A 144,179-nucleotide genomic window follows, 5' to 3' on the forward strand; every position below is an offset into this window, starting at 1 on the left:
TACTGATAATGGTGGTAATCAATAGCTCTGTTGCTTGCTATTGCAACAAGTGAATGAGTAACCATTTTACATATCATCAATGTTAAAGTTCAAAGTATTATTAACAGATGGCTAACACAACACTTTCTGCCTTACGGATGTAGATGTTGCATTTATAAAAAGAAAGGAAAGACCCAGTATATCATTAGCAACCAGTCTTTAAGGGAACCAGAAAAATGGACAGGTACCTAAAGAACATTCTTGTTGTATCCTTTGGATTTTTGCTATTATTTACAGCATATGGAGGGCTGCAGAGTTTGCAGGTAAGTGATGATATGTTATCTTGATCATAATAATGGACATACGTACTGTACGTACTGTACATATGCTGCTTTCATATAAATCGAAATAAGATCATCATTAAAAACAACACAAAGATTTATGTGTTAGGTGCAAGTCACAAAAAGGAGCAATTGCACCTTGGCAAAACCATGTCACACTGCAGCTTGCACCTTGGCAAAACCATGTCATACTACAGGGGGGGCATATTTAAAATGTGCAGAGAAATGTATATTTGGGTGAGGTGTGTCTTACTGTAGCTTTATTCTAACTTAAATATGGTTGCTCAGTATTTATTCGCTACATGCCAAAGCAATCAGTGTTTTCCTTGCATGCAAAACAATAAATTAATTTGCAACCTTTGCATTGCAACATGGTTTGTTCCAGAAGCAAATTGCTTGTTTGAATTGCCCCTGACTCTGAATTATGCCCATTATGTTTATTTTATTAATCTGCTCTGGTTTCAGTATTGAGAATTTATAGAATTTGTACCTGCTGTGGGAGATAAGAATGGGATGTAGAAATCCCGACACTAAAAGTCTGACATGGATTAACCCTGCGTCGGGCGCACCTCTGGGACTCCCAAGTTCGGGCGCAGTGCGCCTGACAGGCGCCTGTTATAAAATTGTCATTAGCACCTAATTAACTCAATTCTAACGCTCTTAAAGTGATCAGTGACCTTCATTAGAATGTACAAAGAGAGAATATATGGAAATCTGATTCACAAAACCACACTTATTAACCTTAAAGCAAGTAAAACAAGAAGCGCAGTGTGCCTAAGAGGCCACCCTGGACAAACCTACATATTTCTGCAAAATACCCACAACCTTTGTAATTTTCATTCATAAAATGAGCAAAATACACAAAATTGTGAGAAAATAAACAGAAATGCGTACCTTCAAAAGTCGGACGAGTTCGGGCGCAATGAGCCTGAGAGGCCAGGAAGGTCACTACTGCACGCCACGCAGGTGGCGGGAAAACTGACTAGGGGGGTTTCAAACAGCACCTAGAGATAGGAAGGTACTAGGAGAGGTAGGTCCCTGCGCCCCCATGCGGCGGAGAAGTGAGCGAGAACAGCTTTGTGGCACCTGTCAGGCCAGCTGCGTTCGATGCAGGGTTAAAGATAGGCATCGAAATCCCGACGCCTATCATTAGCCCCACGATGAAATACCGACACCTGGTATACCGAATGAACGTAACGCGGGTATCTTAGGTTGTATCCGCGGGTTAGCTTTAGAAACCCCTGGGTGGACTTTGGGTTAGGTACTCCCCCAGAGAGTTAGGGTTAAGCTAGGGGAAGGGGTGGTTAAAGTTAGACCCCCCTGGCAGGAGGTTAGGGTTAGGCAACCCCCCTGGGAGGGATAGGTTTAGGGTACGAGAAGAGGGTTAGGTTTAGGCACCACTAAGGGAGGGTTAGGGTAGGGAGAGGGGAGAGTTAGGGTACTTACCAACCCTCATCGGGATTTCATACCGTCCGCTGTCGGTTTTTGATCCGACGGCAATTCAGCCGCCGGCATTACATACCGATTCCATAAAAACCACCTATCAGGTTTGCGTAAACTATGTTTTTCCTAGTGAGTATGACAAGGACTTTAAAGCTGATGAATGATGTTTGCATGTATATAGCACAACCACACAGTCAGGTGCATAAATATTGGGACATTGACAGAATTTTCATATTTTGGCCTCTATTCACCACCACAATGGCTTTGAAATTAAACAAACAAGATGTGCTTTAACTGCAGACTTTCAGATTTAATTTGAGGGTAATTACATCCAAATCAGGTGAACGGTGTAGGAATTACAACGGTTTGTATATGTGCCTCCCACTTTTTACGGGGCCAAAAGTAATGGGACTATCAACTCAAAAGCTATTTCATGGACAGGTATGGGCTATTCCCTCGTTATTTCATTATCAATTAAGCAGGTAAAAGGTCTGGACTTGATTCTAGGTGTGACATTTGCATTTGGAATCAGTTGCTGTCGACTCTCAATATGAGATCCAAAGAGCTGTCACTATCAGTGAAGCAAGCCATCATTAGGCTGAAAAATCAAAACAAACCCATCAGAGAGATAGCAAAAACATTAGCTGTGACCAAATCAACTGTTTGGAACATTCTTAAAAAGAAAGAACGCACCGGAGAGATCAGCAACACCAAAAGACCCGGAAGACCACGGAAAACAACTGTGGTGGATGACAGAAGAATTATTTCCCTGGTGAAGAAAAACCCCTTCACAACAGTTGACCAAATCAAGAACACTCTCCAGGAGGTAGGTGTATATGTGTCAAAGTTAACAATCAAGAGAAGACTTCACAAGAGTGAATATAGAGGGTTCACCACAAGATGTAAACCATTGGTGAGCCTCAAAAACAGGAAGACCAGATTAGAGTTTTCCAAACAACATCTAAAAAAGCGATTACAGTTCTGGTACAACATCCTATGGACAGATGAGACAAAGATCAACTTGTACGAGAGTGATGGGAAGAGAAGAGTATGGAGAAGGAAAGGAACTGCTCATGATCCAAAACATACCACCTCATCGGTGAAGCATGGTGGTGGTAGTGTCATGGCGTTGGCATGTATGGCTGCCAATGGAAATGGTTCCCTTGTATTTATTGATGATATGACTGCTGACAAAAGCAGCAGAATGAATTCTGAAGTGTTTTGGGCAATATTATATGCTCATATTCAGTCAAATGCTGCAGAACTCATTGGACGGCGCTTCACAGTGCAGATGGACAATGACCCGAAGCATACTGCAAAAGCAACCAAAGAGTTTTTTAAGGCTAAAAAGTTTAATGTTATGCAATGGCCAAGTCAATCCCCTGACCTGAATCCGATTGAGCATGCATTTCACTTGATGAAGACAAAACTGAAGGGAAAATGCCCAAAGAACAAGCAGGAACTGAAGACATTTGCAGTTGAGGCCTGGCAGAGCATCACCAGGGATGAAACCCAGCGTCTGGTGATATCTATGCGTCCAGACTTCAGGCTGTAATTGCCTGCAAAGTATTTGCAACAAAGTATTAAAAAGTGAAAGTTATATTTAGGATTGTTTAGTTTGTGCCATTACTTTTGCCCCCTTAAAAAGTGTGAGGCACATATAGAAACTGTTGTAATTCCTACACCGTTCACCTGATTTGGATGTAATTACCCTCAAATTAAATCTGAAAGTCTGCAGTTAAAGCACATCTTGTTTGTTTAATTTCAAAGCCATTGTGGTGGTGAATAGAGACAAAAATATGAAAATTCTGTCAATGTCCCAATATTTATGCACTAACTGTATGTTAAGCACTCTGCTATCGACAGTGTTCTATGTAAACCGTACCTTTCATGACTGTGACACGATTACCATGATATTATAGTCCTCATTAGATTCAGATGTCTAATAGTTTCTATCTCAGTTTTCACTATATATAGAAACTTGATTCTAAAATATACTTAGAATAATTTGTTTTTAAATGTTTGCATAGGCTGCTCCATATAATATAATATATAATGTACAGTCACATGTAAAGGAGAAAAAAGGAGAATACATTCCTATAGTGAGGCACTATACATAGTATAGATAGATTGATAGATATAAATAGTGTCTAAATATGGTAGAATGCTTCATTTTTCTTCCTGTGTAAATAGTATATGCATGTATAAAGTATATGTTTAATGGAGAATACACACTTTGTGTGCCAAAACATTTGCTCTTATATAAACACACACTATAGGAAAAATTCTTCTACACAAACACGCAGACATTTTACATTGTTTGTGTCATCTCCCTAGCACATTCTTTCAGTGCTGTCTCGGACACCATATTTACCTTGGAACTCACACCCAGTGCCATAACTAGCCGGACCTGCGCTCTGTGGCAGCCATGCCCCCTGCAAGATGGATTCATGATGTCACACTGAAGGTGTGGGGCTACCAGCGATGGGAAGTACAGCACTGTCCGGAGCATCCTGATGATGCTACAGGAGGCTGTACAGACTGCAGTGTATGGCCCCTTTCCCTGGGCCCGGGCTGGCTCTCTAAGGCCCTACGCACACACCTAGTTAAGAGCCTGCTCACACCATTCCATAAATATAAAATAAATACATGCCAATGATTCTGACCAAACTCTGGTCATGTTTAATACTATATAATCTAATTGAATGCTGATAAAAATAATGTCATTATTTTATTTGCTAAAAATACTTACATTGTCATGTAATGACAGTTGGTATGATCTCTGACCCCTCCTAATATTAAAGTCCTGGTGTGATCCACCTTGAACAAACTGTAGGGTGGGTGTTTTAAAAAGTAAAGTCTCGCTAATCAGTCTCTGGTATGCAAAAACTTTGGACAGTTAGTTCATCCGTATAACAGTGATTAAAGTTGTATTTAAATGGTATGCAGAAAACACTGGTATGTTGTAGCGTAATGTAGAAGATTTCTCCCCTCTCCAACTGGTATCTGGGTCAGTTTACTGCTACTCCACCTCAGAATTCACACAAACAAACCACAGTATCAGGTAATGGTGGCCACTAGTGACCAAAGTCCTGTGGTTTAAATACCTTGTTTGTAATGTCCATTGGGTCCTTGACCCGTTACTTCCGGTTTCGCGATGATCTGAGCGCTCTGTGCCATCCACTAGAGTGCGCTCCGTCTTCCTGTATTGTTGGTGTAGTGCTCATGCTCTGTGGGCTATGTGCAGACAGGTTGATCCATACTGATGTCCCAGTGTGTTGTAATTCGGCAGTGCTGCTAGCATCTAACACCAGTAGTATTGCTGCATGTATAATGTCTCCGCTATGCGGGTGGCCATTTTGGGTGTAATTTTTTTGTATTAGTTATGTCTTAAATGAGCCTCTATGTTCGGTTGCTGCATGGTTTCTGTGTCCTTGGTAGGAAACAGGAACCCTCCTCAATTCCTAAGTCCCTCCATATAGTATTTGATCATAATTGATATATGATCTGTATTTATGGTGATTAGGTTTGGTTTATTCCCTCTAAGTGGTAATACATACTATATTTGTAAGGTGGTTAAATCGGGGGCACTTACACTTGCAGGGGTTAATTGTTGTTCATGAGCCTATTTAGGTTCTGTATCTTTACTATCTCTCAATTTAACTGTGCATATATTAATGAGTCAATGGTGAGATGAAAGGTAAGGGGACACATACATATATGTACCTGTATCCCTATTCATGTGCATGCGTATCCGGCTGTCTGTACCTTTGTATACATGCACACAAATATACATGTAAATGAGTATGTGAAATAAGTGGCCCAGAATTTTTGTGCCTATCTATTTCTGATACATTAATGTATAAATATGTAAGATTAATTATAAAATTAATTAATAATAAAATTAATGATAAGAAGCAGTCATACCCTTTATAGTGACGTGTGGTAAATGTGGTTTAAATGATTGATCTAATTAAAAAATACTCTTTATGGAGTCTATCATTATGATAATCTGCATAGTGTATGGAGCATATGGCTGGATCTCAGCTGATTGTTAGCGTGAGACTTTATTATCTTGTCCGCTGGTCTGGGGCTAATTGTGTCTTATCTCCCTTCCCTGTGTACTAACAAATGAAGTTTAAATCTTCATGATTCTGAGGAGGTGCATGCTTCTAGCCCAGATTCTTGTTCTAATTCAAATTCTCAGTAAAAAGGGGTGATCCTTCCTTTCTCTAATGTTTCGATCTCTATGGATCTATGTTTAGACCTTCAGGCTGGAGGGTCTTCATCTCGAAAATCCATTGACTTTCTACTTGGTCAATTCTACATGAGTGATCCCCCCAATCCAGTTTGGTTCTATTTGTTCCAATCCAGTGAATTTAAGACCATCCGGTTGGCCATTATGTTTGGTTCTAAAGTGATCTGATACACTATGGCCTGTATAGCCTTTTTTAATGTTATTAATGTGTTTGCTCACCCTCACTTTCAACTGTCTTGTTGTTCTCCCTGTATATTGTAATTGGCAAGGGCACTCTAGAACATAGATGATGTTATGCCTAATTGCCTTATGTTCCTAGTTTTATAGGTCTTTCTGGTTCTTATTGCAGTGACCACCTGTGTTGGTGTGGTGCTAGTGTAATTGAGTTGTTTGCATGCCCTGCATCATCCACAGTGATAAAAACCTGATCTTACTGTCTGACCGTCAAGAGTGGATTGTTTCTGATGTTTTTTGTTCCTAATATGGTTCTTCACTAATGTTCTTCCCAAATATGGTGCTTTCTTAATGATGAAATCAGGTGCTGCTGGTAGTAGTGTATGTAGTTTCTCATCCATGTGGAGTAGGGGCCAGTGTTTTTTGAGAATACGTCTTATTTGCAGACTTTGTATATTTTGTTATAAAATAAACCTTGCAGGTTTCTTCCTGTATTGTTTTGTCTTTGTATTCTAATAAGGGACCTCGAGAACCTGTTAGATTTGTTGAAGGCCTTCTCGACCTTGGCCATGTCATAATATTTTTCTTTGAAAAGCTTTTTCAAGTCATTGCCTTGTTCCACAAAATCCTCTATATTAGAGCAGTTTCTCCTAACTCTTGTGAACTGGCTGAGTGGAATGCTGTTAATCCAACTGGGATGATGATTGCTATCAGCCCTGATATAACTATTAACATTGACTGACTTGTAATGTGTTTTTGTATGTATCTCATTATTTTGAATGAAGACGTCCAGGTCTAGAAATTGGACACATTCTTTACTGTACTGTGTGGTGAATATCAGATTATGGTCATTTATATTTATATAGGTCAGAAAAGTTTGTAATGATGATTCACTACCTTGCCAGATAAAGAGCACGTTGTCTATGTTACGTCTCCAGAGAACCAAGTTTGCCCCAAACTCAGTGGTGGACCAGATGTTGTTATCCTCCCAGTGGCTGATGAAGAGGTTTGTGTAGTAGGGGCAAACTTGGTTCCCATAGCTGTACCACATTGTTGTAAATAGAATTCATCCTCAAACCACATGTAATTGTGGGTGAGGATGAACTCTATTCTGCGAAGTATGAAATCGGTTTGCTTGTGTCCTAGTTCTGGATCCTGTTCTAAGAAGTGTTTAACACTTGTCAGACCTTGGGTGCAGTTAATGATAGTGTAAAGCGACGTTACGTCACTTGTTGCTACCCAGCATTCATTGTTCCAATCGATGGTCTGTAGGACATTTAGTACTTGTGTGGTATCCCTCAAATATGATTTCTGAGTCTTCACATGAAATTGTAAGTAATAGTAATATAATAGTAATAGTAATAATAGTAATAGTAATATTGGGATAGTGCTGATGTCATAAAATTAATCCCAGATGTAATGGGCCTTCCTGGTGGGTGTATTGTGTCCATATGTATTTCAGGAGATAATAAAAAAATGGAATTACTGGGTGTTTTGTATTCAAAAATTCAAATTCATGTTTATTCAAAATTCCTATGTCAAAGCCTTCCCTAAGGAGCTTATATAACTCTTCATGACATTGTTTAGTTGGCTCGCCTCTGAGTTTGGTGTATGTGTGGGTGTCCCCTAGAATTCTGGATGCCTCTTGTAAGTAATCTCCTTTGTCGAGTGACACAATCCCCTCCCCCCTTGTTGGCTGTTTTGATGACCAGATTGGTGTTGGTTTTATATACCCTCTCCACGTACATAGTGTATTGCCTAGGTTAGTTTGGACCACAGTGTCCCCTGCCCCCTTACCCACATACAACCACCACACAACAGCACGTTTGGTGGACCAGCTGGACAGCACTGAGACCCGGGTAAGTCATTACATTTACCCACCTTCTGCTCACTAGTGTCCACCATTACCTGATAAAGTGGTTTGTTTGTGTGAATTCTGAGATGGAGTGGCAGTAAACCGACCCAGATACCAGTTGGAGAGGGGAGAAATATTCTACATTACGCTACAGCATTCCAGTGTTTTCTGCATACCATTTAAATACAACTTTAATCACTGTTATATGGATGAACTAACTGTCCAAAGTTTTTGCATACCAGAGACTGATTAGCAAGACTTTACTTTTTTGAACACCCACCCTACAGATTGTTCAAGGTGGATCACACCAGTACTTTATTATTAGTATACGCACATTTCCCTCACACGAGGGAAGCGATTCCACTGCACATATCATCTGCACCACCTACCAATTACAATTACAATTGCAACTCATTAGAATAGTACTTCAAAGCGCTGACACCATACTCCATTCCCTATTGTTATTTAAGGAAAGTTGGGATACATTCCCAGTGTACAGCAGCTAGAGGTACTAAGAATAATCCTATACCTATAAACAACAAATTACCCCTCCTAATATTAATTTATATGCCAATTGAAATAAAGGAATCCTAGGTATTTGGTATTACTGGTGACATTTTAATATCTACATAATGCTTAATCAAGGAATACATGTAAAGAAATCAGGAAACATTAAAATTGCAATGGAGAGCATGTAATTACATTTGAGAAGCTACTTTGCAATGTACCATGCTATCATAAATGACTACCAGTCAGGGCCGGCTCCAGCCCTAGCGGTGCCGTGTGCACCGAAATACCCATACGCCCTATCTCTTGTGCACGGTGAAGCCGCTCGTGAACCAAAAAGGGGTGTGGCCTACTTAACATAGGGAATGCCCCCTAAATGATGCTATTTGGGGGTGGGCCCATATGGCAAGCCTCCCATTTAACGTCAGGCTGGGGGTGAGCCCAGCTCTAAATCGTTAGCTGGGCTGCCCCCAGCTCTCTCCCTGCACTGAATGGATGCCGCGGAACTGTCCCGGTGAAATCGGGAAAGGCTGGGAGGGGTGTGCCCTCTATGAGGTGGTGCCCCTGTTCGACCACACTGGTCAAACATGCCTCGAGCCTACCCTGCTACCAGTGACTAACAATGAGCAGTATGATAATGCCCTAATCTTTGAACATTAGGTAAGTTAAAATAGATGTCTGTACCTTGATGCAAACACTTTCATTGTATGCAAGCTAACTAAGCTACACAATCTGCACTGCAGTCTGTTCAATGTTTATATTTCAATATTCAGTATTTAAAATTTCAATATATATATATATTTATTAAATTCATGTATAATATTTATTTTAATCTTATTGAACTGTTTTCAATAAATCTTTTTATAATAAAGCCATAATTTTCACAATTATTGAACATTTATTTTCATTTTCAGAGTAGCCTAAATATTGATGGCGGCCTTGGCGTGGCTTCACTGAGTATCATCTATGGGGCTCTTATTATTTCTTCCATGTTCATTCCACCAATTATGATTAAGAAAATTGGCTGCAAATGGACAATTGTTATCTCGATGTGCTGTTATATCACATATTCTCTTGGAAATTTCTACCCTAGCTGGTACAGTATTTTTATTTTATCACATTTAGCTACATTTCATAAAATATGCAATTAAGGGGGAATTCAATTAGACATGGTAATTTACAGCACAGTAATTGATCCTCTGGGGCTATCCAATTCCCCCAAAGTTAGTCCAGCCACAGCTTTTATCTGGGTTTTTTTTTCGGAACTTCAGCAGGTTCCGAAAAAAAAAAAAAATGCAATAACAGCCCATTCTCATGATCGCGAAACTGAAAACACATAAAAAGAGTGAATTTTTTTTGCCTTAAAAATTATAGGGGCTAATTGAATTCCCCCTTAAAGTAGCTTAAAAAGTTGGTTATTTTTGTTTAGTTTTTGGCAGACAGAGCCCAATAGCACTATAGGTGCCATCAAGCTATTTGTGGTTTCTCAAGTGCCAACATGCTCTGACAGCCATTTAGTTTGGGCATGACTGGGCTTGCTGGGACCTGTAGTGGGACAGTACTGGTAGGTTTCTGGCATTTTTCAGGGCAAACATACACTGGAAAATTGCTGGAATCACTAACGTGTATTATCGTGTTACCATATAACAACCTTCATAAATACAACGTAACTTAACTTATAAAAATAAAGACACAGACAACAGTGTTGGCGTTTAACCATTTTGTCAAATTTATTTTTGACAAGTCTTTACATTTTTGACTATAAGTTAATACTATTAATGGTGACGGTACAAAAAAGAATGCACAGGACAATAACAACCAAACAGCTCAAACAAATACACACACACAAGCCAAGCATTGGTGATCAACCCTCCTTTACCTTCAACCACCTGTCCAGGTGGTATAGCCATCTCCTGTCCAGGACAATTGGCTGTCGCCTTACTCCACTTTAATGAGAGCGCACCCACTAAGCCTAACTATTAACATATAATAACTCCACGTGTCGTTCTTTTCCGCAACCACCCACCAACCATAAGACATTCGACAAACGAAAACAAAAAGGGAGAGAGGGTGGAAAAAACTGGAACAAAGAGACAGAGAGCCTGATTCAGACCCGGTCGCAAGCGCTGAGCGCTCGCAACCGGGTCGATGGTGGCCCAGAGCACATGCGCACGACGGAGCCAGCTCCGTCGTGCGCATGCGCGAGACCCGGACAGCGACGGGCAATCCGTCAATCCGGGTCTCGCACCAAAGGAGGCGTGCTGTCGATGTTGAGTGACAGCACACCCCCTTTGGTGGGCTGGTCGGGAGGGTGGCTGCCCAGACGGAGGCGTTTCCATGGGAATGCCTACCGTTTGGGGGTGGCCCCACTGACATCACAAGTGATGTCAGGGGGAGAGCTTTCGGCTCTGTTTGAGCCGAAAGCTCTCTGGGGCTTGCGGCCACAAGGGTCTCGTCGCAAGCCTGATGGTCGCGATGGTCTTGACCATCGCAACCATCATCCTGGCCACTCGCATTAGCTGTGGGTGGCAACCCACAGCAATGCGAGCGGCCAGGAGGCCGCTCCATAAACAAAAAAAAGATGCCCTGATTCAGAGCGGGCCCTCTGTCAGAGCGTCCGGCTCTGAATCAGGGCCAGATTTACATACATCACTACATTAAATACTCCTAGACCACTCCCCATGAAACATTCATTGGCTGCATACGATCAGCTAAACTTGAAGGGGCAATAGCCAACACGTTATTAAACTGGCAACACTCAAAACACTTGTGGTTTAATGTCCCTCATGCTTAAATGTCAGTCTTTGAGCTTTCTTTTCACTGCAACCACATACAGTACACTCGACTCACTTGTTACTAGAGACATTATACTACAACAATATTTTACAAACTGTTTGAGGTTTTACTTTAACTGCTGTCAGTGCTAATTATTTCAGTGCATTTTCTTAATAAGTATGATCTATAATTAACCAGTTCTTGTTTATATATATATATATATATATATATATATATATATATATATATATATATATATATATATATATATATTCTGTTTTCTGGGAGGTTGCAGTTCTCCCCTAGGTGGCACTGTGGCAGCTGCAGGATAATTGTAGCTCCATTACTAAACATTGCACATGTTTTTGTTGTTGCTCTGTATTGTCATTTAAGCACAGTATTGTGAGTGTTATATCAGACGGGATGCAGTCATTACATCGACATTTCCACTGTTGACAATCATAAAGTCAACACCACAAAGTTATGTTGACATTGTTGATGTTTTACCGACAGTGTTGAAATGTCATCATGGAACATGAGCATGTCTACATATACAGATGGCAGCATGTTCACAATGTTGACATGTGAAATGTCGACATTCTGCATGGACCAGAGGATTAGCGCTAGGCTGTGACAGTGGAGGGTTAGGGTTCAGACCAGCCACTAGGTATAGGATTAGCGATATTCACAGGCGAAACTGCCTCAAAAACATCAAAAACAGGAGGAAGTAACAGTCAGTTGACAGCCACCCAGAGGACACTGCTGGAGCCGCCAGAACCACAGAAAGAGGTAACTCACAGCTGAACCACTAGAAATGTTTTGTTGACATTTCACTGATATCAACACGATAATGTCCTTGTGGTCAATGTTAACATACCAAGCATGTTGATATGCTTCATGTCGACATTAGGACCGTATCGACATTATGAATATTGACAAAATATACCAAACTTATATCAGACCCTTGTTTTAAGTGTAATATATTGTGTACTAGGAATTTTTGCAGCTCTTTAATACAGTTTCACTCACTTTTTTGTGGCAGGCGATGTTATTTTGTCACTGAAGACAAGGTTGTCAAAAACACACTATTTCCAAAGTTCAAGCCCCCTTTGCCATTCACACTATTATCACAAACTCAGTAGTACAATACATACTTAATTGCCTGCATACTAGTATACATTACAGGCCATATTACCTGGTGACTTATCTACAGCCATGGCCAAAAGTTTTGAGAATGACACAAGTATTGGTTTTCACAAAGTTTGCTGCTTCAGTGTCTTTAGACCTTTGTGTCAGATGTTACTATGGTATACTGAAGTAAAATTATAAGCATTTCATAAGTGTCAAAGGCTTTTATTGACAATTACATTAAGTTTATGGAAAGAGTCAATATTTGCAGTGTTCACCCTTCTTTTTCAAGACCTCTGCAATTTGCCCTGGCATGCTGTCAATCAAATTCTGGGCCACATACTGACTGATAGCCGCCCATTCTTGCCTTTTCAATGCTTGGAGTTGTCAGAATTTGTGGGTTTTTGTTTGTCCACCCGCCTCTTGAGGATTGACCACAAGTTCTCAATTGGTTTAAGGTCTGGGGAGTTTCCTGGCCATGGACTCAAAATGTTGATGTTTTGTTCCCCAAGCCACTTAGTTATCACTTTTTCCTTATGGCAAGGTGCTCCATCATGCTGGATAAGGCATTGTTCATCACCAAACTGTTCTTAAAAAGTTGGGAGAAGTTGCTCCTGGAGGATGTTTTGGTACCATTCTTTATTCATGGCTGTGTCCTTAGGCAAAATTATAATTGAGCCCACTCCCTGTTACAAGTCATGGTCATGACTTGACCCTTTCTGACAGCTTTGCCAGGCAGGATGGGGTTACTCCTGTGCTCCTGTTGCTCCTGTTGCTAGGCGGTCGGCACACCTCAGGAAGTGATGTCTCATCCACAGGTGCAGCTTGATTAAGTGCTGCAGCCTATTTATACTCACTGAACTATTGCACCTGTGCCAACCATAGTGTGTTTCTGGATTTCATCAGCTTAGCTGCATGGACAGCTTTTGTTCTCTCCATGATATTGCTTCCATTCAGCTTCCCAGCCAACACCAAGCAGCTCCCGGGCTGCCATCATCCTCCAAACGGCTTCCTAGCTGCATCTAGCAGCTCCCGTGCTGCTATCAATCTCCAAACAGCTTCCTAGTCACATCTAGCAGCTCTCGTGCTGCCAACATTCACCATACGGCTTCCTAACTGCACCAAGTAGCTCCCGTGCTACCACCATTCTTCATTCGGCTTCTTAGCCACTCCAAGCAGCTCCTGTGCGCAACATCGGTACCATCGCTGCAACATCGGCACACTTGCCGCACCATCATCTCTCAAAGCCATTTTCATACCTTAGACTGTTTATCTACAGCAATTTCCACAACATCAGCTTTCAAAGCCATTTGCTAACCCTAGACTGTTTATTTACGGCTATTGCTACACCATCGGCACCATCACCACAACATCGGCACATTTGTCGCACCATCAGCTCTCAAAGTCATTTCCAAACTGTAGACTGTTTATCTATGGCTATTGCCACAACATCGGCACCATCGCTGCAACATCGGCGCAATTGCCGCACCTTCAGTATCATTGCCATATCATCGATGCAATTGCCAACTCATCAGAACCACTAACTGTATCAGCTCTAACTGTAAACTTCATCTCTTGAATTCCCTTGTACTTCCATGTGAGCCTCTACTACCCCAAGCATAAGTCTAGGTGGCCGCCTATGTACCAGTGAACGTATCATAGTTCTAAGGGAACCACGGGCAGTTGTTATTGGTGAAGATCTCGCTAGCCGGGTTCTAGGGGTCTCACATGGAGCAGGCAGTGGGATTCATAACACTCCCTTGGCTGAGAAGCATCCCCACATATGAATGGTCTCAGGATGCTTTACTGTTGGCATGACACAGGACATAGACTTTGGAGGATGGCCTGGTGTCAAGAAGGCAGCAAAGAAGCCACTTCTCTAAAGAAAAAACATCAGGGACTGCTGAGGACTGGGGTAAAGTTATATTCTCTGATGAATCCCCTTTCAGATTGTTTGGGGCATCTAGAAAAACGCTTGTCCGGAGAAGGAAAGGTGAGCGCTACCATCAGTCCTGTGTCATGCCAACAGTAAAACATCCTGAGACCAGAGTGGGCCCTAGGCATACACAAGTTAGGCAAATGCCTAGGGGCATGTATTCCAAGCCTAGAGCCAACTCAGCTTGACAGCGAGCAATGATGGGACCGGGACAGGCAGATGCACCTCTGCTCTTGCTGTCCTAATGCGATCGGAGCTCTCACCTCAGCTCTGATTGGGCGGCAGCTCATACAGCTGGCAGCAGCGGGACTGGGGAGCAGAGACAGCGGGCAGTAACAAAAATTGCCACTGGAGGAGGTCCTCCTGCTATAGACCTTTGCGGAGTCCAGTAGCCTGGGCCTGTCTGCAGGGAGGAAAACAGGGGGGTGGGAGCACCAATGCTCTTGCTGACACAGGACACTAAAATGTCTAGTTACAGCTCTGTGGATGAGGATTGAAATGGGTGAGGGGTGATGGATGTTGCTGGCTGCTGCTGTGATCTGTACTTATAGTTGATTGGTGCTGTGCTTGGAGAGCGGTGCTGGGTCAGAGGCATAACTAGCGATGGTGCTAGGGGCACCACCCACAATCTTGCCTAGGGAATCAAATTGGTTAGGGCCAGCTCTGCCTGAGACCATTCATGTGTGGGGTTGCTTCAGTATGGATCGCTATTGCGATCGCAGTAGCGATTACGCACGCAGTCTCACTGCGATAATATGCTAATGATTTAAATCGCAATGCCATTGCAGCCTAACATAAGGATGCCCACTTTATCTTACACACATCTGTAATACTTTGCAAGTCAACAAAACCATCGGTAACATCGAGTATAATCGGAGCCTTACGCACACTTTTACAAGGTCTGACCTTACTCAGGAATTGCTAACCTCATCGCACGCAGGAAAAGCCCAAGCTGCATATGGCATCGCAATGGCAAATTTATGCATGCCTCTGCAACAGCGTTCAAAAGCACTGGCACGCCTGCGTTTCACTGACCACCACCACCCCGTCACTACCCTCAAACGGTACTTCCTGTCAATCACTTTGCGATGGGCCTGCGTAGCCACTGTGATCACAGTCCCAATCACAGTGGAGTCTTCGCGCATGCGCACTGTGATTGTTATTATCATTTATTTATATGGCACCACATGTGTTCCACAGCACCTTACTAAGTACATAAACAGATAGGTGACCATTGATTTACAGTACAATACAATATAATAGAATACAATACAATGCAGAAGAAGGACATGGATAATATATATTGCTACATTAGCAACCATAACACCCACATAAGCAGCAGAGCATAAGCAACCAAGTGTTAGGTGCCCTAGTGAGGAGTAAGAAGTAAATGAAAGTAAAATAGGGAGAAGCACAAGAGGGTAGAGGACCCTGCTTGTAAGAGCTTACATTATAAAAGGGAGGGGCAGACAAACAGGTGTGACACAGAAGGGGCAGATGGGGAGGAAGGAACATGTAGCAGCAAGTTAGGATGAGAGCTGGAAGGCCTTAATGAAGTAGTGGGTCTTGAGAGCCCGCTTGCCGATTGTAGAGAGGTGGAGAGTCTGATGGGGAGAGGGAGAGAGTTCCAAAGGTGGGAAGCAGCACAGGCAAATCTTGGAAGGCTGGAGTGGGAGGAAGTAATCAGTAGGCATTAGTTGAGCGAAGAGGGTGGACAGGAGAGTTTAGGGAGATGAGATTAGAGATGTAATGGGAGAAGATTGGGTGAGGGCTTTGAAAGTGAGTGTGAGAACCTTGAATTGGGTTCTGAAAGGGAAGGGGAGCCAATGGAGGGCTTGTAGGAGAGGGGAAGCAGATGTAGAGCGTTTGGAGAAGAAGATGAGCTGAGCAGCAGCATTGAGGACAGACTGGAGATGAGAGAGATGGGTTGCATACGTATGCGCAGAATGCAACAAGCGGCCAATTGCATGCACAATTGCAGTTGAGATCGGTAATGGCTCAGGCCCCATACAGTATTTGCTGTTGCAGACTGCATTACAGACCGCATTTCCTGGTAGCTAATGTACTTTACAGATTACAGTGCCTCATGGCCAGCATACAACACAGTTTACATTAACTAGTGACATAATAGACAACATTACCTGGTGACCAATCTACATTATCGCCCACATTACCTGGTGGCCAATTTACATTACAGATCACATTACCTGGTGGCCAGTGTACATTACGGATCACATTACCTGTGGCCAATGTACATTACAGATCACATTATCTGGTAGGCAGTGTACATTACAGACCATACCACCTGGTAGATAGTGTACATTATAGACCACATGACCTGGTAGGCATTGAATTTGCAGGTTTGCCCTATGTATTTCCCTCAGTCACCTTTGTGTTGGACTGAGGTTTCTGATTTCCCCTTCTGATTCCCCTGATCCGTTAACTAACATTTTCACCTGTAGTTGTATAAATTAAGTACTCGGGCCATTCATCAAGAAGATAAAGCAGGAGATATCACAGATATCTCCTGCTTACCTTCCTCTGAAGGAATGGCCCACTGTCCCCCATACATTAGTATGGGGACAGAATTCATCCAGAGCTTGAGAGAGGGAATATTCACCATCTTCAGATGGCGAGTGATTCCAGTTGTGGATCGCGACCCGCTCCTTCCCTATGGGAAGGAGTCCCAGATTGTGAAGTAAGATCCTTTTGGATCCCTCTGCCCCTGTCCAGCTCCTTCCACTGGATGTCGGGGCTCTAGTGCGCATGCCTGTAGGTCATGGAGTAGTGAAGAGATTCACTGCTCCAAAAGGAGCAGTGAAACCTCTCTCGGGCCAGCTGATTTTCGGATCAGCTGTCACAACACTGGAGCAATGATGAATTGCTCCAGATTCCGCGGCGAGTTAGAATGTTAATTATTGGGGACCCCAATAATTAACATCATGAACAGACCCTTAAATCATTAATACCCCCAATCCAGCTCTGTCTGTGTGTCCTTAACCTTCTAGCCAAATAAAAAAAATGTATACTCCCCCTATATTTACACCATACATGCCTACCCTCCCGATTCGGCCGGAAGCCTCCCGAAAATCGGGTGCCACTCCCGGCCCCCCGGAAAGGCAAGCAAGCCTCCCAGCCCCAGCGAGCCGGCTGTATAAACCTCGGCAGTGGGGGGGGCGTTGACGCGATTCGCACTGAATCGCGCTGGTTATTTTTTCTGAAAACTGAGCACAACTAAACTTCCTTGATCTGAGTGAATCCGAGCAGTGGCTCGGGTGTTACCGCTTTGCTCGGAATCCAAATTAGGTTTTGGATTCTATATAAGTGTGGTTATTCGGGTGCCATTTCACACTGACTCTACTCTATGCTAACGTGTCCAGTGGCTGCTGTGCTGTGTCCATCCTCTCCACCTCCAGTGGCTGCTGCTGTGCTGTGTCCACTCCAGTCTGTCAGAACTGGGGACTCTGGATTGCTCAGATGAGGACCCAGTACCTGCTCTCTGGCGGTACGGGAGGTCTGCAATAAGGATGGTCTGATATAAGACCTCCTAATAAATGGTATACACCAGGATAGCAATATCATGTAATAGCACAGGGACCAAGACAGGATTATGGTAGACACTGGAGTATGGATCAGACTTGGAGAATATATTGATGAAGGAATGGGTCAGACTTGGAGCATATACTAACACTAGAATGGAAGAGTCTTTGGAGCATATACTGATGTTGAAATGGATCAGAGTTGAGAAATACACTGGAGCCGGACTGGGACAGGATTTGAAGAAATACAACGGAGCCAAGTTTGTCAAAGACAAGCATAACCAGCATGGGAGCTGAAGTCAGGAGCATGTATTAGCAACGAAGACCAGGCACTGATTGCCAACAGGAGGCAACCTTTATACCTTGTGACTCACAGGTACTAGCTGATGCTGTCAGGTGGCCGCTGACCTGGTTACCCATTGGAGCCATTGCGGTCAGCTGACCAGGATCAACATGGAGGCGCCCAGTGTCAGGGGCCGGCAAGAACGTCGTTGGAACTCTGAGCCCCTTGAGACCACCAGCACACCGAGGACCCTCCAGTGACACACCTATCCGGACAGGACCTGCCATGACAGCGCTCAGTACCTGGAGCTGGTGGGATCGCTGCCGGCTCTCCGGACCCCTGAGATCACCATCAAGCCGAGGACCCACCAGCAGCACCCTCTGTAAGACCCCAGGCTGGGACCCTCTCCAGGACAGAGCAGCACAACCCTAAGGGGAAGCATGGTTCATGCCATAGCCCCTGTGTCACATGGCTGCTGCCGTGTCCATCCACTTCCTGTGTCCAGTGGCTGCTGTGCTGCAGTGTACATTCTCTTCACCTCCTTTTGGCTGCTGCTGTGCTGTGTGCTACAAATATGCAGCAGCTTACACACTAGTGACCACATTTTAAATCCTGTTCATTTATTTATAAACACTCACATGATCACATACACTAAACTTCGGAAATAACGGTACAAGCTTTGTGGATACCTCTATAATTACACTCTGACACTAAGGGGTAAGTTTACTAAAGTGAGAGTTTTTAGAAGTGAGTTTTAAAAGTGATGTTGCCCATAGCAACCAATCAGATTCTAGCTATTATCTTCTCGGAGGTGCTAGTTAAATGTTAAGTAGAATCTGATTGGTTGCTAGGGGCAACATCACTTCTAAAAACACTCACTTTAGTAAATTTACCTCTAAGGTTCGTATTCGATTAGTTTAGCATCCGCGGAAAAGTTTCACCTATCGAACTTTCCACCGACATCGCGTATTTTGGATGCGGAAACTTATCATGCGCATCCCCGTTATTTACTGTATTCAATTCCAAAACAAGCGAAAACAGCAAGCGAAGAAATTCAGAACAGGCGGAGAGTGGTGTCAGAATTGGGGAAATCAGCCTGAACCCCCAAAAAAGATGCACTAACATTGGGGAACAATGTAGATGTGTAGGAATAGCCCTAACAAAACTTTTTGGGGTACTTAAATTGTTTCAATAGCTTTTTATTAGCGTCTTTGCACAGATGGTGAAGAATGTCAATAAGCAGTATTTTTTAGTGAAAATAAGTAGTCCTGTCAAATTTGGGGTACTTGAAAATAGGTACTTGCATATTTTAATGTCTCTAAACTGAACTTTTAGTAAAAGTGAAATTCCTCCTGTATACAAGCACCTGCAATCCCAAAATCACTTGGCCCCTTCTTAGAGCACCCCGAGAACCTTATTTCGCTAGTTTTTGAAGTTTTCCCCCCACTTTTTTAATTTTTGCCCAAAATTTCAAAGGCGTTTTTTGGGGTGTCCCTGTTTTTCCCCTCTTTTTTGGAGTGAATTGTCCTTTGGGGGGGTGGTTTCCCAACATCTGCACCGCAAAATATAGATTTTGCACTTTTTTCTCCTGCTATTCTGTGGAGAAAAAGTATCGCCTATTTCAGTGCATTGCCTTTCTGCATCGGTGAAAACGGGATGGAATTGAATACGGAGTTAAAAAAAAGTTAAAATAATCGCAAAAAAACACGTGAAAACAGCTTTTCACTTCTAATTGAATTTGGCCCTATGTAGTGAATGCTAAAAAATTTATAAATTCACTGCATATAAACATATAGACGTGTATATGTACATCAGAGATGGGATTCAGGAGAAATAGATCAGTGACATAGTGTTCATATCCACGGCAGAAGAGCAAGTTGGACTACCAAACATGAACTAAGCTCCGATTCTAGAAGAAACCCCAACTTTTGTAATAATATATCAGACCCAGGGTACTTACGATAAAAGATGGAATAAAAATAGACTAGAGGAACAAAAACTTCACCATCAAGACAGAGGGCCTGATTCAGAGCCGAACGCTCTGACCAGAGCACTCGCTCTGAATCAGGGCCCTCCTCCATGAAAATGGAGCGTCCTCCTGGATGCTCGCATAGCTGTGGGTGACCACCCACAGCTTATGCGAGCATCCATGATGATGGTCACGATGGTCAAGACCATCGCGACCATCGGGCTTGCGACGGAGACCCTGCGGTAGGGTCTCGCTGCCGTAAGCCCTGGAGTGATTTTGGCTCTATCAGAGCCCAAATCACTCCCACTGACATCACTAGTGATGTCAGTGGGGCCGGCCTCCGTCATGCGCCTGCGCAGTGGGGCAAAATCGACCCGCTTGCGAGCGTCCTGCGCTCGTGAGCGGGTCTGAATGACCCCCAGAGTTGGATCACAGGCGATGGAAAATAGATTCATCCACGATAGGAAAAACATCCTTCAAAAAAAAGAGAATACCCACTGAAAGATTTTCCTAACAAAGAAGCTTTCATCACCAGGGAGAAATTACCAACAAGCCGAGATCGATACATTGGTAGGAACCTTAAAGAACCGCATCAGCGATAAAACAGAACTAAAGAAACTCTCCAGTGAAGAAGAAATAGAAGAGTTGGATGGGGCCGAGAACTACCTCAAAACTTTTTTAGAGTTAGTCCAAAACAGCAGCTCTTTCTCTATCATGGGAGCAATCCCAAAATCATCAAAAATCATTCAAGAACACGGCAAAACAAAAAGAAGAATCTCCACGTCAAGCTACGAACAAAGGCTAAACAAAAAGAGGAAAAAAAGAAAGGCAACAAAGAAACAACTATGCAATGCATTTTCAACATAAACAACTATGGGGCATATTCAATTAGACGCGAAAAGTTGGAAAGGTTTCTACTGGCATGCTTTTCGCTGACTTTGCGTGTTTTGGAGGCGAAAACTTTTCGTGTGCGGCCCTGCTTTTTGCCTTATTCAATTCCAAGAAAAACGTGACCAGGCGAAACGCAAACAGGTTAAAAGTGCTGTCAGATTTGGGGAATTCAGCCTTACACCCCCCAAAAGATGCTTTAACATTGGGGATCAATGTAGTTGCCCCCGAATAGCCCTACTGAAGCTACTTCAGTAGCTGGATAAGTACCTATTGCAGAACATTACTAGAATGGCTTTAAAAGGAGAGGTCATAATCATGGGAGACTTTAATTTACCTCATGTAAACTGGGAAGTGTCTGCTGCAAGTTCCTCTAGAAGTAGCCACTTTCTAAATTCCCTTCAGGGAGCATCTCTCAAACAATTGGTGAGGGAGCCCACTTGCAAAAATGCTATTCTGGACTTGATACTAGCAAACTGTGACAGAATATCGGATATAAATGTGGGTGAGAACCTAGGATCCAGTGATCACCAAGCAGTATGGTTTAGTATAAAGACAGGGTTCAATTCTTGCCATACACAAATAAAAGTGTTAGATTTTAGGAAGGATGACTTTGCAGAGATGGAAAGATGTGTTACTGAGTCAGTGGCAGATTGGAGGAACTTGGAAGGAGTGCAGGAGAGGTGGGTAAAAATAAAAAATACAATATTGAAGGCTACAGACCTTTGTATTAAAACTTAAAAGGGTTAGGAAAGCACCAGGAAAAGGAAACCAGTGTGGTTTACAAAACAGGTATCAAATAGTGTGAAATTAAAAAAGATGGCTTTTAGGAAATATAAGCAGACTCAAAATAATAACGACAAAGATGCGTATCTTGCCAGAAGGAAGGAGGCTAAGAAGGTGATTAAAAGTGCAAAGGCAGAAGCTGAGGAGAAACTGGCCCAGTCAGTAGACAAAGGGTGCAAAACTTTTTTTAAGTATATAAGTGAAAGGAGGAAGTCAAATGGAGGAATAATAAGACTTAAGACAGAGAGTGAGTACATGATCGAGGGAGACAAAGAAATAGCAGATCATCTAAATAATGATTTTTGTTCAGTATTCACTACAGAAAAAGAGGGGAAGGGTCCACAGTTAAGTTGCAGAGGCATTCATAAAAATGAAGTACATGAAATTTCATTTACAGAGGAGATGGTCCTAACAGAACTCTCAAAACTGAAAGTGGATAAATCAATGGGGCCAGATGGGATACATCCAAGGATACTAATGAGCTTAAAGGGGTCCTGGTAACACCATTAACAGAATTATTCAACCAGTCGCTAGTATCAGGAGTGATTCCAGAGGACTGGGAAAGAGCAAATGTAATACCACTGTACAAAAGTGGCAGCAAAGAATGGTGGAATATCTCAAATCCAACAATTTACAGGATCCCAAACAGCATGGATTTACTCAGGGAAGATCCTGCCAAACAACAAATTATTGACTTTTTTGACTGGGTGACAAAAGTAATAGATCAAGGGGGGGGCCGTAGATGTAACTTATCTAGACTTTAGTAAGGCTTTTGACACAGTCCCGCATCGCAGGATGATAAACAAACTGGGAAGCTTGGGATTGTATTCTATGATTGTTGAATGGATAAGATTTTGGTTGCAGGATAGGAAACAGAGAGTTGTAGGAAATGGAGTGTATTCACGGGAGGGAAAGGCTACCAGTGGAGTACCCCAGGGATCAGTACTTGGGCCAATGCTTTTTAATATTTATGTTGGTGATATTGCAAATAAAATTAAAGGGAAAGTATGCCTTTTTGCAGATGAAACAAAAGTATGCAACAGGGTAGACACACCAGGAGGGGTAAAACAAATGACTGAGGATCTGGGTAGACTAGAGGAATGGGAAAGAACATGGCAACTACAGTTTAATGTCAAAAAATGCAAAATCATGCACTTGGGTCCCAAAAACCTAAAGGCTAAATATAGTATCAAGGACACTATAATGGAAAATACAGAGGAGGAAAGGGTTTTAGGAGTCACCATTTCGGATGACTTGAAGGCAGGCAAGCAATGCACCAAAGCAATGAGGTAGGCAAGTCAGATGCTTGGTTGCATAGGGAGAGGAATCAGTAGCCGGAAAAAAGAAGTCATAATGCCACTGTACGGCTTCATCTAGAATACTGTGTTCAGTTCTGGAGGCCATATCTCCAGAAGGATATAGACACATTAGAGATGGTACAAAGTAGGGCAAGTAAATTGGTGCATGGCCTACAGCACAGAACTTACCCAGAAAGACTAAAAGATCTTAATATGTATAGTTTGGAACAGAAAAGGGAATGGGGGACATGATAGAAACTTTCAAATACATGTAGGATTTTAACAAGGGACAGGAGGGAAGCATTCTTCCAAGGAAGAGATGTACAAGAACATGAGGACATGCACTGAAACTGGAGGGTGGTAGGCTCAGAGGAAATTTGAGGAAAAAGTACTTCACAGAAAGGCTAGTGGACAAGTGGAATAGCCTTCCATCAGACGTGGTTGAAGCTAAAACAGTGGAACAATTTAAACACGCTTGGGATAGGCATAAGAATGTCCTTAAGAAAGACCAGGGGCTGGCTGGCAACTTCTAGCCTGGGGTGCAAGTCCAAGGCACTGGCCCATAAGTAACGGAGCATCCTTAAATGTAGGTGTACGTGTAAAATAGCGCTGCTAACATACATAAGTGTACATGTAAAACAACGCTGCTAACATACATATGTGTAAGTGTAAAATAGGCTATTTTACACTTACACATGTATGTCACCAGCGCTATTTTACACGTTCAAGTATATATTTAAGCAGCACTATTTTACACTTACACATATGTATGTTAGCAGCGCTATTTTACACTTACACTTATGTATGTTAGCAGCATTCTTATACATGTACACTTATGTATGTTAGCAGCGTTGTTTTACATGTACACTTATGTTAGCAGTGCTATTTTACACATACACTTATGTATGTTAGCAGTGCTATTTTACACTTACACTTATGTATGTTAGCAGCGCTATTTTACACTTACACTTATGTATGTTAGCAGCATTCTTATACATGTACACTTATGTATGTTAGCAGCGTTGTTTTACATGTACACTTATGTTAGCAGTGCTATTTTACACATACACTTATGTATGTTAGCAGTGCTATTTTACACTTACACTTATGTATGTTAGCAGCGCTATTTTACACGTTCAAGTATATATTTTAGCAGCGCTATTTTACACTTACACATATGTATGTTAGCAGCGCTATTTTACACTTACACTTATGTATGTTAGCAGCATTCTTATACATGTACACTTATGTATGTTAGCAGCGTTGTTTTACATGTACACTTATGTTAGCATTGCTATTTTACACATACACTTATGTATGTTAGCAGTGCTATTTTACACTTACACTTATGCATGTTAGCAGCGCTATTTTACACTTACACTTATGTATGTTAGCATCATTCTTATACAGCAGCGTTGTTTTACATGTACACTTATGTTAGCAGCGCTATTTTACACATACACTTATGTATGTTAGCAGTGCTATTTTACACTTACACTTATGTATGTTAGCAGCGCTATTTTACACTTACACTTATGTATGTTAGCAGCATTCTTATACAGCAGCGTTGTTTTACTTGTACACTTATGTTAGCAGCGCTATTTTACACATACACTTATGTATGTTAGCAGTGCTATTTTACACTTACACTTATGTATGTTAGCAGCGCTATTTTACACTTACACTTATGTATGTTAGCAGCATTCTTATACAGCAGCGTTGTTTTACATGTACACTTATGTTAGCAGCGCTATTTTACACATACACTTATGTATGTTAGCAGCACTATTTTAAATAGCACTGCTAACATACATAAGTATAAGTGTAAAATAGCGCTGCTAACATACATAAGTTTATTTATTTATTTTACTTATTTATTACCAGTTGTTTATATAGCGCACACATTTTCCGCAGCGCTTTTACAGAGAATATTCGGCCATTCACATCAGTCCCTGCCCCAGTGGAGCTTACAATCTATGGCCCTCATTCAGAGCTGCTCATAAGCGGCCGTACGCACGTAGTCATCCGATGTTATCCAACCAAGCATGCATCGGTGTAACAGTGCGCATGTGCGTACAGCTGATTGCGATAATTTTTTCAGTCGTTCGTCGAATACTGAACAGGAAGTGACATGTCAAATGTGATTAACAGAACTGTCCATTTTGGGGCGGTGATGGGGGTGGAGATGGGAAAACGCAGGCGTGTCGAGGCGTTTTTTGGGCGTACATAAATTATCTGATGCGAACGGCCAATGTGAACGGAAAAAGTGTTACGTCACTGTCTGATCCACTTTCCATTCAAACTGCTCGCTCAGCTTGTGGTCTGGTATTCTCTACCAAAATGACGATTTTCTCTTCGTCCTTCCAGAGCCACATCGATGGCATTCCGGTTTATCAATTGCGGCCACAAAAACAATCAACTTTGAATTGCAAACAAGCTTGTAAGGTGTTTAGCAAATAGCCTTTTTTTAGTAGCACAAAAACGTACGCAGGTGAACTACTCAGCTGCTAATTTCTGGATTAGACAATCAATTAGCTTACAAATTTGTTGTAAAATTATGTGTTTTTGCATTTTTGTTTAGTTCTTTTTTTAGTGCAACAATATTGTCAGCATGTTTGTTATTTTTCCTCAAGGGGCCAAGAAAACTCTTGTCCTTTTGTTTTTTGCTAAGTGTTAATTAAAACTCATAAATGGATTTTAACCCTTGGGTTTTTGAATCAAAAATAATGTTTAGATTTCCGTTGTATTGTTTGGAAATTTGTTTGTGGGATTACCTTTTAACCAGTTTTGGAAGAAATTCACAATACAATTGAGCAGAGTTTCCAGATTTGTTTTTTATTTTACCCTTTTTTTATTTTTCTGTGTTTTTTCAAAATTAAAATCTGGATAACGTCAAAGTAAAAAAATATGAATTCAAAAACATACAAACACAAATAGTGGCATTTGCCAAACACAAACAAACACAATCTAAAAACAATTCACAAGAAAGGAGAGGGAGGTTTGGCCCATTTAGGAATATGGGGCAAACACCGAAGGATTGTGGGAAAATTAGCCAGTGCTGTCATCGCCTTTTGCCACGTTTGGCCGGGGTAGGGAGGGAGCCTGAACGTGTCCGGGAGGACCTTTGGCTGGCCTGTCCAGAGGCAGATGTTGTGGCCTCTGGACTAGGCATAGGGCTAGGCACATTTGGAGGGATGGCTGTTGTTGTGCCAGAGGTGGAGGGTCCTGATGTTCCGGCAGGAAGGGAGGCCGGCTCCAACATGTGCTGGCGAACGAGCTGCTCCAGGGCATTTGCTATTCGCACGTTGGCCCCAGTATTTTCCGCCAGGGCCTTAGCAATGGTCACGTTGGCCGCAGCACTTTGCTCCAGGGCGTCCTCCACCCGTAGCTGATTGGCGTCCATCCTCAGCAGAATCTCGGTCTGCTGATCCATTTTAATATTGAGATCAGTGAGGAGGCCCACTGCCTACGAGGGGGAATGCCCTGGACTGTCTGCCACAGGGTCCGCAACCGGATCTACTGCTTCCTCCCCTGCAGAGCCAGCAGAAATTCTGCGGCCAAAGCTCCCCTCTGGAGCAGACTCATCCGCCTGTGTCTCTGTGAGAAAAAAGAGAAAAGAGTAACATTATAATCTAGATATTGTCCCAAACACATTTCTGAGTTGTTAACATTACAACATTTACCAGGGGCAACATGAGGAGCCGCAAAGTCTGGCATGTTGGTATCCATGTACGACACGCCAAACACCTCCTCATCCTGCACACACCCTTGGGCCAGCTCCTCCAAATCTGTGAGCTCCAGTGCCACAGGGGTGGGACCCCCACCTGTCCCCCCTGCATGCCTAGCCCTATTAGCCAGTTTTTGCTTAAGCCGATATCTGAAGTCGCTCCATCTGTGGGGTAAAAAGTTGGCATTATTCCTGCAGTATTTGTACCTGTAAACACTTTTTACTAAAATGTAATTTTTACGTACTGGCGTTTGACCTTCCGGGATGAACGTTCACAATCACCCACCCTATTGACACCACTGGCTATGTCATCCCACATTTTCCATTTCTGGCTTGCACCCATATTCCTTGGTGCCTGTGGCAGGTTGTCATTGCACATTTGCACCAAAACCTCCATCTCCTTTCTTGTGAATTGTGGCTGCTTTTTTGGGGGGGGTTTAGTTGGCCTACTAGGCCCAGCAGCCTCTGACATGGCATTCTCCACTCCTTTTTTTAAAAAGATTGAATAAATTATAATGTCAAACGTTACCCAAATTATTGTTAAACATAATCCTTTAGTCCCAAAAAGACAAATACTTACCTGGCGCCTCTTGGCCAGTGCTGTGCTGCTCTGTAGCCATTTTTGACTTTCAGGTCTCACTACAGCAGACCGTTTGGAGTTTTCAGTGACGTTTTTATACATGCTTCAGCAATATTTGGCCGCATCATTGTTTGTGCGCTCCTATTGTCCGTTCTTAATTTGAGCGGGAAAATAAAGACTATTTATGGCTTGGTGTGACTCGAGTCGAGGTGGCGGGTGATGAATGTTGGAGGTTTGACGTAGGAGTTGTTTGTTGGCGGTTTTTGGAGTTTGGAGTTTTCTAGTGTGATCGTTTTGTTTGTTTTCTTACTTATTTATTTTCCGTTCGCTTTTTCTTTATTGTTTAGCCTTTTTTTTTTGGAGTTTTTGAGTAAGTCTTTTTAAAAACCACCCTAAACAATAATAGTAAATAGTTTAAAAATGTTAGTACTTATGTGGTTTTTTTTTTTTTTTACAATTATTTTTGCCTTGCCCCATTGCCGTTTTTGGACTTTGGGTTATTTGTCTGTTTTTGGTAAGTGTTTTTAGTTTCATGAAGTTACAATTTCAATGTGTTGGTCTTCGCATATGTTTCGCTAAGTAATCTTGTTTTTTTTGTTGGACCAATCATGTCTTACCACTAAATATAGCGTACTCTTTTGCGAACTAATGTTTGAGTTGTTTTTAATTTAAAATGAACGTACTATTTAGCGCACTAATGACTCCTTATTGAACTGTAAAAGTAGCGTAATATTTAGCAAACTAATGTGCCTTGTTTTAACTGTAAAAAAAGCCTACTATTTAGCGCACTAATGTCTCCTTATTGAACTGTACAAAAATGCGTCCTATTTAGCACACTAATGTCTCCTTATTGAACTGTAAAAGTAGCGTAATATTTAGCGAACTAATGTGTCTTGTTTTAACTGTTAAAAATGCGTACTATTTAGCGCACTAATGTCTCATTACTGAACTGTACAAAAATGCGTACTATTTAGCCCACTAATGTGTTTTTTTCATTTTTTCAGTGTAAAATCATGTTTTAACACTAAATGTAGCGTGCGATTTTCAGAACTAATGTGTGCTCCCTTCTCTTTTTTTTAACCCTAAAAAATGTGTTTACAATCCAAGTTTTCCCAATAATAAATATATTTTCTACTTTTGAAATGTAGGTTGTTCTACTCATGACAAGACCCCGGCCTGTAAGCATCTTTGGATTTATTGGAAAAGATAAGTATATTTTTCTTTACACATTTGTCTAAAACAATAACTACCTGGCTTACCATTTCAGGTTGATGTTGGTCGTATTATCTTGGCCATGGTTCCAGAACCCGACCAACCTCAACTTCGTCCCAGGCATAGGCCTCGTAGGCGTGCAAGACCCCAGATATATAGCACACGTGTCACCCTTTTTGGAATGCCCGATGATGAGGTATTAAGACGATACCGTCTTCCTCCACAAATCATCCTAGACACTCTCTCATTAATAGAGAGTGATCTTGAACGGCAAATTGACAGTCCTACAGCAATACCACCACTTACGCAATTAATTACGGTGTTACATTTCTGTGCCTCAGGATCCTTTCAAACCACGGTGGGAATAGTTGCCGGAATCTCCCAATCCTCCTTTTCAAGGATCCTGAGGGCAGTGATGGAGGCCATTTTTAAACACCCCCATCATTTTATTCAAATGCCAGTGGATATGGGTTCCCTTAGTGTGGCGAAGGCCAATTTTTACCAAATAGCTGGCTTCCCACACATCATAGGGGTTGTGGATGGCACTCACATACCACTTCAGCCTCCAGCAAGGCTGGAGGCTATTTTTCGGAACCGCAAACACTTTCATTCACTGAATGTAATGGTGATATGTGATGCCTCCCTCCAGATCCTGTCCCTGAATGCCAAATTCCCCAGGAGTGCACATGATTCCTTCGTCATCCGGCAATCAGGGATTGGCACAAATTAGACAACCTACAAGCTGGTGATGCGTGGCTTCTGGGTAAGTTGACACCTTCTGTTGCAACCACTGCACAATGGTCCTGATGTTTGTTTTTTTTATTTTCACAGGAGACAGTGGTTACCCTTGCACACCCTGGCTGCTCACTCCTTATTTGGCTCCCACACAAGGGCCACAAAGTGAGTATAATTCCGCACTTACAGCCACTTTTAAAAGGCCAATTCAGATGCCTCCACCGCTCTGGTGGCGACCTCATGTATTTGCCGGATATGGTTTCAAAAATTGTGGTCCTGTGTGGGATTTTTCACAACATCGCCATAAGGAGTGGTGTCCCAATGCAGCCAGAGGATGCCTTGCCTGAGGATGGCCCCCCCGAGGTTGGTTGGAGGTCAGTATGTGGGGGGGGGCCATACGCAATGATGTGGTGGCCAGATATCTTAGGTAATTATTGTAAAACATTTAGTTAATTGACACAATGTGGACATGTAAGATTTTAATGGCCAATTTTAATTTTTTTAATTTTTTTTTGTCTTTTATTCCCTAAAATTACCCGAAAAAACGATGCCTACTACGTGATCCCAAAAATTGTCTTCATGTGACCACATTGGATATAACTTCTGGAACAATTATTTATTTGCCTCATTTGTGGATTCATGTTGGCCTGCTACTTCTTCAAACAGTTCTTGGTTGTTGTTGTTGGTTTTTTTTTTTGGTGTTGGTTGTTTTTTGGAGTGTTTTCACTGTGTGAATTGATTGTCACAATTCACTTTCTGTTTATTATTTGTGTGTATTAAATTTTTGCTTTACGTTAAAAAGACTTTTCCTTGGTAAATTACAAGCAAGTGTAACCTGGTCCAAAAAAGACAAACTTTCTTAATGGCTAATCCTGTAATGTGTTAAATTGTAAAGTATTTTAACATGCTTTGTGGCTAAAAACAAACACCAAAGGTATTATGGTAAATCAGTATGTTTTCTAATCTAGGCCTAAGCAGGTTTGAATTAATATTTACATTACCCACCAAAAAAAAATGCTGGTAATTCTACAAACCTATTGGTATTGTTAGGTGTTTAATGTGCCAGCTTACATACTTACTTGAGCTTTCAACAATCTAATTTACCTTACTTTAAAAAAACATGCTCCAATAGTCGACTTATGGAAGGTTAAACAATCTAATATTTACAGACAAGGAATGAGACTTTACTAAATCAAAATATATTTTATTTGTAACAAAATTTTTATGGGTAAAAAAAAAAATTAGTGGCAGGACGGCCAACATGTGATCAAGGACCACAAGCATCCCTATGACATGGCCCACCTGCATTGCTTGCATCTGCCTCTGGTCCTCTGTGGGTAAAAAAAATGTGTTGATTACTAAAATGACACCTTAAATTATATGTTACCAAACAACTTAAAAATCAGACTATACTTTAAAAAAAGATATAACATTTTTATAAAAAACAAAGTAATGGCAAACTCAAAGATTGTATAAATACAAACTATAAAAATTACCCATAAAAAGCCAAGCAAAAAAAGGGCGAAGTACACAAAAACACTATATTTGTTGGTACCGTAAACTAGAAAGACACAAGTATGAGTGTTTGGACATGTGTGATATGTGTAAGGGGAAAACATCCTAGACATTGTTTAGCAAAGATATATATCCAAAACATTAGAAATACTTAACAAATTGGAAATGCACAGGCAAAAGGACAACATCACCCAAAAACAAAAAAATGCCAAAGCAACCATAGTTTAAAAGGGAAACATACCGGTCAGAATGATGACTGGTCCTGGAGCCCCAACATCGTCCTCCTCTGAGGTGGGCCAGTGCTGGTCCGATGGAGATGGGGATATTTGGCTAGGTGTGGAGGGGGATGAAAAGAGAGGGGGGGTGGAGGGGAGGGTGATGAAAAGAGAGGGGGGGTGGAGGGGAGGGTGAATTTTGAGGGATGGGAATATTCGGAGAGGGAGGGGCCTCATGGACTGGCCGGTCTGGGGTGGAGGTGGAATTTGGGGAAGGTTGGGGAGTGGAGGTTTGGGAGGGAGTGGGGGATAGGGGATGAGGCCGACATTGTGTTCGAATTAGACGTCGGAGTCTGCGCTCAGCCCCTAAATGATGGATGAAAATTTTTTAGCTTTTTTATTTTTTGGGGGGTTTTGTTAAAAATTTACACCACCAAAAATTTAAAAAATTTTTAAAAAATGGAAAACATGCACACGCAGGAATGTCTTAAATAAACAAACAGGGCAATACGGAAAACATGCACATGCAGGTATGTCCTAAATACACAAACAGGGCTATACTGGAAACATGCACATGCATGTATGTCCTAAATACACAAACAGGGCTATACTGGAAACATGCACATGCAGGTAGGGCCAAAAAACACAAACATTTTTTTCATTTTTTCAGTGTAAAATCATGTTTTAACACTAAATGTAGCGTGCGATTTTCAGAACTAATGTGTGCTCCCTTCTCTTTTTTTTAACCCTAAAAAATGTGTTTACAATCCAAGTTTTCCCAATAATAAATATATTTTCTACTTTTGAAATGTAGGTTGTTCTACTCATGACAAGACCCCGGCCTGTAAGCATCTTTGGATTTATTGGAAAAGATAAGTATATTTTTCTTTACACATTTGTCTAAAACAATAACTACCTGGCTTACCATTTCAGGTTGATGTTGGTCGTATTATCTTGGCCATGGTTCCAGAACCCGACCAACCTCAACTTCGTCCCAGGCATAGGCCTCGTAGGCGTGCAAGACCCCAGATATATAGCACACATGTCACCCTTTTTGGAATGCCAGATGATGGCACTAGACACTCTCTCATTAATAGAGAGTGATCTTGAACGGCAAATTGAAAGTCCTACAGCAATACCACCACTTACGCAATTAATGTCGGTGTTACATTTCTGTTCCTCAGGATCCTTTCAAACCACGGTGGGAATAGTTGCCGGAATCTCCCAATCCTCCTTTTCAAGGATCCTGAGGGCAGTGATGGAGGCCATTTTTAAACACCTCCATCATTTTATTCAAATGCCAGTGGATATGGGTTCCCTTAGTGTGGCGAAGGCCAATTTTTACCAAATAGCTGGCTTCCCACACATCATAGGGGTTGTGGATGGCACTCACATACCACTTCAGCCTCCAGCAAGGCTGGAGGCTATTTTTCGGAACCGCAAACACTTTCATTCACTGAATGTAATGGTGATATGTGATGCCTCCCTCCAGATCCTGTCCCTGAATGCCAAATTCCCCAGGAGTGCACATGATTCCTTCGTCATCCGGCAATCAGGGATTGGCACAAATTAGACAACCTACAAGCTGGTGATGCGTGGCTTCTGGGTAAGTTGACACCTTCTGTTGCAACCACTGCACAATGGTCCTGATGTTTGTTTTTTTTATTTTCACAGGAGACAGTGGTTACCCTTTCACGCCCTGGTTGCTCACTCCTTATTTGGCTCCCACACCAGGGCCACAAAGTGAGTATAATTCCGCACTTACAGCCACTTTTAAAAGGCCGATTCAGATGCCTCCACCGCTCTGGTGGCGACCTCATGTATTTGCCGGATATGGTTTCGAAAATTGTGGTCCTGTGTGGGATTTTTCACAACATCGCCATAAGGAGTGGAGTCCCAATGCAGCCAGAGGATGCCTTGCCTGAGGATGGCCCCCCCGAGGTTGGTCGGAGGTCAGTATGTGGGGGGGCCATACGCAATGATGTGGTGGCCAGATATCTTAGGTAATTATTGTAAAACATTTAGTTAATTGACACAATGTGGACATGTAAGATTTTAATGGCCAATTTTAATTTTTTTAATTTTTTTTTGTCTTTTATTCCCTAAAATTACCCGAAAAAACGATGCCTACTACGTGATCCCAAAAATTGTCTTCATGTGACCACATTGGATATAACTTCTGGAACAATTATTTATTTGCTCATTTGTGGATTCATGTTGGCCTGCTACTTCTTCAAACAGATCTTGGTTGTTGTTGTTGGTTTTTTTTTTTGGTGTTGGTTGTTTTTTGGAGTGTTTTCACTGTGTGAATTGATTGTCACAATTCGCTTTCTGTTTATTATTTGTGTGTATTAAATTTTTGCTTTACGTTAAAAAGACTTTTCCTTGGTAAATTACAAGCAAGTGTAACCTGGTCCAAAAAAGGCAAACTTTCTTAATGGCTAATCCTGTAATGTGTTAAATTGTAAAGTATTTTAACATGCTTTGTGGCTAAAAACAAACACCAAAGGTATTATGGTAAATCAGTATGTTTTCTAATCTAGGCCTAAGCAGGTTTGAATTAATATTTACATTACCCACCAAAAAAAAATGCTGGTAATTCTACAAACCTATTGGTATTGTTAGGTGTTTAATGTGCCAGCTTACATACTTACTTGAGCTTTCAACAATCTAATTTACCTTACTTTAAAAAAACATGCTCCAATAGTCGACTTATGGAAGGTTAAACAATCTAATATTTACAGACAAGGAATGAGACTTTACTAAATCAAAATATATTTTATTTGTAACAAAATTTTTATGGGTAAAAAAAAAAATTAGTGGCAGGACGGCCAACATGTGATCAAGGACCACAAGCATCCCTATGACATGGCCCCTCAATGTGTCCAAGCCCACCTGCATTGCTTGCATCTGCCTCTGGTCCTCTGTGGGTAAAAAAAATGTGTTGATTACTAAAATGACACCTTAAATTATATGTTACCAAACAACTTAAAAATCAGACTATACTTTAAAAAAAGATATAACATTTTTATAAAAAACAAAGTAATGACAAACTCAAAGATTGTATAAATACGAACTATAAAAATTACCCATAAAAAGCCAAGCAAAAAAAGGGCGAAGTACGCAAAAACACTATATTTGTTGGTACCGTAAACTAGAAAGACACAAGTATGAGTGTTTGGACATGTGTGATATGTGTAAGGGGAAAACATCCTAGACATTGTTTAGCAAAGATATATATCCAAAACATTAGAAATACTTAACAAATTGGAAATGCACAGGCAAAAGGACAACATCACCCAAAAACAAAAAAATGGCAAAGCAACCATAGTTTAAAAGGGAAACATACCGGTCAGAATGATGACTGGTCCTGGAGCCCCGACATTGTCCTCCTCTGAGGTGGGCCAGTGCTGGTCCGATGGAGATGGGGATATTTGGCTAGGTGTGGAGGGGGATGAAAAGAGAGGGGGGTGGAGGGGAGGGTGATGAAAAGAGAGGGGGGGTGGAGGGGAGGGTGAATTTTGAGGGATGGGAATATTCGGAGAGGGAGGGGCCTCATGGACTGGCCGGTCTGGGGTGGAGGTGGAATTTGGGGAAGGTTGGGGAGAGGAGGTTTGGGTGGGAGTGGGGGATAGGGGATGAGGCCGACATTGTGTTCGGATTAGACGTCGGAGTCTGCGCTCAGCCCCTAAATGATGGATGAAAATTTTTTAGCTTTTTTATTTTTTGGGGGGTTTTGTTAAAAATTTACACCACCAAAAATTGTAAAAATTTTTAAAAAACGGAAAACATGCACACGCAGGAATGTCCTAAATAAACAAACAGGGCAATACGGAAAACATGCACATGCAGGTATGTCCTAAATACACAAACAGGGCTATACTGGAAACATGCACACGCATGTATGTCCTAAATTCACAAACAGGGCTATACTGGAAACATGCACATGCAGGTAGGGCCAAAAAACACAAACAGGGCTATACTGGAAACATGCACACGCAGGTAGGTCCTAAATACACAAACAGGGCTATACTGGAAACATGCACACGCAGGTAGGGCCAAAAAACACAAACAGGGCTATACTAGAAACATGCACACGCAGGTAGGTCCGCAAAAAAATAAAAAAAATAAAAAATAAACACAGAAACACTTACTTTCCTGAATCTGGAGCCGCAAACATGCAAGCAGGCGTGGGGTTCGGCAGCGCAAATCCGACCACCTATGCTCCAGTTGGCCGATATTTCGGCGATGGCCGATATTTCGGCGATAGCCGAAGGAGCGAAGGCGGTGGCGCACCTCCGCGTACGCCATACGCTTGCGGCGGTTTGTGATTTGGGGAGGATGATGCGTGATCCTGTGGTCCATGACCTCTGTGAGGACCAGGAGCTCACTCCTACAAAACGCGGAGGCTCTCATGATGGCAATGAATTTTTTTACACAAAACAGTTTTAATAAAGGCCCTAGAAAAAATTTGATTGGCTAATGTACTTTGAAAATTAGCAGGAACCATTCTATTGGTTATTGTATGAGTCATGTGACCTACAGCCTCACAAATATAATGTGAGTTATGATAGGCTTGATGCAGTGACATACGTAAGCTAATTTAAATAAACAAATTAAAGTACTAAAATATGCCTATAAAAAACAACGGAAAACAATAGTATCATTCCTAAAAACATTTAATTTGGAAAAACAAGACCATTGCTGAAACTGTACGTATTCTGCGGTACAAATGACACACACTGACAAGAATAAAGTTTATTGTCAATGAAAAAAAAAAAAGGATTGAAAACATGTGAATAGCAATTAAGGTAATTAATATATTGATTGCCATGAAACGATTAAAGTATGTTTGAAGAATGAAATAGCAGGCAATCGAAAACTGAAAGGGCCAATTACGGAACTGAATTCTGCGAACGTTCCCTGAAACCAAAGAGGAGACGGACGGTCGCTATTTTGAACGTTCGCTAGCTAGAGGAGGGGTTGGGAGGCTATGGGGCGGAAAATTAGCAACGAGCGAACTTACGAGCGAGCGCTTGAATTTAAATATTTCCGCTCGTACGGCGGACGAGCGAACGGCCACTTGCGTCCGAGTCTGAATCAGGCCCTATGTTCTCTACCACATGCACACACACATACACACATTTACATAAGTGTAAAATTGCGCTGGTTAAAGCGCATTTGTCACTTAGCAGCACCTTGTACATATTCCCCAAAGGTCAGTGTAGAGAAATATTACATACAGGAACTCCCTCCCACCATATTTTTTTTTTCTAAAGAAAAATAAGAGTATAAAATCCATACTAGACATACACTTACCTTCATTTCTTCTCTGCTTTTCTCTCCCTCCACTTTCTGTTCTTTTAACTGGGTTCTTCTCCTTCTTTCCTTCAGCTCCTCTTCCCCTGCTTATTTTTCCCTCCACTTCCTGTCATACTCAGGGTGCAGCCAAGGGTGGACTTTCCATGGCCCTGCCTATTTATCAGTCACATGTCCTACCAGGGGTGGGCTATAATAAGCTACCCTTTAGCTGCTGGTAAACTACACATCCCAGCATGCCTTTTCAGGATGCTCTAGTAGAAAAACTGTGGCAGGCATGTTGGGATGTGTAGTCCCAAAGCTGAAGGGCCGCTTATTTATTAATATATTTTTAATCATGGGAGCCTCTTATTAAGAATAAGGCTCCCATTTTTCCAACACAACACTTTTATTTGGGCTGCAAATATATCTGTGGGGGCGGGAGGAGGGGTCCTGGGTGACACGGCCAATAGCAGCAGGGTGGCCGTGTCACTCATATACTGAATAATTAACTAGTGCTGCTGATGCCCTGTGACCCCATAGCAGGATACCCCATAGCAGTGACCCCATAGCCGCTGCAGCCCCCCCCCCACTCCCAGCCGCCGCCGCTCGTTGTGTACGGCTGCCTGTGCGCGACGCCGACGGAACGGCTGGGGTTGGTGCCTTGTTGATTATGTACCTAAAGGGCTGTTTCCGTAGCCCTGTAGTACAAACAAAAAAAGCACGTGACCGCGGCTGCCTCTGACAGTCAAAGTCGGAACACAGCTATGGCGGAGGCACACTGGTCCACCTCCACAGCCCTTTGCAAGGAGGAGGTGGGCGGCCCATGATGCTTAGTAATAGAGTGGCCCGGGGGGCACACGACACCCTGCCCCCCGGCCCAGCCTGCCACTAAGAGAGACGTAAGGAGTAAATATGGTTGAAGTTGCCTAAAGGACACATGAAAAGGGGCAGACTAGATGGGCCAAGTTGTTCTTATCTGCCGTCAAATCCTATGTTTCTATGTTTCTACTTGGGGTACTTAAATGCCCTCAATAGTAGCTAATTAGCATCTTTGCACAAGTGGTGAAGAATAGCATTTAGCAGTTTTTTGGTGAAAATAACTAGTCCCAGCAAATTTGGGGTTCATGATAAAAGGTGCAAGCATGGCTATAAATCGCAAAAGTGAGGTCTAAAAAAACGTGAAAAACGCACCATCAACAGGAAACTGACCTTAAAAAAATACTTTTCAAAAACAAACACAGGAAAAACTGAACCCCTGCAACAACAATCAACGTTCTATTCAAACCATTTTAAAGGTCACTTCACTACCACATTCCAAAAATTAGTGGAAGAAGATCTTCAAACCCTACCAGAAAAAATAGAAGAGATAAAAAATGAAATGTAAAAAAAAGAAACAGAAACCTTGGAATGAATGAAAAATGAAAAAATGACCATCAAACCTGTGAACAAAGGAGGAGGGATCATCAACATCAAACAATGAAGAAGCACTAAAACAACTAGAAGACAACAAGATTTGTATCCGGGGCCGGCTCGAGGCAAGTTCGACCAGTGCCGTCAAACAGGGGTGCCACCACATACAGGGCGCACCCCTCCCAACTATCCAAATTTCAGAGGGACAGTCCTGTTTTTTGGTCACTGCCCCGCTGTGCCCCCCGCAGGCCAAAGTGTCCCACCAGAGGTCAGGAGGTTGGGCACCTCCACCACAGTAGATGTGCGGCAGTGCCGGCCGCAGAGAAGAAGAATCTATTCAGTGGAGGGAGAGGACTGGGAGACCCCAGCCTACCATTAAATGGGAGGCTTGCCATAAGGGCACGCCCCCAAAGACCATCATTTAGAGGGCATGGCCTATGGTAATTAGGCCATGCCCCCTTTTTGGACTCACCTATGGGGCGTCGGAGTACCTCTCTGCACAGGGCGCTGCTCCTGCTGGAGCAGGCCCTCCTTGCCTCCCCTTTAGATGTGACCGAACTAAAAAATATAATGAGCAAGTGTCACAGTTCCTGAAAGTTGGCCTTGAGTGAGGAATTCTGAATAAAAAGAATACAAATTTCTTTATCCCAAGGATAAATCCACAAGAATATTTTTAAATTTTTCTTTACAATATTTCTTAGAATTTTTTTTATTATATATAGTATATTATATTATTATATAATATATTTTATATTTATATATATTATATAACATTTCCGCCCACATTATAAATACATCCATACCTTGATTAATGAAAACATTCTATAGCTACAGTATACTCTCTTCCTCATCTACATCACCCATACAATATTTATTACCTCCTCAGATACCTTCATTCTCCTACATCAGACTATTCCCCTTTCGTAGTTACAGTTCACAAGAAAAGACCATATAGAATCCTTTTATCTTGTTTATGTATATATATTGTATTTTTAATTTCTTCTGATATTCCCCTTTTAACATTATAGATGTGTTATATCACTGTTTCATTTAGTACATATGTCCCTCTACCAGCACTTTCTACTCTCCTTCAGAGCATACAATACAAACTACAGGACCTAAGATGGCCACTGCAGCAACTAAAAGGCAAAAGTTACTAAATAGTACATATAAACATTTATCACTAGATCCTCAGGCACTATGTCTAATTTCATCCACTCAGGGTGAAACTTTTCACTCCAATTCCATTAATGAAATGCTAAAAAACTAAAACACAAAATATATCCCATTGTGTAATAATGTTATGTTATCACATCCAATTTCCAAAACTTTATATTTTCTGAGACTCGTTCCAAAAGCGGTGGTCTACTATTGATAGAGTAGACAAACTTGCATGAATCCTGTCCCAGATTAAATATCTCTCCTCCTCTAGGTACAATATTGAATTTCCCCATCCACATGTAAAATGTCTAAAACTTCAAATGGTGTAATATTGTTTATTCCATACACATAGAACATTAAAACATAATCCAATAATTTAAGCAATACATGGGGACAAAGTGGACTCTCACCGGATCAATTTGTCTACAGATGCTAGTAGACAAAAAGCGCACGAGTTCAATGTACCAGGCGTCCCCAGGAGATGTTACCGAACTGCCAGGAATGTTCCAAAGAGTCCCAGATGCTCTCTTCCACCAACGCATTTCGATACAGGACTGTATCTTTTTCAAGGACAATGTCTGATATAAATATATATAACCCTCCTAATCACTCCCATTAAACACATATAATGCCTAATTCCAGACATAGATCAACTGTCCAAACTAAAACCCATACTTAAAACAGGGATGATCCATTCCCAGTGCTCCATATCCTTCCACAGTTCCAGCCAAAAACTGGATAATCAGGTTAGTTGTTCTTTTAGACCTCAGACTCACTTCCACTGCAATTGGAAGTTGCGGTCTGTGTCCCTTTTCCTTATCCGTATCAATAGCGTCACTTCCGGTGAAGTGTTTCCGGTATAGCGATCATGGCTAGTGAAGGGTGGGAGGACCAACATTTTATCCTGTTTACTTAGGCAGTTCGTGTTTGCCATGTAGCGGCGGCCATCTTTGGAGTCTCTATCATAGGCTTCCAATACAGTGGCCATTTTAAAGAAGTCACAGAAGTTAAAATAATAAAAACAACAATTAGTATATTAACATTAATAAAATCTCAAATAAAGAGATAAAAGCAGAATAAAAAAAGGTGGATAAAACATTAATACATATTCTAAAAGAGGGAAAAATGTATATATATTAATAAAAAACTATTTGACCTCAAAATTTTTATTCAGACCAATAGTTATTAAGGTCTTAAAATTATAGATAATTTACATTTCATTTCTAACCAATTTCTGTGCAATATCACTACCTCTAATATCAGCATTCGCCTTTTTAAAGCATAACATTTTTTATTTGACTTGTATCACAATTGTGTGTGTGTTTAAATGATAGGATAGGGCATGAGTATCAAGTCCCTTACGTACGGTCAGGTCCATAAATATTGGGACATTGACAGAATTTTCAGATTTTGGCCTCTATTCACCACCACAATGGTTTTGAAATGAAACAAATAAGATGTGCTTTAAATGCAGACTTTCAGATTTAATTTGAGGGTAATTACATCCAAATCGGGTGAACGGTATAGGAATTACAAAAGTTTCAATATGTGCCTTCCACTTTTTAAGGGACCAAAAGTAATGGGACTATCAACTCAAAAGCTATTTCATGGACAGGTGTGAGCTTTTCCCTCATTATTTCATTATAAATTATGCAGGTAAAAGGTCTGGAGTTGATTCTAGGTGTGACATTTGCATTTGGAATCAGTTGCTGTCGACTCTCAATATGAGATCCAAAGAGCTGTTACTATCAGTGAAGCAAGCCATCATTAGGCTGAAAAATCAAAACAAACCCATCAGAGAGATAGCAAAAACATTAGGTGTGGCCAAATCAACTGTTTGGAACTTTCTAAAAAAGAAAGAATGCATCGGAGAGCTCAGCAACACCAAAAGACCCGGAAGACCACGGAAAACAACTGTGGTGGATGACAAAATAATTATTTCCCTGGTGAAGAAAAACCCCCTCACAACAGTTGGCCAAATCAAGAACACTCTCGAGGAGGTAGATGTATATGTGTCAAAGTCAACAATCAAGAGAAGACTTCACAAGAGTGAATATAGAGGGTTCACCACAAGATGCAAACCATTGGTGAGCCACAACAACAGGAAGACCAGATTAGAGGTTGCCAAACAACATCTAAAAAAGCCATTACAGTTCTGGAACAATATCTATGAGGAGACAAAGATCAACTTGTACCAGAGTGATGGGAAGAGAAGAAAAGGAAAGGAACTGCTCATGATCCAAAACATACCACCTCATCAGTGAAGCATGGTGGTGGTAGTGTCATAGTGTGGGCATGTATGGCTGCCAATGGAACTGGTTCCCTTGTATTTATTGATGATGTGACTGCTGACAAAAGCAGCAGAATTAATTCTGAAGTGTTTCGGGCAATATTATACGCTCATATTCAGTCAAATGCTTCAGAACTCATTGGACGGCGCTTCACAGTGCAGATGGACAATGACCCGAAGCATACTGCAAAAGCAATCAAAGAGTTTTTTAAGGCAAAAAAGTGGAATGTTATGCAATGGCCAAGTCAATCCCCTGACCTGAATCCGATTGAGCATGCATTTCACTTGATGAAGACAAAACTGAAGGGAAAATGCTTCAAGAACAAGCAGGAACTGAAGACATTTGCAGTAGAGGCCTGGCAGAGCATCACCAGGGATGAAACCAAGCGTCTGGTGATGTCTATGCGTTCCAGACTTCAGGCTGTAATTGCCTGCAAAGGATTTGCAACAAAGTATTAAAAAGTGAAACTTAGATTTAGGATTGTTTAGTTTGTCCCATTACTTTTGGCCCCTTAAAAAGTGGGAGACACATATAGAAACCGTTGTAATGCCTACACCATTCACCTGATTTGGATGTAATTATCCTCAAATTAAATCTGAAAGTCTGCAGTTAAAGCACATCTTGTTTGTTTCATTTCAAAGCCATTGTGGTGGTGAACACAGGCCATAATATGAAAATTCTGTCAATGTCCCAACATTTATGGACCTGACTGTATATTATGCGAATGTTTCCCTATCCTAATTTTTAAAGGTCTACTTGTCCGACCCATGTAAAATTGTTCACACATACATTCAATGCAGTAAATGACAATGTAAGAGTGACAAGTTAAGATGTCCTTAATAATATGCTTTCTGCCATTTATGTTTATTTCATTTTTTTTATTTCAAAATTTGTTTTTAATGTTCTAGCATCTGATGCAAGAACAGCACCTGTAAAATCCCTCAGAAGTACTATTCAAAGGTTTAGGGGATACAGAATGTAGACTCTCCAATTTTAGTGTCCTTTTGTAGTATAATACAAAGAACAAAAAACTTCAGCTGGGCGCTAATGTAAGGTAAGTATTAGTACAAAAAACAGCTGCATACACCTAAGGGCCTGTGCAAGCTCAAAAATAGACTACCAATTGTAATCACTACCTAGAAATACTAATGTTGGTGTTGTGCTAATATAAATGTCTCTCAAAAATAACAATTACTAGACATGGCAGAAATAAGATCAAGACGCCAAACAGGTATAATAATAATCGTTCTTTATATAATATATACTAAGTAAACAATAATACAGTAAAACGTGTACTATACACAATTCCTTCTGATATTAAAGGGTAAATTTACTAAAGTGAGAGTTTTTAGAAGTGAGTTTTAGAAGAGATGTTGCCCATAGCAACCAATCAGATTTGAGCTATTATCTTCTAGAAGGTGCTAGTTAAATGTTAAGTAGAATCTAACTGGTTGCTACCGATAACATCTCTTCTAAAACTCACTTCTAAAAACTCTCACTTTAGTAAATTTACCCCTAAATGTCCATATAAACTAGTATATTTTTGTGCAGAAATAAAATTACAAAATTTCTATTAATAATGACTGAATGTGAAAAAGAGGGTATGTAGTTATGTGTCACAATCCCGACAGCAGAATGCCAGCTAGGGAATTATAATAGGCATCAAAGTACCGTCACCTATCACAATCCCAACGCCAGAATCCAGGATGATGCGTGCCCGAATGAGGTAAGTCCTGTTAGCCGCGGGGGGGGGGTTATGTTTAGGGCAGTTAGCGGGGTTAACATTAGGTTTTGAGGGGTGGTTAGGGTTAGGCACCCATAGAGGGGAGGGTTAGGGTTAGGCACCACCAGGGAGAGGTTAGGGTTAGGCACCCTCCCAGGTTTAGGGAGCGGTAAGGGGGCATTAGGGTTAGGCACCCCCTGGGGGGGTTATGGTTAGGCACCACTAAGGGAGGGTTAGGGTTAGGGGGAACCAGTGGAGGTTAGCATACATACCTGCCTCTGTCGGGATTCTCGTCCTGACATGCAGCCGCTGTCGGGATTTGAACCGGTGGCTAAACAGTTTTAGTCCCATTCTGATAAAAAAGTCCCTAAAAGGAACCACCAGCTTATTTGAAACAGTCTGTCCAAGACAAGCAGTTCTCACCGGACCATTATACACATGTAATGATAATCTTTGATCCTCCGATATCAGACCTCCAGGTCTTATGGCAATATTGCGCCTATAGACTCTGCGATGCTCGAAAGGGCTGTTGTTGGAGTAACCCCCAATGTATAGGACCAATGACCAGGTGACCCAGAGGATAGCAATTCTGGAGGCAATAATTTAGTCAGCTCATGACCGCCTTCATCTATCTTCGCATCAATCCTAGTCCAGCATGACAAGCAGAGCCTTGCTCCAGCACCATAAATGCCTCCTGCAGGATCAAATTTATTCAATATCGATAATTCAGAGAATGTCTGGCAAGGTATAGCAAACCACTGACACGTTTCACTTCTGTTCTAGGAAGCTTTATCAAAGAGCAGAACAGCATTGAGCATGGTCTTTCCTTTTATACCTGCCCTCCTTATTTCTGATTTGGCACTTAATTAACAAATTATTCTGCACATGGTCTACAGGTGTCTTTATTACACACCCCTATGTATATATACTTAGTATTGCAGTGCCTGTGTGGTCTGCAATACGTGGTAAGAACTGCTATATCTAGTTAAGTGAGATTTAGGGAACATACATTAAACATCACATGAAAAAATATGGTTGTCATAGAAAGAGAGACTTTAATGAATAAATGCAAAAGAGATAAAATGTATGATGACAGATTTAAGTGGTCTTTCATTACTAATTTAAATTAGCTAGAAATGAAATGCAAATAATTTTTCTTTTTAAGACCTTAATACCTATTGGCCTGAATAAAGATTTTGAGGTCAAATGGGTTTTATAAATATATATATATATATATATATATATATTTATATATATATTCCTCTCTTATAATATGTATTAAGGTTTTATCCACACTTTTTATTCTGCTTTTATGTATTTTTTTGAGATTTTATTAATGTTAATAAACTAATTGTTATTTTTATTATTTTAACTTCTGTGACTTTTTTAAAATGGCCACTGTATTGGAAGCCTATGACAGCGACTCCGAAGATGGCCGCCGCTACGTGGCAGACACGAACTGTCTAAGTAAACAAGATAAAATGTTGGTCCTCCCACCATTCGCTAGCCATGATAGCTATACCAGAAACACATCACCGAAAGTGACGCTATAGATACGGATAAGGAAAGAAGGATACAGACCGCAACTTCCAATTGCAGTGGAATTTTAGTGGTCTAAAAGAACAAGTAACCTGATTATCCATTTTTCGGCTGGAACTGTGGAAGGGTATGGATCATCCTTGTTTTGAGTATGGGTTTTAGTTTGGACAGTCGATCTATGTCTGGTATTAGGCATTATATGTGTTTAATGGGAGTAATTAGTAGGGGTATACATATCGGACATTGTGTTGATCTCCTCATACCTTGAAAAAGATAAAGTCCTGTATCGAAACGCGTTGGGGAGCAGAGCATCAGGGATTCTTTGAAGCTTTCCTGGCAGTTTGGTAATATCTCCTGGGGACGCCTGGTACTTTGAACCCATGGGCTTTTTGTCTACTAGCATCTGTAGACAAATTGATCCGGTGAGAGTCCACTTTTTCCCCATGTATTGTTTAAATTATTGGATTATGTTTTAATGTTATATGTGTTTGGAATAAACAATATAACACCATTTGAAGTTTTAGCCATTTTACATGTGGATGGGGAAATTCAATATTGTACCTAGAGGAGGAGAGATATTTAATCTGGGACAGGATTCTGCCAGTGTCCTATACATTCATCCAAGTTTGTCTACTCTATCAATAGTAGACCACCGCTTTTGGTACAAGTCTCAGAAAAAACAACGTTTTGGAAATTGGATGCGATAACATATTACACTATGGGATATTTTTTGTGTGTTTTAGTTTTTTAGCATTTCATCAATGGAATTGGAGTGAAAAGTTTCACCCTGAGTGGATGCCTGAGGATCTAGTGGTAAATGTTTATATGTACAATTTGTTGGTGAAGTGTGGGTGACACTTTATATTATAAGACCACGGGCTTTTACCACCCTCATTAAAATTTACTAAATAGTATACATTTCCATTTATGGTTCAGATGATAATTTTGTCATTCTCTGCCCCACTTAAAACATCTGGAGCAATGATACTACCACGATCATCAAGCGAGATTTCAATAATTTACAACTATGCCAGAACTTAAGATGACCGACGTACCCTCAAAAGGGTGAAAGCAAGGACTGCATAGATGGGATTTAAGGGCCAGATCTGAGGAAATGACCACTCTCATAATTCTGACGAAGATCCCAGGCAAATCCCAAGTCGATTACAGAGTGCATCGAGCCTGGAAGATCCATCTATCACTGTACAGGATGGACACACCAGGTTGTCTGCCGGCAGACCATCAGCGCACCACAGCAAATCTTCACCATCCAAGGAAGGATCCCAGGACAGCACAAGACCAGGCAACATAAAGGTACAACACTATTTACTCATTCAAGTGTATACATTGAAGTAACCATCCTCTCATGATCCCAACCAGCCAGGACACAGGGTGGCTCCATTTATTCAAATAAGACTTTGCTTATGATGGCTGATTCCTAAAGACTATATCCTACCTACACAGACATTGTAAAGCTGACATATCTATGTCAAAAAGCTAGCTATTTACACCTCATAAGACGAGAGACTTTTCTTTACCTTTTAATAGGTACAAGTGGAAACCTATACTACCAGTACTCTCTGTGTATATGTTGTCATCTTTTTCTTTTGTGTAGTACTTCATGTCCTAATTGTATATTGGTATTAGACTACAATTTCAATATATATGCATTTTTATATATTGTTTTAGTCATACAGATGCTTTATTACACATATGTTTTTACCATATACACATGTTCTTATGTTACTGCAGTGAATTTATACTTTTGAAATAAATATTTTTAGCATTCACTAATTAGTGTCAGTGAGTAATTATAGAGGTATCCACAAGGCTTGCGCCGTTATTTCGAAGTTTACCATATGACTCTCTAAGCCCATGCAGTGCTAATTTCATATGGCTGCAACTTGAATTTTACCCTTTCTTGAATAACGCAGCCTTCACTACTATCACCTCTAATGATCACATACACTATTGGATTTGTAAGCGGCATCAAAATCTGCTTGGCAACAAAATAAATAAATCAAGAATAGCTTACATAAAGGATGCAGGATACTATTAATCTAGTAGGCAAACTACTTTTCCTTGTCACATATACCACATTGTTTATTGGAGAATTAACATTATATAGATTGATGGATGACAATCCTGCTTTTTCTTAACATAACATTTCCACTATACTAAATGTTTCCTTTGTACTATTTACAGTGGCATGCAAGCTAAGTAATAAGTATGGAAGCTAAGGTAGCAGCACAGGACAAGTCAGGGGCATTAGGAGCATCAGATGGGGAACATTTTCAATTCAGTTTTTGATACATTTGAAATGTTATTAGGGGCAACCAAGGCAAAATGGCGGTCATACTAGATGAGAAAAACAGGTATGAACTGGTGGGTAACAATAAGAATATCAGTTCACTTTGAATCAATTGTTTTATACCAGTGGTTCCCAAACTTTTTTGAATCACGGCGACCTAGAGTATAAGTATTTTTTCACGGCACTCCTGGGCCAAAAGTTTCTTATTAAGAGATTCTGCAAATTGTTAAATTAAATAAATTGTGCTTATCTGTCATCCTTAGGGTCAGTAATCTTATTTATTTTATACTTGGCACCCACCATCACTAGTTTTCTCTACCACATGGACCAAAAATAATTTTATTTGGTCCTGATATTCAACAATACAAGCATTGATCTTGTTTACATTTTACACGGTTGAGGGATTTTAAAAGAAAAAAAAACATTTATGTGCTTGATTTCCTTATAAAATAACTAATAATTAATAGAATATACCTGCAATAAAGTAGCATTAAGTTAAATCCAATGCTATTTTTTAAATATACATATACATTTAACAGTCTACTCTGAAACTTTGATCATGTTTAATTCAATGTGGATTCATATACTTATCTAATGTCGTATATTCCCCCCAAAAAGTATTAAAAACATAAACATGTAAATAATTATAATTGTTATGTAGTACAAACGTGGCAAAACCTTTATTATAAGATGCATAAATATTTTTCATATATTAAAAAAAAATTAGCATGTGTAATATTTACAACTCAACATACAATGTATGCTGTAGCCACACAAACAGTATACAGTAGCAATATAGGGCCAGGTTTAGAGTTGGATGTAAGTCCAGTTGCATCATGTAAAAGCAGGAAATTTCTTACTGTACATACATCTTTGCTCGTGTACAGGCGGGTCAGGTTCACTAATGTGTAAGTTCAGTACATTAGTACCATACCCCTTAAAGATGCATCTTATTTAGACTATTGTCTTTAAAATATGCCTATCAGGAGCTATATTTTGTCATATCCAATAGATCTGGTGCAATTTTCCATGTTGATAATGATGATGACAGCTGCTTCACTTAGCTTACAGTATGTGCAACTCAATATTCAGCCATAGATATATATGTTTTACAGACGCATTTTTGTATATTTAGAAAAGTGTCATTTCTATATCTAACTCTACAGCAGGCTCATAGTGCAGTGCAGTAATCACCTTTAACCACACGGTGTCCTTCTGGTACTGCAGAGTAAATACAATAAGCTAAGTAAGACTATATAATGGCTATTTAGAACAAAACATCAGCTCTTCAGTACACATTAAATTCACCAGTAATTAAATTGAATTAAATTAATATAAGTACTTCATCTTATGAGAACTCATTTACAGCCAGAATTACTAAGCCATATAAATAGTTTCATGTTTCTATTAATAAGCGTGTTCACTGTTTTAAATTTAATGGTATGTCCAAATAATTTCATTGAACTTGTTACACCAACAAAATTTAGGCAAAAAGTTGTAAAAATGTATTTAAAAATAAGATTTATCAATAATTGTTGCAGATGTCACATTCATTTACTGTACCAGCAATAATATATTTAGCATATGTGGTTAAAGTATGTATAATTATGGTTTGGCAAAAGTAGGAAATGTGTGCAAAGAAAAGTAAAACATTTGGCATATAATACAGATTCATACCCACAACAAATATCCAGTATGTAGAAAATCCCATCAGTGCCTACTATATACAATTTACTATTAGAACACAAAGGTAGCCCTGTAAATAATTAAGACATAGGACACTGACGTAAAGGTTTCTAGTCATTGACCTACACATTACACATTATTACTGCCTTTTGAAGCCAGAAGAGCGATTCTGTACAGTTTCCATTTTGGCTTCTCTAGGGAGACTTCTTTTCCTAACCAACAACACTCTCTCCATTATATGGCAGTCACTGCGATGCTCTCTGCATTATATGGCAGGCATTTATGGTCTCTGTATTATATGGTGGTCGCTGGGACGTTCTCTGCATTATATGGTCGGGCACTGCAAAACTGCATTATATGGCAGTCACTGCAATGCTCTCTACATTATATGGTGAAACTGATGGTTTTTGTATTATATGGCGGTCTCTGCAACTCTTTCTTCATTATATGGGGGGTCACTGCAACACTCTGCATTATATGGGGGGTCACTGCAACATTCTGCATTATATGGCTTTTATGGTGACACTCTTGGCATTATATGGCGCTTTTTGGGATGCGCTCTGCATTATCTGGCAGTCACTGTGATGCATCCAGTATGTGCTACTGTGCAGTGCACTTATACACTGGCTACAGTGCTGCATTGTTCCAATCTGCATAGTGCATTAATAATACTGATACCCTAAAACAAGAATCCAGTACAGACTCGAAACGCATCAGAAGAGTGAAGGATTGTGCTGCCAACTTTTGCACATTTTGCTCTTGGTAATTTACTTGAAATAAGTGACCAAAATATATTGCTAAAGTTGGATATTTTCAGTCGCAAAATCATTACCTCTTTATTACAGCTGGTCATTAACAGTAGCGATCTGAATACTATTTACATCTATGTACTACAAGCCTCCATATTATTGCTGGATAAGGCAGGAATACAGTGTCCTGGACCAGATTAACTTTCCTGAGAGATAAGATCCAGGGGAGGATTTAATTGTGCTGTTTGAATCCACACCAAGCCAGAAACTGTCAACTGTGGAATATATACCTTGGTTATGTGATCATTGGAGTGGAACATTAAATTAGAAATATTCCAGTCTCTCTTATTTCTAAGCGGGTTATTGGAGTCATCAAGTTTACCCATTTGTGGATATTTACAGATATAATATACATGTTCCCATATTATCGCGACCTAAAAGGATATTTATGTGTTTTACAAACTACTATATATTGCTGCATAAGTGAAAAACGGGATGTAGTCGGTATCCCGGCGTGCGGGATGCTGGCGATCTAAATATTGGTGCTGAAATTCCGACTGCGTTGGGATCCCGGCACCAGTATCCCGACTGCCAGCATCCCAAAGATAAGTATCGGCAGTTAGGAGAGGGTTAGGGTGCGGGGTTAGCGTTAGGCACTTGGGGATGAGTTACAGTTAGGCACTGGGAGGGAGGGTTAGGTTTAGGGTGCGGGGAGGGGGAGGTTTAAGTTTAGGCACTAGGGGGAGAGGTTAGGTTGGGCACCAGGGAGGGAGTGTTAGGTTTAGGGTGCGGCTAGGGCGAGGTTAGGTTTAGGCAGTTGTTGGGGAGGTTAGGTTTAGGCATCGGAGAGGGAGGGTTAGGGTAGGGGTTAGGGCTAGTGCTAGCATACTTACCTATGGGTGTCGGGATTCTGACTGTCGGGAATGCAGCTGTCGGTATTCTGACCAGCGGCATACCGACCGCTGGCAATACATACCTAAGCCGTGAAAAACACAGTGCCCTGGATTTTATCTGTTATAGCTGTGATCCTATACTCTGGGGAGCATTTCATTGTGCTGGAATTATACAGCTATCCCTTTGGTCAAATCACATATCTGACCAGTTTCCTACCAGTATTCAGAACTTTATACATTTCTACATCTAAGGGATAGCGATAGATTGGATTGTGCTGCTGTGGAAATATACAATTCAAGCAATCTTACGTATTTTCTAGCAAATATAATAATACTCCAGTTCCTTTAAAGATTCACACAATTAGCGGTGAAAAGCGATAAAGCATCGCGAGTGATGTCATTTCGCCATGCAAAAAGTTTCCTCCATATTCAATACCGGAGACTTTTCGCCAGTGTGGAAACTCAATGCAATGGAACCGGCGAAAAAGTTTTGCCTATGAATAGGTGTCGAAAAAAAGTGTAGAATTGGGGTTTAGGGGTGCAAACTTCAGAAAAAAAACCTGCACCCTTTTGACAGTCCCCCATAGGTAAACTGCGTCAAAAAAAGTTTAAAAAATACTTTAGATCACCCCAAAAAAGTACTTTCGGGGGTGAAAAAGTCCAAAGTTGGGGGACAAATTTAAAAACTAGCGAAATAGACTCCAGGGCGGTCCCCAAGTATGTCCCAGGTGTTTTTAAGTTTGTGGGTGGTTGCGGCAGGTGGATTTTTTATGGTTTTTAAAACTTAACTTTAACAACTTTAAAGTATGCTAGCACCCATTTTCGTGTACCCCAAATTTGCTGGGACAACTTGTTTTCAGCAAAAAAACTGCTAAATACTATTCTTCACCACTTCTGCAAAGACGCTGATTAGCAGCTATTGAGATAATTTAAGTACCCCAAATACCTTCAGCAGGGCTATTCGGGGGTATCTATAGTGATCCCCAATGTCAGTGCATCTTTTGGGGGTTGTCAGGCTGGTTTACCCAAATCTGACAGCACTTTTCACCTGTTTGTGCTTCGCCAGGTCCCATCCCATTTTCGCTGACTTCTAAATGAATACGGGGATAAGCGGGGTCAAGTGCAATACTTTTTCGCATGGATAACTAGCGATGTCGGCGAAAAGTCCGACATGCGAAAAGTATGGGACTTTTCATGTCTAATTGAATATGCCCCTATGGGGTAATTCAATTAGGTGCAAAAAGTCATGTTTTGGCAAAAAGCATTCGCAGATGCGAACTTTTCGAACATATGTGCGTATTGCTCTATCCAATTCCCGAAGTGTTTGCATGAGCGAAAATTCCATAGACAGACACCGGCGAAAAGTTTTTACCATCTCAAAGCAGATCAAAAAATTAGCAAAATCCCTATTTTTGGTTAAAAATTTGGGGACTTGGGGCCTAATTCAGACCCACTCGCAAGCGCTGAGCTCTAAAAATTCAGAAGGACTGCCCTGATTCAGAGCGAGCGCTCTGTCATAGCATCCGGCTCTGAATCAGGGCCTTGGTTCAAAACCCTTTGGACACCACCCAATGACTAATTAGGCAAAAAAAATTTAATTAGTTAAATTCCGCCAAATAATTACATGTCATTTTGGGGGTAAAAATGTAAGTAGTGTTGGAAAGTGGGTTTAAAGTACTGGATCAGGTATTTTGGGGAGCTGTATGGATGGAAAAAATGTTTTTAAGATTGCAGGTGGCTGCAGCAGGTATATTATTAACATTTTTTGAAACTGCACTTTATGGACACTAGCACCCATGTTAATGTACCCACAATTTGACTGCAGAAATGATTTTCTCCCAAAAATATTGCTTTTTATCATTTTTCAACACTTATGCAAATATGCATGTAATAGCCATTTGCACAATTTAAGAACCCAAAATACTTTTATTAGGGCTGAGTACGCTTTTTAGCAAGTATATGCTGTACTGTAACTTGTGATTACTGGTAGGCTGGTGCAGTGATATGTAATGATGATGATTACTATTAGAAACACTAAGGGCCAAATGTAATAGGGTGTCAGTTTTAGTAACAGTACAAACTCGCACTTTCTCGCACTTTTAAAAAGTGCGAGTTTGTACTGAAACTCACAAATTCAATAGCCTGCGAACTTTTCAGCTCGAGGCTACTGCATTTGCGAGTTTAGGCGAGTTTAGGACTATGTAAACTGACACCTTTTAATGCGAGTAGAATTAAAAGTTGCGAGTTTTGGAGAAGCCATCACAGATCAGTGAGATCCGTGATGGCTTCTGTGTGTGTGTGTGTGTGTGTGTGTGTGTGTGTGTGTGTGTGTGTAAAAAAAAAAACGTGTGCCCCCTCCCCAAAAGCATAACCAGCCCCGGGCTTTATAAAGCCTGTTCTGGTTCTAAAAATACAGGGGCCAAAATGCGTAGGGGGCCCCTGTATATTAAGAACCAGCACAGGGCTTTGTTAAGCTGGTCCTGGTTCTGGAAAATCAGGGGACAAAATGAGTAAGGGTCCCCTGAAAATACCAGAACCAGCACCGAACTCTTTCTAGCGGGGGGATAATGCCACAGCCAGGGAAAACCTTTCACCAATTTCCCCGGCCAAAGCATTATCCCTGACCGCTAGTCAGTCCAGGCCGGGGATCCCTGGGGAGTTGGGTACCCCCCCAATAAAGGGGTACCCCTCTCCAGGGCACCCCAGGCCTGGGGCGGTGGGTGCCAGGTTGATAGTGTAAAGTGTAAAAATAAAGTTTGCATATAGGGCCTGATTCAGAGCCGGACGCAATTAGCGCTCGCTCGTCCAGAAAATAGGGGTGGCTATTCAAATGAACCGTTCGCTGTTTGCGGTCTGTTCACGCCTCTAGGTCTGAACGAGCGAACAAAACTTGCTGTCGTTTTTTGGGAAACTACGCCCCCTGGTCGCTCGCATCCTACGTCATGTCCGCTGTTTATTAGATTAATCGAGTACATCGATCAGGGTATGAACTGCTCGCTATTCTTGTGGTTGGTTTTTGCTACCACAATTTTGCGAGCAGTTCTGGCTATTAAATAACCCAGTGACGTGGTCAATGACGCTGCTGTTTTAATTATGTACACCCATAAAACGCCCGTTTTGACCTTTAAGCACGCCTGCGTTCGGATGTCCACTCCCCGTTTTCAAGCACCTTCCCCTGTTACCACCCACATACGCCTCTTTCTGTCACTCAAATTATCAGGCATTCGCTATTTTGCGAGCACATGAATTTCGACCGCACTGACTGGTTTGCGCATGCGTATAACGATCCGTACGCATGCGCAGTGGGGCAAACATCGCTCGGAGCGAACGAGAGGCCGCTTACGAGCGGCTCTGAATCAGGCCCATTGTCTTTAGTTGTAGAACCACAAGTACCAGCAAGCCTTCCCTGCATGCTGGTATTTGGAGAACCACAAATACCAGCATGCGTGGCATTACGGGCCCGCTGGCACTTGTAGTTCCACAACTAAAGAAATATGTAAATAAACAAACATACACCGTGAAAGTAAAATTTTAATAAAACATACATACACACTCACACTCACACATACTCACCTAGTATCCGAAGTAATCCATAGGGGTACCTGGAAAAAAAAAATACATACTCACCTCTTCACTAACTAGTTCCACCACTGATGAGAGAAGAGGTTTTTGGAGACTTGGGGTCCTTATCTGGAATATGAAGTGATCAACACCATTTCTGTGTTTCCTGGGAGTGAAGTAAGTGAAAGGAAGGGGAGGAATAGAACTGATAATTGATGGCAGAGGTCAGTTAATAAGGTAGCTGGTCCCTCCCCCTGAACCAGTCACCTCATTGACTGACCTGTGCCATGTTTCCACAATCCATTACTCTTTTTCCTTCCAATTTGTCTCTCTCGCCTTTCCTTCTCTCTCATCCTCCTCCTTCCTTGTTCTCTCTCATCCTGCTTTTCCCCATCGCCAATGAGGGACTGGTACAGAAGAGACTTGGTATGAATGGATATTCCATGGAATTCAAGAATAAAATCTTAACTGAAATATTTATTTTTCACACTTATACATGCATATGTTTGTGCTACAATAGGAAAACATGTTGCTTTTCTAATAGTCCTTACTGAATTGCTTAAGGTTTCAGTGTGAGATATCAAAATGTAATATGTAAATAAAGTAAATTATGACTCCTTAGTAAAACATTACAAGCCTAATATTGACATTACTTGATTTTGCAAATAGGGAATTAAATCTAGATTACATTTTATCTTTCAGGTACACTCTCATTCCCACATCTATGATATTGGGATTTGGAGGTGCACCATTGTGGGCTGCAAAATGTACCTATCTGACAGAAAGTGGAAATCGATATGCTGAGAAAGTAGGAAAGGTGGGGAGGGATATTGTCAATCAATATTTTGGACTTTTCTTTTTAATATTTCAATCGTCTGGAGTATGGGGGAATTTGATTTCATCTTTAATATTTGGACAAGCTCCAGATGCAGGTACAATGGAAAAATAATGCACAATTTACATAGATATTCCTGATATGAATAACATAATAATTATTGTTATTGGTTTGCAACCCAAATGTAAAAGTATTCACTTGTACACTCACTTGTAATGCATTCAAAAATATCCCTGAAATGAAGGGAAAACTATGCCCACTGACCTCAGTGGTATAGAGGCTAAAATGTAGCAAAATCTATTTTTTTAACTGTACCCAGAAAAACATATAAATTAGTAGAATTGCAGCCGACCACATTAGGCAATATTTGCAATCGATATAGAATAGCCAGCCTTTACATGTTTACTTGTGTACAGTTCCATATTTCAATGTCCAAAAATATAGTTGTGGTTAATTGATGTAAAGGATCTGTTGTCTATACATTCCATATAAATCCATCTTAAATGAAAATACATTTTGTAAAAAAATATATATATGTAAAAACACACCATTTCTCAAATTGTGTTATCAAATAGGTATAAAAATGTTAAGGTTTGGTGTAATTTCTCCAATTTTTGAACAATTAAGAATGATGTTTGTAGTGGCTAAGCTTTTGGTAGCATCCACAAACATTTGAATTTATCAGGTCACCAGCAACTAGACACTGTGACATTGGCCTCTGAGCCTTTAAAATTGACAGTGTCATGTTGCATGGCAGTTTTATAACTTTGAAAGTAGCTTTTACCAAAACATTGTGGTGAGGTCTACCCAGACATACAGTACACCCATGGTTAACTCATCACATTACCTCAGAGCAACAATACTGAACTGTGTGTTGATCATGCCCATGGGTGGTATCTGGACAGGACAAAACTGACAGAGAAAAAGCTCTATTTGACAAAGCTCACTAAGTGTCTGCCCACCATTGGCCTTGTAGTATTCTGGCCTCCTCATAATGGGTCATATACTCCTCTTCCATAGTCTCCCCAGTATTTGGAGCCCCTACCCAGATTAGCTGGCAGAGATGACAAAGCCATTTCTGACATCCTGATCCACTAACTGTTAAGTTCACTGAGGAATTTCAGAATCTGTGTTAAACCACTGAGCTTTGAATTCTATAGTGGAGTTACACAATTATATGGACCCTCAGATATAATCCCAGTGGGGTTGTGGTGTATACATCCCATATTTATAAATATTCTTATAGGTTCTCTGGACTCAATCCACCTCCTACCTGTCTGTCTATCAACTTGTTTAAGATAGAAGTCGATCAGCCTATCACAGCCAGTACTCTCAAATGAAAGTTCCACTGACTGTTCTGTTCTGGCCAACAGCCTCCTATAAAAAGCAGTTCAAATTTCCAGATAAGTAATGGTGCCTACACAAGGTACGATAATAATGCACGATATGAATGATAACGATATCGTTCATATCTTTATCATTCAGATCGTTAATTTTTTGGTGCCTTCCAACCCACAAATGACCAGCGATGCGCGGGTACATATGAACGATAATGATATCGTCCATCGGCCGAGCATGCCGATGGACGATATCAACCGGGTCGATATCGACTGGGTTACACAGGGACCGACGATCATTGATCGCGGGTCGCTGGCCTGTCGTTGGTGGGTTGGTGGATAATGATCACCCAGCACACCGGGAAGGTGCAGGACGATCAGTGAGCGATATAGTTATCGCTGGCTGATCATACCGTGTGTATGCAGCATAAAGATGATAACGCGTAACTCAACATAATCACTTTTATTCGAACAGTTGTGATTTTTGCACTGAACTGTTATTGCACTCCTTTTCTGCCAATAATCTGATATTCCAAGCTGATACTTTTAAGCGTGTTTCTTTGTCCTCACAACCCTTAGGCTGGGTACACACCTAAACAACCGGCAATCGTGCCGAAGTTCAGGGCGATTTGCCTTCACTCTGGACAACGCATAATTGCCGGTACACACTTAAAAAATGTATTGAAAGATGGAACGATCACTGTTCTATCCTTCATTAATATGCACAGCCTCACATGTGATATTGTGTGATTGGCCAATCACACAATATCGCATGCGACCATGGGAGTGGGCAAATTGGGCATACACACTGCATGATATACCCAATTTGTCATTCTGATTTGGCCAAATTGGCAAATTTGTGCCGATATCGTCCTGGTGTGTATGCACCCTTAAGATGACAAGACATAACTCAATGACTAAAGTGTTGCAGGACCATCTGAGATTGATGGAGGTTTTCCTTTTAATTGTAAATCACCAGAGAAGTTTAGACCCTTACAGCAAAAACCATGGGACATGGTCAATACTTTTTTTTATTATGCCTTGTGCTACAAAGATCATCTTATCCCATTTTACTTTCTGCTGAGACTTCTCCTGCAAGTATGAAACCCTTTCACTGGAATGGGATTGAAATGCCTGACCCTAACCCTCTCCTAGGGGTGCTTAACACTAAACTCCCGAGGTGGTGCCTAACCCTAACCACCCCCTGGGGGTGCCTAACCCTAACCCCGCCTTACTGTTTCCTAAACCTAACCCTCCCGGGGGGTGCCAAACCCTAACCTCTCCCTGGGGGTGCCTAACCCTAACCCACACCCCTAGGTGTGCCTAACCCTCCCCTTCCACAATGCTAACCCTGCTAACTTCCCTAAACCTAACCCTCCCCCCCCCCCCAGACTAACAGGACGGAAGCCCTGGACTTACATTGTCCTGGCACGCGTCATCCTGGATTCCGATGTCGGGATTATGATAGGCGTCTGTATTTTGATGCCTATCATAAATCCTTTGCCGGCATTCTGCAGTCGGGATTGTGACATAAGGCCGCCGGTCACATAACTACATCCCCTTACATCTCCTCCCTAGCTGGACTAATAGAAGGTTTCCTAATTTCTGCCTGGAAGTTGTTATATATGAGCCACAATATTTTCATTTTCTGGCTCAATAAGTAGTGACCTGGCCTACAGTATATGCATTCTAAGTTACTTAATATTAAACTTATTCAATCCCTACAATAATTTTTTCATTTTTTGTTGTAATAGTGTAATAGCAAGGACTTCATACATCATATAGTTTAATTGTAATGTAATATGCTATGCTCATTCACCTTCCCCTGTGTTACACTAACCTAAGTACAACAACAGTATCCTGACCCCACAATCTCCTTTGATATATGTCTACTATATTAACAGTTTTCTTTATTTACATTATGGTAGATAAAGCTGTCTGCTACTCACTCTGAGAACCTACCTGACCAACTCTGTCACAGTGGAGCCAGGGTAACAATGCCGTAGTGCACTGATTTTACAATTTGGAGAAGAGTAATATAAATTCTGTGTAATTTATACATTCATCCCAGCCTGCCACCATGACCATTAAAGTTTTCTCTCTAATTGTGAAAACTTTATTCCTTCCTTCGAAAAATAGAATTAAAAAAGGGACACATCACTATTACAGTCCTCCAGGAGACACATTTTATTTATTTTTTCCTCATCCCATGGGTAGAAGATGTAACCAAGCTTTTTTTGCCTCTGTGAACTCCAAGCAAAGAAAAGTAGCTATAGTTATCCATTATTATTTCTCCTTTACACAAATCGATACTGTCACTGACCACAAAAGGAGGGTTATTATAATTGTAGGCACATATCAACATTGACCTCTGTTTATACTCTATGATAGAAGCACTGGAGAAGTATGTGTTTATGTGTTTTAACCCCCAGGAAGAGTCTGTTTTACACAGATTTGAGTGTCTGCTTTTGGTAAATGCCAGAGAATGGGTTCTGGGGGTGTGGATGTGAGAGAGAAGGGAGGGCTCCATCCACAGGTCCGTTTCATGTGTTAGGCCTTTCAGCCTGTGAGCAGACTAATTATGGATTACACCTGGAAGTGGCTCAATATAGCTGTGTAGGAGTTTTGATGAAGTGTCTCACACACTCTGGGGAGAACAGACATTGAGGTTTTGTTCTGAGACACTGTGACATAGTATGCACTATGTTTGTGGTAAGGCAGCAGGCCCTGCCACATGTAGAGAGGGAGTTACCTGTCTAGTTAGAACCCAGACAGGCTAGGGTTTATTTTTATGTTTTGTTCGTTTGATTATTGGTGTCACACAATAAAAACTGGTGCCGACCAGCTTGCATGAAAACCCACGACTAGTGCTATTTCCTGGCTGCTGTGTGTAAGGAGGTGTCTATCTACCCCAGGAGAGGGACCCCTACACCAATCATATCACAATTCCTAAATATGTTTATGCTCCTAACTCTCTACAAAGTAGCTTCATCATTAGATTTCTTATAGCAGCTTATGAAGGTGGCTCAGGGTCATATTGTCGGAGGGGGACAACGTCAGTGTTATTGAGAGCTGCCCTGCATTGGTTGCATATCCAGGAAATGAATGGCTCAATCAGACTATTATACCTAATGTACATAGTTTTTACAACGCTTACTTGTTAAGGCATAGACAAGAACTATTCTCATTATTCTGGCCCATATAAAATCTACCCTAGCTTATTACTCATTCAAAGATTGATCATGGTCGACATTACTCCAATCTTCTGAACAGACCTTACAGTCACATATGTGTATCTAGACTTCACTGGAACATACCCTCTCCAATTTCACATAGAGGATATGAAAGTGAAGAAAGAGAAAATATGTAAAGTTATGTGTGCACTGTATAGTGGGGATATAATTGGGTAGGAAAGTTTATGAAGGTTATGTGGGTGTTTCTGGATTTTGATGAGCTTGCCTGAAGAGATGAGTTTTTAGGGAACACTTGAAGTTTTGAAAACTAGAAGAAAGTCTTATTGTGCATGGGAGAGCAATTCACAGAGTGGGTGCAGCCCGAAAAAGTCCTGTAACCGTGAATGGAAGCAAGTAATACATGTGAATGAGAGACACAGATCTTGTGCAGAGCAAAGAGGTCAGGTTGGTAGATATTTTGACATAAGTGAAGAGAGCGCGGAGCAGCAGACGATGAACCTTAGCGCGGTCGATTAGCCTTGCAGCTGCATTCAAAGTGGATTGTATTTGTGAGAGTCGGTTTTGAGGAAGACCAGCAAGGAGACTATTGTAATAATCCATGTGGGAGATAACGAGTGCATGAATGAGAGTTTTTGCAGTGTCTTGTGTAAGAAATGGATGTATTCTGGATATGTTTATTAGATGTATGTAACATGATTTGGAGACATATTGAAAGTGGGGAACAAAGGACAGTTCATAATCAAAAGAAAAAGTATACCAGCGCTAATCAGTAGATAACAAACTATTACCACAAATATCAACGGACAGTTGCTATCACATTAAAAGTAATTTAATAGATTGAAACAAACCTCAAGGGGCATCAGAGAGGCATAAGACATAAAAATAATGAATATAAAAAATTTACACAAATGTAAACATGAATGAACCAAGCAATACGTTCCTTAATGAGTGCTCACTCCAAAGTATACATAGCCATGTGCTGGGTGAATCAAGGTACAGTATATGTTATCTACTGATTAGCGCTGGTATACTTTTTCTTTTGTCTTGTATTTATATATTAGGGGCTTACATCCCCTATATATCAGCAGCCCTCTGACAGCGCTCAGGTTTTTTGAGTTTTTACAGTTCATAATCAAGAATGACATCTAGGCTCTCAGCGCTGCGGTTTCCATGCCGCATACAGATAACAACTGGGACTGTTTACCATCGCCGCTGTTTAGCACTCAGTGCCGTGGCTCCACTCTGCACACAGGCCCTGATTCAGAGGCGCACGCTATTTGCGTGTGTGTTCACTCTGAATCAGGGCATCCCTATTTTTTTTTTGGACCAACCTCCAGGCTGCTCACACAGCTGTGGGTAACCACCCACAGCATGTGCGTGCGGCCTGGCGATGGTCGTGATTATCATGGCCATCGCGCTTGCGAGGCGACCCTTGTGGTAGGGTCTCAGGTCTCGCAAGCCCCAGTGGACTAATAGAGCAGGAAGTCCACTACTGACATCACTAGTGATGTCAGTAGGGCCGCCCACAAATGGCAGGCGTTCCTTCGGGAACGCCTCCGTTTATGCAGCCACCCCCCTGCCTACAAAATGGGGCGAGCTGTCAATCAACATTGACAGCTGCCCCGTCTTGTAGCGAGCCTGCACCTGCGCAATGACCCACCATCGACCCGCTTGCTGTTGTCTGCATTCCATCTACCGCTGTGTATCATCTCTCAGCGCCGCGGCTTCCATGGCCCACACAGACTGATCATCGTTGTCGGCATTCCATCTATCACTGTGTACCATCTATCAGCACTACAGCTCCCACTCTGCACAAAGACCGCTTCCAATACCAGCACCAGTTCTGCCAGTGTACCTGCGGTACATACCAACTGCTGTTGCCACACATTTTATCACCTGTGTGGATTCCATTCTGCATTGTGCGAGCATCATCTCGACTGTGTTGCAAATATCAATACACTCTGTGGCTATAGTGGGTTACTGCATAATCTAGGTTGACTATTTTGGTTATACTGTACTGTGTGCTCTTGTCTTGGGCTGACAGCAAGTGTTGGAGTTCCAGGTCTAGAGGTATGATCGAGTCACAGTATTTTAGCAACGAGGTGTTCAGTACTGTGTATGCCTGAAGTGTCTCTCTATCCTGAGTTCCCCTTCTTGTATCAGAGCTCTACCAGGGATATAGCTCCATTAGTTCTTCCCTGGTTACATATGACTCTGATTCCTGGCTTGGTTCCCAGGTCCAGACTGTCAGTACTATACTGTTTTGAGTTCAGGTTATTATTGTCACTGGAGTAGTTCTCTGGCCTAATTGGTTCTTGGACCATTAGGTGAGAGGCTGCCCAGTGGCTTGGGTTCCTGTTCCAATTCTAGTATCCTTGCATTGCTCTAGTCCATGATTCCTAGTGTCTCTAGTCTGCCAGTACCTGTATTACCTATGATCTTACCTAGTATCTTGAAGCCTCCCCAGGCCCTATGGATCACCCCCAAGGGCAGACATCATGTCTGAATTGGCTGAATGAGTAGTACTGCATCAGATTACCCAATATCTCCATAACTTATCTGACCAGATAAAAAATTTTCAGAATCCAGTGACTGGAATTTCCACTACTGTTTCCCAATCTAAACTCCGGTTACCTACCCCTGACAAGTTTGATGGTAACCCAAAGAATTGTTGGGGTTTTTGGAACCAATGTTGCATTCACTTTGAGTTACAAGCTGCTAACTTTCCTATTAAAAGAACCAAGACTGCCTACGTTATTTATTTGCTAACTGGATAAGCATTATACTGGGCTTCACCTTTATGGGAGAAATCTGAGCCTATTCTTTCAGACATTAAAGAGTTTCTGTCTCTCTTCTGCATAATCTTCGACAAGCCAGGTAGATCTTCTTCTGCCGCAGCTGACATCTTACAGTGGTTAGTCGGAAACATCTTTCAGTGGGTCAGTATGTTATCCAGTTTAGAACATTTGCCTCTGAACTCTCTTGGAACAACGAGGCTTTGCTGGCAGTTTTTTGGCAAGGACTATCTGATCATATTAAGGGCCTGATTCAGACCCGGTTGCAAGGCTGCGTTCGCACATAGCTATCAGCACGCAGCCATCCACATGTAGCCATCCGCAGTCAAAGTATGCAAATCCCACGATCGCTAGCAAGACATTATCATGCCCACTATTTTTTGCCATGCGATGGCTGTATGAAATTAGACGCCTATCAGCCTGACACAAGATGCCCACTTTCCCTTAGTAACATACATCATCTCCATTAAGTGTATTAAACGATCGGTTACATCGGCTGACATCGGACCCATATGCACCACATGTGATTGACCATACCCTACTGCAAGCACTGCGAGTGCTGCTGTGTTTAATTCAGCCATGTGACGTGTATGCTGACATTGCGTCTTAATTCTGCACGCCCCTGAAATGGCGTTCCAACACACAGACATGCCTGCGTTCTCACCACCACACCCCGTTACCATCAACCACCTCCTGTCACCACCCACAAATGGCACATCCTGTCACTCATGCTTGTGGAGCATCTGTGTACTGGCTGTGAACACTTCCCGATCACTGTGACTGGTTCACACACGTGAACTGCATCTTGTATGCATGTGCAGATTGCAAACATAGTCAGGCTGCATGCGAATGCAGCCTTGCGACCGGGTCTGAATCGGGCCCTAAAAACGAATTAGCCTCCAGAGACTTACCATCTAACGTGGATTAAGTAATTACCATGAGTGGAAACTTGCTTCAGAGAAAGACATTTGGAAAATAATAAGTTGGCATAGCCCAAATTCCAGTTAGTTCCTTGGAAGAGCTCACCATTTGTCTTCCACTCGTTTCTTTTTAGCTCTAGTGGATTCAGGAGCTGCAGGAAATTTTATTTCTGCCAAACTTGTTCAAGAACTTTCTTTACCTCTGCAAAGGTTAGCAGTTCCCAATACTTTGACTGCTGTGGATAGTAGTCATATTCCTGGAGGACGTATTATATTCCAAACCAAACCTGTGACCTTGGGTATGGAAATATTGTACTCTGAACTAATTTTTTTACTAGTGATTCCAGTGTCTACGAGTCCAATTGTTCTTGGATATCCATGTTTACAATACCACAACCCACACATCGATTGGTCTTCAACCCATATTCTTGCCTGGGGCCTCAAGTGTACTGAAACTTGTTTACAGACTGATGTTCCTCACAGAAGAGGTGGCATCGGAATTATCTGTTCCTTACAGACAATTTGCAGATGTGTTCAACAAACAGGCTGCAGTGACTTTACCACTACATCGACCTTGGGATTGTCCAATAGATCTAATCCCAGGTAAAATTACTCCTTGTGGAAAGGTCTATACGTTATCCATTCCTGAGACCTAAGCCATGGCAGATTATATAAAAAAGAACTTGGAACGTGGCTCTATTCAGCCCTCCTCATCTCCAGCTGGGGCAGGGTTCTTTGTCGTGAAAAAGAAAGATGGCGGATTAAGAACTTGCATCGACTATCGGGGTCTAAACGATGTGACTATTAAGAACCGATACCCATTATTCGATCATATCAAGGGAGCCTCTGTGTTCACAAAATTAGATCTTTATGGGACATATAACCTGATACGGATAAGAAAGGGTGATGAGTGGAAGACCGCATTTAATACCAGGGACGGTCATTATGAGTGCCTTGTAATGCCATTTGGACTATGTAATGCACCTGCAGTATTTCAAACTATGTCAATGAAATATTCTGTGACCTTTCTAGAAGACTCTTTTTGTGTATCTAGATGTATATACAATTTTTTTCTTCAGATATTCAAGCTCATCATTCCCGTGTGACGTAATTTCTTAAGTGACTTCAACAAAATCAGTTGTATTGCAAGAGAGTGAAATGCACCTTTGGGGTAGCATCCATTCCCTTCCTTGGCTACATCATATCTGGCACTGGCCTAGGCATGGACTCTGAGAAGGTGCAAGCCATTCTCAACTGGCCTCAATTAACCACCTTAAGGGCCATTCAGTGTTTCCTGGGATTCACTAATTATTACCAGAAATTAATTACAGGTTAATCCACTGTGGTTGCACCCATCATGGCATTAACCCGTAAAGGTGCCAAGCCAGCCAAATGGCCCATAGAGGCACAGCTAGCCTTTCAACAACTCAAGCAATCTTTTATTTCAACTACTATTCTTAGACAACCCAAGATTGACAGCATGCTCCTACTGGAAGTTGATGCCACCTGTCGGAGTTGGAGCAGTTCTGTCACAAAAGTATGATGATGATGATCTATGGCACCCCTGTGGATTATTTTCTCAGAAAATCTGCCCAGCTGAACAGAATTATGCCATAGGCGATCAAGAGTTGCTAGCTATCAAGCTCGCTTTAGAAGAATGGCAACATCTACTTGAGGGTGCCCACTACCCTATTACAGTTCTCACTGATCACAAGAACTTATTGTATTTGAAAGCTGCCCAATGCATGAATCCAAGGCAAGCCAGATGGGCATTATTATTTTTATGTTTTGATTTATGAGTCACTTTTTGGCCTGGCACCAAGAATTGTAAAGCTGATGCTCTGTCATGTTCTAAGGTGGAAGAAGAGACCTCTGTGTCCCTTGGACCACAACACATAATTAATCCTTTCAGCATAGCAGTCAGCAAATAAGCAGATTCTCCACCTCTTGGTAAAACTTTTGTTGCAGAACATCTTCAACTCAAACGCCTTCAATGGGCTCATTGCACTAAATTTGCAGGACATGCTGGGGTATGTAAAACTTCTACCTTCATTTGCACAAGTTATTGGTGGCCCTCACTTTGTCAAGATATACAGCAATTTAAATCCGCCTGTGCCATTTGTGCCCAACATAAAAGCTCTCGACTAGGTTCTGCAGGCGAACTACTACCATAACCTATTCCTCATCAACCTTGAACCCATATATCTATGGATTTTGTTACAGACTTACCCTGTTCTGATGGATACACTACTATTTGGGTAATAGTAGACAGATTTTCTAAAATGGCACATTTTGTTCCTCTCCATGTTCTTCCTTCTGCTCCTGTTTTAGCCCAATTGTCTGTCAAAGAGATCTTCCATCTTCTTGGGTGTCCAGAAGATATCATGTTGGACTGAGATGTGCAATTCGTTGCCAAGTACTGGCGGTCTTTGTGTCAAGCTCTCCAAATAAAATGTTACTTTTCCTCTACTTATCACCCACAGTCCAATGGACAAACAGAAAGAATTAACCAGGATTTGGAGAACTTTTGAGAATGCTCATATCATCTTCACAAGATGACTGGCTTCAATTACTCCCATGGGCAGAATTTGCACATAATCACCACTACAATTAATCATCTACTCCATCTACTCTACTCTACTCCATTTTTTACAGTTTTTGTTCTGCATCCCAGAGTTCCGTTATTCACACCACTCCTTGCCAGTGCAGTTCCTGCTTCTGAACAAAGTATTCGACAATTCTCAGATATTTGGCGTCGTGTGATAGAAGCTTTACTCAAAACTTGTAAATGGTACAAAATCCAAGCAGACAAAGAACGCAGAAATATTCCCAGCATGAAACTTGGAGATAGAGTCTGGCTATCCACCTGCAACCTTCGATTTCCAGTACCTTCCATGAAATTTTCACCTCAATTTATTGGTCCTTTTCCAATCATTCAAGTCATTAATCCTGTCTCTTACAAACTCTGTTTACCTTAATACCTCAGAATACCCAATATATTCCATATTTCTCTACTTAAAGCTCTTGTCCTGAATTGATTTTACTCTAGTAAACCGGCATCTCCTGCAGTGCAAATGGAACAAGGAATATGAAGTCAAATAGATTGTGGACTTGGCACCCAAATCCCACTTGAGATAAATAAAAATATGTATAGTGGGAGTCAGCCTGCTTGCATGGACACTCTCACCCCGCTGATGTAATGTAACAGTGCAGCGGGAACATTGGATGAGGTCTTGCGAGCAGTGTGTTCCTGAGAGATAGAAAGAACCATGAAGTGTTCGCACCCTGTACACAGACCCTCCACAAGCACGAGTGACAGGACATGCTGTTTTTGGGTGGTGACAGGGGGTGGACGAGGATAACGGGGGTGTGGTGGTGCGAATGTAGGCATGTCTGTGCATTGGAACGCCATTTCAGGGCCGTGCATAAATAAGACGCATCGTCAGCGTACACGTCACATGGCTGAATTAAACGCAGCAGTAGTGCTTGCGGTAGGGTATGGTGAGCCAACATGGGTGCTGCATATGGGTCCGATGTCAGCCGATGTTACCGATTGTTTAATACACTTCCTGGAGATGTTGTCTGTTACTAAGAGAAAGTGGGCGTCTTCTGTCAGGCTGGTGGGCATCTAAGTACATACCATGATCGCACGGCAAAACATAGTGGGTGGGCTAATGTCTTGCTAACGATTGCAGTATTTGCATAATTTAGGTGCGGACAGCTGCATGTGAATGCAGCCTTGCAAACGGGTCTGAATTAGGCCCCAGGCTCAGTGTCTCTTGTGTTTTCAGATTTTTATCTTGTGGATACTCTCCTTGCTGAAACTCAACCATTACCTACTTGTACCATCGCTGTTTGCCTCTCGGCGCTGTGGCTCCCATGCCACATACAGATAACCACCAAGATGGTTTACAATCGCCGCTGTATACCATCTCAGTGCCGTGGCTTCCAGAAAACACACAGACCACTTGCTGTTGTCTGCATTCCATCTACCGCTGTGTATCATCTCTCAGTGCTGTGGCTTCCAAGCTGTACACAGACTGATTACTGTTGCCTGCATTCCATCTACCCACTGTGTACCATTTATCAGTGCTGTGGCTCCCATGCTGCACACAGACCACTTCCAACTCCAGCTCCAGTTCTGCCAAAGGAGTGGGATCACTCACAATTTTGCCCAAGAACACAGCCATAAATAAAGAAAGGTACCAAAACATCCTCTAAGAGCAACTTTTCCCAACCAGCCAAGAACAGTTTGGTGACAAACAATGCCTTTTCCAGCATGATGGAGCACCTTGCCATTAGGCAAAACTGATATCTAAGTGGCGCGGGGAACAAAACATCAAAATTTTGACCATGTCCAGGAAACTCCCTAGACCTTAATCCCATTGAGAACTTGTGTTCAATCTTCAAGAGGCGGGTGGACAAACAAAAACCCACAAACTCTGACAAACTCCGAGGATTGATTAGGCAAGAATGGTCAGCCATCACTCAATATGTAGCCCAGAAGTTGAGTGACAGCATGCTAGGGCGAATTGCAGAGGTCTTGAAAAAGAAGGGTCAACACTGCAAATATTGTCTCTTTGCATAAACTTAATGTAATTGTCAATAAAAGCCTTTGACACTTATGAAATGCTTGTAATTTTACTTCAGTATACCATCTAACAAAAACGTCTAAAAACACTGAAGCAGCAAACTTTGTGCAAACCAATTCATGTATCATTCTCAAAACTTTTGGCCATGGCTGTACACTCTGTGGCTATAGTGGCTTACTGCATAATCTAGGTTGACTATTTTGTATATCCTGTACTGTGTGCTCTTGTCTGGGGCTGATAGTCAGCGTTGGGGTTCCAGGTCTAGAGGGCATGATCGGGTCACAGTCTTTTAGCATTGAGGTGTTCAGTACTGTGTGTGCCTGAAGTGTCTCTCTATCCTGAGTTTTCCTTCCGGATTATGGTCCAGGTCTTGTGTCAGAGCTGTACCAGGGATATAGCTTCATTAGTTGTTCCTTGGTTACATCTCTGATTCCTGGCTTGGTTTCCAGGTCCAGACTGTCAGTACTATACTGTTTTGAGTTCAGTTTCTTCTTGTCACTGATTGGTCCTTGGACCATTAGGTGAGAGGTTGTCCAGAGGTTTGGGTTCCTGTTCCCAATTTAGTATTCCCAATTTTGTAATGACGCCCCTTTGCCGTTCGCATCACACGTCATCTCCGGTATTTATTAGATTAATCGGGTACATCGAAAGGCATTTGAACTGCTCGCAGTGCTTGTGGTAGGTTTATCCTACCGCTATCACTGCGAGCAGTTCTGGCTAAAAGACGACCAAGTGACGTGGTCGATGATGCTCCTTTACTAATTATGCACTCCCATTAAACGCCCTTTTTACTGTTAGGCACGCCTGCATTCGGATCTACAGGATCTACACTCCCCCGTTTTCAAGCACCTTCCCCTGTTACCACCCACAAACGGTACATTCTGTCAATCAAATTAGCAGCCCCTCGCTGTTTTGCGAGCGCTCGATTTCCGACCCCAATGACTGGTTTGCGCATGCGCATTATGACCCATACACATGCGCAGTTGTGCGAACATCGCTCATAGCGAACGAGCAGCCGCTTACGAGCAGCTCTGAATCAGGCCCTCTGGGCACTAGGGTGTGCCCAGAGTCTACTGAGGATGTGCATAACGCCGGAAAAAAAGCAGTGGCGTCCATTTTCCAGTGTTCTGTGCAGTGCTGACACCCGACGCAGGACCATGGACAGGTGAGTTTTACATTATATGGGTGCAGGGTGTGCGATGCGGGTTCCCCCCTGGACCCAGGGGCCCATGTGCCCCGCACACTCTGCACCCATTATAGATATGCTCCTGTACATATATATATTTATACATACATACACATCATGTCTCCTCAGTGTGCAACTCCCAATGGCTCCCACTGCGAGGGAGACAGGACAGTCTAAGGAGAGGAAGACTGGCGCCGGGGTTAGTATGGGAGCGGTGGGGGGTGTTGGGATAGAACATTGATGGGGTTGGGGTCGGGCCATGACTGTGATGGGGAAGGAGTTGGGGGTGGAGGAGGAGGAGGACAGCAGAGAGGGAGTGGGACCATCCAGACAAAAGGTGGAGCAGAGCAAGGCAGGGAATTGGGGTGTCAGATACTGAAGTGACCAACTGGTTAAACCATATAGACACATAAAGATATATATCATTATATCTACAGATTTATATATATATATATATATATATACACCACAGTCCACAAATATATGTAACTGCTTCAAAAATATAATTTGTGTAAATGGTTGCATACCCTGTTGTAGCAGCAGCCAACAGGAAACGACAACCCAATCAGCAGCACTGCAGGACTGACACTGGAGTAAGAACACAGTCACCCAGGTGGTCGAGCAGCCTCCACGGAGCTGATGCTGAGCTCCTGCTTGTGTTTGGCTGGAGGGTTGATGAGTGTTGGTGGGGGCGTCACCTAGGTGACATCACACGGAGGCGCTAAGACACTATGCGGCACAGTGAGGGCCGGGCTAGCGAAGCCTTCCTTCCACCCCATGCTGCTATGTCATGTCTGAACTGCGGGTGGATGGGCGGTTGAGAGGGGGAGTGCTGCCAGTGTTTCAGTGGGCGGGGCCTTGGACGGCCGCTAGTGAGGCATCTCCAGCCACCAGGCATTCATGCAGCGTTCGGCTGCAAGGCAGCTAGCGGCCCCCCAGAGCTTATCTAGTACCGGCCCGGGGGACAGATGGCACCCTGCCCCCCGGCCCAGCCCGCCACTGGTGTCAGAGATATCATAATATGGTGTTTTGAGAACAGATAGCTGTTTTGGTGTTCCAGATACAGATTCTTACCACTAAATACAGTAAGCTGACCAACTAACACAATAGAGCTCTAGGTACATACAGTGAATGATGAACTCTAGGCTCTGCTTGTGGGCCAAGCTACAAAGCCTTTAATTGACTCCAGCAAAAGTTATATGAAAAGAGTTGAAAAAACGATTCATAATGCCTACCAAATTAAATGTTAGATGCTCATGGAATTAGGGTTAATCCTACTTAGGCCCATATTCAATTAGTTTTGCACCTGTGATACTTTTCCGCCTGCCAGACTTTTTGCCTACATCACGTGTTTTAGGTGCAGAAACTTTTCATTCGCGTCCCCTCGATTCGCCGCATTCAATTTCAAAGGATGCAAAAACGCAACCCGGCGGAACTTAAACAGACGGAAAGTGCTGTCAAAAATGGGGAAATCAGTCTGATGCAATATATATAATATTGATGTCCCCGATTAGCCCTACTGAAGCTATTTGGGGTACTTAAGTGCTGTCAATTGCTTCAAATTAGCGTCTTTGCTCAAGTGGTGAAAAATAGCTTTTTGCTTATTTTTAGCGTTAAAATAAGTAGTCCAGTCAAATTTGGGGTACTTGAAAATGGGGGCAACCATAGTTAAAAGTCGCTAAATTGTTGTTCTAAAAAACGCACCTTCAGCAACCACCTGCAATCAAAAAAACACCTCACCCCTACTTGCAAACCCCCCCAAAAAGTAAATTTTGCTAGTTTTTAATTTTGCCCCCCCACTTTGCACTTTTTCTCCCCATTTTTCAAAGTCATTTTTAGGGGTGTTCCTCTCTGTTTTTTAGGACTTTTTTGATGCAGTTATCCTTTGGGGGGCTGTCCCAAGGGTGCAGAGTGGTTTCCCTACCTTTGCACCCCAAAATAGCGATTTTGCACTTTTTTCCGACACCTATTCATAGGCAAATCTTTTTTGCCAATTACATTGCATTGCGTTTTTGCGTACGAGAAAAGTGTTTGCAATTAAATACGGCAAAAAGTTTTCACCTAGTGAAATTACGTCATACGTGATACCTTTTCGTGGATTCCGACTTTTCGCCGCTAATTGAATACGGGCCTAAGTCTAAAAAAGTTCTCCAACTGTTGATCCAGGTAAATTGTAGAGATTTGAGTAATGCCTCCCTTATAATATCATTTCTGAGTGAAACTTCCAGAAACTTGATTTCGCCAAACGTTTACAACATTAATAATCAGGTGGCATACCCCAGTCATCCACTTCCCAAATCAAAGTCCATATTAGCAAATGTAACCCTCAAAGCTATAAAGTCACTTAAATAAATGTCAGATCCTAATTCATGCGGTTTTACAGCTTATTACTAAAAGACGTTCAGTGATTTAATAACTCCCATGTTTGCATGCAAAAAGATTTTACTACAAAGGGAAAAATGAGTTTCAGTGAAAATTCGTGGCATTATTTTGATTAAACACAGGTCAAAATATTTGTGTGTTACCTCCAATTTCATTATTGAATAATGATCTTAGAATATTTGCTAAAGTGTAAGCAACTATAGATGTGTCCTCATATATTCTTGCTGCAGTCGAGCCAAACAGCCCCTCTTGGGGCAACAGATTCCGTGCGACTCAGCTAGCGCCGAGTGTCTTTTTGCTCGAAAATGCTTCTTAGTCACAATTAGTCAGTGTGCATTTATTATTCTTTTCAGTACATTTGTGGAACTGCATGTTCCAGTGTACCCTGATTGAAAGGGCATATAGGTACTTTTACTTCCACAAGATTTCAGATTTCAAGCTTTTATTGGCAGTTACTGGCAGCCATGGGCATGTTGGCACTTAGAACCTGATTCAGATCCGCTCGCTAGGATGTGTTTGCTTATAGCCGGTCGATTTTCACATTGTGCGCATGCGTATGCATTGCAGTGCACAAACCACAGCGAGAGATCAGTAAGCATTCGCTCGCTGCGCATAGACAGCCCAACAGAGTGAGTGACAGGAGAAGCCATTTGTGGGTGGTGATAGGGGCTGGCTGCTAGAAACGGGGGAGTGGAGATGCGAATGCAGGTGTGCCTAAGTGTCTCAATGCCGTTTCAGAGACGTGCATATTTAAGAGGCAGCGTCATAGTACATGTCACTTGGCTGGTTTGTACATTAAAGTGTTCGCAGTGCTTGTGGTAGGGTATGGTCAGCCTCAAGCACTGCGATCGCATCTGACGGTACCCAATTTACCGATGGTTGCATACACATCCTGACGTGCGCGATTGCGAGTCTTAACACTGGCTGGTGGGCATCTGCATACACAAAGCGATCGCACGCCAAGACATAGTGGGCATGCTAATGCCTTGCAGTGCGATCGCCTGCCTTCCCAAATTAGCAGCTCTCTCCGGGGGGGGGGCTGCCAGGTCGGAGCAGCAGGGAGGATGAGGAAGTCTGAAGTGGGCTGAACGGGGATGTGCCAGTGCGATCATGTCATCGTGGCCACGCCCCCTGCTTTATAATGCCAATATTACAGGCACTGCTAAAGCAGGGGGTGGGGCTGCGAAGATGCGATTCAGCGCAGGGGGTCACTGGAGGCCAGCAGACAATCAGGGGGACTTGCCTACTCTTGTGGGGTTACGGGAGTGGCACCCAATTTTCAGGAGGCTCCTGACAGTCCCGGGAGAGTAGGCAAGTATAACATAGAGTTTAACAAGTGCCAACATTTCGAAGTTCCAGTCAATCAATGTTACAGTCCAACAAATGTGTAAGGGTAAAGTGATTGCTAATGTGTTCACATTACTTACTGGCTCAGGGGGAACATACTACTGTGCATGAGCAGTAATCAGGGAATGAATGCGCAAGTGCTCAATGCCTGGGAGGGATCCTAGACAACCCTCTCCCAGTACATTTTGCGGGTGTGTAGTCTGTAGGCTGCAATGGCTAACACCATCTGTTAGTTACTGGGGATCAGCTCTAGAATGTTTAGAAATATATGGGGCTGCTATTGCAATCTGAAATAAGAGAACCACAGCAGATACAGTATATCCAATATCTGCTGCAGTAACCTGGGAATGCTTACATTTTGTGAAGTGCTGATGCTTTATGTCATGTCTCCTGGACAACCCCAATGCCTATGCTCAAGATCTCGAATAACCAGAAGATCTTATTGTGGCGGAATCTGCACATGTGTGGGAAAATCTGGAGCCAACGAAAGGAAAGTGCCCCATAGGTGCATTATTTACACATACTGAATGTACCACTGGAGAGCTCTTGGATTTCTATATGATCCGCTTTTAAAACATTGAGGGAAGTAGTATAACCTCTTTTTCACGGAAATGCAGAAAAAAGGGGTTATCACAATGATACATGTAACCCTTGATTTGACTTTTGTTTTATTGTTATAAACTACCTACAGGAATCACATTTAGAAACAATGTTATTAAAAGATTTGCATGTGCTTTCTATACAGTATGTTTTTATTTTAGTTTTAAATAAAGTTTTTACTATATTCTTGATTAAAAAAAATGGAATTATTTATAATCCTAATACAAAAGACAAGACTTCTGCACACGTATACAATTGTCTTAGAATTAGCCATTTGACCCTGTATGAGTACAGTTCTGTCAGGGGACTGCCTAATGACAACTTGTATAAATTGAAAAAATAAAAGTGAAAGATGGTGTGCACCACCTTAATGCAGCATTTTTCTCCCCTACCATTTGTATTATTTATATTCTGCAATCTATTTAATAAAGTATAGAACTTTTATTTTTCTTTATATAGGACTTAGTGTAAGTCTACCAAATTATACACACTGCGGAGCAAATGATTGCCCATATGTGACTCCCAGCAATCAGGGCAACGTAAGCCTACAACCTACATTGCCTCCACCACCTCCAAAAAACTTAACTTATACACTATTGGGTGTGTATACAGGTAAGTGCTTTCTTTTTTTATAAGTAGAACTAGATGTTAAATAATTCAGATGTGGTAGACAAGAGAAGAGAATATCCTACAGTATAATGGGTAAGGCACTAATTAGTTAAAGCCTGAATATTTATAAAATAACAAATATTTAATAATATTTTGGCTGAGGGCCTGATTCCTTACCGCTCGCAACTGCGATTACACATGCAATTGGGCAATTGTTATGTTCTGCGCATGCTTATGCATCGCAATGCGTGTGCGCGAACTGGCCACTCTGGTCGGGATTGCAATCGCAGTGACTACACAGACCCATCACAGAGTGATTGACAGGACGTGCCATTTGTGGGTGGTGATGGGGAGTGGTCGGCAAAACGTAGGAGTGCCAGGGCGTTTAAATGGCGTTGCATGGGGGCGCATAAATTATCCACTGCGATGCCTTACACAGCCTGAGGTGCGATGAAGTTAGCAATTTCTGAGTAAGGTTAGAACTGTACAAGTGTGCATGAGGCTGTCATGGTACTCTTGCCAAACATTATGTATGTGTGTATGGTAAAGTGGGTGTCCTTATGTTGTGCTGCAACGGCATAGCGATCGCAATATATTAGCATACTATCAAAGTGAGACTGCATGCGTAATCGCTGTTGCAATCTCAGTTGCGATTGGTAGTGAATCAGGCCCTGAGTCATTTTGCCAAATGAACAATTCAATGGCCTCCATACTTATTTTTCTTTAAATAAAAACCTTTGAGCTACCATGTTATTACTAAAATGATTGTAATGCTGAGTAAATGAACAATAACTCACAGTATACTCATCTATACAACAGGAACAGAGAAAACCTTGCATGAGTTTTTTACATTCCGTATTTTGACAATAAACATTTAACTTCAAGCTACTGTACACATATCCATTCAATTGGTTTAATTAATGAAAACATGCAGGTTTCATGTCTTTTCACAGTCAGGAAAATGTCAGATGGGTACATGTATGTAATAGACTACTGTTCTTACTGCCCTTTTTACTTTTTAATAATCATTTTTCCTTTATTACTATATTTAGGTAGTGGAATACTTGCTGTTGTACTGGTTTCCATTTTCCTGGATAATATTGATCTGGAAAAAGAACCCAACAAAGATAACATTAAGGAAGAGTCATTGTGGATAAAAATATTGGCAACACTTAGGCATCTCCGAGATAAGCGCCAATGTCTTCTCATTCCTATTACAATGTGGAGTGGTTTTGAACAAGGATTCCTTTCTGGAGACTACACAAAGGTTGTTATAAACAATGTTTAAAAAAATTCTGTATACTATGCTTTTTCTGTATACCATGAAGGCAAATTGCAATTTGTTTTGTTTAATTATATATCTTAACACAGAAAGCTATCTCACTTTTATGCACTATAATACTGTTTGTTTTTGTTCCTTACGTCCAAACTAATGCTTTTTCTTAGAACACTCTTGGTTCTTCAAATACATTCTTAAGAGGCACTTACTGTACACTGCGTATCCAACCACTTGAATGGGATTCTAAAGGAAAATGCTTGTATAAGTCTGTGGGCATTTTTCTATACAGAAAATTAGGTTCTTACATGAAAAATTAAGTTTTAAAAACTCCTTGATGTGGCAGTAGAATAAAACACCAATAACTGAATTTTAGATTGGTGCAAAATTAAGTCAACTGGCAGTGTAGCCCTCACACCACATTAAGGCTCTGTGGGCTTGTGGAGTGTGAACAATAATACTCTTTCAAAAACTTTTATAAATAATGAATGTGTTTATTAAATCTTTAATTTAATTTAATGATTGCTCGGTGCAAACAACATGAAAAGAAATGTATATGTGCACAAACACCTTAATAATGTTAACAGGTCTAGATCAAGTTTATAAATGTGTACTCATGTTTGATATTGTTGGTTTGCATTATTGTGCTGCTTCAATCTTGCTACTTACTTACTACTCTGTAAAACTGCATGCCATAGGTAAACTTAATTGGCCTGCATTAAATATATTGAATGGAGCAGGCAGTGTTAAGCCAAGAAGTCCCTTTTTTCTCCTTGGGTGGGTCTTGTATTCAGTTGTCCAAGAGAGATAGGCCTCGACAACCTCAGATCTTGTTAAGATGGAGAGCAGATTTCTTGCTGATGAGCAATAAATGCACAGAGGGAACTACTGAATTTCCAAAATGCAAGTAACATTTAGGGCTCCATTTATCAATGGAACTTATTACCTGAGGCACATTTTCTTTAGTACAGTACCTGCATTCAATCTGTCTTCTCTTGCAGCTGAGCTTTGATCTCTAAGCACTGCAGTGCACTTCCTGGTCACATGACACATCCAAAGTGTCCATCAGTGCTTAAGGCACGCCCCTCATACTCAGAGGCATGCCTCTATTAGCTATCTTTCTGTGCAGCTTACTGTTCATGGTGTGGCCCAAGAAAATAGTGTCTGACTATACAGAAGTGAGGCTGAGCTGTTGCTGCCTCATCTCTCATCTCCCTGCAGTCCCAGGGAGCACCACAAAGCTGGTGAGTGTTAACTATAAAAATTATTACAATAAACAAAGAAGATGTTTATAAGTTCTAAATGTCTCCTTTGTATTATTCTAATCATCTTTATATGAAATCTCAGGAGTATGACAGGGGAGGCTTTTATCCGCCTAGGTGCTGCAGTGTCCCCCTCCTCAGCTGTGTCTTCTGCTGAGTTGCAGAAGGGTTGCTGGTTAATGCGGTATGATGGATGTCTGAATATGTGTATTGTGCTTCAATTTGATGGAGACACAGCAAATCCTGAAAGACTTAGCTGGGTCCCCATTGCTGGGACCGTACCACTAACGCCATCTATAGATCACATAAGCAGTACAGTCACAAGCAGCAGTAAGCTAAACCTACCGCTGTTTGCTAAATACAAAACAAATGTTATAACAGCTTTATCAAGTGATACAGGGGTTATGACTCTTAGTTTTTTAGTTTTTTAAACTTTATTTAATCTTAATCTAACTAAAAATAAATGTAATTTAATGTTGGTTGGAATTAGCCTTTAAATGTTGAGTTTTGAGACATTCCTTATGCTCTAACTGACTAGATTGCAAATAAATACTATTTACATTTATGTTTAGGACTGTAACAAATCATCTCTAACTTAAATTATTCTTTTCTGTACTTTCAATCAGTTCTGACACTTATATTTGTCTTTACTGTCATGTTAGTAAACTGCAATTTTTTTTTCTTTCTAGTCTTATGTTACCTGTACACTTGGGATACATTTTGTTGGCTATGTGATGATTTGCTTTGCAGCAACAAATGCAATCTGTTCTTTGTTGTTTGGAAAACTGACACAATACACTGGAAGGATAATTCTCTTTTTCTTTGGTAAGGAAATATCCCATTTACACCAATGGCTGGGTATGGGCTATACAGTGAATATTAAAGACACATCAGGGTCACTTTGTCAAACTGTAAGCATATGTTCAGCAAAGTTATGCACTGAAGGCTCAGGATAGATGAATGTATTCCATTAACTTCATATTTGGAATGAATAAGTTAATCAATTTCATAGGATCATGCATCCAGGAATGTACAAACTAATGTTCACAAAGCAACAATTGGGCTGGATACAGGTGCATGCCACTGACCAAATCTTATAGATAGTGAGAATATATAGAAAATATGAGATAAACATATGTAATATAAACAATCTGTTACTTTGTGCTCAGATCTTTTTTCTTACTCCATATTTCACATATGAGGTAAATGGTATATGCTCCTCAGTATATATAAACAGAAAATTCAAGCGATAGAATCTCCAATGGTGTAATACGGTTTGAGAAATTTATTTTCTTTAACACAACACCATAAATAGTTAAAAACATATAAATAGCATATAATAAGCATCATACAGGTAAGTAGTGGAGACTGTACCAGATTTCTGTGGCACTGAAGTGTGTAGGCTCCAGAACCTCTTATCCCTGCTTCCACCAATACAAATATCTGGAACAAATACTGCCTAGAGAAAGAGTTTACACTCCAAACGTGTCGCAAGCTAGTGACAGGAGGCATCCCAAAATTTACCAGTGAAGCCTGTTCAAGATTTTTGTAGCAGTGGAAGCGGCTATAAGAGGTTCTGAAGCAGGGCAGCTGGGCAAGTGCCCCAGTTATCTCAATAACTTAGGAATCAGCGGGTGGGTCATGTCTGCAGCAGGGAGCATGGCACGGGTCTCAGCAGCCACTCCATGGATAAATAAGATCTCCTTTGCCTGAGAAGAGGAATAAACATCCTCTGTATGGGGAGTAAGTGTTAGTTGGGTCTTAGAAGCCAGGAACAGAAAGTTGTAGAGAGAGAAGTGAGCAGCATCACATATGAGATCATACAGTAGGTGCATATTAAGTAAGAAAGCAAGGTCACCTACTCTTCTTAGTAGAAAACACAGAGGTAACCCCACACATAACAAACAATCAGGAGGGTCAGGATTCTTTAGTATTATGTTTCATGTTATAGGGGTATACTTGCTAGCACCACGTAGGTTCCAATAGATTCATGCTTTATTAAGTAAATATAATTTAATAAAGCATTGGATGCTCTTGTTTTATTAGATATGCATAGCTCACTAAAATGGTAAGAAAGTTATGCTTCTATTAATACATAATGAAATACCCGAATTAAAAACATTATTTTCAATTGGGTTTGTGGACCTCAAGTTTTAATCTTAATCTTATTACCAAATTCTTTTATTGATAAATACTAAGGTGGTTCTGGGTCTAGCGCTGGAAATAATCCATTATCCTCCATTATGTCATGAGAACTATGTTGATATGTGAATCAATATGATATACCGCCGGACATCAGCCTGGCGGATGAAATACCAATGCAGGGAGGCCGGCAGATGGAGATCCCAACAGGGTAAGTATAGAGGCTATCTCTAACCCTCTCCCCCTCTAACCCTAAGCCTCCTTTAGGGGTGCCTAAACCTAACCCCCCCTTCCCACAGCCTAAACCTAATGATCGGTATGCTGGGCATCAGGATTTTGGCGTGGGGCTAATGATAGGCATCGGTGTTTAGATGCCTATCATTAGTTTCACTGTTGGGAAGCTGGCGGTCGGCATTTCGACCGCCAGCTTACTGACTACATACCGTTGATTTGTTCTTAAAAAAACAAAGAAAAAGCGAAGGAATGACGCAAAGGTGGGTCAGGACTGGTGACAGACAATATGTAACAAAAAGACAATGCTGGGTCAATGCTGTTGGCAAACAGACTGTAATGATGAGACAATGAGGAATCAGGGCTAGTGGCAGACAAACATAATCCAGGTTGGACAAGGACAATTATATGCAAGTAAAAGCATCCTGGTTACTTAGCAACCATCAACCAAGAACACTGTCCATACGAGAGGCAGTGCTGCTAGAAGGCAGGAAGACATCGGCCATGAGTGCGCCTGACACAACTTACTATTGACTGGTTTAGCCAAGCATATGGTTCATAAAGAAGGCTTAATATAATTTTCTATTTATATATGTCTATGAAGTGTCAAAACACTATATGTTTAAATGCGCTTGGCATTATAAAGACATAATGGACCTCATTTAGAGTTACAATAAAATCCAGGAAAAGGTGCAAATTAGAAATGAGCGGGTTCAGTTTTCAGAGATCCGAACCCACCCGAATTTTGTAGATCCGAGTCGGATCCAAGCAGGCTCGGATGTTCCCGCCTTACTCGGATCTCTGAAATCGAGGCAAAACCATAGAGATGAAATCTTGCGGCTCGCGAGCTTTCATCTCTATATATAAGGGACGTGGCGGGCGGCCATTTCACTCCAGCTTTGGAGCCTGAACGGGGAGGGTGGGTAGTGTAGGGCTAGGGAGAGGTGATGTGCTGTTCTGTCTGCCATGTCCTGTTCTGTCTGCTGTGTCCTGGGCTGTTGCTGATCCATCAGGGCTGGTGCTACTGCTGTCACTGTGCTGTCTGCTGTGTCCATCTGGGCTGTTGCTGATCCATCTGGGCTGGTGCTGTCTGCTGTGCTGTCTGCTGCGCCCATCTGGGCCCAAGTTCTGGACCCCCCCAAAAAACAAAAAATATATTTTTTTTTGTGTAATGTATATTTGTCAGTGTGCGTGTTAGGCTTAACCGCACAAGATCTAGCAGGTCGGCAACGCAACCTAGTGCTGCCCGACTCCAGTCGTCATCAATCTGTGCTCTGGGCCCAAGTTCTGGAGCTGGAAAAAAAATAAAAACATATTGCCTTTTTTTTCAAATAATTGTCTGTGTGTCTGTGCGTGTTAGACTTAGCCGCACAAGATCTAACAAGTCGGCAATGCAACCTATTGCTGCTCAACTCCAGTCATCATCAATCTGTGCTCTGGGCCCAAGTTCTGGAGCTGGAAAAAAAATAAAAACATATTGTCTTTCTTTTCAAATAATTGTCTGTGTGTCTGTGCGTTTTAGGCTTAGCTGCACAAGATCTAGCAAGTCGGCAATGCAACCTAGTGCTGCCCGACTCCAGTCGTCATCAATCTGTGCTCTGGGCTCAAGTTGTGGACCGGCAAAAAAAAAAAAAACATAGTGTATTTTTTTTGTCAATTTTTTTTCTGTGTGCGCACGACTGCACGTGTGTGAATTTTGTAACCGCACCTTGGCTACACTATTAGTGCTTGTGACACTGCTTCAAGACTGCATAAAATATGGAGGGCTGTCACATGAAAGGAGAGCAAGGGAAAGAACCACATGCCGCTAGCAGTGCAAGACCATCAACTTCCTTGTCCTCTTTGAAGGCTTATGCCTAAGGGCTAAAGTCACGCCATCGATATGGTTAAGCTACTTTTACTGCAGTTAAGAAAAAAGAATTAAAGGAAATTTGCTTTTAGATAAACAAAAAGCTGGCAATATGCCATTTACTACACGAAGTGGCAAGGAAAGGATAAGGCCTTGGCCTTTCTTTATGAAGACTGCTGGTTCTGATTCTGCTAGCCCTTCGGAAAAAACAACTGTGTGCCTTGAGAAATCAAAATCACAAATCCTCGAGGAGAGTACAAGTGTGTCCGCGGTTGCCATGTGTGAGCCAGACCTAAATACTAGTGTACTGGAGGATCCTCCAAGTTCCAACATTTGTGTGCCCTCTGTAAATGTGGGGAAGGGCAGTCAACATCTTGCAGACGTAGTCAGTGAGGATGCTTCTGTGGAATTGCACATGGAGGAGGAGGATGTTTTGGTAGTTGAAGGTGCTAAGGATGATGAGGATGTTGATGATGAAGATGTTGGTGATGAGGATGTTGATGCCGAGGATGTCCTTGAAGTAAGTTAGGCAACAGCTGTTGCCCATGGATTGAAAAAGCCAAAGCCCATTGTTGCCATGCCGAGGCAAAAGACAAAAAACTCCACTTCTCACATGTGGAATTATTTGCACCCCAATCCGGACAACAGTTGTCAAGCCATATATAACCATTGCAAAGCAAGAGTGAGTAGAGGGAGGGACCAAAACCACCTAGGAACCTCCTCCTTGCTACGTCACTTGGAGCGCATTCATCAAATATCAAAGTGTATGTCGCCAACTTCCAAAACTCAAAACGTAACAAGTCCAGTGTCGCCTATCTGCTCCCTCTCTGTGGGATCCAAGCGCCTTCGATCTCCAACACCAACACCTGCATCATCACCACCATCCTCATTCGTGATCAGAATTTTAAAAAACAATTGACTATTAAACAGTCCTTTGATAGAGGAAGTAAGCATAACAGCTGTCACCCAGTTTCATAGCGGATCACTGACACCATGACGGCTGTGCTAGTATTAGATGGTGAAATAATAAAAAAATGAGGATGATAGTGTGGAGGAAGTGCAAAAGGAGGATGAGGGGGAAATTTGTGTCCTATATGACGCTAATGTGGATGTTGATGATAAGGATGTGGTTTGCGTAAATCAGCCTCCAGTGGCAGCAGTTCTTGCTAATGATAAAAAGAAAGCAAGAAAAGCAATGTCTTGGGTGTGGAATTATTTTAATCTAAATTCTGACAACAGTTGTGACGGCATCTGTTCCATTTGTAAAGCCAAAGTTAGCAGAGGAAGGGACGTTAACCATCTAGTCACCTCCTCCCTGTTACATCTTTTGCATCGAGTTCATGCAATTTGTTTTAAAAAATTATAATTTGTAAATTAATAACAAGCAGTCCAGTATCAGCTATCAGCAGTTTGGACCAGCACATGCAATCTCCACCACCAACACCCTCATCATCAACCTCCTCCTTAATAATTGAAGGTAGTCCTTCCAAAAAATGTTTTGTGGGGGCCCAAACAAACCAAGGAGTTCAGCCACAAAAGTATCAGTCCTAGTGGCTAAAGTGATTGGTTTGTTAAACTGTGCATGTCCTTTTTAATATCCCACATAAGAGTGGGTGGGAGGGACAATTCCATCTTGCACCTCTTTCCTTTACATTTGGCACAATTTGGGGCATTGCCGACTGACATTATTATAGTTTATTAAACTGCCAGCCTGTCTGCCACTGCTGTGTGGCAATGTTTCATAGATGTCCTATATTTTTTTAAACTGCTGTGTGTTTGTGCTGCTGCTCTGTTGCTTACTTTAGCCAGCCAGCTCGCTGCAGCCTTTGGCCTGTATTGGTGAAAAATAGTGAAATCAATATTGTGAGCTGTGAGGTGGTTAAAAATGCCTAGATATGCCTGAAAATGATTGTTGTTAAGGTTAATAATACTGTAGGAACAAAAACAGGCCCAAATGATGTGGTTTTAGCTGTTTATATAATTTTTGGGAAAAAATACAGATCCAAAACCAAAACCTAAAAGCAAAACACCAAGGAAAAAATCCCAAACCAGATTCAGATCCAAAACCAGGGGAGATCCAGATCCAAAACCAAAACCAAAACACGTTGGTCGGCGCACATCTCTAGTACAAATCTGCACCTAGACAAACCACCAAGTGTTGCCAATTAATTCTTGTTTTGCATGCAGGGGAAAACTGCATGCTTTATTTTTACACTGTGATTTAGGGTCCAGCTCACTCTAATTCTCACTGCACATTTTAAATCTGCCAACATGAACCCTCCGCTTCCTAATGAAGAGCAATATGACATTGCCACATTGTAAAATTGCACCTTCTAACTAGGGGTGAGCGGGTTCGGATTTCTGAAATCCGAACCCCCCCGAGCCCCCCCAATCCGAGGCAGATCCGAGTCAGGCTCGACTTTTCCCGCCTGACTCGGATCTGAAATCGAGGCAAAACGTCATCATCCCGCCTTCCGAGTCTCGCGGGTTTTGGATCCTATATAAGGTACCCGCGTCGGCGCCATTTTCTCACTCGGCTGTGGACAGAGAAGAGGGAGGGTGGGAGTTAGGGCTGTGTAGTGTAGTGTAGTGTAGTGCTGCTGTTGTCCACTACTTCAAAGTCCATAGGGGCTGGCTGTGTTGTGCTGTGCTGCTGTTGTTAATAGGGGCTGTGTCCACTACTTCAAAGTCCATAGGGGCTGGCTGGACTATGTTGTGCAGTCAGTTCTCCATAGGGGCTGTGTCCACTCCAAAGTCCTGTGCAGTGTCCCAGTCCTAAAGGGGTGCTGTAGTGTTGTCCAGGGGGTGCTCTGTCCATCAGGGGTGCTCCCCCCAAGTGCTAAAAAATTAATATATTTTCTGTGTTTGTGAATTGTGTGCGCAGTAGCCGCACGTGCATCAACAAAGTAGTGTCAAGCGTACGCCTGTGTAATAAGTAAAGGGCCGGCTGGCTTGACCGTTAAAGGGTGCTGTAACCCCCAAAGTACACTCCAGTCCAAATAAAAAAAAAAAATATTTTCTGTGTTTGTGAATTGTGTGCGCAGTAGCCGCACGTGCATCAACAAAGTAGTGCCAAGCGTGCACCTGTGTCATAAGTAAAGGGCCGGCTTGCTTGACCGTTAAAGGGTGCTGTAACCCCCGAAAGTACACTCCAGTCCAAACCAAAAAAAAAATATTTTCTGTGTTTGTGAATTGTGTGCGCAGTAGCCGCACGTGCATCAACAAAGTAGTGCCAAGCGTGCGCCTGTGTCATAAGTAAAGGGCCGGCTGGCTTGACCGTTAAGGGTGCTGTAACCCCCGAAAGTACACTCCAGTCCAAACCAAAAAAAAAATTATTTTCTGTGTTTGTGAATTGTGTGCGCAGTAGCCGCACGTGCATCAACAAAGTAGTGCCAAGCGTGCGCCTGTGTCATAAGTAAAGGGCCGGCTGGCTTGACCATTAAGGGTGCTGTAACCCCCGAAAGTACACTCCAGTCCAAACCAAAAAAAAAATTATTTTCTGTGTTTGTGAATTGTGTGCGCAGTAGCCGCACGTGCATCAACAAAGTAGTGCCAAGCGTGCACCTGTGTCATAAGTAAAGGGCCGGCTGGCTTGACCGTTAAAGGGTGCAGTAACCCCCGAAAGTACACTCCTGTCCAAACCAAAAAAAAAATTATTTTCTGTGTTTGTGAATTGTGTGCGCAGTAGCCGCACGTGCATCAACAAAGTAGTGCCAAGCGTGCGCCTGTGTCATAAGTAAAGGGCCGGCTGGCTTGACTGTTAAGGGTGCTGTAACCCCCGAAGGTACACTCCAGTCCAAACCAAAAAAAAAATTATTTTCTGTGTTTGTGAATTGTGTGCGCAGTAGCCGCACGTGCATCAACAAAGTAGTGCCAAGCGTGTGCCTGTGTCATAAGTAAAGGGCCGGCTGGCTTGACCGTTAAGGGTGCTGTAACCCCCGAAAGTACACTCCAGTCCAAACCAAAAAAAATATTATTTTCTGTGTTTGTGAATTGTGTGCGCAGTAGCCGCACGTGCATCAACAAAGTAGTGCCAAGCGTGCGCCTGTGTCATAAGTAAAGGGCCGGCTGGCTTGACCGTTAAAAGGGTGCTGTAACCCCCAAAGTACACTCCAAAACAAAAAATATATATTTTCTGTGTTTGTGACTTGTGTGCACTGTGGCTGCACGTGCATCAACAAAGGAGCAGCGCCAAGCGTGCGCCTGTGTCCCATAAGTAAAGAGCCGGCTGGCTCATTTCTTAAAGGGTGGTGTAACCCACAAAGTGCACTACTCTCCAGCAAAAATAAAAAAATATTTTCTGTGTTTGTGTGCGCTTTAGCCGCACGTATATATCAATATAACATAAATGGAGGACCAAACTTTCTCGGATAAAAATAAAATAGGGAAAGATCAAGAACCACTTCCTCCTAGTGCTGTTGCTGCTGCTGGGAGTTGTTCATCATCCCAGAGAGGAAGTAGGAACATCACTACTTTTACTAAACAATTGACCCTCCAACAGTCCCTAGCGATGAGGATGAAGTACGACAGCAGTCATCCTGAAGCAAAACGTATAACTGATGCCTTGACTGCTATGTTGGTGTTAGACGTGCGTCCAGTATCCGCCATTAGTGCAGTGGGATTTAGACAATTGATGGAGGTAGTGTGTCCTCGGTTCCAAATCCCATCTAGATTCCACCTGCATCCTCAAAGCAGCAGCGACAAGCGTGCGTCTGTCTGTTAAAGGGTGGTGACACCCTCAAAGTGTGCTACACAAATAATTAAAATATTGTTCTTTTTTTTTCTGTCTTTGTGAATTGTGTGGGCTGTAGCCGCACTTGCATCCTCAAAGCAGCAGCGACAAGCGTGCGTCTGTCTGTTAAAGGGTGTTGTAACTCTCAAAGTGCTCCAAAAAATAAAAAAAATGTTTTAATGTGTTTGTGACTTGTGTGCGATGTAGCCGCACTTGCATCCTCAAAGCAGCAGTGACAAGCGTGCGTCTGTCTGTTAAAGGGTGGTGACACCCTCAAAGTGTGCTACACAAACAATAAAAATATTCTTCTTCTTTCTGTCTTTGTGAAATGTGTGGGCTGTAGCCACACCTGCATTGTTAAAGCAGCAGCGACAAGCGTGCGTCTGTCTGTTAAAGGGTGGTGTAACTCTCAAAGTGCTCCAAAAAATAAAAACTATTTTTTAATGTGTTTGTGACTTGTGTGCGATGTAGCCGCACTTGCATCCTCAAAGCAGCAGCGACAAGCGTGCGTCTGTCTGTTAAAGGGTGGTGACACCCTCAAAGTGTGCTACACAAACAATAAAAATATTCTTCTTTTTTCTGTCTTTGTGAATTGTGTGGGCTGTAGACGCACCTGCATCCTTAAAGCAGCAGCGACAAGCGTGCGTCTGTCTGTTAAAGGGTGGTGACACCCTCAAAGTGTGCTACACAAACAATAAAAATATTGTTCTTTTTTTTTCGGTCTTTGTGAAATGTGTGGGCTGTAGCCGCACCTGCATCCTTAAAGCAGCAGCGACAAGCGTGCGTCTGTCTGTTAAAGGGTGGTGACACCCTCAAAGTGTGCTAAACAAACAATTAAAATATTGTTCGTTTTTTTTCTGTCTTTGTGAATTGTGTGGGCTGTAGCCGCACTTGCATCCTCAAAGCAGCAGCGACAAGCGTGCGTCTGTCTGTTAAAGGGTGTTGTAACTCTCAAAGTGCTCCAAAAAATAAAAAATTTTTTAATGTGTTTGTGACTTGTGTGCGATGTAGCCGCACTTGCATCCTCAAAGCAGCAGCGACAAGCGTGCGTCTGTCTGTTAAAGGGTGGTGACACCCTCAAAGTGTGCTACACAAACAATAAAAATATTCTTCTTCTTTCTGTCTTTGTGAATTGTGTGGGCTGTAGCCACACCTGCATCCTTAAAGCAGCAGCGACAAGCGTGCGTCTGTCTGTTAAAGGGTGGTGTAACTCTCAAAGTGCTCCAAAAAATAAAAAACTATTTTTTAATGTGTTTGTGACTTGTGTGCGATGTAGCCGCACTTGCATCCTCAAAGCAGCAGCGACAAGCGTGCGTCTGTCTGTTAAAGGGTGGTGACACCCTCAAAGTGTGCTACACAAACAATAAAAATATTCTTCTTTTTTCTGTCTTTGTGAATTGTGTGGGCTGTAGCCGCACCTGCATCCTTAAAGCAGCAGCGACAAGCGTGCGTCTGTCTGTTAAAGGGTGGTGACACCCTCAAAGTGTGCTACACAAACAATTAAAATATTGTTCTTTTTTTTTCGGTCTTTGTGAAATGTGTGGGCTGTAGCCGCACCTGCATCCTTAAAGCAGCATCGACAAGCGTGCGTCTGTCTGTTAAAGGGTGGTGACACCCTCAAAGTGTGCTACACAAACAATAAAAATATTCTTCTTCTTTTTTCTGTCTTTGTGAATTGTGTGGGCTGTAGCCGCACTTGCATCCTCAAAGCAGCAGCGACAAGCGTGCGTCTGTCTGTTAAAGGGTGGTGTAACCCTCAAAGTGCGCTCCACAAACAATAAAAATATTCTTTTTTTTTTTCTGTCTTTGTGAATTGTGTGGGCTGTAGCCGCACTTGCATCCTCAAAGCAGCAGCGACAAGCGTGCTTCTGTCTGTTAAAGGATTACATCGGTGACAGCATCCAAGTAGGCATGTCAGACAGTCCGTACCTGTACTGGCAGGAAAAAGAAGCAATTTGGAGGTCCCTGTACAAACTGGCTCTATTTTACCTGAGTTGCCCCCCCTCCAGTGTGTACTCAGAAAGAGTGTTTAGTGCAGCCGGGAACCTTGTCAGCGAAAGGCGTAGGAGGTTGCTTCCACAAAATGTGGAGAAGATGATGTTCATAAAATTAATTATCAACTCTTCCAGGGAGACCAGCCTCCAGAACGTACAGAGGGACCTGTACGTGGAACCTGTGGTTCCAGCAGGGACGAATTAATACTCTGTGAGGATGAGGATGTACACACTGAAGAGGGTGAGGAATCGGTGGATGAGGAGGATGAGGATGACATCTTGCCTCCGTAGAGCCAGTTTGTGCAGGGACAGATTAATTGCCAGCTTGTTTTGTGGGGGCCCAAACGAACCAATCATTTCAGCCACAGTTGTGTGGCAGACCCTGGCGCTGAAATGATTGGTTTGTTAAAGTGTGCATGTTCTGTTTATACAACATAAGGGTGGGTGGGAGGGCCCAAGGACAATTCCATCTTGCACCTCTTTTTTTTCTTTGCATTATGTACAGTTTGGGGCCTAGTTTTTCAAACTGCCATCCTGTCTGCCACTGCAGTTTCATGCCTAGATGGGTCACGTGTTTGTGCCGCCCACTCGTGTCGCTTAGCATAGTCATCCAGCTACCTCGGTGCAACCTTTTGGACATAAAAACACTATTGTGATGTGTGAGGTGTTCAGAATAGACTGGAAATGAGTGGAAATTAAGGTTATTGAGGTTAATAGCATAGGAGCAGAAAAACCTACAAATTCTGTGATTTTAGCTGTTTTTATGCTTTTTTTCAAAAAAATACAGATCCAAAACACAAAACCCAGAACCCAAAACACAGAAGGGTGGTTTTGGCAAAACCAATCCAGATCCAAAACACGAAGAAAGATCCAGATCCAAAACCAAAACACAAAACACGAAAAGTGGCCGGTGCACACCCCTAGTTCTAACTAGATTTACTTTTAACTCTCAGAGGACCAGTATCCCTGTAACCTGTACATTGGTTTAGTCCTTGGGAGAGTGAAGAAGGAAAGAAACAGGAAGGAGTAGAGACTAGAAGTAGTACAACAAACATGATTTACATGGTGCATGTATTATGCCTGTTATTTCTTTCTTTACGTCTATAGCCGCATTCTCAAATGTTGCCATTATTATCGCACTACTACTTTGGGAGCCACATCCAAATCAGCTTGCTGTATTCTTTATATATCCTGCAATCTGGGGTATGGCAGATGCCATCTGGCAGACCCAGACCAACTGTAAGTAATAAAGTTTAACTTTTTTTATATGATTAAGTTCTCTGACTAACAACTCATAATTGTGTTTTGCTTTAATTTTTTTTGCCTTCTTACTGTCCCTTCTCTAAGATTCACTTCAATTGAATCTTAAATGTGATAATAATAAATTAATATACAATTCTGTACTGCATCACGGATTGATTAGCTATTGTAATATGGCTAAGCACATACTGTAGTTTACTGGTATTTTTTCTGTGATGTATTGTGCTGTATTGATGGATAAATGCAATTAGATATGAGGAGAAATCTGAATACACCCAAAGTTGGGGTTTCCGAGTATAACAGAGTCCCAGCTTTGAAAACATGGCAAAATGTTATTTTCCTGGAAATCAAGGATCTCGTGTGTTTTGCATTTCATATGAGAGTCCCTCCCTCATGACCAGATGCCATTTCACACAGGAAATTGTATGGAGAGGGTGTGGGCTGTAGTCGTGGGTCAATAGATGTCATTAGAGATGTCATTAGAGAGACTGTTCATTTGTTTGTTTGTCAGACACTAGCTAGCAAATACATAAAATAATATAGGATGCAAATAAAACTTGCGGCGCTACTGCATATATGAGTTCTGTCAATCTCTTAATAGAACTTTCTTGTGATACCAAAGTCCTGTCAATCTCTTCAAAGGATGATGATATACAATTCAATGATGTCAATCGATTATTTGTTCAGACAATCAAAAGAATTCCAGCCATTCATCGATGTAACCCCAAAAGAGAGGAAAAAAATGCAAATAGTGCAATAGGTCCACAATAAATGTAATCAAGATCATACATACAAAAGGCCCATGAGGTTGGCCTTAATTAAAATGAATATAATATCCTCTAATAGTAGAAATAAAACCATACCGTGTTCAGCACCTGATTAGTTGCTTTTAAAGTGAGTGTGAATATGGGAGGCTCCAGAATCCCCTTTCCTCTCCCTCCAAAGCAAAGTACTGCTGGGCTGAACAACAATGCCGGTTATTGAATAAGTGCACATAGGTCCATCAAGCTCCACCAATGCGTTTCGAGTACTAATGACTCTTCCTCAAGGTTACATGGACTCACTGGGTAAGGCACCACTATTTAAGTGTGTATTGACCTGGAAGTGCACTCCATAATTAAGTCTTAAAAAAATCCTATAAGATATCAATTGATATTCAAATCACACATAAACATAGGATTATTTTATGTATGGAATCTTAAGACAATAAATTAGTGAATCTATCCAAAATAGAGATTTTAAAAGTATTCCTTCCAGGTTATTCTATATTTCCAGAGGGTTAATATCAATGGCATATCAGCCGATTCATCACTTCCAGTCTCGGCAAGTGCGAAGATCATGACCTCACTTCCGGTTTCATGGAAGTGTGGGTCCATCCTTTAAAAAGAGCCCCCCGTGATGGTGACTAAATTAATGGGTACTACTCTAATAGTAGATATTTTCCACCGCCGCTGTAGATAAAAATCTATAATTTCTGATAAATGGGTGGTGATACCTCCAACTCCCGCAATAATGGGTCGTCCAGGTAGCATAGTTGTACTTTTTTGGATTTTAGGGAGTATATATATTGTTGGAGTTTTTGGTTGTTCTATTACAAGGAAATCAAATTCCTTCTTAGAAATGGTACCCTTTTCTCTATATTTTATAAGGTATTTCAAATAATTAGATTTTATTTTATTTATTGGCTCCATTTTTAGTTTCTGATATGTATCACCATCTCCCAATTGTCTATATATCTCCTTAGTGTGGCAATTGTTGTTCATTATAGTGACTCCCTCCCTTTACCACAAGGTTTAATAACTATGTCACTTTCCTTGCTACGATTTTTTAGAGCTTTATTTTTCTTTTCGAGTCAAGTAGTTCTTCTTAGATTTATCATATTTTAATTCATTTAAATCTTCAATCACCAATATATTGAAGCAATCTGCAAAAGTTCCCTTCATATGTGAGGGATAGAAAACAGATTTCCTATTAAATGGAAGATTTTCTTCTGTAGTTTCTACTTGAGGTTCTTCATTTTCTTTTGTTTTTTAAGGGTAATCTTGCCTGTAAATTTTTGGGTATCTATAAAGGTTTTAAAGACATCTGCATTTCCAGTAGGGGCAAATTTAAGACCCTTTTTGAGGAGGCTTTGTTCAGGAGATGTACTGTAAGCACCTTATTGCTAATGTTAAAGATTTTTGTATCACCCAAAGTACAAGGTAGTTGATTTATTTCTTGAGTTTCTAATGTGGTTGTCTCTTTTTTCTTTTTCTTTTTCCTCCTCCCCTGTGATTTCTTTTTCGCACCCCTAGTTCCTCTGTATTTAGGGTATCCTATCTTTTCAGATGGGAGAATCTCCTTTCTTTCCCTAAAAAAGGTCTTGGTGTATGGGTATCATATTCCAATGCTTCGTATCTATTAGTAGAAAAACTTTCCCTTGTATCATAAGTATTTCTATAGGGTCTGCTTTTTATGAATTTTTAAGGGTAAGTCCAGTCCCTACTATTGGTATCAGTATGTCTATCTTCTTCCCTAAATCTGGGTCTAAATTGATGGACAGGTCTTCTAAAGTTTTTTTCTCCTTTCAAATCTGATCCCCCAACTCTTCTTCTTATAGGTGAAAGGATGGTTTTCCTTTTCATCGGTGTTCTAAAATCCCTCCTATGGGTATAATCTGTGGGGTTTTTTCTATTAAATTCTTTTCTATTTGGAAATGTAACTTTATGAATTGGTTTGATATTTCTTCTGTGGCTATCCTCTTCACTCAACTCTGATTCCTCTGATAGTGTTAGAGGACTCTCTGGATATTGGATATTGAAGGTATTCCCTTTATTGTTTGTTTTATTCTTATAGAATTCATAATCTCTAGAGAGTTTTGTCTATTTTTTAAAAATAAGATCTCTAGTATTCTTTTTTATTTTGAATTCTATCTCTTTTTCTAGAATAATAAGTTCTGGCATTTCTTGAAAGGGTTTAACAAGAGTTTGTAAGATCTTAATTCTTTCATTAATTTCCATTAATTTCTCTCGTCTTTCCTTTAAAATCAACTGAATAAGGGAAAAAGAACAAGTATTGCATATGAGATCACTACCATCATTAAAAGATGGTGTTTTTTTCAATCTAAGGCCTTTGGGTATTATCTGGTCAGACATATATTTTTTTAGAGTAGCCACCTCCCACCACAACCTATTTTCTTTTAATAAACAAGTTTCCAGTTTTTCCATGGCTGTCTCTAAATTGTCATCTGTCATATCAATATTGTCAATTCCCACATGTGGGTTGAAGATATCCTTAACTAAATTCTCTCTATTTTGTAAATGAGCAAACATTTTTGCAGCCTGTTTTTTAGTTCAAAAGTGGAAAATAATCAAACGGCATATACAGAAGGAAGAACAAGGTATCACAAGAAAGTTCTATTTAGAGATTGACAGAACTCATGTATGCAGTAGCGCCGCAAGTGTTATTTACATCCTATATTACTTTATTTGATTATCTTTGTGGCTTGTGGAAATCCACTGTACTTGACGCTGTGGCAGCTTTTTTACCTCTTGCGCCAGTTTATTTGTTCTTCCTTCTGTATATGCCACTAGCTAGTGTTTGTTTGTCAGACACTAGTAGCACACGCAATCCAGTGCAAACATGTTCTTGTGTCTGTTGTCAGAACTGAACATGCCAACTTTATAAATTGCCTCCCCGAGAGAATCCCAGAAAGGAGATTCTGTTGATATCTTTGGAGGACAGGCCGGACTATATACGTCATCAGCTGCACCCCAAATTATTGAAATGCTAAAAAATTGGTGTCAATAAAAAAATCTCAAGTATTTTATAATTCAATTTAAATAATATATCAAGAGAGTGTGTTTTGAAAGGCAGCATACATTCCTGTTCTTATTGGGTGTGGTTGGGTCCCCGTCAGCTGCACTCCATAATAAGAAGAGCAAAAAGCCTTTTTATTCTGATGCAAAAAAAAAAAATAATCTCAATTTATGCTGGCTTCATCGAACTTCAATATCTATCTTTAGAGAAGGTCAAGGGATAAGTATAACATGTAAGAAAGGGCACACAAATATACACAATGATTGACAATCCTTAAAAAAACATCACCTCTATGAAGGGAAAAGTTATTGCTGAAAAATGAAAAATTGCCAACTTGCCATACACAAAACACAGTGGAAAGGAAAGATTTTATTTGCGAGTGGTGGTCCTGCTACTGCTCTTTCATGCACTAGAATGCCTATTGCGAAAGCCAGTGCCAAACACAGTCAGGCATCTTCTATAACCTCGTCTGCACCAACTTCTCACTCTAGTTGTCTAGATGTGTAATTTCTTAAACAGGTATAGAAGTGCACAAAAAGAACACTAAGGCTGAAAAACAAACTGTGGAGATTCTAGGGGAGTCCATGAGTGCTATGTGTGAGCCTCCTCAGCTAAATTCTAGCGTGCACCTCACTTTACAACAACTAAAATATATAGGAATTTAGTTAAAGCAAGTTGATAGTGATGACTGTAATTGGTCCAATGGTGACTGCATCCAATTTGTTACAAAAGTGAAAAAAACACCCCATTTATTCAAATAAATGAAAACAGCAAGAGCAGAACTTAAAAAGAACTTACACAGCAAAGAACCTACAACTTTTAGAAACAAAGAATGATTCATTCACAATTTGGGAAGGGGGAGCCTACAAATATATTTACAAGTGTTAAAATGAAAAAAAAAAGAAAAATAATTATTTTTGCATCTGCTTCTCAGAGCATGCACTAAGCCACTTAAACACTTATTAGCTGCATAGTCCGGCCATTAACTTCAATATAAGTCCATTGGGTACTATAATTTTTACCATTTTCTGTACTAACAGTGAAACCACACGAAACATCGGAATCCCTCTCATCCAGGTACAACAAGTGGAGGAAGTTATAGTCAAGGGGATGGAGCAACAGCTCGCGATTTGCAGAGCGACTTGACCCAGAATAGGTCATAGTGATGTGACTTTAAAAACAATTGCAAATTGTAATTCCACCTGCATCTGATTCTGAATGAGGCCCTCTGTGGGCATTGCTTGTTGTACTACTTTCTTTCCATGGACGTTAACTAAAATAGGTGCAAGGGGTGCAGCTGCTATAGAGCCATCTTCCATGTCAAAGTTACATGTGTTATTAAATGTTTCACTATTTGGTGGTACATAGGGGCCCTTACAAACTTTTGCTATGGGGCCTTCAAATAGTTACGTCTTTCTTTCTTTCTTTCTTTCTTTCTTTCTTTCTTTCTTTCTCTTTCTTTCCCCCTTTTATGATAACAATATAATTGAGTATGTGTTTTTATAGGCTATTGTACTGTATACATTAATACATTGCATACTGTGCATAACATTAATAGTTTTTTTTTTTAAATAAACCAATACCTTATGTTTTTCAGCTCTTTATGGAGAATTATTTGATGATCACAAAGAAGCTGGCTTTGCCAATTATCGTCTATGGGAGTCATTGGGATTTGTTATAGCCTATGGATACAGCACATTTTTGTGTGTATCTGTGAAACTATACATCCTCCTTTCTGTGCTAGTTCTTGGAATGGTGCTTTATGCACTTGTGGAGTACGGTGAACATAAAAAAATGGCACACACCAACCTAGGAAAAGAAATAGGTGCTGATGACTCAGTGTGTAAGCAGACTAAAATATAGTTTCTAATATTGCCCTATTTTAAATATGCACATGTATATCTCATTTAGTACTGCTGGGCCTACATTAACACAATTATGCGTCTTTGGTTAAGTCTTAATGGACAACACTATTGTCTTTTTTGCCTTGAAATTTACTCCCATTTTCATAAGGCCATTTACTTTCAGTTTATGAGGACCAAGGTTCCAGCATTAAACCTAGTAATAGAACCTCACCAGGAAAGACAAGAAACTATAATTAAAACAGGACGACTCAATGTTAAATGACTTGACTGTGGTATCAAGGATCCAAAAAATTGTTAACATCAAACCCAGTCTAATGGCCTTAATCCTAAATTCCTAATCCATACTTAGTAATCATAATCCTTATATATAAATATAGAATATTCATGTCAAATAACCTGTTAAAGGCTATTAATACAATATATATTCTGAATACAGGCATATACCAAGTATGATTAATTAAATATACCAAGAGTGATTAATATGAATCATTAATTATTCCCTAATGTATTATTTTATACCTCTGCCATTCAGCTCTTTCTGATCTCCTACACCATTATAGAATTTGTGATGTTAAACACTACTCCTGGAATGTATCTTTACTGTATATCGTCAGTAATAAGCCCCACCTTGCCTACCAAGTCTGATGGTTTGTTGCCGGTCTCAATAGCCTGATGCATATCTTTCAGTCTGTTACAGTATCCAAGGTGCAATACTGCCTAGAGACATATAGGGCGGTATCCACTTAGCCCCAAACATTGTTTGGCCTCTAATGGATCCCCTTGGGCTATCCAATTAGCCCCAAAGTCCGGCCCTATACCAACACTTATCAGGGATTTTTTTCAGGACGATGTGATGTGTCCCAAATAATTATACCTAAAAAGTGCCATGTTTTTACCAGCGCAATGGCGAAAACAAATAGCTCCATGAACTTATGTATTTTGTGAAAAGTATCCTATTTGACCGCCCGAAACAAATAGGATAGGGTGAAAAAAATTGTTGAAAAATGTAGATTATCGGTGAATTATCTGCGTTTTTCACCCCTGAAAAAATATTGGGGATAATTGGATACCGCCTATGGAGTTAGGTCTGGCATGGTCTTAAATAAGCCTTAAAAGTCCAAGATAATAGGCCTAACATCAGCACAACCCCTCTTACAAGTCTAAGGGGTCTATTTACTAAGCAGTGTTAGGAGACAGAGTGAAAAGTGATAAGGTGCCAGCCAATCAGCTCCCGACTGCCATCTCACAGGCTGTGTTTGGGAGATGACAGTTGGGAGCTGATTGGCTGGCACCTTATCACTTTTCACTCTGTCTCCTAACACTGCTTAGTAAATAGACCCCTCAAGCTGGTTACACACTACACAATGTGGGGTGGCCTGAAGTGAATTAAAAAAAATTACTGTTATGGGGGTAAACATTCGGGAAACCGGCTGCCTTAATACCGACAGCCGGCTTACCGACTGTCATATCCTGGCGAGGGTGAAATGCCGGGCATCTAGATGTAGATGCCTGACATTTCCCGACGCCGGGAGACAGGCGCCCGGCATCCCGATCGAAAGGGATGCGGGGCACCGCGAGCGGACAGCCGCGGGGGGGAGGGTTAGGTTTAGGGCACCCGGGGGGACTTAGGGTTAGGCACTCCCCCGGGAGGGTTAGGGGTAGGCTAGAGGGAGGGAGGGTTAGGGTTAGGCAATCCGGGGGGGATTTAGGCTTAGGCACCCCCCGGGGGACTTAGGTTTAGGCAGCGGGGAAGGGGGAGGTTAGCGTTAGGCACTTAGAGGGGGGATTAGGGTTAGGCACTTGGGGGGGAGGTTAGGGTTAGGCACCCCTAAGGATGGTTAGGGTTAGGGGGTTAGGTTAGTTTAAACTTACCTTAGCGACGATTGGGATTTCCAGCGCTGACGGGCTTCCGCTGCCGGGAACTCTGCTTTTGTCGGCCAGGTGCTGCCAGGAATCGAACCATGGTTTTTCATACCGATTCCGTTATGGGAGTGTCACAGACAGGGCAGAGTCGCAGCCGCAAAGGCCATTTTTAGAATAAGTTTAGAAGGAGACAATGCGTCAGCCATAGGGCATTGTACAGTAAGTGTCAATGGTCATCGTGATAAGGTGCAGATGGTGGAGTGTTTGAGCCCATTGGCAGATTTCCACTGTCCATGGACAATAAAAGTGGGCACTTCAGCCAGGCTTGCAATCTCCTGCACTTGCTATTACAGAATGGTGAGGCTGAAACTAACATTTGCATATTATCGTAGCTATAAATCCAGAAGAAATAGCAGGCGCACATGCATTAGCATCCTTGTACATTCATTTGCACGCTTGCACACCAGGGAAATGGCTGATACTTGCATTTGCATGTACTCGCAGACACAACTCCAGCAACAAAGCATCTGCATCCATCCCTGAATCAGGCCAAATGTGATAATGTAAATATACATATTTGTCATGTGTATTAATTTGATATATATTTATAATGGATTTTTCTATTTTTGGATGTACGTAAATATAGCAATAAGGAAAATGTGATATTTTAATAAATGTGCATCTGAACCAACATCAGGAGTTTTTATTGGTCTATTTTATCAGAACAGTACTTACACAGTGACTTCAATTTCATTTAGAATTTTCTGATTTTGTACTGTATTTTGCTCCATTGACATGGTACTGTACCTACTCTTAGCCAGATCTATAAAAGTAGCAGCTTAATGTACGTACATATGCTGCAACTAAGTATGTGTTGTTGTGAAATTAAGCTTCATAACTAAATGTATTTTTATAATAGAGATATTGGGGGTGAGTGCTAGGTACAGCTAATTACCTTAAGGGTTGATGGATAAAGCAGTAAGAGTGGAGAAGTGGACCAGTGGAGCAGTTGCCCACAGCAACCAATCAGCTTTGATGTAACATTTGTCAAAGTACATTGTATAAAATGCTTAATATACCAACCAATACAGTATGTTAGACAATCCATAAAAACTGCAACATGGCAGAGTAAATAAAGATGTAGCCACCATTATCCCAAAGCCGGGGCGTATCTATAATGGGTGCAGGGTGTGCGGGGCACACGGGCCCCTGGGTGCAGCACCACACACCCTGCACCCATAATATACTTATTTACTTACCTCTTCGGAGTCCCACATCGGCGCGGGGGTCCGGCGCTGTAAAAACGTCTGGAAAATGGCCACGGCAACCATTTACCTGTCATTTGCGCATGCGCAGTACAGGGAAAATGGCCACCGCAGCCATTTTCCCGGTGACCTGCGAATGCACTATATACACTTTGGGCACATTCTAGTGACCAGAGTCTATAACTCCGACAGCTCAGTGCGCTGACGGCTTCCGAACGGAGAGGAGGGGGCCCATGACGGTGACTGCACACGGGCCCACTCCTCACTAGGACGCCTCTGTCCAAAAGTGATAATAACCAGTTCTGCTGAGTGTATCATTAATAGTTCTTTCTTTGCTAGTAGCTGAAACTTCTGTATCCTGAATTCTCATTACGGACTCATCTCTCCAATGTTTTGGGGTCTGAGCATACGCATGTGCAGAATGGGTTCTGCAATCTGATGTGATTGACATGCTGAGGCATTTGGGGGGCAGAGCAGGGGCGTGGCTGGCCACCGTTCCTGGACACGGGGGCATGTTCAGGTAGGGACGAGACGAAGGTTCTTCATTGGTGGATGCAGATTTCCTAGACTCGCAAGTGACCCGGTCTGGCTGCAGGAAGCTTCAGCTTCTGCATGCTGGCCAAAGGAGCAACCATCGCGACCATTGGTTGTGATGGTGTTCCCAGGCTGCGACCTCAGTCGCAGTGCTGGGATACCAGATGTAGCAAAGAGGTGTCTTTTACCTACAGACACCACCTGCAGCATTAGCATTTTAGATGGACGAAATTGCACAGCCGCTTGTATGCAGCGCTGCAATTTTGTCGTTCTCTAAATCAGGCCCTCAGTTTGCATTTTAGAGTCTTCTGACTTCTCCTGCATTTGGCAACTCCATTTTTATCTCTCTCTAGGGACATAGGTGGGATCAAAATGGGATGAGTGTGAAATCTAAATCCTACAGTTTCCCTGACATTCAAGGACAGAATGGTTTTATAAATTATTTGAGAAAACTCTGTTACTTAGGGCCTGATTCATTACGAATCACTATTGCGATCGATGCTGCGATTACGAACGCGGACCTGCAGTGAAAATATGCTAATGAATGCAATCACAATGCTATCACAGGCCAACATAAAGACGCCCACTTACCCTTACATCCATAATACTTTGCAAATCTGTGAAAACATAGGTATCATCAAGTACCACAATTGCACAAGGTCAGCTCAATCTACGTATGCCATCGCAGTGGCTAATTTATGCACGACCTTGTAACGACCTTAAAATGGACAGGTACGTCTGCGTTTCACCAACCACCCCACTGTCAACACCATGCTCACTTCCTGTCAATTACTCTGAGATGGGTCTGCGTGGTCTCTGCGATCGCAGTACAATCACAGTGGTGCCTTCGTGTATGCGCACTGCGATGCATACATATGCGTAGTATGCAACAATCTGCCATCTGTGTGCATAATTGCAATAGCGATCCGTAAAGAATCAGGCCCTTAAACCAATGTACATTATCTCTTTCCAGAATCTTTGCATGTCTATCTCCACTACAGGAGACCGAAGCAGTGCCTGAGCAGGAGATTACTCTGCACAGTGTTGTGGTGCCACCCCCTGCAAAAAAAATGTAATGCATAAATCAGTGTTTATGTAGCACCTTAAAAACAAGCCCTGCCCTGATTTGAAAAGCTTCCAGTACCATAGTATCCCTCTGTTTGTGAGTTTTGCATGGAGCCTGCTCACTTTGCTTCAGCCATGTTCTCCCCTGGTATGAAGCCCTGAAGTGTTGTAAGCGGCCACCACAATACTTGTGGCCCAAACCCTTGGCTGTAATCGGGAGTACCCTATTGCCTACTTTAAGGAACTGGCTGTGTTAATGCACTCCAGTGCGAACCCCCAGGCCTCCTTGACCGGGACTCCACCAGAGGGTTTTCTCCTCATGCTCCCTTGATCTCCTGCTAAAGACTCTGGTACAGGGCTGTGCAGGTCCTGGACTTCTTGTGGCTGCTGTATCCCCTTCTGGCCATGGTGAGTTGCAGCCTGGATGGGTATGCTCTCCACTGGTGCTCTTTCCATACCCTATTGCTGTCAGAGCGCTTCTGAAGGACAACTTTCCGTTAGGGTGAGGGTCCCATAGACACTGACAGTTGTATTAGGTGACATATCAGCATTCCCCTGCAGATGCACTCTATCCTGAGACTCCTGGCCCTCTTTAGATTACAGTTTAGGCTCTGGATTCTAGCTGGACAATTCTCACGAGCTCCTCAGCTGAATGATGCTTCTCTACATGTAGTGCTGTATGCCATCTAGTGGTCAAATGCCCTAATTACTCTGTCACTACTTCACCTGCGGCTTCTTTGTAAAATGTCTGCCACATAGTTGCCATGTCTCCTTGAGGACCTCCTTCCCACTACCTAGGGGGAAAAGAATTATCAACAGCGCTAGGCTACCTGGTTCCACTGTGCGCTTTCATGCTTCCCATGTGACTGTGCTGCCGCACGTTTTTCTCTGTTGAACCAGTCTATAAATGGGGAAGGAGGAAGTAATTGAGTTTACCTCTTTTCTGTTTTTACACTGCTTCCATACCTTCAGATGACGCTTTGCCGCCTCAAGCTCCGTCAGACACCATGCTCCTCGCACGGTCCCTCCTCTCCTTCTACCGTGAATGGGGAATTTGGTGATTTAAATCAGCAGCTTAAAACCTTGCCAATGAAGCTGGATTTTAAGACCTTGAAACAACAAATTCAGGATTCTGTGAAAACTCAAATTTCAGCATTTCAGGTGGAGTTTTCCCAAATGGAGACTCAGGTTTCAAGAAAGGTTAGGCTTGCAGACTAGTGAGTTGAGCTACATTCAATGTCACCTTAAGGATCTCTACAATAGAGGCCACCACAATAACTTCAGGATCCGTGCCACCCGCTGGGCAATGTTGATGCTCTTACCATCTTTAGTGTGCTATTGGGGGAAGTTTCTGACAATCAGATTTTTTTTGACAGAGCTCACCATGCCCTACGGCCCATAGACCTTCAGACTGGAGTCCCACTAATCATCATCTGCCGCCTTCACTTCTTCAATACTAAGGAGGCGATTCTCCAGAAAGTTAGACATCTTAATAGCATCATCTTCAATGGCCATAAACTCCAAATCTTACAAGACCTTTATTGGCAGACTTTACAGCAGAGGGAAAGATGATCTATTTTCTTGAGCTGGGCGATCTGTATCCTTTCTGCGAGACCCTGGGCATTCAGAAAGTATCATTGCTTGATTGGCTGGCCTCCTCCCCCAGCCAGCCTAGCTTTACCTCTGTGGGAGTCCTGGCAGACTGTTCAGCACAATAAAGGACGGCCTTGTCCTGATACCTCTCTTGGTTTTTCTCAAGTGACTTGACTAGCATTACCCTTCCCTGTTTTTGTCCTTCAGTCAGGCTGAGAGAAGCTCCCTTCCTCATGGTGTGCGATCCTGGTTTCTGGGCTCAAAACCTGGCAGTGGCTTCCAACCCTCGCTACCACCTCCAAACTACTTTTGTCATTATTTGTTTGATATTTATTTTAGTTATGTCATTCCTTGGGTCCAGTTTCTCGGTTTGCTATTATGGCCCCACTTTATTATTATTATGATGTCCCATTCTCTCTGTGACTGTGCAGCCTTTTTGTGGCTGGCCTTGGGATGCGGGAAAAGGAAAGATATGTACCTGTTATCCTTACCTATAGTATCTTGTTTTATTTTCTTCAACTTGGGTTGGGTTGATGTGGGTACTCTTAATTTGCCTATGTTAGTTGATGTATGTGTTCTATGGTCCACTACCATCCATCACCTTTTTGTATTTACTTAGTTCTTATATGTGTGCACTGTAAACATTATTAATATACCTACATTTCTACTCTTCTGTTATCATAATGTTTAGTGTTATTGGTATTCTGACCCTCATTACACCTAAGCAGTGTGTAACAATTCAGATAGCTAAACCAAGTTCATCTCTTAATCCACAGATAATGAGGTCTCTGGAACATTGTACTTTTATTAATACAGACTGGAATGTTTTACAACAGGCTGGTCACAAAGTATATCTTTTACAGTTGCTCTGAATGATGATGTGTGTTGTTGAATAAGTCAGAGCATGGAGAATGGGGATGCTTTTCCCACTGTGTGGATGATGGAAAGATGTACCTATCTCAAGATATCTGAATGCAAGTAATACAATTGATGCATCTACAGCAGCCTGTACGCTTTAGGACACTTCTTGATTTACTGCGTTCAAATCCAGTGATATCTGCCCAGACCACATACTATAATTGCGGATATTCCTTGTTCGTAGTGTAATTGCTTGCCCATATAATATGGTCCTTCTTCTCATTTCTTCTTATTGCTATAAGCAATTGTTCATGAGAGATGTTCAAAATATTGTTCTTTTGTTGTTGCAACAGTTCTTCTGTATATTCTGGCAGACTGAACTTTAGGATGACTTCATTTAATTGTGTATAAGTGTATATATATTTTTTAAATAACAACACTAAAAAACATTGGACAGCTTTCCCAACAGATAATAAAACATGATTTATTTGTGTAAAAGACAGTTGCATTAATGGATGTAAAGAATAATAAACAAATTTGAAGTGAAGTGTGGTGCATAGGAAAACAATTGGATGCCACGTATGTATGTAATAGTGCTAACTTAACAGGAAATGAAAACAATTAGTTAGACAAATTATATGTAAGGGAAGACATTCCCCACACTGATCCTGTCATCTCCCTGTTTAGGGTGTTCAACAATGCAGTCCTCCAGCTGTTGTGGAACTACACATCCCAGCATGCTCTGCCACAGTTTTGCTATTAGTGAATGCTAAAACTGTGACAGGGCATGCTTTGATGTGTGGTTCCACAACAGAGCTCCTCATGGTAATTGTAGTAAGAAACACTTGTGGATCATGTCTATGTGTATGACAAAATCAATAAACAGCAACACTAATTAACCTTTATTTTCCCATTTGGTTTTTTAGAAATTTCTATGTAATGGGTTTCTGGATAAGTGATTTTATACCTGCGTATTTAAAAAAAATGTTTAGAAAAGTTGCTTCGTGTTAAACCATGGCTGCTTAAAATAAAGAGTTATTCCTGGTAACAGAGAATCAGAATGGAAAGGGTAAAAGATGAATTTGATATAGGCCTCTGGCACCAAATGAGTTAACTGTTTGCCTGATCAATCTATAATATGTATGCTCAAAGTTTATTACTTACGGTGAATAATATATTCATGTGTACACTTCTATAATTTGGCGATATATGTATAAAGATCCATTATTATAATGACTATATAGAGACAGAAATAAAACATGAATTCAGAATATCAGGACAAGGTCCCAAAATTTTGATAACTGTGTTAAATATGATTCACTGAAAAAGCATGGATGAATACATCTAGGGGGAAATACATGAATAATTTTGGTAAAATATATTTAACAGATGTTTAATACACAGAATATATGCAGATGTTGCCATGAAATGTCACAATATACCCTGAACTTTACCACATTAGTTCATCGCAATGTTCAGAATAAAATATGTATGATATCAAATGATCTTGTGCTTTCCAAATATATTGAAGTAATAGATAATTTTTCATTTAAATTCCACACATATCTTTATTGGGAGCCAAATAAAACAGAGCATAGTTTAGAACTGCCACTTAAAAACAACTATTTTCAAAATATAAATGAATAAACCATATGTGTTTCTATCCAGGCCAGTTCTGCAAATGCAGATGTTCATATTTATGTTATTTAATGACAAACATGTGTTTGTAGTTTGTTTTCTCTCATTGAAGCATGTATTCTAATAGGGAGCCAGTCATGAAACTTTAGAAACAGGTGTCAAACTGACAGTGCAAGAAGTAACAGTCTATAATAATTTATTGATGTCATCGTTCTGGTTTTGAATTTCTGGTAAATCACTTAAGTGGTCAAACAAAAATCAAGGAGTCATAAAATGTGTGATATTTATGTTCCAATGATAAATATGCTACAGTATAAATATACTACAGTATATTAAAAACCTGTCACAGCATTTAGAATAATATATATTCCAGGATTTGCCATGTCTTTCCATTATAAACTCCAATACAATTGGGCTTTTACCAAAGGGTTGGCAGGCACTTTAGGCCTGGGAGGACAAGCATGTAGCACTGGCCCATGAGCAGTGTGGATATGTTGTGCCTGCATAAGCCAAGTAGCCAGGTTATGCATGTGTAATGGAGCTTTCACTTCCACAAATAAAAAAAAGTGAAAATGCAAAAAAAATATAGATATATTTTAAAAACTTTTTAAAAATAAAGCATCTTAAAAATAATAATAATAACAATTTTGGGCCCCCTGTTCATTTTTGATGCTGAGTCTACTTCCTTGAGATAGCAGGTTAAAAAATGTTATATGTCAATATGTATATTAAAGTTTAAAAGTGTATTATGCTTTGGGGTGGATAAGGCAAACACATTGTAACATCTTAAACTGTGATGGTTTTCGTACAGGTGGGAAAAGCAGTTGTAGATTGTAGATGGTTTTGTCACAATTTCATCACAGCACTGTTGTCCTGGGTTCGATTCAAACCATGGTCCTAAATGTGTGGAGTTTTCTATATTCTCCCCATGTTTGCACCGGTTTCCTCTGGGTGCACCCACAATAATAAAATATACTGTTAGGTTAATTAGCTCCTAACAAAAATTAACTCTAGTGTGTTTGTGTATGTACATGTGGTAGTGAATATGGATTGTAAGCTCCACTGGGGCAGGGACTGATGTGAATAGCCAAATAGTCTCTGTAAAGCACTGTGGAATATTGTCCACTATATAAAGAACTGGTAATAAAAATAAAAGCAATGTATATAATGTTATATATAACGACATGGCTACATTCACTAATACATGACAATGTGCTATTAGCATTCTTCCTGTTAAGAAGGGGGTACTATGCAGGCTTAACCTTATTTATTCCGTACTGTCATCAAAGTTAGGCTATCATAGGCTATTGCAGATGTTTTAAGTTATACTTTCTGAACAAATTGCTCCGATACTGCATTTTTCAATAAGATGCCTAAAAATGTAGTATTCATTGCTGTATGCTGTTATAATATATGGACAGATAGTACTGACAGAAGATTGTTAATTTTTTTGTTCCCTATTTAACAACTGAAATGTATCATTTTCCAATATTTTGTGATAAGCATTTTTTAACATAGAGGAAGGAGACACGCTGAGAACTTTCACTGCCCAAGCAGAGTCACACAAGCCCATTAGAATCCATTAGGAAGGAAGGCTAAATCTGGGCTGCATGGAGCATTTTGTAAAGTCAGAATATTGGTAGCAAAATGAGCATAGGTATATTAGGTGCAAGTGGTGTACCTGTTATGGGACCCAGAGGCTTAGGGGCCTCCAGCCCCAGGTCATATACAGTGGTTGTCTACCAAGATCCTGGAATAACTTGCTAAGCACTTGGGTCCAGCCTGTTGCCCGTCCTGAAATGAGCGACTCGTCAAGGCTCGTATTGGTGGCGGTCCCTATTTCTCCGTCTCAGGAAAGTTCCACATTGTTATAAGTTATCTTCAGTGCTACTGTTTCACCATCACAGGCACAGATGAGCTAATCAGTGAGTCCGGCACTGTTGGAAAGTAGAAATCATTACATCCTTTGTGAAGTGAGCTGGGGGACAGGGTTTGAGCTTCAAGATTAGGACTGTCCCAGAAAGGTCTGCACTCAAAGTGGAATCGACTGCATTGGGAAGTATCCCCTTCAGGTAGGAGCTGGTTGTTTCCTATCCCTCCTTATCTTCTCAGCCGTGAAAACCCTGCAGACTTGGGTCTGCCATGTATACTTCAAAAGCTACCAATAGGAATGAAGCACTTGAATGGGGATGGAGCACTTGAAGTGTTGTCTTTAGCAATTAAGATGATATAAAATAATTGGTCAATGAGATATAATATCATAACAGACTTCTATGTAGGATAAGGCTGTGAAATGGGGTGACATTACATTTTCAGTGAGTGGTGTGTGTAGTGGTTATTGTATAGGTAACGGAGTGTGTGTTGTGGATGTTATACTGGTTAGAGGATTGTGTGTGCTATAATGTATTCGGACAACTGTAGTGTGGCAAAATATGAAAAGGAGGCACTGAAATGTGGCATAATATGAACTGGGGGCACTACAATGTGGCAAATGTACTCGGGGCACTTCAGTGTGGCATAATATTTACTGGGGACAATGTGTGGTATAATGTAAACTGGGAACTGTTTGACATAATGTGTACTGGCAGCACTACAATGTGGAATAATATTAACTGGGGGCACTGCATAGCATAATGTGAACTAGGGAAGCATAAAATGAGCTACTACACTACTATGAGGTTTAAAATGAACTAGAGCATTACTATGGGGAATTAAATGAACAACCGCTGCAGAGAGGATGTCTCTCTAGAAGCATTCGGAAGGGGAGGTGGTCTTCAAAATGTTGCTATGGAGCCCACAAACTCCTGGCTATGCCTCTGGGTAGACCCCATGAAATAGCTAGGTTAAAAGTATTTTCCATTTTAATACTGATCGGCTCATTTCTTTCTTATTGCAACTGAAGGAATAACTGAATATCACAATAGTTACTATATGTCACAGACCTGCATTTTTGGTTTATTTAAATTCAAATATCTTCTTTACTTAAATATTGTTCTGGATGTTCTGGATGCTAATGGCATAAAAATATGCTTTTAACTTTCAGCATGTAGTAGATAAAATAATTGAGGTCACACAAATATCATTATCATATTACAATTACAGTAACCCATAACATATCATTACTACATTAGAATCACACTAACCCACAATTATCACTGACAAGTAATGCAGCAAGATTTTTTTTTTCAAGGTTACACGTGGGAAAAGAAGTGGCAGAATTTACACTGTAACAAATCCACACCAAAGCTAGTCTAGAAACTGAGTTGGCTCTGTATGTGAGCTTGACATTCAAAATATCATCAATTAGGACAGGGACGCTGTGAGGCTGAACTCGGCATACTGACATGTTAATAATGTAAACAATTAAACATGAGTAAGAAATCAGCACTCCTCAAACACTGCAGCTAGTGAAAGGTAAGTGGAGTAACTCTGAACGCCTCCAAAAATTAATACTATTAATAAAACAAATTTCCTTCAGCACTGCGAAAATGTGATATACTCCCAAAAACACACAATGGGTGGTATTCAATTGTTTTTGCGGTTCGGATCTCGCGTCTAAAGTGATCGCGCCATAGTGGTTGGGTTTAGTCACGATAAACGGCTACTTCTAACCAAAGTGCAGGGCGCGATCACGAAAAGTGCTGTTTTAGCGACCAAACAGGTCACTTTTCGCCCATTTCAGCTAACACCCCCCTGGGGCTCCAAGCTGAAATGGTGCGCCGGCAGCTGATCGCGCCAGACAGGAGCAACAATTGAAAAGCGCGTAAGGGGGTGAAACAATTGAATACCGCCCAATAAATCTTACAACCGTGAAAAAATAATTCCCAATATATAAACAGATAAAAACAAAATAGTTCAATCCATGTGCATGCCTCAACCTAATCATCAATAATAACCTTTCAATTAGAAGTGTTTTCTTAGGGGTAAATTTACTAAAGTGAGAGTTTTTAGAAGTGAGTTTTAGAAGAGATGTTGCCCATAGCAACCAATCAGATTCTACTTACAGTAACATTTACCTAGCACCTTCTAGAAGATAATAGCTAGAATCTGATTGGTTGCTATGGGCAACATCTCTTCTAAAACTCACTTCTAAAAACTCTCACTTTAGTAAATTTACCCCTGAGAGTCCACAATAAAAATCCCTCCTGAGTGCTTTCCTCTTGTTCTTTATATCAACCCTCGTTAATAGATGTAGTATGTAAGAGGGCATATAAATCTAACAGTCAAAGGGACCTCTAATCCATTGATCCGGCACCCGCTCGGCTCCCTAGATAGATAGATAGATAGATAGATAGATAGATAGATAGATAGATAGATAGATTCCAAAAAGTGTCCGTCTTTCCTCAGTGCCTTAACAGGCTTTGAATTGATATTAATCTTTTTCAAAAGGCAGGCTGCCTTTTATACTTAAGCTCTCTTTTATACTTAAACTGGCACCATGGTAGTCTGTTGTGTATTGTATTTATGCTTGGTAACGCTATAACTCTACTATGTGTTTATGTTTACTCCCTTGTGCAGTGCTGTAGACTTTTCATGGTGCCTTATAAATAAAAGATAAAAACACCAAGTCAGTCACACCCAGGTAGTAAAGCTGTGTGTGAAACCTTTCCTGTAGTAAGAAGTAGGATGCTTAACCCTGACACCACTTTGTAAGGAACTGCTTGCAAAGAACAATTCTTGACACCATGTTCACAGTCAGGTGGCTTCTTTTATTTCTTCCAAATGTTATCACATCACATTTAGATATATAAGATGGATTCCTAACACTAGCCATACACACCAATCCTACTCTATTGTCTGACTGCTAATCAGCATCAGAAGGCATGCCCACTGGATCCCACAATCCTTTATACCTTCACACACAAGCATCTCTGAATAATTTTTTTGACACAGATGCCTGCATCACTGATCTCACTTATCCGTTCATGCAGTCAGCTATCTTGCATAGTTCTTATGTCAAAATGTGCTGTTTAAGCACCATATCATGTCCTGAAGTGCCGGGGAGAGTTCAAGGGAAATCTTTCATGATATTGCATCATGAGCACATTGTTCCGTGTGTAGGGGCCTTAAGAAACAGTTCAGGGCTGGGACCAATAGCAAAAGTGAGCCCCTCTGTCCCCCCGCTGCTGCCCCTGTGCACTGCCCCACTGCTGCGCACACTCGCTGCTGCCCCTGTGCTCTGTCTCACTGCTGCCACTGCCCCACACACCTGCAGCCTGTCCCCACAGCCGTCTCTCTCTCTACACCCCCAAAACATCTTCTGTGTGCAGTCCCCACCTTCACCCATGCTTGTGTACCATTTTGTTGCCCTTCTCCCCTGCAGGTGGCCCGGTTTGCTGCTCCTGTCCCTGATGGTTAATAAATAAAAAAAATGCAAAGAAATTCCATAAACAAAAAACCTTACAAATTCTCATTAAGGCTTCTTAGACATAATGTGAAATTTTACAAAACCCTACTGAATTTCAGCCACTCAAACTCAAAAAAACAATGAAATTCCAATCATTAAGGCTAATGCCTTAATGAACGTGTTCCTTGCATTATACAGATATGGTATGCCATTACACCCTGTGGTTAACTGCATATTCAGCACTCTCACCGAGTGAGATTGCTGTCTCTCACAAAATTGTGGAGCTGCTAATTCACAGAATTGTGTTCTCATTGGAATACGTACATGCAGTCTATGCAACTGATGTATGAGCAGAAGATAGAGCTGCGCAGATGGGATAAGATGGTGTGGCTGGGGGGAGGAGACAGAAAGACGTGGAGAGGGGGGAATATTAAACAGCACAGATTGGGGGGCAGCCAAAGTTATACAGATGGGTGGAAAACATTTATGCGGTTAGGGGGGAGACTGAGTGGCACGGTTTGGGGGGACAGAACAACATGGATGGGGGGTACCAGTGGCAAACGCAGGATTTCTAGAGGGGGGTTTCCAAATGCTTGATTTTAGAGCGAGTGTGGCCAGTCCATGAAGAGGGCATAATTAGTACTTATCCAGCTTTAATATGTTACATACAAAGTGTAGTGTGTTTCATAAGTCCAGCATATACAGGACCAGCAATCACAGTATGCCATTAGATGCGGCCGTAGGGCCATCCTGTCTGACCTGAATGTTTTTATGTCAGATGTGGGCACCATTCCAGAGCATTGGGGCAAGTCCGGGGTCTGGGGGAGCAGCAGAATAACCTAGCACTGCCCTGGACATATATCTACATATCGGTCTCCTTATGTACTGGATAGTATATTATTATGCAGTGTTAATAGTAAACCCTATAGATGGTCTATAGCAGTGCACCCCTAACAGTGCATGTTTTCCACATCTTCTAGTTGGTGCACAGGTGTTATTATTACTGGCAGACACAGTGCGTCCCTCCCCGCAGTGACACCCGGTCCGGTGAGGGACGCCATGCGCGCGGCACCCACCAAAATGGGGGCGTGGCCTTCGGGAGGGGGTGTGTCAGGTGCATGGACTTTCGGGAGGGGCGTGGCCTCGCGGCACTTACCCGACCGTGGCCGCGGTAAAAAAAATGTAAGATACATTATGTACCAATGGAGTGGTGCCGGTGGGGCTGCAGGAGGTGCAGGCATGGGCAGTGCCAGCTCCCTCACTGACAGGAGCCGAGTGCTGCACTTAATGCTATAGTGCAGCACCCGGCTCCTGTCACTGAGGGGGAGCCTGCAGCTTGGTGTCACCCCTCGGTGGGTGACACCCGGTTGCGGGCCGCACCCCCCGCACCCACCTTGTGACGCCACTGGGCAGACACATTTTTAAAGATCCACAGGTGGTGCTAATTATTTCATTTGTGATACTGAGAACAACATGCAGCACTAGTAACATTCTATTATATTACTATTTCTATTGTGGTCATGGTGTTGACTGGGGAGGGGGTTTCCAGGCAGATGGAAACCCCCCTTGCGTTTGCCTATGGGTACAGAGTGGCATGGACATGGGAAGAGCAGCACAGATGTGTAAAGACAGATTTGTGCGGATGAGGGAATACAGACTAGCACAAATGGGAGAACACACAACAGTCAGGATTAGGGAAGACAGATTAGTGCGGATGATAGGGAGAGACAGAGTGGTGCGGGTGGTGGTGGGGAGACAGAGTGGCACGGTTGAGGGGAACAGAGTGGTGCAGAAGGAAGAAGAAAGAGTGGCACAGATGAGGGGAAGACATAGGGTTCTATTTACTAAGCAGTGTTAGGAGACAGAGTGAAAAGTGATAAGGTGCCAGCCAATCAGCTCCCAACTATCATTTTTCAAACACAGCCTGTGAGATGGCATTTAGGAGCTGATTGGCTGGCACCTTATCACTTTTCACTCTGTCTCCTAACACTGCTTAGTAAATAGACCCTACAGTGTAATACCCTGACAGGTGTATTATAAGTGTAATGTGAAGTTTTCTGATCTTGCCAGATTGCAATGGTTTGCTTGATTCCTATTGGTTCAGAGAGGTAAGGAGGGTTATCCACATACAAATAAAATTATTAATTTTGCAGGAACACTGGAACTTAGGCTTGCAGGATTAATAAATGGTTCCACACAACCCTCACTACTATGAAAACACAGTAACACTTTACAACATAACAGTTTATTGTACAGGAAGACTGGATCTGGTGCTATTGGAATTAAAATGTTAGTATCCCACAAAGATAACAATTACAGTGACATATTACCTATTCTGATACTGTAATATTTTACGTAAACACTTTGTAATATTTAATACAACTTTGTACCATCTATTCCTAGGTATAACAGTAAATATTCTGAACTCAATATACTATACTCCAATCAATAGAACTTAGGCCCTGATTCAGAGCCGGACGCTCTGACAGAGCGCTCGCTCTGAATCAGGGCCGTCCCTCCTTCTTTTTGGAGCGGCCTCCTGGCCGCTCGCATAGCTGTGGGTGACCACCCACAGCTATAGCGAGTGGCCAAAATGATGGGTGCAATGGTCAAGACCATCACGACCATCGGGCTTGCGACGAGACTCTTGCAGTAGAGTCTCGCTGCCGCAAGCCCTGGAGTGCTTTTGGCTCTATCAGAGCCAAAAGCACTCCCACTGACATCACTAGTGATGTCAGTGGGGCTGGCCCCAGACGGTAGTCATTCCCATGGGAATGCCTCCGTCTGGGCAGCCACGCCCCGGCACGCCCACCAAAGGGGGCGTGCTGTCAATCACCATCGACAGCACGCCCCCTTTGGTGCGAGACCCGTAACGAGGGCTTGTCCGTCGTTATTCTGGGCTCGCGCATGCGCATGACGGAGCTGCCTCCATCGTGCACATGCGCACTTGGGCAACATCGACCCGCTTGCGAGCGCTCGCGAGCAGGTCTGAATTAGGCCCATAGTCCGGACTATACTAATGCCCCAATAAAGTCTATACTTGTTGGCCAATGATGCTGTCATCGGTGTACATACAAGGAAGTCACCAGATTCACAGTTCTGGGAGAGTTTAGCTCAAATAAACTTTGCATGGTTTGCAAAAGTTGTATCCTGACCTCATTTACTATCACACCCTGACGGTTATTATGGGAATTATACTTGTCTGTCCTGAGGTACCCCTTATTAGGACTTATGGGGCAGTTCTGGCTGATCTCACTATGCTGAACTGGTTCTCCTTTCTATGTAAGTGCAGCTTAATAGGGTAATATGCTCTGCTACCAGTAGTTTATCCAGGGTGTAAGCAGAGTACCATATTCGGTGTACTCACTGTTTACTCATTGGCTGTACAGTGCTCTGCAAGCTGTCAGCTCCAGTTGTCTATCAGTGGCAACCGATTGACCCTCCCCGGCTGGGAAGGAACAGCTTAACCCCGCCAGACTGGCCCTCCTCTCCAGCAGGCTGGTCTCCACACCTTGTCACTGTTCTCCACTGCTGTCACAGCTCCGCCCCAGTACTATCCTGGAACTCCTCTCTCTATCGGCGGTCACCGGAAAATGTGAAGCACACAGTGCCGCGCATGGTAGCAGCGCCATCTGCCTCCTCTGCTGTCTTAGGTGAGTCTGCTGCATCTCACCACTCTCCTCACTCTCTCCTCAGTCAGCACCACTGTTAGGGAGTCTGTGGCAGTTCAACTATCATTTCTGCTGCACATGCCGGTCCCGCCCACCAGACTCAGGCATCTGGAAAGTTCTGGCATTACAACCCACATGCTATAAAGAGTTGTGCTGGCCACTGAAGTGGGGTGGAAATAAATTGTCCATTACCCCAAAACAATTAGCATAAGTGCAGAGTCCAATATTCTAGATTAAATGCAAACAGTCCCTTTTAATACAATAAATACTTATGTAGCTGCTGAAGACTACCCAACAGACTAGTGGGGTACCACAATAGCGGCGTGGCTGGGGGAAGGCAGTGGTGCAGATGGAAGGAAAAAGAATGGCACAGATGCAGGAAGACAGAGCAACGTGGATGGTGAAAGACAGATTGAATGAATGAATGAATTGTGATGAATGAATACAGACTAGCACAGTAGGGAGACCACACATCAGTAGGGATTTGGGGAAGATAGAGCATCATAGAGGGGCATAGAGGATGAATGTGTACATGCATAGACAGAGTATGATAGTTTTAGCAATTAGAGAGCTGAATGTTTATTCTGAATGAGATGGATGTATGGAGTAAGAAGGATGTTTTAACACTGAGGGATTGTTATGGTGACCGAATGGGAAGATTGTGGGCACTGAGGGGTGTGTGTGCAAACATAACTGCTCAGACCTCAGTTAGTTGCATAGACTGCATGTGTGTATTGCAATGAGCACACAATTCTGTGAATTAGCAGCTCCACTATTTTGTGAGTGACAGCAATCTCACTCTGTGGGAGTGCTGATTCTGCAGTCAACCAGAGGGTGTGATGGCATACCATATCTATAACGCAAGGAACACACCCAGCCTTAATGATCAGAATTTCATTGCTTTTTTGAGTTTGTTGAATTCAGTAGATTTTCGTGAAATTTCAGATAATGTCTACACATATATATATACACTGTCCAGGTGCCCTACAAATTACCTTCTCCAAAGGAAAAAGGAACATGCAATATCTTTGGGAGTGGTATTCTGTCCTTCACTCTGAGTCAGAAATACAGGATATCCTGTATTTGGGACTCAGAGTGAGTTATTTAAAAGTCGGACAGAGTACCACACCCACAGATATTTTATAAATAAAATAGATTACACACAGTTAAGTGTATTTTCTGTGCCAAAATAGAGTAATGATTCTTAAGACCACATAAGCAGTAACAGTAATTAAATGTGATAAAACAATTTACATTTTTCATTTGTATTTGGCACACATGCATACTAATCTATTTAGGTACTATCTAAATAATTTTTTATTGAGTTCAGGTGCATCTTGCATGGCAGTACTCCACACCCAGTGGCTGCCGAGTGGAGCAGCCACCCGGGAAATTTAAATTAACACCCCTCAGCCCCTCAGTGTGTATCTAGCAGCTGCTCCTCTAAGCGATGGTCGCAATATATATCGCTCATTGATATATCAGACTATCTATCTTCGATCATAGATAGTCCGCTATATCAAAGACAAATATAGTTTTTTAGTTCTGGTTTTGGATCTGGATTCATCTTCATGTTTTGGTTTTGCAAAACCACCATCAAGTGTTTTGGTTTTGCATAAAAATTTAAAAAAAAGCGATAAAAATCTTTAAACAGCTAAATTGTCCGAATCCAAAACCCGAGTTTGTTTTTTAAATCCAAGTTCCGAACCGGCAACAGATTCGAACTTGAACTCGGTTTGAACCAAGTCACAAAAGTGAATCTGAACCTTGACCCGGTTCTACTTGGGAACCCCTAAATTCGTGTGTGTTCGGATTTCAGAAATCCGGACCCACACATTTCTACTGTCTATATCATATTCTATTATATAGCTATTAATGTTAAGTGTTTAAAAAAAATAATAATTTTTTTAATATAAAATTATGTTGGATCTATATAACAATCATTCATTTCAGGACTCAGAGGAATATAGCAGTGCAAAATATAAACGCAGACGCGCCTACCCAATGACTTGTGTGGATGAACTTATTGACATGCTGGAAACAGCACAGAACTTAACTACTCTAGACTTAACCAAGGGGTACTGGAAAGTGCCGTTGACAGACAAGGCAAAAGAAAAGGTAGCTTTTTCTGCGCTGGAGGGTCTGTCCCAATATGTTTCCACATGGGTTAAATGGTGCACCCGCCCTCTTTCAGAGAATGATGGATAAAACTCTTAAGCCTCATAGACAGTATACTGCTGCTTACTGTATCTCAATGATGTTGTATATCTATATTACTGACTGGCAGTCTCACTTACCCAGGGTACAAGCAGTGTTGGACGCCATCTGTGAGGTAGGATTGACAGCCAACCCAAATAAGTGTTGCTTGGGAATGGAAGAGGTGAAGTATCTTTGATACACTATAGGCAGAGGTTTGATAAAGCCCCAACTTAATAAAATTAAGTCAATACAAAATTGGCCATGACCCCTCAATAAGAAACAGGTGAGAGCTTTCTTAGGAACTACAGGGTATTATAGAAGATTTATTCACGGATTTTGCCACATTGCTGTTCTTTTGACTGATCTTACCAAGAGTAAATAGTTATGGTTAAGTGGAATCCTGAGGACAAAAAGGCTTTTCAGGTGTAGAATGGTAGCTTTGAGTATCCAATTAGTTTTTATGACTGACTTTACATATGTATTTATCATGCAGGCAGATGCATCAGATGTAGGGATAGTTGCTGTGTTGTCTCAAAGCAAAGATGGAGAAGAGCATTTTCTTATTTATTTAAGTAGGAGAAATTATGCCACGAATCAGGATACCGGTGTCGGAATCCCGACAGCCGGCATCCCGAACTTAAGAGACCAGAGGCAGGTAAGTATGAGCCATGGCAGGGGGGTTAGGTTTAGGCACGTTCTGGGGGGACTTAGGGTTAGGCACTCCCCCAAGGAGGGTTGGTAGGGAGAGGGGGGGTTAGCATTAGGCACCACCGATGGGAGGTTAGGTGCCTAATGCATAAATTAGCCACTGTGATACCACATGCTGTCTGAGGTCTCATAGCATGTGCAGAAGTAAGGAATTCCTGAGTAAGGTCTGGGCTTCATTAACTGGGTGTATAGGTCCGATGTTACTCAATGTTATCGATTGTTTTTCTATGTTGGCCAAGTATACGGATGTGAGTAAGGGGAAGTGGGCCTCCTTATGTCAGGCTACGATCGCAATGCGAATGCAAACATTTAAGTATCACCACTGATATTAGCAACTGCATTGCGTGCATATAAGCAGAATAGCAATCTGTAGTGAATAAGGCCCAGAGTCAGAAAAAGGAAGAGAGAGAGGGACGCGAAAGAGAGGGGGACAGGAGGAGGGGACAGAAAGAAAAGTGGAGGGAGAGAGGGAGTGAGAAAGAGATAGAGAGGGAGTAAAGGACTGAGAGAACGTACACACTCTACCTGTTACAGTACCAGCTTTTCTAAAAAGGATGGGCACTTCACTGCAATAGGCTCTGGCCCCTACTCATACAGTAGCAAATCGTGGGATTATTTCATCAAAGGAGGCGAGGCTTCCATAGTCAGCCACGGTCATCATGTCCATCAGTGAGGGTGCTGCACTGTTGTGCTGTGTGTTGCTGCCTGGAGGCGGGACCCAGCCAGGAAGAGTCTGCAATGGCCAGGTTCCAGCCAATGTTTGCTGCAGTGTGGGGGCCCCCAAAGCATGGAGGGCCCTGGGTGACTGCCCCATCCGCCCTGACTATAATACGGCCCTGAATATGGACCATGCTCCGTTGATGTGGATGACTAAGAATAAAGAGACCAATGAGAGAATAAGTAGATGGTTATGTTAAGGATGATGGGTACATGGTTATAAGAAATTCCTGCAACCGCATTGAGGGCTGTTATATCTTGGCTAGATGCGGCTGTGTAGTAGCTTAAATAGCTGATAGGATAGAGTGGCTGAAGTTTGTGAGCTGATAGGATGTGATAGTGCCTTTGGGTCGGTAGCAGCCTTGGGGGCTGAAAGTGTCTGGCTGACTGTGGCCTGTGGGCCTGAAGATGAGATGTGGCCTTTGGGCCGGTAACAGCCTTGAGGGCTGGAAGTGCCTTGGCTGGCTGAGGCCTGTGGGCCTGAAGATGAGATGCAGCCTTTGGGCCAGTAGCAGCCTTGAGGGTTGGAAGTGCTTTGGCTGGCTTCTGTAACAGATGATTGTAGGAAATATGCTGGATTGCGACACGTGCCGCCAAGTTGACACAAGCCACTGGTGCTGGACTGCAGCCTGTGCCACTGGGTTGACACAAACATGAGTACACTGACTTGTGTACTGAGGACTGGAGTGCGGCCTGTGCTGCCTGGTTGACACAAGCAGCTGATGCTGGAGTGTGGACCGTGCTGGCTGGATGACACTAACGGCAGGTACGGTAGATGGTATGTGAACCGTGCCGCCCAGAGTACACAAATGGCAGATATACAGACAAGCAGGAAGGCTTGATACTCGACTGGATACAGGAGACACTGCCAGAACCAGAAACACGTGAAACGCTATCACTAGCATCAGAGCAGCATTCACAGCCGAAGGACATGGATGCAGGAGCCAATCCGGATCAATCCCAGGATGATGGACAGGAGGTAGGTGGGGTTTTCAGCGAACATTGGCCCGGCGTTCGCTTTGCACAGCATTAGCAGTGCTGCGGCTTGTGACAGGTTATTGGCATTAAAAAAAAAAACGTTTTCAGTATTTCAGTATTCAGTATTTTCAGAGGCCGGGAAACCAACTGACCAATGCAGATGCTTTGTCCTGTGTTTTTTCCTTAGGGGCTACAGGTGTCCTGCCCCACAGGTTGAAACAGGAGGAAGGGATATGTGACAAAAATGCTGGAAAGGTTGTCAAGGGAAAATATATATGCCTCAGATTTTTGGCTTATGTCTGTTAGACAGGAGCTATTTAGCAGCCTTGATTACTAGACCACCCTGTGAGAGTCTGATAAAAGGTGTGTCAGTCTCTGTAGTCAGTCTCTCATTGTCTGGGGAACAGGTCAGAGGCCTGTTGATAGTGATTACTGGATGGTAGTGCTGTGCTAAAGATTTCTCTTTTGTGAGAGGGACGTTAGGTCCCTTCACACTGAGAGAGGGAATAATTTTGTTTAGTTAGAGCCGTTCAGGCCCGGATTTACTTTTAAGTTTTGTTTATTTTTGTGCTGCTAGTAAAACTAGCTGTGGATAGTTGTACCAAGGCCCAGGACTGGTGTACTACAGCTTGGCTGCTCCATGACAAGTACGACCATTTACCCCAGGAGATGGCACCCTTACACACTTACCCTGATATATATAGTCTATTATATATATATATATATATATATATGTATATATATATACATATACTGTATACTGTATATAGTCTTTGTAGTGCTTGTTCCATGATGGTGCTTTTAGCTCTTAAATCTTTATGTAAGGAAGTGGTAGCTAAAATTTCTGTTGATACTTTATTACTAACTAAATATATTTATTTAATTGCTTCAAAAATGTTAAAAATGTATACCTAAAATAAAATTCAATACAGTATTATTCACTTTTCAGACAATGAGTATGTCATCTATGAAACATCCACAGGTGGCCAAGTTTGCCTACAACAATTGAATTGTTTCAATTACTTATACATTTGCTTTCAGCTAGTTTACCATATTAACTATTTTCTATTGTGCTATATTACACTTTATATACATAAATATTATATGCCCTTTATTCTCCAATCAAAGTCTCCAGCACTTCTTGTCATTGTTTCAGTAATGGGTATTATGGTAATTTGCTTGTTGCTAAACTGATTTCCTGTTATACCATCTTATTTGCGCTATGCATAAGACTTTCATTAATAAGTAAAATATGTAGACTATTCATATTTATGTTGCTTGCAATCAATTTGTTTTTCGTCGTCTTGTAGAATGCTCTCCTTATTTATGAGCCACGTTTTCTTTCTCTATGCAACATTTCTGGCACCTTAATATTTTCCACACTCTTCTAGCACTCATTTATTTGTAGACTAAATACAGATCTCTAAAAGCAAGTCATTTAGAAACCCATCTAATAAATAAAATGCCTACTCTGTCATTACTTACCTACTTAAATTTGTGCTCTATCCAGAGACCGCAGGATAAATATTTTTCTTTTAAATCTGTGTAAGTAGCAAACATGTACAAATACGTAGCATAATAAAGATTTGCATGTGCGCGCTAAAATGCATAATACTGAAGACCTTTGGTTTGTTTTGCGAAAAAAACACTTAAATTATTTTTTAATGCCAAGTCAAAATAGTAAATAAAATTATACTGTAAGGAACTGATTTAAAAACGTGGCTATATAGTGCAGGTGTACAAAGACCGCAATCACACTGAAAACATGATTAATGCTATCAAAATATTACCTACTCTTCCACTGTTTTCATTTCTCATGTTGACTAGGCATGTTGGTGTAGCTATAAATAATTTAGAGTAAAAATACATAAAATACTCTGTGATTTGTGTATGATAGCAATAATGGTTTGGAAAAATATTCTATTTTAAAATTCAATTTAGAAAGGGATATTGTAGATTTATAACTCAATAGTAAACAAAGTTTTTTTGGCTTCAAATTATCCCACATTTAGACAGATTTGTAATACGAATACATATGTTTCAGAACCCAGAAAAATGTAACAACCAAATCTCTGTGTTGGAAGTCATTTATTTGGACCTCTTAGTTGTTGAGCTACATAGATCTGATCTGCACTTACAAGGAACATACAGTTACCTGAATGACTTTCACTATCGTAGGACAGTATTAAGGGCCTGATTCATTATGGATCACTATTGTGATCACAGCTGCTCCGAAAATATGCTAATGTCTGCAACTGCTCAGCCAGTATAGAGATGCTCACTACCGCTTTCTCACATCCGTAATACCTTGCAATCCTGCGTATACATCGGGAATATCGAGTAACATCGGCCCCTCACACACAATTACAACAGGTCTGATCTTACTCAGAAATTGCTGACCTAGGCACATGCAGTGAGTACACAAGCTGAGTATGCCATCACAACGGCTAATATATACACGCCCATGTAACAGCGTTGAGACGGACAGGCACGCCTGCGTTTCTCCTACCAGTCCCCTGTCACCAGCCCCAAATGCTGACATCCTGTCCTTTGATCTGCGATGGCTTTTTATCTGCGTAGGTGATCGCAGTGCAATCACAATGCCAACTCATGCACGCTCACTGCGGTGCATACATATGCGCAGTACGCACTGATCTGCGTACTCTGTTGCAGTTGCAATCCGTGATGAATCAGGCCCTACGTCCAGTAATTTAACATTTTTATTTTTTTCTGTTTTCCACTGGATTCTACACACTGTTAGTATTCTTCACTCTTCAGCATAGAGCTGTTGTATTTAACTGGCCTTTGCCTGCTCTAGGTTATATACCTTGTGCCATAGATTTGTCAAACAGAAAAAAAAAAAATAGATCTGTGATTTAGTATGGATGAACTGGTTTCCCTGGAAAGTTCCTAAATATATAGTAGCTTTCCCTGTTTACTCACTTCTGTTTACTAACATGTAATATACATTTAATGCTAACATCCCTCTTTGTAATATTTTATTTTTACATGTTCCCTACCCTAGCATTTTTGCTTGTAAAAACCCAACCTAACTGCTTGTATCTATTAATTTGCTTAGCAGTCTATGGGGTCTATTTATTAAGCAGTGAAAAGAGTGGAGAAATAGACCAGTGGAGAAGTTGCCCATAGCAACCAATCAGCTCCAGCCTATTATTTTATAGACTGCACTATGATAAATGCTACTTCAAAGCTGATTGGTTGCTATAGGCAACTTTTCCACTGGTCCACCTTTCCACACTTTTCACTGCTTGATAAATAGGGATGCAGTCAGGATACCGGCAGGCCGGATAGCGCTCGCCGATATCCCGACACCCACATCCCGACATGGGACTAAAGATAGGCGTCTAAATCTCGACACCTATCATTAGCTCAACTACTAAATCCCAACATCCAATTTAACAAACGAAGGTAAGCTGGGTGTCTTAGCGTGTAGCCGCGGGAGATGGGTTAGTTTCAGGGACTCCCGGGGGGAAGTAGGGTTAGGCACCCCCCGGGAGGGTTAGGGTTAGGGTGCGGGGAGGGGGGGTTAGGTTTAGGCACTAACGGGAGGATGTTGGAGTTAGGCACTAGGCGGAGGTTAGGGTTAGGCACCACTAAGGGAGGGTTAGGGAAGGGGGAGGGGAGGGTTAGAGTGCTTACATTTTGCAGTCGGTATTCCGACCTGTCGGGCTGCCGCTGTCGGTATTTGATCCGGCGGCTAAACAGCCACCGGCATTACATACCAATTCCGATAAATGGACCCCTATAAAACATACATAAGCATTATTACTTGTCAAAAATGCAACCAACATATAAATAAACAACAATTTAGCAAAATCACATACATTTAGTATAATGTAAAAATTCTAATCTGTAGTATTTATAGATGGAGCAACACGTATTTGTATATTAATATTATATGCACTATTTGATATGGTTTAAATATTTTTGCAGACATTTACAAAGATACAATGGAGCTAAAGTATATAGGGTATAATTGGGAAACTGCATTGGAGAGAGGGAGAAGAAAGAACTGCAAGTGGTAGGGTAGAGAGAGAAGGGGCAAAAACTAAAGAGAGAGAAGGGAGTCAGTGTAATATACTGTACATTAAAATAAGGAAGCTCAGAGGACCAAAAGACATGAAGATAATGAAAAGATATGAAAACCAATCAGCCACTATGGCTGCTCTCATGATATACACTGAGGGTAGACTAATCTTTCAGGTGAAATCATGCATTATTTACCTATTGTTAATTTGTTGCTATTTATATAGTATAACCCGAATCGGAATGTAATGCCGGCTGTGGGGATGTCTCCTGTCAGACAGCGGCACCCTGATGGTTGGTATCCCAACAGGGGTCGGGTAAGTATACTTACCTTCCCCCTAACCCTCCATTTTTGTAGCCTAACCCTGACCCTCCCCACCCTATACCCTAACCCTTCCCATTAGTGCCTAAACCTGTTTCCCCCCTTTGCGCCTAAAGCTAACCCTGCCCCTTTAGTGCCTAACCCTAACCCCCTCCAGTGGTGCCTGACCCTAACCCTCCCCCTAGGGGTGCCTAACCCTAACCTCCCCCCCAAAACCTAATGTTAACCACCCCATCTTAGCTAAACCTAACCCCCCCCCCCCTCCACGGCTAACACTAAGGACACCCTGTCTTCTCTTCGGGCTGTCGTCCTCCTGGATTCCGGCATTGGGATTAGGATAGGCATCGGTATTTTGACCCCTATTTTAAGTCCCTTGTTGGCCCTTGTTGGCCTTCCAGCGTCGGGATTGGGACTGGTGGCATCGCGGCCGCCGGTCTCATAACTACATCCCATATCACCATATTACTCATTCACTGCACAGAGAGTATTGATGCTTTCACATCAGTCCCTGCTTACAACCTAAAGTCTATCATACAAACACTAGGATCCATGTTATTTCAAAACCAATTATATAAGTTAATTGGGTCAATCTAATTCTACTGGTGTGAGTCATCGTGACAAAATAGGGCTCGAGAGAAATTCTGTGAATTCGAGATTGGAGCCGGCTAAGAGTGGTACGAGATGCGGTACTGTTGCCAAAGTTTTAACACCATTGCAACAGCAACTCGCACCCTTCATGTGTAATTGGATTGACCCCAGTGTTTGTCATTTTTCATTTTATGAAAGCCATGCACATATATGGTATATTTTAACCGATTCTTTCATTTTGAGAACTTAAATGTTACATATTTTTCTGAAAAACAGATTGATTCATGTTCATTATTATTATTATTATTGCTACTACTTATGCACTTTAATTTAAATTATTACCTGTTTGTGGTAGATATTGCTCTACAGCCCTCTACTGCCTAGTCATAACTTACTGTCATTTTTATCTATATGGGATTTCAATTGTCTGACCGGGCTGTCACCATAAATAGATATTACAGGGCCCGACCAGCTGACCCACCACCAGGAGACAGCAATACCGTGAGCAATTTTTGGCTACCACGCTGATACATAGCCAAACTCCTGTTTTGTGCAGAAAGGGAAATGATAGTGGGAGACACACATAGCAGCTAACTTGACATTTGCAGAGAAACTTTACCAAACTTACCACATCTTTAACACCACCAAGGACAACAGGGTTATTCTTTCTTTATCCTCTATGGGGTGGCCTGACTGACTTGGGGCATATTTATTCTCTACAATGCCCTGAGCAACAGAGATTACCTAACACCCTATAAATCCTTAACAGGCTATGGAGCCTGTTCATCATGTTAATTATCGGGGTCTGAACGGACCCCGATAATTAACACCCTAACTCACTGCGGCTGCTCTGGCGCGGTGACAGCTGATGCAAAATCAGCTGCCCCCGCTCGCGGCTTCACTGATACTTTTCGGAGCAGTGAATCCTTTCAATGCTCCTGTCGGAGCAGTGACGGGAGTGTGGATGCACGACCTACAGGTCACGCATGCACACAAAAGCCCCGATGTCCGGGAAGGAATGGGTTGCGATGCCGGAGCAGGAGCATTTGCCATCTGAAAATGGCGAATACTTCCGCAGTCAAGCTCCGAAAATATTATATTTTCGGAGCTTGATGAATACTGTCCCTATATTAGTGTATGGGGACAGCGGGCCATTCCGCAAATGGAAGCTAAGTAGGAAATATCTGTGATATCTCCTGCTTAACCTCCTTGATGAATGGCCCGATAACTTAATTTTCACAATTGCAAGTGAAAATGTGCATTTTCACCTGCTTTTGTGAAAATTAAGTAATGATGAATAGGTCCCTATGCCTTAATTGTTGTTTCATACACCTAAACCTCCCCACCCTCTCATCACTCATTTGATACATTGTAGGATGAGAGAAAGCAGAAGTGGAGAGATACTTTGAGGTCTTGCTTTTACTCTATAATCTCTGATACAACTAAGTATTTATAAGTGTGGATTAAAGATCTATGGTGGTATGAACCTGTATAATATAAGTAATATGATGAAAATTTATGCCAATGATATTTCAATATATGCATACTCATGAATTTATTTGAATCATGTCTGACTATTATATTTATGCTAATTGATGCAGATGTTGAAATGAAATACAGCAAATTCCGGTTACACAACATCCCACAAAGGGATGTTGTCAGCTGCCTAAATGTCTAAATGCTGACGCTGATATCCTGACAAGGGAGTTAAGACTGGTGCCGAAAAGCCGATGCCTATCTCAATCCAGACGCCAGAAAACAGATGGACGGGTGCCCGAACGAGGTTGGTCCGGGGTGCCCATCCTCTTTGCCGCGGGGGGAGGGTTAGGGTTAGGGCAGTTAGCGGGGTTAGCATTAGGTTTTAGGGGGGTTTAGGGCTAGGCATCACTGGGGGGGGGTTAGGTTTATGCACAAAGGGGGGAGGGTTAGATTTAGGCACAAAGGAAGGGGACTTAGGTTCAGGAACTAATGGGGAGGTGTGATGTGAGGAGGGTTAGGGTTAGGCTACCAGAAAGAATGGTTATGGGGGAGGGTAAGTATACTTACCCCACCCCTGTTGGGATACCAACCATCGTGTTGCTACTGTCGGCATTCTGACAGGAGGCATCCCGACAGCCGGCACATCATGCTGAATGGGTGTTCAATTTTTCTTGTACAAGCTTAGATTTTTATAGACTGCTAAGCTGATTTGATTCTCAAATTTTGTTTCTTAATTTTTGTTATATAATCTTTGTATAAGAACCAGCAAATGGTGACACAATCATTTTCTTGGAATCATAGTAGCGCAATATATTTGTGTGGTTAATTGAGAGAATTTATCTCTGGAACAATATTGCTACATTTGAAATGATAACCTTTTGTGATATAGACGCTGTCCCCCTATTTTCCATTCTTCCCCTGCATACCATTTTTTGGTGTATTTCCCCCTGTGATGCTATAATTCTGTGTAGAGCCAAAGGGATAACTCTACAATATATTCGCCCTATTTTTTCTGTTATTGAAAGTAATTTTTCTACTTTCTTAGAACAGAGGATCTGATTCAGACTCGCTCGCTAGGGTGCATTCACGCATAGCCGGCCAATTTTCGCATTCTTCACATGCAAATGCATCGCAGTGCGCATGTGTGAACCACTGCGAAAGATCGGGAAACGTTCTCTCGCTGCGTATAGACAGCCCAGCAGAGTGAGTGACTGGAGAAGCCGTTTGTGGGCTGTGACAGGGGCTGGCCACTAGAAACAGGGGAGTGGAGGTGCGAACACAGGCGTGCCTGAGCGTCTTAACGCCGTTTCAGAGGCATGAATAATTAAGAGGCAGTGTCATGGTACACGTCACCTGGAACTGCTTGCAATGCATGCAGCAAGGTATGGTCAGCCACAAACGCTGCGATTGCAACCGATGGTACTTGATGTACCGATGGTTGCATACACTTCCTGGAGATGACGTGTTTTCAAGTGGACGTCTTAAGACAGGCTGGAGTGCATCTGCAGACACAGAGCGCCTTGCTGCCTTGCCATCACTTAGCCGAATTTGCATATGCTTCTAGCGAGCATATGCATCTAGCGAGCGGGTCTGAATCAGGTCCAGATTTTGATATCACATTTCATGTGACTATATTTTACACATAATCTAATTTGCACTTTATTTTATGAGTATATAAATAAGAATTGTGATTTCAAGTTTATAAACACACACACTACAGTGATACTATGGGGCAAATTTACTAAGAATCCGGATTGTGCCGATTTGCAAAGTTATTCATCTCGGTGTAATTCGCCTGAATTTGGGTGATTTAATCTATTTTTATCTCTCAAATTTACTAACAGGCGATTTGAGGCTAAACGAGTTTGCCGATGGTGATGTAGGTCGATTTTCTCGGGTGATTTTAAAGCAAGCTCGAGTGAGTTATCTCGAGTGAGTTAACTGCCTAGCAAGCAGCCTGCACATATCAGTGAGATATGTGTAAGCTGCTTGTATTGTACCTGTAAAAAATGGGTTAATTTTTTTTTTTTAAATGACGTGAGGTCCCCACCAAAAGACTAACCAGCCCCGGACTTGCCAACCAGTCCTGGTTCTTAAAATTACAGGGAACAAAATGTGTAGGGTTCTACAGTAATTTAAGAACCAGCACCAGGCAGCAGGGCAAGACCTGGTTTTAAATATAGGGAGAAAAAAATTTGCGTTAGGTTCCCCCCGTATATTGAAAACCAGCCCTTTCTAGTGGGGGACTGATACCACAGCCAGGGGAGCCCTTTCACCACCCCCCCAGTTGCAGCATCAACCCTGACCACTAGTCAGCCCAGGCCAGGGATCCCTGGGCCTGGTACTAATGGCAACTAAATCCCATGAGCTGTCATTTGCGTACTATAACAACATCCTCAAGCGTGTTGTTACAGTGTGTCCATCGCTCTTATTGGATTTCTGCGGAGAACATCGTGGGACAAAAGGTGAGTATTGGATCTTTTTTTCAGGTACTTCCATAGGATACTTTACGTTGAGAAGGGGACATGAACATCTGGCAGTAGGTGAGTATGTGTGAGTGTGTATGGATGTAATAAATCTTTATTTTCATGGTGTGTGTGTTGTGTTTTTTACACATTTCTTTACAGGTGAACTATAAGTACCAGCGGACCCTTAATGCCCCGCATGCTGGTACTTATGGTTCTCCAAGTACCAGCATGCAGGGGAGGGTTGCTGGGACCTGCAGTTCTACTGTAAAGACAATGTTGTTAATTCTATTTTTAACACTACACATACACTATCAACCCGCCACCCACCGCCCAGAGGTGGCGGGCCAGGCTATCAGCCTAGGCCAGGGGTGCCCTGGAAAAGAGGACCCCTTTATTGGAGGGGTCCCCAACTCCCCAGGGATCCCTGGCCTGGGCTGACTAGCGGTCAGGGCTGATGCTGTGGCTGGGGGGCCCAGTGAAAGGGCTCCCCTGGCTGTGGCATCAGTCCCCCACTAGAAAGGGTCCAGAGCTGGTTTTAAATACATGGGGAACTTCATGCAAATTTCTTCTCCCTATATTTAAAACCAGGTCTGGCCCTGCTGCCTGGTGCTGGTTCTTAAATTACTGTGGAACCCTACAAATTTTGTTCACTGTAATTTTAAGAACCAGGACTGGCTGGCAAGTCTGGGGCTGGTTAGTCTTTTGGGTGGGTCCCTACATCATTTTTTTAAAAAGATTAACCTGTTTTAACCATTTACAGAAATAAACATACACAAATCACAATGATTTGTGTATGCTTCTGACCATCTCGCAGCTCAGGGGGTTGAGAGATTGAAAAGTGATTTTGACAGAGATTTTGCTCCTATCTCACCTGAGCTTGTCATCCCGATTCTTGGTAAATTTGAGAGATGTATGTTATAGGTGACAAGTACTTCCGATTTGGCCTGACGGTGATTTGATTCGAGATTGCTATCTCACCCGAGTTTTACGAGTGAGATGAGAGATATCTCTCACTAACTCACCCGACTTTTGCCTTTAGTAAATTTGCAAGCACGAAAAAAATTAATAAATCACCTGAGAAGGTCATCTTGACCTATCTCGAATCTTAGTAAATTTACCCATAAGAATCAGTTTTGCAATCTATTGCAACCCACTGGACATTGCCATCTGATTGATGGCTAAATGTCCTGTATTTACTAATCATCTGATTTGAGTGTCAATAGAACTAAGGGCCTGATTCAGACCCACTCGCGAGCGCTGAGTGCTCGCAAGCGGGTCGATGTTGGGGCAGTGCGCATGCGCACGACGGACCCTGCTCCATCGTGCGCATGCATGAGACCCGGATAGCAACGGGCAAGCCATCGCTATGGGTCTCACTACAAAGGGGGCGTGCAGTCAATGGTGAGTGACAGCACGCCCCCTTTGGTGGGCGTGCTGGGGGCATGGCTGGCCAGACGGAGGCATTCCCATGGGAACGCCTGCCATCTGGGGCCGGCCCCACTGACATCACAAGTGATGTCAGTGGGAGTGCTTTTGGCTCTGATAGAGCCAAAAGCACTCCAGGGCTTGCGGCAGACGAGACCCTACCACAAGGGTCTCGTCGCAAGCCCGATGGTCATGATGGTCTTGACCATTGCGACCATCTTTTTGGCTGGGAGGCTGCTCTAAAAAAGAGAAGGAGGGCACTGATTCAGAGCGAGCGGCTCTGAATCAGGCCCTAAGTCCAGCGTATATTTTCAGTCTAAAACCCCGTCCGATTACCCCTTTTCTCCGATCGAATCCACCTGCGGATTTAAAGCACTACACAGATCACTATGATCTGAGCAGGCTTTGTTATGTTTAAAAATCAATAAATGGGGGGCATGGCTTGGTAGCCATGTTGAGTGGACGCAGGTTTCCAAAGCTCCAGGCTTCCTCTTCTATTTTATGTTGCCCCCTGGGCTAATTCCCACTGTGTCATGCCCACTTTGCTCCCACAGTCGCCGGCCTACTTGGTGGCCCATTTGTGGTGCCCTACAAAGCCCTGCTGTAGCGGTGAAGGCTCCGGCTTACCTACCTCTGTATCGGAACCTTGGAGTGGAATGTTGGAAGTGGCTGCACTGCCTTACCATCCGGCCGTCACCACTCCCGTAACCTTAATGAAGATCCTCCCAGCAACCTCTGCCAGCTCCATGTGTAGTGTGAAGTCCTCTCTGGTGAGCCGTGGTACTCCGCGGCTATCTCCAGAGGACAGAGAACCCAGAAGTGCTCTCTCCTCCCTGCTCTCCAGGCTATCTCCTGTCAGTGTACCTGCCTCGCAGACCACTACTGGGACTGGGATCTAGTTTCTGGGATTGGGTACCTTGGCTGGTGACCTCTCCCAGCTGCAGATCTGTCCTCCATATTTCATGCTGCAAGCATGAGTGGGATTATTGGAGCCCTGCTGTACTATATATAATAGCAGCTCTAACAGTGCACAGCCATTTTCAGTTTGGGCTCCTTATACAATGGGCATTTTTATTTGTATACTGGGATAACAGAGGCCAGCCACATGATCTGTGCCTAATGACCCTTTAGAAACTTTTTTCTTCTTTCCTGGACTCTCTGTGCTTATATTTTTATATCATATCATTATTGTTCTATAGTTAAATAATTTCTATACAGTGAGCAAGGACGATTTTGTGGATTTTTTATATTACTACAACCAGATACTCCTATATTGCTGATACAGCCTCTTATTGTGTGTTTATTGCACTGTTTTATTATAAAACTCATTGGCTTTGGCCAGGAAATGCATAATGTTTTGAGGTTACCATACTACTGTCCACCCAGGCCTTTATTTAGCTCGCAATACCTGATTGGTTAATATTTTTATTTGCTATACAATATGCATCGGAATAATACCAGAGGGAAAATTAGTACTCAGCAGATTATATTCCCACTCCTATCTTGCTCTGATTCCCATCAACCCTTGATGTCTCCCCTGGCATCTCCCAGAGACCCACTTGGTACCAAAAATTACATTCAAGTTATGTTGGTGGTCCTTAATACGACTCTCACTTCTAATTTCCAACAACATTCTGCCGACCTCTGCAATGAACTTGCTTCTTTATCCAAATGCACTTCAGCAGTGGAGGCCAAGACAGAATCGCTCTCCCAGAGTTTGAAAGATGCCTTCCATGACATAGACTTTTTGCATCGTGAACTGGAGTTTCTCAGAGACAAAAACAAGGACCTTGAAAGCAGGGTAAGACGGAATAGTTTGAGGATTCGCAATGTTCCTGAAACAATATCTTCCCAGTCTCTTGAGCTTTACTTGAAAGTTTTTTCTGATGTTGGTACCTTCCCTTCCTGAGCAATCACTGCTTATAGAAAGGGCTCACAGGGCCCTCAGACCAAAACCGAAAGAAGATGGTCCTCCCAGAGAGGTTATTCTGAAGTTTTCAAAATTCTGAAGTCTTCAAAATTAAGGATCAAATTGTTGATGCTAGTAGATCCACTCTACAGATTTTTTCTGAGGGTTCTCACAGATTTTTCAAGATTTAGCCCCAACAACTATTCTTAAATGCAGGCATCTGCGCAACGTTACCAAAGTATTACAGGACAATGAGTACAAATACAGGTTGTTAGTATTGTCTGTTTGCATTATCTGTATTGTTTGCTTTTTCACCAGTAGGGGGTCACCAGATCTTTCAGATATGTTCTGGTCCTGACCTGAGGTGCTGCTCTCTGGTGAATCTGTGATTATTACATCATGAGTCACACCTGTCTGCCAGCCTTATAGGCAGTCTGCAACCAGCAGGTATTGCTGGTTATTGTTTGTCTGTTTGTGTGTTAGCCTTGTATTTCATTTGGTCTGTGGTCCAGTTCAGTCTGTCTTTTTCATTAGGATCTTCCTGCCTGCAATACCAAGGTATTACCCATACAAGCTCTGTGTCTCCAGCCTATGGAAGTTTATGGACTTTTTTGCATATCTGAACCATTTATATCAATCACAATTTAGAAACCTGTGTTTAGTTACTGGTCTGCAGTCATTTATTCATGCTAGCTCTGTGTGCCTGCAAAACCAAGGTATTACCCATACAAGCTCTGTGTCTCCAGCCTATGAAAGTTGGTGGCAATCTGTCTTTTTCATTGGGATCTTTACCCATACAAGCTCTGTGTCTCCAGCCTATAGAAGTTTATGGACTTTTTTGCATATCTAAACCATTTATCTCAATCACAATTTAGAAACCTATGTTTACTTACCAGTCTGCAGTCATTTATTCATGCTAGCTCTGTATTTCCAGCACGGTTCCTGTGTACTCTGCTTATTCACTTTTTTCAAATTCATCTGCATTAATCTGCCATCATTTCCAACCCTCAATAAATATTTTTGTGTTTAATATTTGATGTCCTTGTGATTTTGCGTTATTCCGGAGGGCTTTCCGTAACACAGGTGGGACTTTCCCTTTCAATTGATTGTGGAGGTGAACGGAAGACAGATCTCGGTACACGATGCCAAGGAGGGCAAAGAACTTTTGCATAGACTCCAACTATCTGATAACGATGCTGCCAATTCTCCTACCACCCAAGATGATGCCCCTACTTGAATGGATGGAATGGAGGAGTTTCGACACTGATCTTTTATTCTCTATGGTTATATTAACATGTTATTTCTGTGTTTTTTTCCATAGGATATCTGGATTGTAGTATTCTGTGATATATCTATATTGCATATGTTTTTTCTTAATGGTATTGCATAGGTTTACTTGGATTATTTGATAGTGCCAGGTGGACTGAGTTCAGTCTACTCCATTTCTTATAATTCCCCCCAATATGTGGGACTAACGACAGTTGTCTCTTGCCATTCAGTAGTTAGTTTATTTGCAGTGTTGCCCTCCCAAACAAGGTGCCCACTGGAAGTACTCTTTCTTTGGAGTGCTTCCTATCTTTACTTTCCCAAAGGGCGCACTCATTGTGAAATTTGTACCCCAGGTAGAATTGTTCATTTTCCTGTTCCAGCCCTTCTGTATTTTCTATTTTTACCCTTCTCTCCCCCCCCCCTTTTTCCTTTATCATGGTATCATGGTATTAGGCAACATTATTGGTTTTTGTCAGCGCCAAGTTAGCCATTTGGAATTATGCCACTGACAGTGTTACCACTTAATGTAAAGGGTCTTAATATTTCCCATAAAAGGTTATTTTATTTGACACAATCCATTCTCAATGGGGAGATATCTTTTTTTTTGCAGGAGACCCATTTTAAAAAGAATTTCCACCCCTCCTTAGTATCAAAACGCTACCCTGATGTTTTTCATTCTGCCCATAGTTCTAAAAAAAATTGGGTGGCTATTATGGTCCACTCATCAGTCCCTTTCCAACTTCTCTTTTCCAAGAGTGATTTAGAGGAGAGATATCTTATTTTGGATGCATTTATAGGCCATGTAAATCTGTACATGCCCAATGTAGCTCAAGTCAAGTTTTTTTGCACATTATTTGCAGAAATTCATAAAATACGCAAGGGTCTGGTACTAGTGGGATGGGATTTTAATGTGATTTTGTCTCCCGAGTTGAACAGAAGCCCTTCAAAACAAGCCCACTCTCCTCGCTTACCTTATGGCACTCTCCGCAGGACAATAACCGATGCTGGACATTTTGACACATGGAGAGCCCATTACCTGTCCTCACGAGATTGCACATTCTATTCAACCCCACACGACTCCAACTCTAGGACAGACATGATATTAGGTTGTAGTGGGATATTGATAATGCAAATCAAAGTAGATATCGTCCCACACCCACATTAAGGAATACTTTGATTTGAATGTTAGTCAAGAAGTCCCTTACCCCACAATATGGGAAGCACATAAGGCCGTTATTAGGGGAGCAGTAATTAAATATGCTACACATAGAAAAAAGCAACAATCTAAAAGAACTGTTGACTTAACTACACAACTAGAGCAGCTGGAACACTCCCACAAACATTCCCACTCCCCATCGGTGCTCAGAGTGTCAGAGGCGAACTTCAGTCCGTATTAGCTGAACAGAGAAGACACTAAGGTGGGCAAACCAAAAATTTTATGAAAAGAGCAACAAATCTGATAATCTGTTAGCATCACAGTTGAGGGCTAAAAGGGGTTCTCAAACTATAGCAGTCCTACAAGACCATCAAGGTACTATTAACTATGATCCTGTAGCTATTAACCGCTCTTTCTATGATTACTATAGAACATTATATAATCTTGATAGTCCCCACTGAATTTCACTTCCTAGCTCTTCGGTTGCTCAGGAGTATCTTGAATCATGTAGACTCCCCAAACTTTCTGATTCTGCTATAGCAAAATTGAATATGCTTGTCACCGGGGAGGAGTTGGAATTAGCCCTGAAATCACAGAAACCAACTAAGGCAACTGGTCCTGATGGCTTGCCTTCGAATTACTACAAAACATTCTCAGCCCTGTTGTCTCCTTACCTCTTTTCTGTATATAATAGGATTTTGGTTGGGGAACATTTCCACCCTTACTCTCTTAAATCTGTTATTATAGTTTTTCCCAAACCACAAAAAGACCCCACTTGTCAAACTACCTAGAGGCCGATCTCCTTGTTAAATGCTGACATTAAGCTGTTCGCAAAGCTTTTAGCTAATAGGCTGAACTTCTTATTGCAGCTGATTGATGCTGACCAAGTCGGTTTTGTCCCTATGAGACAGGCCCTGGACAATACCAGGTGGACGATTAACCTAATCTCCTATATCAATAGATGTAAGATATCAGCTGTGTTGTTGTCACTCAATGCAGAAAAGGGCTTTGTTAGGCTATCTTGGCCTTTCATGTTTCAAGCCTTACAGACTTATGGCTCTTTTGGCAGCTTTGTGTCGGCTATTAAGGATTTATACCATAATCTGTCGGACAAGGATTTCCTCTTTCACCTTTGCTTTATGCCTTAAGCATAGAACCTCTTGTGGCCAAAATTTGGGACAATCCTGATATCAAGGATGTGTCAGTACAAGGGTCGCAATACAAAATCTTTCTGTTTGCAGATGACCTATTACTAACCATGATATCACCCATGACTTAGCTGCCTAAGTTATAGGCTGAATTACGCGCTTATGGTGACTGCTCAGGGCATAAAGTAAATAGCACTAAAACAGAGGCTTTGGCGTTCAGCCTCCCTCCTCCCACACAGAAGCTTTTAGAGATCATTTTTTATTACACCTGGCGACCTAAATCTTTTAAGTATGTAGGGATTACCATTACAAAGACATACGAACAACTACTTCAGGCTAATTATACCCCTCTATTTCAATCGATCAAAAAGTATATATCCAGATGGGCCCCCCTATGCATTTCATGGACAGGTCATGTAAACGCAGTTAAATTAATATTCTTCCCAGATTATACCTTTTCCAAATAATCCCAATTGTGGTACCGGCCTCTTATCTTCGTGAGGTTCAATTATTATGTGACTCCTTTGTGTGGTCTGGTAAAAAAATTAGATATTGTAGAACCTGCTTGGCCAAGTCTGTGAGTAATGGTGGTCTGGGGCTTCCCATTTTTGATAGATATTGTTCTGCAACACAACTGAGTCACATCACATCATGGCACTCAGAAGAGGGGAGTTGGAAATGGATATTACTTGAAAATGATTTGGTGGGCACCCACTTAACTAGTTTTCTTCCATGGCTGCCTCCTAATATGAGACCAGCCTCGGCTCGAGAAGTTCCCTGTGTAAACGTTTAAAAATGGCACCCTACCCATCACCCTGACCCCTTTATGGCGCCATCCTTTTTTCCCACTGAGGGTGCATGCACTCTTATATGCATCCTTGGATATCGGCTAGGATAACTAGATTCATGCATATTCAGGGAGACTTTGCCCCCCAAAATTTTGCAGATTTGTGTGAAAAACATGGTATGTCTTCTAACTACCAGTTTGCATATTTGCAAATTTGTAGTTATATTCGCTCGCTCAGTAAAACCCACAAAATACGTCAACCTACTGCATTTGAACGTAGATGTATTTACAACCCTGGTTGCAAGGGATCCATTTCATTCTTGTACTCCTTGTTAACCCCCCCCCCATCCTCTGACTTTAGGGAACTCTTTGAGCAGGTTTGGGAACAAGACCTGGGGATTAATTTGGAGGGAGATGATTGGGTAGACATCAAGCAATGGGTGGCTAAGTTATCTATTAATACCAATATTAAAGAAAACTCCTTCAAAGTGTACTCTTGATGGCACATGGTTCCTGCAAAACTGCATCAGATTTCCCGGGGTCTTCAGACCTTTGTTGGAGGCAGTGTGGCCAAATTGGTTCCTATTTGCATGTGTGGTGGGATTGTCCCCTGATATCAAAATATTGGGATGAATTCACATCTATGATACTCGCGTTTCAGCCTTAAAAGACCCTCTATATATGCTTTTATATAAACCAACTAGATCCCTCTCTAAACCTCAATACAAACTATGTGGCCATATTTATGGCCAAACTGTTGATTGCTACAAATTGGAAGCAAATCAAGGCTTCGGCAATGATAGTGCTGTTGAATAAAATCTGGTATTTAGCCTCCATGGAATATCACTGCACTCCTCCATGATACTGTTATAAAGTTCCATGCTACCTGGAACCCATGGTATTCTGCATTCCATAGACAACTACCCGGAATGGAATGAAACTGGTTTTTACTGGGTGCTGTACTGTGCTGTAGGTTGCCTACCCTATTACCCCCCCTCATTTTTTTCTCTTTTCTCTTCTTTTCTTTGTTTTCTTATTTTCTACCCATTTTTTTCTTGTTAAAAATAATATAGTTGTATATTAATAGTGATGTATACACTATATTTTTATAAATAATGTTTTGTTAGTAATTATTTGTTTACAATATGTGTTGGATAATTATGTTGTAGTTTGTATCAACTATTATAAATAAAGAGATAAAAAAAAAATTTAAAAATCAATGATTGGTTAAAGAAAATGAAAAACATTGACATTGCGTGGGGCCCTCCTCAAATCCATAACCAACCCCAGACCTCTCTGCATCTGCTGGTATTGGAAATCAGGAAGGATAGGGGGGCAGTGTGGGGTTCCAATATTTTCCAATATCTGGAATCAAGGGGATAATGCTATAGCAGGGAGACACACAGCATGGGGTTCTTCTCCCATAAAATTAACCAGCACCAAACTGGTCAGGCCAGGGGATTTTATTTTGTGGGCCCTATCCCCTTAAGAATACAGCACTATGCAGACAGGTTTGCTCTAGTGGCACCAGCCCTGGCCCTAGCTAGTTGGAGCAATTTCAGTGGGAAGGCACTCTTTTTATCCCCTTAATTTTGCTACTACCAACCTAAACTGCAAGTGCTAGAGCTTTTGAGATGAATCTCTCAGTCATCCGTGGCAAAGGCGGATATTAGAAAAACATTTCCCAGGGTGTCTTGTTGTAATCAGGTATTTGCCTAGGAAGTACAGTACACATATACAATCTTTTCTGCAGAAGAGAGGAGATCCTCATGAAAAGCAAAACATAACAAACTGTTGGCTGGCCAACTGGAGAAAATGATTAGATACATTTTAATATTTGATACCCATATTTGTTTTTTATATTTTAGAATAAAAAAATAATTAATTGTGAGAAATTGATTCTTTTATACATACAACTTTTTTCCCTGTGCCTCTCACAACACACTTTCCCTCCGCTCTGCACATTTTCCTGCTACCCCCTTCTGCCATGCCTGACTCCTTCATCCCTTACCTTTATTTTCTTCGTCAGCTTACATCACTGAACTACTTACTTCCTGCTGTGTCATGGGCAAACCTAGGGTTGACAGGTAAGCACAATAATCTTACTTTAATATGTTTTCCCCAATAGAGAGGAAGAATCTAACCCTGATGGCAGGAAGACTCGCCGCTTTCCTCAGGTAAGGTTTCCCCGTGTGAATTGCAGAAGTTTTATGACGGTACTTATACTGCCATAGGACCTATTCTGTGATAACAGATTTAAATCATTTTATAATCTTTTAGAAAAAAATGCTTTATTCCTGCTATATTAATGTATAGAGTTGTTTAAATATTTTTCCTTTTTTTAAATAAATGTTATTTTTTTTATAAAACTTTTTTCTACCTTGGAAATGAAAGCTAACAACTAGTTTATAGAAAAATTAGCATGCATAATTAAATACATATAATGTATATTTTTGTTACAAAACACTTTTAATTGTTTTTTAAGTTTAAGGGGTATATTTATCAAAGTTCATTCTTACTTTCGTTTTGATGTTCTATTTAGCTCACCTCAAATAGAATCAAATCGGAATTACAAATCCCTCTTCAAATCCCACATTTTCTAAAATTCGATTTTAGAAGTATTTTCTAAATCAAATTCAATTTGGTTCATTTTTGAACAGTGATTTGCTGTTCGAATTTGCATGTCCATGTTCAAATTGAACAGCAAATCCCACTTCAAAACAAACTTCTGCTTTATGCTTTAATTTTCAGCATGAGCAGTTAGTTTTGAGACAGATACATGCATACATTAGTGAGATGCATGCATGTATCTTACTGTAACAAGCTTAGAAAGAGTTAACGTTTTTTTAAAAATGACATGGGGTCCCCCCTAAAACAGAACCAGCCTCGGACATTTCATAGCCACATAGCCAGTCCTGGTTGTGTAAGTACAGGGAAAAAATTGCGTAGGGTTCCCCTGTACTTAGCACAACCAGCACTGGGCTCTGATCTGGTTCTGGAATTACACGGGAAAAAATGCGTAGGGTTACACTGTAATTTCCACAACCAGCACTGGACCCTCTCTAGCAGGGGGATGATGCCACAGCCAGGGGAGCACTTTCACCGGACCCCCAGCCGAAGCATCAGCCCTGACCGCTAGACAGCCCAGGCCAGGAATCCCTTGGGAGTTGGGGACCCCCCAATAAAGGGGTCCCCCTCTCCAGGGCACCCCTGGCCTAGGCTGATAGCCTGGGGCTATCCGCACTACTCCTGGGTGGTGGGTGGCAGGTTGATAGTGCAAGTGTAGTGAAAAAAAAGATAAGTGTAAACATTGTCTTTACAGTAGAACAGCAGGTCCCAGCAAGCCTACCCCGCTGCTAGTACTTGGAGAATTACAAGTACTAGCATGCGGGGCATTAGGGCCCGCTGGTACCTGTAGGTCACCTGTAAAGAAATGTTTAAATAAACACAATACACACACACTGTGATAGTAAAGTTTTAATACATACATACACACTCACACATACTCACCTACATTACCTGGACTGGTCCCCTTCTCCCCGTAGGCATCCATGGTCTTGGTAAAATAAAAAAACGAGACACGCGATCCACGCAACAGGTAACAACCATGATGGTTGTTACCTCCCGAATGAAGAGCTCAGATGTGGCTTCTACCTTTGTAGAGCCATACCTGAGCATTCATTGGCTGAGAGAGATCAGCCCCTGCCTTTCTCAGCCAATGAACGGCTCCCTCCATTGAAGTCAATGGAGAGCCGCAGGGCTACTAAAGTTTATTCTGCGGTTCCCACCATTGGCCTGGACTGACTAGCAGTCAAGGCTGATGCTTTGGCTGGGGGGCCTGGTGAAAGGGCTCCCCTAGCTGTGGCATCAGCCCCCCACTAGAAAGGGTCCGGTGCTGGTTGTGGAAATTACAGGGGAACCCTATGCATTTTTTCCCCTGTAATTCCAAAACCAGGACTGGATCGGAGCCCAGTGCTGGTTGTGCTAAGTACAGGGGAACCCTACACAATTTTTTCCCTGTACTTATACAACTAGGACTGGCTATGAAAAGTCTGGGGCCAGTTCTGTTTTAGGGGGGGACCCCACATAATTTTTTTTAAAGCTTTAACATTTCTAAGCTTTTCATAGTAAGATACATGCATGCATCTCACCTATGTATGCATGTATCTATGTCAATCCGACCTGCTCATGCTAAAATCAAAAGCATAAACCAGGTCTATTCATTTGGGGATTTGAAGTTCGATTTGAAGTTCAATTTTGTGTTCGAATTCAAATTGAATAATAGTAAATAAGGGATTTGTGTGTTGGTCTATGTAAAAGTACCGATGTTTTTCTGATGTTCAATTTTGTGTGAGATTTGAGTGAAATTCAGTTTTATATTCGATTTTACATTCGATTTTGATTTTAGTAAATATCCAAATGCAAAATCGAATTAAAATCGAATGTAAAATCACACTAAAATCAAAATCGAACTTTAGTAAATTTAATTTAAATATGTCTGAAGGCCAGCTCAAAAAACATCAATGTGAGTAGTTTTTTACCTGACATTGGGAACCCAGCCACATCCACTGATGCGTCCATGACACTCCCATAACACATCCATCAGATAAACTTTTTGTCACACACTCCAGGCCACTGGCCAGCTACCACCCAGGAACGCTCAAGGTTTTGTCTGACCATTCCTAATGCCAGCACCTCTGAACACAATAGAGGACTCTGCATGCACTCTGGGGAAAGCATGCATCGTAAGGGTTTTCAGGACATTTTGCATGTGCACAGTAGCAAATAATCGTTCAACCCATCAAACATCAGTAATCCATCCACCTCAGGCCAATTTGGGTCACAGACAAGGCAACTGTATCATTAAATAATATAGGAGGAAAGATACCGTCAACAGTAATATGTCTCATAGGAACCGAATAAACTATTATTCAGATATGCTAACACTTTTTATATTGCATTAGGAACATTTTAGGTACAAAACAAACTTTACTGTACAAGAAGGGCAAGACAGCCACTTAACTGACGTAGTCGTATGGGATGCGAACGCAACCAGCTGTGCTTCAGCTGACAAGGTGCAACTGCATTGTCCTGCTGTGTTTTTGAAGAGAAAATTTGTTCTACACATGTGCAGAATGGATCTCCTGTGACTGCCTGGATTTTCCTGTGAACCCGGTAATTTCTGTCCGGTTTTACTTGAAAAATCATCAGTTAAGTGGTTAAAGAAATATTGGTAATGTATTTTTTATGAATGAAGATAAATGGGATATTTTGTGCATGTAGAACATTAAGCACTATATTATTTATTGCCATCAAAAAGAAATGGGATTTTAGAAAGTAGTACAGGTCAATGGTCAAAACATGATGGAGAAATTCATAACAAAATGATTGTCTATTGCTTCAGGCACATATTTTTCTAATAAATCATTTTTGGTTATGTGTTTCTTCTGATGGTCACATGAATAGGAGTTTAGAAACAAAATAATTAAGAGAGATCGGTATGTAATGCCAATGTATCTAATGCTGGCGGACTAAATAGAGACAGTGGAAGGCCGAACAATGAAGATTCCAATTAGGGCTCATAAGTACTCTAAACCTCCCCTCTCCCCCCCCTAACCCTAACCCTCCCTTAGGGGTGTCTAACCCTAACCTTCCCCCAGTGGTGACTAACTCTAAGTCCTCCCGAGGGTGCCTAAACCTAACCCCCCTTCTCGCACCCTAAACCTAACCCTCCCGAGGGGGTGCCTAACCCTAACCTCCCCCTAGTGGTGCCTAACCCTAACCCCCTTTCCCCTAGCCTAACCCTAACCCTCCCCCCCGGGGGTCCTAAACCTAACCCCCCCCCCTGCGGCTAACAGCTACAAAGTCCTGGCTTACCTTCATTCTGGATGCCGGGCATCGGGATTTCGGCGTCAGGATTTCGGCATCGGGCTAAAGATAGGCGTCGGGGTTTAGAAGACTATCTTTAGTCCCCTGTCGAGTTTACAGCATCGGGATTCCAACGGGCGGCATTCCGGATGGCGGTATGTTAACCGCATCCCGATTAAGGAAGTAGCCATGTTTAGCACAAATATATAGGTATTTGGGAAAAGCAGAGGAAAAGGGTAATTATCTCTAATTATTTCTTGAATGGACACCTAACTGCACTAAGACAAGCATTGGAACATACTATTTAAAAGACAATAATGGTACAAACTTAACTACAGGAATGTTGGGACCAAATTGCTGTAGAAATAATACAATTTAATTTTTTAGCTCCATGTAAAATTAATTGATCATTGTTCGTCTAGTGATGTTAAATTCGCTTATACAGTTGAAAGAACATTTGGTGGGTGAATTGTCCTAACTTTTCTGACAAGACTTAAACTAGTTTGTTTATAGTTTCTAAGATAATTGTGTGATATAGAAATAGAGCTTTACCTTGTTAAATTCTTGTTGTAATAATAGTTTTTTTAGTTGTAAGGTCAGATTGGCCCAAAGAACGTGTTGATTGTAAATCTTTGATGGTATTAATAATAAACCCTAATAGTATTCAGAAACGAGATTATCAAAATCTATTGAACTGTATAAAGGGGTGTTGTGTAACAATGTATCTTGTTTAAAGTTACAATATATTTTGATACCACTACTAGATGGAGCTTATTTAGACAAATATGTGTTTGAAGTTAAGATGATAGTCATAGATGATACTTAAAATGTGCACATTTTAAAAGGTTGAAACTGATTGGCTAGAGATAAGGATGCTACATTCTAGATACTGTACATTTACATAGGATGTGATATGGCATTGTAAGTTGGGAGCCATGATGTAACATCTGTAACAGTGACATGACATATTTATTTGCATACTTTACTTTCTCATTTGTACCTGCATTTATTAGATTGCAATTCTAAGGAATTAAGGAAACTTGGAGTACCTTTTTTTATTTTGGGTTAAGAAGAAACCCTGAAACTCACAATTTACAAAGAAATCTTTGAACTTTCACATGAATATTCTGTATAGCTACTATCACCAGCTGCCCTCATCTCCTCTGTCCCCCTCCACTGCTCCAAACCCCAACCCTGGGACTCCAAATTTATTCTGTTCCTACAAAAATGCTTACGCACCACCAGTTGTCACTGGAGGAACTCTCGCGCATTGGCAGATTTTCTCCACTCCAAATTCATCCTCTCTTCCTCGCTATGCATTCCTATTTTAAGTCGCTCATCTCTCTTTTCTAATACCTGCCTCTAGTTCTACCTCCCGCATCCATCTTTCCCGTGAGCGTCCCATAGGTTTCTGTCCTTTGCTCTCTGCTCTTCTCTCTATACAACTACTCCCAGGGTGAACTCATCAGTTCTTTCAGCCAAAAATGTCACCTCTATACCGATGGCACTCAACTATTCCTCTCCTTTCCTAACCTCTCCCCTTCCCTTCTTTCTTAGGTATTCAGTTGCCTCTCTGCCATCTCCTTCTGAATGTATGGTCACTCTCTCAAGCTCAACATGGCCAAAATCTAACTCAATCCAGAGTCTCATCCCCTCCTGATCTCTATCACTGTTGAAGACACCACTATCTCCCCTGTTCTCCAATTAGGCAGCCTGGGTGTCATTTTTGACTCCTTCCTCTTATTCACCCCCACATTCAATCTCTAGCTCGATCCTGTCGATTCCAGCTCTGTAACATTGCTCACATTAAACCATTCCTCTCCCAGGATGCTACTAAAACTAATGTCTACTGACTGATCATTTCTCATCTTGATTACTGCAACCTTCTCCTTACAGGTCTCTCCAACTCCCATCTCCCTTCCTTTCAATATGTTCTCAACACTGCAGCTACTGTAGGTTTATCTTCCTCTACCGATGCTCCACATTTGCCTTCCCCCTCTGCTAAGCTTTGCACTGGCTACCATTCCCTACAGAACCCTCTTCAAACTCCTCACCCTCACATACAAGGCCCTCTCAAACTCCACTGCTCTCTTCATCTAGAACCTCATCTCTATACATACTCCCTCCCGCTCTCTCTGATCAGCCAATGACAACATCTCACTCACTAGTCCAAGATTTCTCTCATGCTGCCACCCTATACTGGAATAACCTCCCTCGTACTATGAAACTTCCCCCACCTGGCACAGGTTCAAACTTTGCCCAAAACCCACTTTTTCACAAAAGGATACCCATCTACCATGACTGTGTCACCACATAGGTTACTCCACCATCCTGCATTGGCTGTCTATATCACTCTTCCATCTTGCCCTCAGAACCTATTATGCTGGCTCACTCCCCCTACACCAGCTCCCTCCTCACGTAACCCATTTGTCACCCCCTTGTAAGTTGTTGTAAGTTGCTAGGGACAGTGTCTTCTTCCTTCCCATCCCACAGCCTTCTTCTGTTTTATATCAGTTACGCAAATACAAAGATGTACGGAATCACTATGAAATGCGGCCGGGGGTTAGATTCCCGGCAGCGCCTGGCCAACCAAAGCAGAGTTCCCAGCAGCGGAAGCCCGACAGCAAAGGAAATCCCGATCGTCGATAGGTAAGTATTGACTAACCTAACCTAACCCCCTAACCCTAACCCTCCTTAGCGGTGCCTAACCCTAACCTCCCCCCCAGGTGCCTAACCCTAATCCCCCTTCTAAGTGCCTAACCCTAAACCCCCCCCTTCCCCACTGCCTAAACCTAAGCCCCCGATGGGGTGCCTAACCCTAAGTCCCCCCTGAGGGTGCCTAACCCTAACCCTCCCTCCCCCTAGTGTAACCCTAACCCTCCCTGGGGGGTGCCTAACCCTAAGTCAACCCCGGGTGCCCTAAACCTAACCCTCCCCCCCCATGGCTGTCCACTCGCGGCACCCGGCATCCCTTCGATCGGGATGCCGGGCACCGGTCTCCCGGCGTCGGGGAAATGTCAAGCGTCTACATCTAGACGCCCAGCATTTCACCCTCACTGGGATACGACAGTCAGGAAGCCAGCTGCCGGTATTAAGGCAGCCAGCTTCCCGATTGTATACCAGATGTACTGATAGGTGCGCTAATAAATGCTGCCTAAACATTCTGAAACATATGAGCTTCACCAATACTCATAAATACATAGCATATATACCCAAAAATAGTGACGGGTGTTATGGCGCTTTGAACAAAGAAAAATATAGATGAATACTCCCCTAATGTGATAATCCTTTAATTCCACCGGAATATTTCAGATAAGCATATGAAAAAGAGAAAAACAACAAACAATAGTGTAATCCTGTTTTACATAGATCAGTAACAAAGTGCAAGAGACAAAATTGGTCCCAGTCTAAAATGTGGATGTTACTGGGGATGCTCCCCACTCATTAAACTCACAGCCGTAAACTTGCATCAAAAACTCTTAAGGGTACCTTTTCTCAATCCCCCTTTAAATATATGGAATAATGATTCGGGTTTTCCCCTATACATCACACTCACGATTTCCTCCTTAGGATAATAGACGTATCTCAAATTCTTGAAGGATGTCTCCGACACTTTGTTTAGTTTACTCTAACTTTATTGACTCCCATGCAAAAAAAGTTGAGGATTCTTTTGTTCAACACCATACAATTCCATAAAAAAGGATTTAAAAGCAAAGTGTGTTCCCACCGGATACAAATAAATCCTACTGGACCATCAGATGTTAGGGATCCCAAATAAAGTTCAAAGTACGGCAGTACCACTAAAGAAACCCTGAATCATTATTCCATATATTTAAAGTAGGGATGTGCAGGCTCGGTTTTACTCGGATTTACTCGGTTCTTATCGCCACTTTACCGCAAATTCGGATTTATTATAATGGCTACCAAAAACACATGATAGGCAATAGCCAATAAAATGCCGTTTAAAGATCTGAGTAAATCCGAGTAAAACCGAACCCGCTCACCCCTAATTTAAAGGGGGATTGAGAAAAGATACTCTTAAGAGTTTTTGATGCAAGTTTATGGCTGTGAGTTTAATGAGTGGGGAGCATCCCCAGTAACATCCACAATTTAGATTGGGACCAGTTTTGTCTCTTGCTCTTTGTTACTGATCTATGTAAAACAGGATTACACTATTGTATGTTGTTTTTCTCCTTTTCATATGCTTATCTGAAATATTCCGGTGGAATCAAAGGATTATCACATTAGGGGAGTATTTATCTATATTTTTCTTTGTTCAAAGCGATATAACACCTGTCACTATTTTTGGGTTTATAGGCTCTATAGGCCTATGAGAAGGGTAGAAGCTTTGAACAATGCCATGTGGGTGCCTACAGCCCCTATCAGTCCCATTGCCTGCCTAAACACATAAAAAATAAAAAAGTTGCACAATTTGTGAGAAAACTAGAAATACAATTTTAATACTTATGATGATGGACTTATTTGGCCTGGAGCCGTAGCTCCATCCGCCACATTGTTAGTCTGAGCAACATACAGTGGGATGAGAGAGGCTGGGCAATTGTCAGGTGTCTGATCTAAAAGTAATCATCAGGTAGTGGTTGCAGATGGAACACTGCTACACTTATCTCATGCTTACTTTTTATTAGGTGCTCCCCGGGAGATGCCCAGAGAAGACATATCTGGCCACTTTTGATTGCGGTGCCATGTTATTGTCATAAGACCCTGAGCCTCACGACAAACTGCCGCAAATCGCGGGAGCTTGAGGAGCTTGAGGAGGGGGTGGGGCTAAATTACACATTTTTGCTTCATTTAGCCCTGCCTCCTCTATACGGAGCAACGATTTGCAGCAAATATGCTGTGATTCATAGCAATCATTTCCCCATACTGTCCATCTTCACTAGGAAGTGGGCAGAATACGGGAGATCCTAATACTCTTCTGGGGGTGCGGGGGGCAATTTCTGGGAGAGTAGGTAAGTATGACTCATACAAGTACATTAATAGTATTTCCTTTAGAATGTAAGCTGTCACGAGCAGGGCCCTCTTTCCCCATGTGCTTTTCATTCCTTTACTTATACTATTTTCTACTCCATACTCCTTACAACGGCACCTAGCCCTTGACTTCTGCCACCCTGCTGTTTATTTGAGTAATAATACAACTGTTGCAGCAATGTTTATATACCTTGCAAAGTCTTGTACTGTAAGTCACTGTTCTCTTGTTCTGCTCAACTGTTTATGTACTTTGGGGCTGATTCAGCATATTGCATGGAACGCAGATTCCCGATTATCGGGAATCTGCGTGTGTG

The 144,179-nt window shown here is 41.8% G+C and overlaps 1 protein-coding gene across 1 annotated transcript; it reads left to right on the forward strand.

Moving 5' to 3' along the window:
• The first annotated feature begins 215 nt into the window (after nt 1-215).
• On the forward strand, nt 216-93,972 carry LOC148503968 (N-acetylglucosamine transporter UNC93A-like). The gene is made up of 8 exons (XM_088448945.1): nt 216-302; nt 9,472-9,653; nt 54,471-54,700; nt 73,416-73,568; nt 74,618-74,832; nt 76,793-76,928; nt 88,159-88,290; nt 93,707-93,972. The coding sequence occupies exons 1-8, from the start codon at nt 216-218 to the stop codon at nt 93,970-93,972; spliced, it is 1,401 nt and encodes a 466-aa protein (XP_088305071.1).
• The last annotated feature ends 50,207 nt before the right edge of the window (nt 93,973-144,179 follow it).

The sequence above is a fragment of the Taudactylus pleione genome, unplaced genomic scaffold (genome assembly GCF_031769625.1).
Source record: "Taudactylus pleione unplaced genomic scaffold, aTauple2 ptg000473l, whole genome shotgun sequence".
NCBI classification, from domain to species: Eukaryota; Metazoa; Chordata; class Amphibia; order Anura; family Myobatrachidae; genus Taudactylus; species Taudactylus pleione.

Bases quoted from the DNA above. Each gene is read 5' to 3' on its own strand.
- LOC148503968 (XM_088448945.1), top strand. From the start codon at position 216: ATGGACAGGTACCTAAAGAACATTCTTGTTGTATCCTTTGGATTTTTG. The intron at 73,569-74,617 runs GTAAGTGCTTTC...TACTATATTTAG, and splicing joins ACTATTGGGTGTGTATACAG to GTAGTGGAATACTTGCTGTT. The intron at 88,291-93,706 runs GTAAGTAATAAA...TATGTTTTTCAG, and splicing joins CTGGCAGACCCAGACCAACT to CTCTTTATGGAGAATTATTT.